General features: G+C 48.8%; 5 protein-coding genes, 1 long non-coding RNA gene and 1 pseudogene across 9 annotated transcripts in view; 2 read left to right on the top strand and 5 right to left on the bottom strand.

Moving 5' to 3' along the window:
• Positions 1 to 597: 597 nt before the first annotated feature.
• Positions 598 to 34,935, bottom strand: Nova2 (NOVA alternative splicing regulator 2). Its single transcript, XM_028856142.2, is given in 6 exon segments — positions 598 to 1,364; positions 1,367 to 1,459; positions 1,462 to 2,017; positions 10,701 to 10,867; positions 19,637 to 19,780; positions 34,778 to 34,935. Coding segments are annotated over 6 exon segments (1,473 nt in total). The 5' UTR covers positions 34,863 to 34,935; the 3' UTR covers positions 598 to 936.
• Positions 34,936 to 49,933: 14,998 nt separating this feature from the next.
• Ccdc61 (coiled-coil domain containing 61) lies at positions 49,934 to 71,834 on the top strand. Of its 4 annotated transcripts, none has more exons than XM_028856140.2 (14): positions 49,934 to 50,012; positions 57,068 to 57,226; positions 57,461 to 57,543; positions 60,540 to 60,697; positions 63,122 to 63,286; positions 68,550 to 68,760; positions 68,843 to 68,925; positions 69,374 to 69,540; positions 69,635 to 69,710; positions 70,152 to 70,297; positions 70,384 to 70,462; positions 70,626 to 70,686; positions 71,312 to 71,384; positions 71,536 to 71,834. In XM_028856140.2, the coding sequence occupies exons 2-14, from the start codon at positions 57,079 to 57,081 to the stop codon at positions 71,631 to 71,633; spliced, it is 1,548 nt and encodes a 515-aa protein (XP_028711973.1). In that variant the 5' UTR covers positions 49,934 to 50,012; positions 57,068 to 57,078; the 3' UTR covers positions 71,634 to 71,834. The 4 variants fall into 4 exon arrangements, with proteins under 4 accessions (XP_028711973.1, XP_037057736.1, XP_037057732.1 ...); XM_037201837.1 differs by lacking the exon at positions 49,934 to 50,012 and adding an exon at positions 50,025 to 50,091; XM_028856141.2 differs by lacking the exon at positions 49,934 to 50,012 and adding an exon at positions 50,104 to 50,216.
• Positions 71,835 to 72,279: 445 nt separating this feature from the next.
• Pglyrp1 (peptidoglycan recognition protein 1) lies at positions 72,280 to 77,531 on the bottom strand. The gene is made up of 3 exons (XM_028856166.2): positions 76,933 to 77,531; positions 73,824 to 73,945; positions 72,280 to 72,566 (listed from the first exon to the last, which is right to left on the bottom strand). The coding sequence occupies exons 1-3, from the start codon at positions 77,187 to 77,189 to the stop codon at positions 72,388 to 72,390; spliced, it is 558 nt and encodes a 185-aa protein (XP_028711999.1). The 5' UTR covers positions 77,190 to 77,531; the 3' UTR covers positions 72,280 to 72,387.
• A 5,669-nt stretch (positions 77,532 to 83,200) lies between these two features.
• LOC114682326 (zinc-alpha-2-glycoprotein-like) lies at positions 83,201 to 109,630 on the bottom strand. The gene is made up of 7 exons (XM_037201844.1): positions 109,596 to 109,630; positions 102,130 to 102,393; positions 101,245 to 101,520; positions 99,830 to 100,108; positions 95,945 to 96,040; positions 84,809 to 84,930; positions 83,201 to 83,860 (listed from the first exon to the last, which is right to left on the bottom strand). The coding sequence occupies exons 2-7, from the start codon at positions 102,338 to 102,340 to the stop codon at positions 83,852 to 83,854; spliced, it is 993 nt and encodes a 330-aa protein (XP_037057739.1). The 5' UTR covers positions 102,341 to 102,393; positions 109,596 to 109,630; the 3' UTR covers positions 83,201 to 83,851.
• Positions 109,631 to 121,328: 11,698 nt separating this feature from the next.
• LOC119087167 lies at positions 121,329 to 123,858 on the bottom strand. Its single transcript, XR_005090608.1, has 2 exons — positions 123,699 to 123,858; positions 121,329 to 121,984 (listed from the first exon to the last, which is right to left on the bottom strand). It is a non-coding gene; the product is annotated as an uncharacterized LOC119087167 (long non-coding RNA).
• A 1,752-nt stretch (positions 123,859 to 125,610) lies between these two features.
• Positions 125,611 to 126,113, bottom strand: LOC114682315 (annotated as a pseudogene).
• A 12,258-nt stretch (positions 126,114 to 138,371) lies between these two features.
• LOC114682316 (pregnancy-specific glycoprotein 22-like) overlaps positions 138,372 to 141,745 on the top strand; it is a 9,627-nt gene continuing 6,253 nt past the window's right edge. Inside the window, exons 1-2 of the mRNA XM_037201852.1 lie at positions 138,372 to 138,626; positions 139,829 to 140,188. Of these exons, the coding sequence (XP_037057747.1) occupies positions 138,563 to 138,626; positions 139,829 to 140,188 (424 nt within the window). The 5' untranslated portion in view covers positions 138,372 to 138,562. The remainder of the gene's footprint in view (positions 138,627 to 139,828; positions 140,189 to 141,745) is intronic.

The following is a 141,745-nucleotide window of genomic DNA, read 5'->3' on the forward strand; positions in this document are numbered from 1 at the left end:
TGGTTTTTTTTTCCTCTCTCACCAGTACAGGAAGTGGCCTCTGAGGAAATACTTCCTATGACATCATAGGGAGTTACTGGAAGCACCCTATAAATACTTGATTCAGTGACATCACAACGGGGACCCTCGTTTCTCTACCAAAAGCCACGAGAAGCCACAGCAACTGTTCCTGCGCTTCTCCCAACACCGCGGCTCACAGGACCCGAGGCATCCCAGAGCTGGCATCATTTCCAGCAGGAACATATCTGCTCAACGAAGAGAGTTACACTTCCAACCGAGAGAATACTGCAGGGGGACAGTGGAGCTTAGGAAATGTGGGAATCCTGGGGCGGGGGGTGGGGCGGCTATGTTCCAACCCCTCATTTCAGCTCTGACTCCTGGGTGGCTACCTCTACTCCTCTGCACTCCGCACTTCCCCAGGATCTGGAACTGCAATCAGAGAGGCAGGATGTTGTGTCTGGGGGAGGCACCTCATTCCAGGTGACCTGGAGGCTCCCTCCCCTCCTCCCATATGTCAACAAAAATCTTATAAAGGAAGGGGGGGGGTCCTTATCAAAAAAAGAAGAAAAAGTTAAAAAGGAAAAAAAAGGAGGGAAAGAAAGAGAAAATAACGCTTTGTTTTCTATTAAAATCAACAAAATGCAATATATACAGATATCACATAGACCTGGACCCTGGGAGGCGGGTCAGGCCCAGTTAAGCACAGGGAGGGAGAGAAGAGGGGTCAATTCGAGGCTGGGGAGGGGCTCTTGAGAGCCCCCTCCCCAGCCGTCACTCAATCCTGCCTATGACTACCAGAAGGGAGGGTGCAGCCAGGCCTACCCCAGCCCCATCCCAAGCCAAGCAGGAGTCACACCAAGCTGAAGTCTGGCGGGAGCTGGGAGAGGAGGAAGAGGGAGGAGGAGCGGGAGGGGGTGGGGACGCACACCACAGGCCTCATCCCACTTTCTGTGGGTTTGAGGCCCTCACCCCCTGCTCGTAGGTGACCCGCTGGCTGATGAGGTATTGAGCGGCTTGCGTGGCCGCGGGGCTGCCCGTGATGGTGACCCGCCGGTTCCGCGTGCCGGGCAGGAACTCGCCCTTCTTGGAGATCTGGATGCGCGCACCCGTCAGCTCCTGGTACTCCACCAGCGTCTTGCCCCCTTTGCCCAGGATGGCCCCCACCAGGTTCTCGGGCACCGCGATCTCCACCAGCTCCTTGGCGCTCTCGGCCGCCAGCTTTTCGGCCGTCAGGAAGCCGCCGGCAGCCCCGGCCGCAGCCGCGGCGGCCACCAGGGGCGCGCCCCCCGCTCCAGCCGCGCCCCCCGCGCCCGCACCGAGGTAGCCGTTGGCGGCCGCGGCCAGCGCGAAGGAGCCCAGCGCTCCGGGGGCGGTGGCGGTGGCGGTGCTGCCCCCGCCCCCGGCCCCGCCCCGGCGTCGCCCGCGTAGGACGCCAGGAGGTTAGCTGCGGCGGCGGCGGCGGGTTGGCGCCCGCGGCCACCGCGGCCAGGACGCCCGAGGCGGCGGCCGAGTTGAGGCCCAGGCTGAGCGAGTTGGTGTTGTAGCCGTAGCTGGCCAGCGTGTTGAGCGCCGTGCTGATGGCCAGCAGGTCGGTGCCCGAGAAGGCGGGCAGCGCGGCGGGGAAGGCGCCCACGCCCGCCAACCCCGCCGGGCCTAGCAGACCCGAGGCGGCGGCGGCAGAGGCGGCGGCCGCGGCGGGCAGCACGTCGGCCGGGCTGGCGTAGGGCGAGCCGGTGGGGTTGGAGTTGGCCACGGGCCCCGCCACGTTGGCGTAGCTGATGTTGAGGCAGCTGCTGCTCTGCGGGTCTTCCTGTACCTTCTGCACGATGGCGCTCACGGCCTTGTGCACCTGCTCGGGCTCGCCGCTCACGGTCACCACGCGCTCCTGCAGGTTGATGCCCTCGGGCTTCTGCGACAGCTGCACCCAGGCGCCGGACTGTTCCATCACCGCCTTCACGGTCGCTCCCCCCTTACCGATGATCAGTCCCGCCGTGCTGTTGGGGACGATGAGCTTGGCCTGCGTAGAGGAGAAAGAGACAGAGTCTGCGCCGGGGAGAACGGGGCGCGCAGCCGTCTCAAATCAATTCTGGGTTGTTTTGTCTTTCTTTCCTCCAGTGTCCATCATCAGGCTCACCGCGGTCCCCTGATAAGCCGGGACAGCCCTACTGGTTCCTAAAGGAAAATTTGGAACTATCTGGCGGGGTATAGTGCTGTATGCCTGTAATCCCAGCACTCCAGGCAGGAGGATGTCAAGTTTGAGGTCAGCCTGAGCTATAAGTACATAAGCAAGACCCCATCTCAGGGGAAAACAGGAAGAAAAAAAAAATGCAGATCTTAGCAATCCCCCAGCCACCCTGGTCCACGTTCCTGGGACCTCGAACGCTGCTTCTTCCGTGGCAGGTAAAAGTTTATTAATGGCGTACCCACTAGGAGCCCATCTTGAGTCTGCTCCAAGCCTGCGCCATCCCTTCCGACTTCTGTCCTTGTGTGCTCTGGCTCCTAGTCTCCCCTCCAAGGGCTTCGGATCTTACTTTACAAATTTCTCTCTCTCCCTCCCTCCTTCCCCTTCTTCTCCGCTCTCCTCTCCCCTCTCTTAGCCCAGGCTGGCTTGAAACTCATGGTCCTCCTGACTCAGCCTCCTGATTTCCCCCTCAAACTCTTGTGTCAAAATCCACACCGCAGAATCCGACCAGCACCTCGGAATGTGTTTGTGGTTGGGGGCACGATGTTGGTGTGGTTTTGAATGCCGGTAGTTCTAGCACACACAGGATGCTCAAACAAGAGGGCCGTGAGTTCAAGAACAGCCTGGGCAACATGGTGAGTTCGGGCGAGCCTGGCCTACACCTCGAGACTTTAAAAACAAAACAAGACAGCAACAACAAAACCAAACAAACACCAAAACCAAAAGAAGGAGTCTGGGGAACCACCCTGTGATCTAGCTAATTGCTTTCTGGAATCTGGGTATGAACTGTGATATCATTTTTTCCACTGTGGTCCCACCTGAAGAGTTACATGTTAAAACCCACCTCATTTACAGCAAATTGCCTGCCTTTTATTTCTCTTGTATTTAGTTTCTTCCCCATTTTTATTTTGTTTTGAGACAGAGTCTTACTAATGTCTTTGGACTTGCTGCGTAGACCTGGCTGGCTTTGAACTCACAGAGATCTGTCAGCTTCTGCCACTCTGGTGCTGGGATGTCAATTACGAACTATATCCATCTCTTCGACAGTTGGTTTAACTTAGTGTGTGTGTGTGTGTGTGTGTGTGTGTGTGTGTGTGTGTGTGTGTAGGTCAGAGGGCACTCACATCACTGTATCCACCGTTCTTTGTGGGTTTCACAGTGAGGGCTCAGGCTGTCAGACTTTGTAGGACCAAGCACTTTTGACCCACCGAGCCTTCTCCCTGGCCTGGTCTTCTGTGTTTAAAAAAGATGCATAAGAACAATAAAGTGTGAGGTGCATCCATGTAACGGAGTAGTATTTGGGATAAATACGAAGAGCTGGCATAGCTCACGCTGTAACATGGGTGCCCTTAGAAAACAAGCTGAGTGGAAGAGGCCAGACATCAAAGGCCACGTGGTTTCATTTACGTGACTGTCCAGAATATGCAAATCCACATGGACAGAAACTGGTTAGGGGGCTGGAGAGATGGCCCAGCGGTTAAGAGCGCTTGCTGCTCCTTCAGAAGACTCGAGTTTGGTTCCCACATCGAGTGGCTCACAACTGCCTCTAACTCCAGGCCCAGGGGATCCAACACCTCTGGCTCCCACAGGCACCTGCATTCATGTGCACATACCCATATGCAGACACACAGACCTACATGTAATCAAAAAATAATAAAAAATAATTTTCTTTTTTTGAGACTGGGTCTCACTATAGCTCTGGCTGTCCTGGAACTCACTCTGTAGACCAGGCTGGACTTGAACTCCTCAGAGATCCACCTGCCTCTGCCTCCCGAGTGCTGGGATTAAAGGTGTGTGCCACTGTACCCGGTTATAAAAACGGATCTTTATATTTATTTATTTATTTTTGTGTGTGTGTGTTTTGTCTGCATGTATGCATGCATAGGATCCTGTCTCCAGAAGCCCGTGAAGGACAGCAGATCCCTGGGAACTGGTGTTATAGACGGTTTGTTAGATGGCAGGTGGGTGCTAGGAATTGAGCCCAGGTCCTCTAGCAGAGAGGCAAGAGCTCTTCCCAGCTGAGCCAGTGCTCCGGCTCCAAGGACTGAGTTTGAATCCCCAGCACCTGTGTAGAACGCCAGGCATGGCTCTGCGTGCTGTGACCCTAGCGCTGGGGACGGAGGGGTAGACCCCAAGAGCTTCCTGGCGAGTCATCCCATCCAGCGGGCCTCTAGTTTCGGCAGTAGACACTCAAGGGTCTCTGGAGGCAGACTCCCAGCAATCTGCCGTGGCCTTAGCGTGCTCCTCGGCCCACATGAAACATAAAATAGGTTAGTGGGTGCCCGAGGGAGGAGACAGGGCCCGGGGTGACAGCCACAGGAATAGTAGAAATCTTCTGGAATTCGATGGTGGCTCTGGTTAGCCACACGTTTTATACTTAAAAATATATTTTATGATTTTGTACGTATGGGTGTTTTGCCTTCGTGTATGTATGTGTACCACGTGTGTACCCTGGTGCCTGCAGAGGCCAGAAGAAGGTATCAGATCCCCTGGGACTGGAGTTACAGATGGCTGTGAGCTGCCATGTGGGTGCTGGGAATCCAACCTGGATCCTCTGGAAGAGCAACCAGTGCTCTGAACTGCTCAGCCATCTCCCCAGCTCCCTCGGTTTGTTTTTGTTTTTTTAAGACATGGTTTCACATAGCCCAGGCTGGCCTGGAACTCACTATGTAGCTGAGGACGATCTTGGGTTTCTGATCCTCCTGCCTCCACTTCCTGAGCTCTGGGAATGCAGGCTTACATCACCACACCCTGCTTGATTTTATATTCTATGACTGTATTTCTATGAGTGTCCAGAACAGGAAAATCTGTAGACACAGAAAGCAGATTAGTGGTGGCTTAGAGAGGAGGAAAGAATTAGCTGGGGAGGGGATTGAGGGGTGAACCAAGCGGGTCAAGGTTTCTTTGGAGGGTTGGTGAGATGGCTCCATGAATAAAGGCACTTGCCACCAAGCCTGAGGACCTGGGTTCGGTCCCTGGGACCCACATGGTGGAAGGAGAGAACCAATGATTGTAAAACGCACCTACTCTTTCACCCAATAAATAAATAAGTGTAGAAAAATGTTTTGAAGGATTTCTTTTGGAAGCTAGCCATGATGGCACATGACTGTAATCCTAACATTCAGGGACTTCAGCGGTAGGATCAAGGGTAGTCTGGGCTACATAGTGAAACCTCATCTCAAAACAAAACAAAGCAAAATTAAACAAGTACAAAGAAAAACCTATCGAGATGAAACAAATACAATTTTAACTGGCCATGATGACACATACCTTTATAATCCCAGTACTTGGGAGGCAGAGGAAAGTGGGTCAGCATGAGTTCAAGGCCACCCTGGGTCTACAGAGTGATAACCTGTCTTTAAAGAATTTTTTTTTGTTGTTTTAAAAGATTAACTTGGGAGGTGAGAAAGTGTTCTAAAACTAACTGGTGGCGGATGCACATCTCTACGTACACACTGAGTCTTTGAGCTGCACACTTCCCGGTTTTGCCTGATAGTGGGCATTCAACCGTGGGATTCACACGTGCCAGGCAGGCGCTCCACCACTGAACTGTACCCCCAGCTCTCCTTTTTACTTTTTTGAGATGGAGTCTCCCTCAGTTGCCCACCTACCCTTGAACACACTATGTAGACAGTCCTACCCTCCTGCCTCAGGCTCCTGGGTAACGGGCATTAGAGGCGTGGGCCACCAGCCCTGGCTGACTCCATACTTAAGCAAATGGCTGGTATGCAGACTGTGTTTGATGTTTCCGGGTTAGCCAGATGCTGGAGTCATCTGGGACGAGGGAACCTCAGTTGGAAAAATGCCTCTGGCAGACTGGCCTGTAGGCAAGCCTGTGGGACAGTCTTTTGATTTATGGTTGATGTGGGAAGGCCCAGCTCACTGTGGGCGGTGCCACCCCTGGGTTAAGGAAGCCAAGGCCAGCAAAGCCAGCAAGCAGCATTCCTCCGTGGTTTCTGCTGTAGTTCCCCCTGCCAAATTCGTGCCTTGGCTTCCTCTGATGGTGGACTGCCACCTTATGCCAAATAAACCTTTCCTTCCCCAAATTGTTTCTGGCCAGTGTTTTATCTCAGCAATGGAATCCCGAGTAAAACACAATGAAACTGCTAAGTCATTTAAAAATGCATTTCAACCTTTAATAAGGTTTTCCGTTTACCGTGTGCCACGGTGCGGGGGAGGGCAGTGACCAGAGGGGACAATTTGTGACAATTTTCGGGAGTCAGTTGTCTCCTTCCACGATCGTTCTGGGGATCCAACTCAGGTGGGCAGGTGTGGCAGCAAGAGCCTTTACCGACTGAGCCATCTCGCCAAGCTGAACTGGCTAAATCCAACTCATGTTATACAGCTACTATGTATCTACATTTCAAAAGACTAGAAGGAAAGACTTAGAACATTTTCTTCACAGTGACTGTGAAGAAAAGAAAGCCAGGCATAGTATCCCATACATGTAATCCTAGTACTCAGGGAGCTGAGGCAGGAGGATAACTGAGAGTTACGGGCCAGCCTGGGCTACGTAGTGAGTTGCAGGCTAGTCTACCATACAGAGTGAGTCGCTACCTCAAAACAAAAACAGAAACAAGAACAGCAGCAAAAGGAAACAAGGAAACAAACAAGGAAAATCCCAAGAAGAAGATGGCAGCTGCCTTCAGGACAAGCTCTGAATTACAGCACCAAAGAATTCAACATTCGTAGGTGCGGACTCACAGAGTCCTGAAACACATTCAAAACCCACGAGAGAGACAGAGAGAGAGAGAGAGAGAGAGAGAGAGAGAGAGAGAGAGAGAGAGAGAGAGAGACACACATGAGAACTGAAACCTTCAGATTGTCTCCTGAACTCCACAACGTGGCCATAACAACATGAACATGCATGTACACAATATTCTTTTTTTTTTTTTTTTTTTTTTTTTGGTATTTTGAGACAGGCTTTCTCTGTGTAGTTCTGGTACCTGTCCTGGAACTCACTCTGTAGCCCAGGCTGGCCTCGAACTCACAGAGATCCACCTGGCTCTGCCACCGGAGTGCTGGGGTTAAAGGTGTGCGCCACTGCCGCCCGGCCACTTTTTTTGTATTTTTTTGTCTCTCTCCCTTTTTTTTTTTTCATGCACACAATAAATGTGAAAAAAAATTTAAAAAGGAGAGATACCCCCCACCCCCCAAAGTACCAAATCTCGGAATAAGAGTATATACTGAGAAAAGGATTTTTTATTTAAATTGCAGAGTCAGAGGTCTAACTAGAGATCCTCTTGCCTCAGCCTCTCGGTGCTGAGATGACAGGTGTGTACGTGATGATGGGCCCAGAATCTTGGAATCACAGAGCATAGCCCTTGGAGGCAGGTTGAGAGGCCAGAGGAACACCTGTTATCTGCCTTTGGGATTTACAAGCTCATGGAAAATTCCAAACAGGACTACCAAGGACAGAAGCCCTGACAGTGGCAGCCAGCACTTGCCAGGGGTTTTTGTCAAAGTTCTGTATGGCAGCTGAGCATAGTGGCTTATGCCTGTAACCCAGCACTTTCAAAGCTAAGACGGGAAGATTCGCCCTGAGTTTGAGGCCACCTTGAGCTACATAGGGGATTCTAGGCCAGCCTGGGCTACAGAGTGAGACCTTGCGTCAAAATAAAAAAGTAATAAAAATAAATAAAAATACTGAACTCTAAGAATGGGATCAACCTTTGAAAGCCAGCAGCTGCTGGAGAATCATGGCTTCTTTTGAGACGTCTCCAAAATGTGGAAATGGTTTGTGCTCCCCAATGAGAAGAATTGGGGGTGGCTGGTCATGGGCTATGTTGTCCCTGTTAAGATGGCCTGCCCTTCAGAGAGACACAGCCCTTAATGCTTTTTAGTCCCTTCCTGAATCTTGAAAACATTTGAATGTACAGTCCTGGTTGGATGTAGCTGCTGTACCATAGCAGAAGAGAAGCCGAGGCCTGCAGAAAGGAAGCGTCTAACAGAAGCCCAGAGTGGAAGAGAGGCGGATGGCGGTCCTGATTGAGGCGAGTCCTGTAACCGGAGTCAGTGGGTTAAAGTGCTTGCTTCACTAGGCCTGACTACTTGAGTGGCAACTCTGGAACCCATGTGGTGGAAGGAGAAAGCCAACTCCCACAGATTGCCCTCTGACCTACACACACACACACACACACACACACACACACACACACACACTAAATGTGGGAGGAAATGCTGTAACAGTGCTGAGGCTGTAGATCAGTTGGTGGATTTTTGTGCTTAATATGCACAAAGCTCTGGGCTGAATTTCCAGCACCAGAGAGACAGGATTTGGGGGTGCACATGTGTAAACCCAGCACTCAGGAGGTGGGTGGTGGTAGCATGGGCTACCTAGTGAATCTGAGGCCAACCTTAATTTAAAAAAAAAAAAAGCCCTATGTCCAAAAAAATAGGTTTCTGAGATGACTCAGTGGATTGAAACTTCAAGGATGGAGTTCAAATCCCCAGCACCTTTGTGAAAACCAGGCAGGTGTGGGGGTTGTACATAGTCACAGAACTCAGGAGGTAGAGACCGGGCATCCTCGGAGCCTGCTGGCTAGTCAGGCTGGCCAGTTCAGCAACAGACCCTCGCCTCCATAAATAAGGTGGAGAAAGACTGAGGAAGACACCTGACACACACACACACACCCCGTACACATATGCACACGTGAGTGCACCTATGCACACGTAAACACTCTTCATATACACAAGCACATCACACACACATGCCAAATAGAAAAACGGGAAAGAAAGCCACATATGGTGGCTCAGGCCTCTAATGCTAGCACACGGAAGCCTGAGGCAGGAGGATCACTGTGAGTTCAAGACCAGTGTCAGCCACAGTATGAGCATGAGCCCTGTCTCAAAACAAAGTCCAGAACAGCTACCATTTTGTTTTTGAAGGGGAGAGAAGAGTCTTGCTGTGTAGCTCAAGATAGCCTGAAACTCTCTCCATCCTCTTGCCTCCACCACCCCAATGCCAGATTACAATGTACCACCCTGCCCAGGGCATTTTGTTTGAACTGTTTGTGTACTAGGCATCCACGCTAAATGCTTTTCAAACACCGATGTGCTAACCACCATTCACAAATCTATCTATACCATAATAAATCTCATTTTACAGAATGAGAAAAACCAGGCAAGGAGCAGTCACAATCTTGTCATCTGCTCAGGGCCACAAAAGTAGTAGGGAAGAACAGAGGATTCAACTCCAATGCGCCTCCACAGCCTGGGCCTCCAGCCATGCGCTCTCTCATTTTTTGAAGCCTCGGAATTGATAAGAAAGGATAGATCCTGGTTCTGAAACCTTTCGTGACCGTCCTGTGTGAGTGTAAGGCCTATGTGGTACTGATCCCATTTCCCACGCCACATCCAGAAACACTCGATGAGTCCCCACTCTTTTGTGGCCACCACCAAAGCGGAGGGAGGGGGCCATGTCCTTCTCTCTAAGCTGCGTGGAATCCACGCCCTGCCGGGTGTGAAGGCATTTCGGAGAGACCTGGCTGGGCGCTAGGAGCCCAGCCTCTTCAGCACCAAGGACAGCAGCCTCGCGCGCGAAGCCTCAAGCCCGCAACGTTTTGTTTTGTTTTGGTGGGTGGCGGTCACCAGGAACGCGTTCCTCCAGGGCTTTCCTCCCACCGTGTCCCCAGGATTTAGGAGAATTCAGATTTATGGTCTCCTCAATGCCAAGGCTGAAGAATCCCAGCACCTTAAAACCAAGCCTTTGCTTTCTAGATGGACTTGAAGGCGCTCTCGCAAGCGCCCTGTTAGCCGGCGCAAGGGCTTTTCTCCTTTGTGTCAAGAGTTCATGTATACGGGAGTGAAGAGAAAACCCGGAGCGCTTGTATCCATCCATCCCTGCGTTCCTCTTCTCAGCCCCATCCTCCCACTGGGTCAGGTCCTCAAAAACAAAAAACAAACCCAAAAAAAAAAAAAAAAAAAAAAAAAAAAAAACCAAGACTGCAAATCAGGGACTTTCCGAAGGGCCCACCTGGCCCAGGCGCAACATCGTCATGGCAACCAGAGAGGCTCAGGAACCCATTGGTCCGCTCTCTGCCACACCCCTTACACCACCGCTTCCTGGTAACTAAGGCAACTGAGAGGCTGCCTTTTCTTCTCCATCCTTTCTAGACAGGGTTGGGTAGGGTGGGGACCGGCCCCTCTCTTCCGCTAAGCAAAGCACGATATCCCCATAATGGGTATTAGGGAGGAGGCGGGAGATAAAGAGGCTGTTTCTAGAATTCTGGAGGGGTTGGGCTGTCACTGAAGTCACTTCCGGCGAACACAGGAAGTAGGAGGCAGGTTCCTTTGAGAGACAAGGGTGGGAAGGAAAGGAGCTGGAGTGTCTCCGGAAGGATGGATGGATGGGAGTGCCAGCCTTGATCCCCAATCCCTCTGAATCCAGCCCGCTCCCAGCAGTATGGAGCCCTATCTAGACTATTAGAGCCGACTTCCGACTATTAACCACCAGCAGGCAGGCATTTGACACACACATCGCATCTTTAACAGAACCCACTCTCCTTTCCCAGCTGACCTGCTTGGCTCTGTCGGGGTTCATCGTGGTTTGGGGTTGAAGAATGTTGACCACCTCGGGCTTGGTCATCGCTTGAGGGATTTCTCGGACCTTCTCTGCGATAAAGCTGTGAACGGCATTCAGGGCCTCTGCCGTGCCCTGTACTAGGCACACCCGTTCTGTAGTTCCTGTTAAGCAAGGGGCAGAGGCGGGCACACATATGAGACAGCAATGGGAGACATTCCTGACAGACTGGACCCATTTCGTGGGAAGGGTCTGGGGCGTGAGGTGGACCAGCTGATGTGGGTGATTGGTTCATGGTGGGTAGCTAGCTGAGAGAATGAATGGAATCCCTGTTTTATAATCTGTACTTTATCTCCCTCCCCTGAAACAACCCCGTGGGGATGGGAGAATTGATGCTTAAGTGCCCACAGCAGCCCTGGGCACGGGAGGTAGGGCTCAGCTGCCTCTTCCCAGTTCTTGTGGGCGCCCCTTGGTTGCTGTGGCAACCATTCACTCGCCACTCACCCCCCTCTTCTTGCAGAAGGGGAGAGCTTAGGCCCGAAACGGTTGCCACAGTAACTGGAACCCCCTTATCGGTCTGGCTGGCCGGGTCCTCAGCCCACCCCCAGGGGGATGAAGGATGAGGCTCGGTTGCCATGGCAACTGCTGAAAGCCTACAGCGCCTGGCCTCTGGGCTTTTGGAGAGGATGGGGAGAAGATGGGGGATGGGGGAGGCAGAAGAGAGGCCAGAGTGCAGCCTAGACCCACCAGATGGAGGTCTGGGGGGTGGGGGGAGGGCAAGGGGTGTGCTTAGGGGAAGAGCAGGCGAGGTCAAAGGCAACTCTTAGAGAATGGGAATCCAGAGACTGGGAATAGAGGGCGGGGTAGCCAGCTTGCCTTTCTGGAGATCCTCCAGGTATTGGCTGCAAGTCTGACCTGGCATTCTCTGTATGTGCTATGTGTGTATTGGGGAAGGGGAGGAGAGAGAGAAGCTGGGTGATGCTGAAATGTATGCACGGAGGAGAAAGACTAGGTGACACTGCGATCTGTGTGTGCACCTGAGGCTGCCCTTAGGGAGCTATGTGAGTATCTGTATACTTGGGCAGGGTTGGAAAGATGACCATATTGGGTGTGCGTCTAAGCAAAAGACCAGAAGAGATTGCAATAGAAACATACTGTGTGCTGAGGACATGGTTTAGCAATAGAACATCTGTCTAGAATCCCTCAGTGAGGGGCTGGGGACATGACTCAGTAGTAGAGCACCTGCCTAGAATCCCCCAGTAAGGGGCTGGAGGTGTGGCTCAGTGGTACAGCACTTGCCTAGAATCCCCTAGTGAGGGGCTGGGGTGTGGCTCAGTGGTAGAGCCCCTGCCTAGAATCCCCCAGTGAGGGGCTGGGGTGTGGCTCAGTGGTGGAGACCCTGCCTAGAATTCCCCAGTGAGGGGCTGGGGTGTGGCTCAGTGGTAGAGCCCCTGCCTAGAATCCCCCAATAGGGGTTATGATTGTAACTCAGCCAGGCACTTGCCTAGAATACACAAGGTCCTGGATTAAATCCCCAGACACACACACACACACACACACACACACACACACACCCCAAGACAGGCAATATAACAGAACGACTGGAGTAACAAGGTTTGGAGCTCGAAGACTTCGGCAGATAAGCAACAGAGGCTGTGCAGTGACCTGTCCGTGTCCTCAGCCTGCAACTGTAGGAGCCAGACAAAAGAATAGGGCACACCTCCAGGTGCTCCCAAGCTATCTGGGTGGTGAGCGAAAATATTTGTACACACACACACACACACACACACACACACACACACACACACACACGGGAGTCAGTCACCAGCCTTTTATTGGCTGTGTGAATGTGAGGACACCGGCAGACTTAAGCGACTGTATGAGGCTGTTTGGTTGGCAGGTGTACTGGTTGGTATATGTGCACATTTCCAAGTGTGTGCATCACAGAGAAACAAAGAACCCTCAACCGCGCCTGACCTGTGTGAGAATATGAGTGCGTTGGTGTGCCTGGGCCTCTCTGATGTGATGTGTGGACGTCTCTGTCCCCAGGAGGGACTCAGCTTGTACCGCCAGCTCCCTGGGTCTGTAAAAGGTTTTGAATGTGTGCCAGGTCCTGTGTCTGTGTGTCTGGGACACTTAGTGCTGAGTGTCATTGTCTGTGGAGCACTTCAGTGCGGCGTGCTTGGTGTCCAGCCCTGACCCGTCCGTCCCTTGCCGTCTCTCAGCCTGGCCCGTCAACCCCGCCATGCATCTGGGGTGTCCCTGTCCGTTGGCCAGTCGGGATGCTGAAAGCCCCTACCCTTGCCCTTGGCAATGTGATCCTCACTTTTATGTCCCCTTCACCCAAGAACAATAGCTTGGTGTGGGCCAAGGGTGAGTCAGCTGTAGGCTGACTCTGTCTGGGTGTAAATAGGAAAGGGTGTGGGTTGGGCTGGGAATGAGGGTGGGGATGGGGGGTGGAGGTGGGGTGGGGGAAACCCCAGGGATAGTGTGGGAGACGTGGCCAGGGTCGCCATCTCTGCAAGGCTTCCTTCCAACTCAGGAAGTCTGTGTGCATCCGCCCCTGTGCAGTTCTTACCCTGGGGTCCACAGAGTTTGGTAAGGGAGACCCTGTTAAGCCCTGAAAAAAAGTGTCCTATAATAACAGCTGGTGGTTACATAACACTCAGCGCCAGGCCCTGTTCTGAGGACTTGGTGTCTGTTCACTTGGCATATGAGGCAGGCCCATGTCTTGGTTGCCTTGATGTCCTGTTAAGGACACACAGAGGACTCTGGTCTTGTCCTAGATCACCCAGGTGGTACAGAATCATCAGAGCTTGTGTGTGTGTGTGTGTGTGTGTGTGTGTGTGTGTGTGTGTGTGTGTGTGTGTGTGCACGGTTCCGGGGACAGATAACCTCAGGCATTGGTCCTCACCTTTCACTTTATTTGAGATAGGGTGTCTTGCTCTCCGCTCTGTAGCAGGCCAGACTGGCTCTTCTACAAGCATTTGGAGATTCTCCTGTCTCTGCCTTGCATGTAGTCGTAGAGGCACTGGGGTTACAGACATGCCCCTCTGCACCCTACCTTCCATGGGTCCTAGGACTTGAACCCAGGTACCCATATTCGCACGGCCAGTGCAGCTCAGTTGATTCCCCGGGTCCGCCATCAGGCTTTCTCAACACAGGTGTCTGGCTTCAGAATTCAGTCTTTTTTTTTTTTTTTTTTTTTTTCCAGCTTTGAGGCAATGTCTTTCTTTGCACCCCAGATTGGCCTTGAACCTGCCATCCTCCTGCCTCAGCTTACCAATTACTGAGGTGTCACAGCTATACCACCATACCTCGTGTGCTAGTTTCTGTCTGTACTCTTAATCCTAATCCAGCCAGTGCTAAACTTGAGATTCTTTGAGTTGTCTTCCCGTTCCAACCTCCTACAGATGTACACTACCATGCCTGGTGTGTGTGTGTGTGTGTGTGTGTGTGTGTGTGTGTGTGTGTACTAGAAGAGAGTGCCATATCCCCTGGAACTGAAGTTATAGGTAGATGTTTGTGAGCTGCTTGATGTGAGTGCTGGCCCTCTGAAGGAGCAGCAAGTGCTCTTAACTGCTGATCCATCTCTCCACCCCGAAGCTTTGCTTTTTAGTGATTTATTTATTTTCACCCTGGCTAGCCTGCATGAATGTTTGTTCCTGCAGTGCTCCTGGAGGCCAGAAGAGGGCGGCAGATCCAAGGGAATTGGAGTTACAGATGGCTGTGAGCCACCATGTGGGGTGCCGGGAACTGAACCTGGTTCCTCTGGAAAAACAGCCAGTGCTCTTCACCACTCAACCATCTCTCCAGCTTTGAAGCTTTGCTTTTAATGTCAAGGAAGAACATGAATGACGTTATTTAGTAGATACTTCAGATCTTATACTTTGGGGCTGGAGATGTGGCTCAGTGATAAGGGACCTGCCTGGCAATCCTGAGGCCCTGGGTTCAATTCTTGGCACTGAAAAAAGAAAAAGAAAAGAGGAAAAAAAACTTTAACATCGTACATTTATAGCCTGGTGGTGGTGATGGACACCTTTGCCTATAATCCCAGCACTTGGCAGGCAGAGGCAGATGGATCTCTGTGAGTTCCAGGCCAGCTTGGTCTACAAAGCCAGTTCCAGGATAGTCAGGGCTACACAGGGAAATCCTGTTTCAAAAAACCAATAAATAATTAAACAAACAAACAAACAAATAAATAAAAATAAAAAAAGGAAAAGAAAAAGAGGATTTTATACTTTGGTGCAGCTACATTATAAATCAATAATAATTATGAGGATCGCCACATTTGTGCTTTGCTTGTGGGAGTCAGGTTCAGAGCTTTTTACTGACACCCCAACTCTGAAGGTGTTTAAGCTTGACGAGGGAAGTGATGTGGTCAGGAGTCTTTGGGTCAGTATTGCCTTCCCCGGTTCTCCACTTCATCATGAAAAACCCCAAAGGGTTGAACCTAACTTTCGGGCCCCATTACTAAGATGAGGCACCTTTTGTGTGTTCTGATCTCTTCTCTTTTGGGTTAAAGGCTGGGCAGGCTTAGCTGTGTGAAGCAGACAAGTGTGTGTGTGTGTGTGTGTGTGTGTGTGTGTGTGTGCAGTGTGTGAAAATCTTAGTCCCACACTGGCTTTTTGGTTTTTGTTATTGGAGATTGAGCCCCTGCAGGATCTTCATATGCTAGGCAGGGGCTCTACCACTGACACAGGTCCCCAGCCCCTCACTGGGGGATTCTAGGCAGGGGCTCTACCACTGAGCCACACCCCAGCCCCTCACTGGGGGATTCTAGGCAGGGGCTCTACCACTGAGCCACACCCCCAGCCCCTCACTGGGGGATTCTAGGCAGGGGCTCTACCACTGAGCCACACCCCCAGCCCCTCACTGGGGGATTCTAGGCAGGGGCTCTACCACTGACACAGGTCCCCAGCCCCTCACTGGGGGATTCTAGGCAGGGGCTCTACCACTGAGCCACACCCCAGCCCCTCACTGGGGGATTCTAGGCAGGGGCTCTACCACTGAGCCACACCCCCAGCCCCTCACTGGGGATTCTAGCAGGGGCTCTACCACTGAGCCACACCCCAGCCCCTCACTGGGGGATTCTAGCAGGGGCTCTACCACTGACACAGGTCCCCAGCCCCTCACTGGGGGATTCTAGGCAGGGGCTCTACCACTGAGCCACACCCCAGCCCCTCACTGGGGGATTCTAGGCAGGGGCTCTACCACTGAGCCACACCTCCAGCCCCTCACTGGGGGATTCTAGGCAGTGCACTACCACTGAGCCACACCCCAGCCCCTCACTGGGGGATTCTAGGCAGGGGTTCTACCTTGAGCCACACCCCAGCCCCTCACTGGGGGACTCTAGGCAGGGGCTCTACCACTGAGCCACACCTCCAGCCCCTCACTGGGGGGATTCTAGGCAGGGGCTCTACCACTGAGCCATGCCCCCAGCTCTTCACTGGTGGATTCAAGGCAGGCTCTCTGGCCCTACGCCATGTCCTAGCCCTCTCTTTTTAAACTTTGACACAGGGTCTTGCTAAGTTAGCAGGGCAGGTCTTGAACCTGTGATCCTCCTATTCCATCCTTCTGAGTGGTTGGGAGCACTGACCCATGCCATCATGCCTGGCCTAATCTTACTCTGTCATACTGTTTCTCTGCTGTCATTTCTCTCCTGCTTCCACATGTCAGCCTCACCTTACAGCAAACCATCTCCCAGCACTTATCTTGTGGCCTGGTGGGGTCCCTTCTGCACCCCTTCCCTAGCTCATCTGAAGTCACTGTTGTAGGCTACTCCTCCGGGCAGCCCTATCTGCCCTCCCTGGTCTGGTTCAAACACTCCGTCTCAGCGCCACGCTGTCTGTGACCTTCCTAGTCTATCCCTGGCCACTCTGGGTCATCATTGGCGAGGGCTCTGTCTCCCTGGCTCCAGATCCAAGAAAACTAGGTTAGACTTCTCTTACTGCTGTGTCCACATGTCTGTCCAGCCAGGGACACAGAGGAGAAGAATGTGTGTTAAGTGACTGAATGAAAGCATGTCAGTCAGAAGACCAAGGGAATGCACGCAGAAGTGATGATAGTTCTGTGTTCTGGGTCCCTAGGTATGGAGGTGGGGTGGGGTTAGGAGGAGCCAGCCTTGCTGTGAGTCCTGGATGGTTCAGGTCAAGAGTTGGTTGTCTGTCTATGAGACGGGGACAGACGTGACTCACATCGGTTTGCTCACGGACAAAGTACGTGGTATAGGAGCGTCACGGACTGTCCTATCTCTTGGGGTGTCTCAGCAGCCTGGCCCTGGGGTGAAGCGCCGAGTCGGGAGGAGGGAATGTCGCCATCTCATAGCACAGAATGTGATGCAGAGGCAAGGAGCCAAGTGTCCTCAGACAGATGTCCCAGGCAGAGAGGTCTCACCCACATGGTGTGGGCTAGAAGGGGAAGGAGACACTGGGCCAGGATGGTGGAGGAAAGGAGGCGGGGCGGCCAGGCCGCTAGATTTTTCTCTAAACTCTTGGTCAAAGCAGCTTAGTGAGATGAAAGTCAGGGAGGGAAGGGAGGAGGACAGGGAAAGGGGGAAGAGGGAAGAGACAGCGAGGGGAGGGAGGGGAGGGAAAAATGGAAGAGAGGGAGACGGGGACAGGGATGAGGGAGAGAGGGAGGATGGGAGGAAATGGAAGGAGAAGGGAGGAACGATGGGGGAAGAGGAGAGGATAGAGAGAAAGGATGAAACTGATAAGAGAGAGAAGGAGAAAGGGAGAAGGAGAGGAGGAGAACTAGGGAGAGGGAGGATTGGAGAGAGAGGGAAGAAGGGAGGGAGGGGAAGAGAAAAGAGAGAGAAGGAGAGAGAGAGAGGAGGGAGAGAGATTGAGAAGGAGAGAGAGAGAGAGAGAGAGAGAGAGAGAGAGAGAGAGAGAGAGAGAGACCCAGACCCTGTGCTCCATCTCTGGTGTCTGACCTAAAAAGATCCAAGAGGATTACAAATGAACTAGAACCGGCAGCATGCTAGTGCAGTGCAGTTCTGGGGCCTTCCTGGGATTCCTGCGGCCAAAGCTCAGGCTCTGCTCTTGGGAGGGGGCAAAGGAGAGCGACAGACCTTGAAGGGTCTTAGAGAGGGTAGAGGGTTGGGGGCTAGGGATGCAGCTCAGGGGCGGAGCGAGCACCTAGCATACAGGGAGCCCTGGGTTTGATCCCCAGCACTGCATAAATCTCACACAATGGCAGTGGAGCCTGTAATCCTAGCCTGTTGGGTGTGGAAGCAGGAGGACCAGGAGTTCAAGGTCATCCTTGGCTATGTGGTGCGTATGAAGTGAGACTGTGCTTCCTAGAACCTTATCAAAAACAAAACAAAAACCATGTGGTTAAGACAGACTGTGGGAGCCCGTTCTGGGGTTCCTCGTGGCTTTACCCAGCAGGTCCGAATAGAGGATGATCAGGACCACGGGCCTGAGTGCAGGTGTCTGAGATGGCCTGCACTTGGCTGTGCTGGGGGAGGAGGTCTTTTGCTCCACCCCTTGGCGTCTCTATAAAAACCCTGGACCAGAGACAGTCGGGCCCGTTGGAATAGGTTCCAGGCCCTCTCGAGGCTCTCCTTTATTTTCTATCTGTTTATCTCCGCAAGATTCTCTGCTATAAATCCTTCTATCTAATATTTCCTGCTGCTCGCACTCAAGAAAACTCTGGGAAGCTGTGGGGGTGGCGGGTAAACGCCCCACAACAGACCAAGATGGAGCCTAAGAAGAGGCAGGGAATGAGCTGGGCTGAAATCAGTGAAGAAAAGAACAGCCACAGGAAGCCGAGACTTTGTAGGGTAGACACCTAGAGGGAGGCAGAGACAAGTGAACCGAGGCAGGAGCCAAGGAGGATTGACCGCACTGAGGGTCGCTGTTAAGTTGGTCAAACGAAGTTCTGAGGTGGGTGGGAAGGGAAACAGAGAGAGATGGGAGGACAGAAAGGTATGGCAGACAGAAGGACAGACAGATGGACCAGATAAGAGCCTCAGAGGACAGGAGACGGGATACGCAGACAGATCCCTAGAGACAAGAGCAGAGAGGGGCAGAAGGGCACAGAAGATGGGATGCGCAGAAACAGCTCTGTGAGAAGCATCAGGCAGGGCACAGCGGCGCGGCGCGCGTCTGTGATCCCCGCGCTGGGAGGCAGGGAAAGGACTGGAAGCTACAGGCCAGAACGCGCTACAGGGTGAGACAGTCTCGCTTTCAAAATGCCCCAAGCGCCGGGCGGTGGTGGCGCACGCCTTTAATCCCAGCACTCGGGAGGCAGAGCCAGGCGGATCTCTGTGAGTTCGAGGCCAGCCTGGGCTACCAAGTGAGTTCCAGGAAAGGCGCAGAGCTACACAGAGAAACCCTGTCTTGAAAAACAAAAAGCAAAAACAAAATCAAAATGCCCCAAGAAAACAAACCGCGTATGGGCCCCACATGATTTCAAGGTCACTCTTGACTACCTAAGGAAGTTCCAGGCCAGCCTGGGCTAAGTGAAGCACTATCTCAATGAAAAAAAAGAAAAAGAAAAGAAAAGATAAAAATAAAAAAGTGCCCCCTCTCCAAAACAACTCAGAGGAGAGTAAATTGGATGCAAGTGAGGGTAACAAGTCCAAATGGACAGAGGGGTATAAGTAATTGGGATGGCTGCCCCTACCCAGCCATGACACCTGCCACCCTCCCACCCTGGCTGCTCCAACTGACCGGAGGCGGCAGGTGTGTGGGAAGGGACACAACTGCCTGGCATAATGCAAATGAGGTCATGAATATGCAGCAGCTCATTGTCTGGCCCTGCCCCCACCCCCATCTGCTCAGGCCAGGCCCCTTGGGTTGCAGGCAGCTCAGACTCTTTTATGGGGAGGGAAGGCAGGCCCCCTCCATGATTCCCACAGTCCCAGGAAAGTGGAGAGGAGAGAGCGAGGTCGAGCTCAGGCACCTGGCGGGTCTGGGGCTTACCTGGGTAGAAGTCTTTGGACTTAGATAGCTTGATGGTGGCTCCGGTCTCCTTTTGCAGCTGCACGATAGTCTGGCCACCTTTGCCGATGATGGAGCCGGCTGCGTAACTGGGGATGAGCACCTTCAGGAAGTACTCGCCTTCCTCTGCAGGGCATACAGGGGGAGGAGGCAGTGAGCGAGGGAGGGGTCCCACTTTAGAAAGGCACCTCCAGGAAGATCCCAGCATGGGACCCCCCAGATCACAGCTTCACACTGTAGTAATGACCATGGCAACAGCAGTTAGAAAGAGAGCAAGCACAAAACCAGCTTCCCTCACTCACTCATTCACTCTTTTTTTTTTTTTTTTTTGTTTTTGCAACAAAGTCTCACTATGTAACCCCTGGCTGGTCTGGAACACACTATGCAGACCAGGCTGGTCTCGAGTTCACAGAGATCTTCCTGCCTCTGTCTCCCCAGCGCTGGGATTAGAGGTTGTGCACCACCATGCCTGACCTACATTCAATTTTTTTTTTTTTTTTTTTTTTTTTTTTTTGAGACAGGCTCTCACACAGTCCAGGACGGACTCAAATTATGTAGTTGTGGATGGCCTTGAATTCCTAATCCTCCTCTCTCCACACCACATCCCAAGTACTGGGATCACAGGAGTGCACCACGATACTGAATTTATGTGGTGCTGGGGATGGAACTCAGGGCTCCATGCCTGCTGGACCAGCACTCTGTGGACTAAACCACATCCTCAGGACTCATTCATTCATTCAACAAACAGTGACTGAGCACCTGCTGTATACATACTTGGCACGAATGCGGGGAAACAGCAAAAGCTTCCTGCACTCTGTGTGCAAATAAGGCCATGAGGATTGGAGTAATCTAAGCTAGAGCTCGGACAATTACATTCTTCTAGAGAGGAAAGACCTGGAGTTCATGCAAGACGGGAGGAAGTGGTATGAGAGCAAAAAGCAGCAGGAAAAAGAATGGGGAGGGCAGAGGAGTACAAGATCAGACGTGAAGGCCTACCGAAATGCACATCCTTAACATCACACACTTTCTTTTACTGTTTTAGGGTACTGGGTATTGAACTGAGGGTCTCTTGCAAATACTTTATCACTGAACCACGCCCCCAGTCCCTCACTGGAGGATTCTAGGTAGGGGCTCTACCACTGAGCCACACCCCAGCCCCTCACTGGGGGATTCTAGGCAGGTGCTCTACCACTGAGCCACACCCCAGCCCCTCACTGGGGGATTCTAGGCAGGGTCTCTACCACTGAGCCACACCCCAGCCCCTCACTGGGGGATTCTAGACAGGGGCTCTGCCACTGAGCCACGCCCCCAGCACCTCACTGGGGGATTCTAAGCAGGGGCTCTACCACTGAGCCATGTCCCAGTCCCCTTTAAAATTTTTGGGGCAGGGTCTCACCAGGTTGCCTAGAGCTGGCTTTCAAATCACTCTGTATCCTAAGCAAGCATCGAACTTGGGGGTTGATTCTCCTGCCTCAGCTTTCAGAGGGTCTGAGATGACAGGCCTCTGGCCACCCGGCCCAGCTCTGAGTAGGCATGTGTATTCATCACTCATGTGCAGCACCCGATAAACGCTCAATTCCACCCAAAGTACTTTACAAACATCAGTTATTTTAATTTTCACGCTGTCCCTGAAAAGAAACCCATTCTACGGATGGGAGAAATAAGGTTAACAAGGAATCCTCCCAGAGTCCCTGAGCTGGTAGGATGCAGAGCTGGAATGTGGACTCAGCCTGGTTCTGGAGTCCATGTCCTGGTCTGTTATCACTGAGGTACAGTGGAGGAGAGGAGCCGCACGGCAAAAGTGAGCCTCTGAGTGGACGGTACGTGAGTCCTTAGGAAAACCAACGGTGGATGGTTGGTGGGTGGGAAAAGGGAGACGGTGCTGGTGCGGTGGTGAGGCTTTCGGGCCACGGTGACGTCTGTGGCTCTTACTCAAGCAGGATGGGAGGATCAAGGGTGTGTGAACTAATTCAAGATTTGAGAACATTCCTCCGGGGCCAGCAAGATGGCTCAGTGATGAGAGGTGCTTGCTGCCAAGCCTGAGGACTTCAGTTCAATACCCAGGACCCACATTGTGGAAGGAGAGGACTGACTCCTGCAAGCTGTCCTCTGGTCTGCAAAAGCATGCTATGGTGTGTGTGCATACATGTGCACACACACACACAAATAAAAAGCAAAATATATTTTTTTGGGAGACAAGTTCTCTCTATTATGTAGCCCTGACTGTCCTGGAACTCACTATGTAGACCAGGCTCATAGATATCCAACTGTATCCATCTCCTAAGTGCTGGGATTAAAGCACATGCCACCATGCCTGGCTTTAGGCTATGAATACAACAGAGTGCTTGCCTAGCATGCATGAAGCCCTGGGTTCGATCCCCAGCACCATATAAATTGAGTGTGATGGTGCACACCTGTGATCCTGGCACTTGGGAGGGCAAAGGCAGGAGTTCAGGGTTATCCTTGGCTACACAATGAGTTCGAGGCCAGCCTGCGCTATATGAGACCCTATCTTGAAAACAAGACAAAACAAAATATTCCTCTGATGCCTATGACAGGAACAGATCGTAAGGGCAAAGGGGAAGGAGGCAGGTGTTACAAGAGGTCCCGAGGGGCAGTGGACTGACTTAGGGAGCCACGACGGGGAAATGGACCGATGAGGGCTGGATTGGAGATTTTCACTTTGTGCACCGTTGGGGGGAATGCATACATGTTTGCACGTGTGTGGAGACAAGAGATAGGATTCCTTATGGGTTTGGAACTCGTGGTGTGGGCAAGGTTTACCTTACATAGGCCAGAGGACAACCTGTGGGAGTCAGTTCTCTCCTCCCTCGGTGAGGAACCCGAGGACTGAACTCAGGTCCTCAGGCTTGACAGCAAGCCTCTTTACCCATGGAGCCATCTTGCTTTGTTTTGTTTTTGTTGAGACAGGGTTTCTCTGTGTAACCCTGGCTGTCCTGGAACTCGCTTAGTAGACCAGGCTGGCCTCGAACTCAGAGATCCATCTGCCTCTACCTCCCTAGTGTTGAGATTTAAAGGCGTGCGCCACCACCGACGGGCTCCTGCTAAGCCAGCTTGCTGACCTCTGGACAGTCATTCTTATAGACCAATGTTCTCAGTAACGCAGCCACACGTGAAACACCTAGTTAGTGCATCCTTAAGGCAAATCTCTAACCTAACTTTTAACTTCTCAACAGTTAGCCCTCGGTGCTCCCAGGATGAAAATTCTACAGCCTTTTCAGTGGGAGGCCTTTTGTGATATGGCCCTGTGTCTCAGCTTCGCTTCCTCATCACCCTTGGGGACCAGATTCACTGTCCTTCTATTTCTTCAGATATTACCTGTTCCCTCCCACCTCAAGGCCTTTGCAGATGCTCTCTGCCTGGCACTTCCTCTCATTTTGGGGGGCTTCACTGCAATGTTACTTATTCTCACAACCTTTCCTGCAACACTGAGACGTGAAGGCCCCCCCCCCCACCTTGCTTCATACATCCAGAGCAGAGCAGTTTGTCACATGGGGCCAACACGGACCCCACCCACAGAGCGCACCTCTGTGTCCCTTGCACCATCAACAGCACACAGGAGGCTTGGGATAAAAAGTGGGAAAGGAAAGGGAGTCGGGCCATTCTGCTTCCAAGGCTTAAGGGCTTTACCATCCCCCAGGGATTTCAACTTTTTCTTTTAAGTATAGGATGCCTATTTTTAACCATCAAACACAAAACCCCAAATGGTAGTAGGGTGAGCAAAGCTGCCTCCCAGAGCACATAAAAGAAAATAGTTATTTGCAATTGGGAGGTGTGGCTCAGTGGTAGAGCCCCTGCCTAGAATCCCCCAGTGAGGGGCTGGGGTGTGGCTCAGTGGTGGAGCCCCTGCCTAGAATCCCCCAGTGAGGGGCTGGGGTGTGGCTCAGTGGTAGAGCCCCTGCCTAGAATCCCCCAGTGAGGGGCTGGGGTGTGGCTCAGTGGTAGAGCCCCTGCCTAGAATCCCCCAGTGAGGGGCTGGGGACGTGGCTCAGTGGTAGAGCCCCTGCCTAGAATCCCCCAGTGAGGCTTTGGGGGCGTGGCTCAGTGGTAGAGAACTTGCCCAGAGTGCACCAGTGTGGAGCGTCCACCTACTGTCCCAGGTCCTGAGCTCCACTTCTAGCCCTGCACAAACTATAGAAAGCTGACCTGGATGGGGTAGGTGCTAAGTTCTTCCACCTCAGCAGGGGTCCTTCAGAGTGAGGGGTCTGGGATCCTAATATGTTTTGTATGGTGGTGTGGGGCACAGTGGCTGAACCTGGCCTTCCAAGCATGAGGAGGAAGTCAAGAATAAAAGGGTTTTATTGAGCCCAAGGCAATCCTCTTAAAATGGCCTAATCAGACCATTAAGCCTATTAGGTAATTAACCTCCCCCCACCCCAGGGAGCCCTCTCATCCATCATCAGGACCCCTGCTCAATTCACTTTCTTCTCCCCCCTCCTCTTTTTTTTTTTTTTTTTTGATGCAGCTTAGCCATGTACCCTAGACTGGCCTCAAATTCATAATCCTCCTGCCTCAGTCACTCAAGTGCTGGAATGACAGGCTGCATCATGATGACTATCCCTCCCGGGTTCCCTTTGGGTGCTCAGAAGTGTCTATCATCTCTGAAAGCTGGGATGTCCACACCTCATTCCCTCTGTCCTGTGACCCCTCAAGCTCCAGCTGGTGATTTCCATATGGAGCAGGCAGACGATCACAAATGAAGTGTGAATTTTGTTACTGAAAGTCTAAATGGCTTTGGATACTTTGTCTCACCTCTTTTCCAGCCTCAATTTCCTAACAGTAAAATTGAAGACACAGTAGCACTGACTTCCAGGGGATATAATCATTCACTCAACAATGACCCGAAAAGCAGCTAGTATGTTCTGGGCACACAGCACTTATCCACGCCATATGCTGCTATCATCATGACCATCCATTGTTTGTTTTTGAGGCTGGCTGTCCTGGAACTCATTCTGTAAACCAGGCTGGTCTCCAACTCACAGAGATCCTCCTGCCTCTGCCTCTGGAGTGCTGGGATCAAAGGCCTGCACCACCAACCTCCTGCCTCAGCCTTCCCAGAGCTTGTAGTAAAGTACCTTTCAGTGCTCAGCACATGATGGGTGGGTGCTCTGTGCTCTGGGAGTAGAAAGCCAGTGTTTAAGTTTGGGGATTTGGTTGGGAGGCAGGAGAAAGAGGGGGAACTTTATGTCCCTCATCATCTAGTCTGCCCAAGCAGTGACCCACATTTTGGAAATGTCCTCTTTGATTTTTTCTTCTTTAGCCCACCTTCTCTCTGTATGTATGCAGCACACACGGAGGTCAGAGGACAATCTGGGGCAGCTGCCGGTTCTTTACCTCTCCTTAGGTCACCACACACGGCAGTGCCCGTCTTACCCGCTGAGCCATCTCACCTGTTCTTTTATTTTCTTTTTGTGGTACTAACAATTGGATTGAACTCAGGGCCTCCTATATACTAGACAAGTGCTCTACCACTGAGCCACACCCTCACTGGGGGATTCTAGGCAGGGGCTCTATCACTGACCCACGCCCCAGCCCCTCACTGGGGGATTCTAGGCAGGGGCTCTACCACTGAGCCACACCCCCATCCCCTCAATGGGGGATTCTAGGCAGGGGCTCTACCACTGAGCCACACCCCAGCCCCTCACTGGGGGATTCTAGGCAGGGGCTCTACCACTGAGCCACACCCCAGCCCCTCACTGGGGGATTCTAGGCAGGGGCTCTACCACTGAGCCACACCCCAGCCCCTCACTGGGGGATTCTAGGCAGGGGCTCTACCACTGAGCCACACCCCCATCCCCTCAATGGGGGATTCTAGGCAGGGGCTCTACCACTGAGCCATGCCCCAACTCCTACATGGGCAGATTTGAAGCAAGTGCTCTACCACTGAGTTACATTTCCAGCCTTTTAAAAAATTTTTTATTTTGAGATAGGATCTAACTGAGTTATCCAGAATGACCTTCAACTCACAGTCCTCCTTGCCTCAGTCTCCAGAATAGCTGGAGTTACAGGCCAGCACTTTCCCACCCTGCCTGGGGAAGGCCTTCTGATACAAGGGCAACCCCATGCCTAGTCTCTTGTCTGGAAATCTCTCTGGTACCTTCCTTTGTAGAGTGTTGTCATTACATTTTGTTTACTCTCTCCGTGTGTGTGTGTGTGTGTGTGTGTGTGTGTGTGTGTGTGTGTGTGTGTGTGTGTTTGTAGGGGTGCCGTGGTGTGAGTATGGAGGTTAGAGAATAACTACCATGTGGGTCCTGGGGAGTGAACTCAGGTCATCAAGCTGGGTGGGAAGTATTTTTATTTAACCTGCTCAGCCATCACCAGCTCTCTCCAGCTTTCTTCTGTCGTAAACTTGATTTCTGCCCTCCTATGCACCCCTGAATCACGACATCTTCCCTTCTCCTCTCCTTCTTCCTTCCCTTTCTGCAACGAGCCTTCCTTGAACACCTGCTCGGGGCCCGTGCTGGCATTAGATGCTGGGGATACAGCAGGGAGCCCCTTTTCCTTAAACTTTTAAGACGTATGAACACTTGTATGGACAGGGGGGAAATTCTGGACCAGCGAGATGGCTCAAAAGATTTCAAGCCAGGCATGGCTGTGCACATCCTGGATCCTAGAACTCAGGATGGTGAAGTATTTGAAATGTCCAGCCCAGCCTGGGTTGCAGAGGGAGTTTCTGGTTTTAAAAAACCAACCAAAGAAACTCGGGCCGGCCAGATGGCTCAGTGGGTGAGGGTGCTTGCCTCCAACTTGACCACTGGAGTTCGAGTCCTCAGTCCCACTGCGGGGAAGGAGAGAATCAGCTCCTCAAGCAGTCCTGTGACCCCGACTTGTGCCCCACCGCACAGGCACGCGCGCGCGCGCGCACACACACACACACACACCCAACACCCTAAGTGAATAAGTAATTAACCAAATAAATGTAATTAAAACAAACAACTGTGGCGGAAGGGAGACAGCTACCACAACAGGACCTGATGGGGCACACCTCTAATCCCAGCCCCACTGAAGCGTGAACAGGAGGATCAGGATAACGCGAGCCCGGACTGCGGAGAGAGCTGCGGGTCTACCTACCCCACATGAGACTCTGTCTCTGACGAGAAAAACAAGGAACAAAAACCCAACACGAAGCAAAAATATAGCTAGTTTCTCTCAGATGCAGGATCCATCTAATTCCTGGGAGGGCGGATGTATTCAAAGGCAGGATGCTCGGCTAGCCCGTGGGATGCCCACGTCCAACCTGGTCCCCAGTAAACCGGGCACAGTGGCACACACCTGTAACGTCAGCATTTGGGAGGTGGAAATAGGAGGATCAGGAGTTCAAGGTCATGCTGGGCTACTTAGAGAGCTTAAGGTGAGCCTGGACTACATAAGGCCCTATCTCAAATTATACATATATGTATCGTGTATATGTATGTATCATCCATCCATCCATCCACCTACCCCCTCATCTATCATCTACGTGATAGACTCATGGAAACGTCATAACGAGGGGCCAGCGAGATGCCTCAGCAGGTGAAGGCATTTACCCCCAAGCCTAACAACCACTGTTCTCAGATCTCCACATGTGTGCTGCGGCATACATACCCAGCCACCCACACACACACACACACCGTGAATGAATACATGTAATTTAAAATGTTAAACATTCATAATAAAACTCATTGTTTCATACACACACACACACACACACACACACACACACACACTCACACAGTATTAACTCAAAGAAAATAGCCCACCAAAAGAGTTGGGATGAGATTTAAAAACCACTGCCAATAATTACAAATGGCTTTACCTCTTTCAGTGTATCAACATAAACTCACGATAGTCAAGAAGAACATAAAAACACTTGTGGGTGATGAGGCCTCCTGACCATAGAAACTCAAAAATAGGAACTCCAGAAGTCCCCACTGTGGACCTCTGTCTGTCACCTGTCCTTTCTAGAAACTTCCACCTAGCCTCCCTGTTTGGGGCACAGCACACTATGGAGTCCACCTCTTTTGGGAAGGAGCCAAGCCTCTGTTTCCTACAGCAAAGGCAGAGACGTTGACCTTGGCTGAACCTGGAACCCGGAGACCTCACAGGCCTTTCCCTGTCTGAACAGCCAATGCTGAGCTTTCTGTGCCCGTGAGGAAGACAGGCCAGAGGCCAGGACTCACACTCGTCCACACAGCTCCCAGAGCCCAGTGACAGTGACAGAGTGACAGAGAAGTTGATGAGGAAAGCTCCCACGCCCCTCTTGCTGGTCTCCTCCGGGGCTGCAGTGTCAAGCATGGCCACCTCAAGACAAAGCTGGCCCCTCCTGCTTACCAGGCCCCCGGCCAACACTTCCTTTCACGCCCATCTCCCTTGACGATGCTTCCGGTACACTCACCCAGTACACTGCCTTACAGAGAAATCTGGCCTACCCAAGAGATCTGGACTCTCCAGGCAAGAGTGGGACATTGCCACCGAGTGGATCCTGTAAGGTGGCTTAGTTCCCCAGGGGTCACCAGTGACAAAATTAGAGCCCAGGCTGACGTAGTGGCACACGTCTCAAATCTCAGTACTCCAGAGGACTGCCGCAAGTTCAAAGCCAAGCTGGGCCACACCACCCAGGCTAGTTAGGGCTACACAGCAAAACTCTGTCTTGATACAAAACAAAACACCGCTCACACACATGCATATAAGCCAGAAAACATTTGGGACTGGAGAGACAGCTCAGTGGTTGAAAGTATTTTCTGTGCAACCATGGGATTCTAGCACCTATACAAAAAGTCTCACACTCAAGTATGCCTCAAACCCAGTGCTGTGGTGGGTGGAGACGGGAAGCTGGCTGGCACTTGCCTGCTGTCACCCTAGCCGAAAATAATCGAGATCTATGTTCAAGCAGAGACCTCCAACTCAATAAGACAGAAGGTAATAGAGAGGATACTGGAGATCTTCCTCTGGCCTCCATGCATACACATAGGTGCACACACACACACACACACACACACACACACACACACACACGAGCATGCACATGGGGTCAAAGAAGCACACACGTTAGCGAGGTTGTTTTGGGTGATACCATGTCTAGAGGGAGCCAAAGTTGGGGTGTTGTCCTCATGGTACCTGTTCGTGGTGGGGGCTAGGGCTGGGGGAGTTGATGTGTTATACAAAGGCAAGAGGAGCCCAGGGTGTGAGTTTGAGCATGTCACAGGAAGCATTGGTGGTGGTGGGGGGTTACTGGGGGAAGCCAAGAAACATCGAGGGCATGGTGTGGAAGCATGTGCTGGGGAGGGGTGGGGCAGCAAGGCATTTGGGTCTCTTCATGAATGATCATGTGCTAGCTTGTGCAGAAGAGCAGCCTGTCTGGATTGTGCCTGCTCAGAGTAACATCCTGAAGGTGTGATGCTCTTAGAGAGACTGAGAGATCGGTGCAGTGGGCCTGGAGATGTAGCACAGGGGTAGAGCACCTGCCTAGCCTATGTGAAGTCCTGGGTTCAATTCCACAGCATACCAAAATAGAAGAAAAGAGGAGGGGAGGAAGGGGTGGGGCTGGCAGGGTGGCTTATCAAACGGAGGTGCCCGCCCCCGGATCCGAAGACCTGAGTTTGATGACTGGGACCCATACTGTGGAAGGAAAGAACCAGCTTCCATAAGCTGACCTGATGTGCCCCATCCACTTGAATGAATAAATGTAATACGACTGTAAACAAAACAAACCAGACAAAAAGCAAGGGTAAAGCCCCCTTGGGCAAGTCTCACTTAAGAAAAAAAAAAAAAAAAAAAAAAAAGGTTATTCTGGGACTAAAGAGATGGCAAGCCAGTTACTGTTTTTGCAAATATTTGGAGTTTGGTTGCCAGTACCCACATCTGGCGGCTTACAACTGCTAGGAGCCCCAGCTCCAGGCAGGGATCCCATACCTCTGGCCTCTGAGGGCACCCACACACATGAGCATATGCACACACACACACACACACACACACACACACACACACACACACACACACATTTAAAATAAAAATAATTTAAAAAAGGATTATTCTTCCATATTCTTGGTGGCAGAGTTAGAAGCCATGATGGGGTAGTGATAATACGCTCCAGCAAGAGGACTGGACTTTGGATTCTCAGAACCTATATGGATGCTGGGGGAAGTCGGGGGGCTACCAACACGGCTCACCATGTCTGGCTCGCACAGGGAATTTCAGTAACTAGACGGAACCACCCAGACCAGTCAGTTTATCTAGAGCAGTGAATCCTGCTGACCCCATTTTCCAGAAGGGAGACTGAGGTTTGGAGCATTGAAATCCCTTGTTAAGAGTCCCATGCCAAATACACGGTGGTGATATGCTTTGAACCTGGCAAGGAAGTTTTCCTTCCATGACTTTTTTTTTCTTAGTTTTAGATTTATATATTTTATATGTATTAAGTGATTTGCTTAAGTGAGCACATGTGAGCAAAACACTCAAAGACATAAAATATCTTTTAAAAAATGTCTCATGTGCACCACATGCATTACCTAGTGCCCTCAGAAGTCAGAAGAAGGCATTGAATCCCCAGGAACTATAGTTACAACCGGTCGTGAGCCACTGTGCAGGCGCTGAGGATTGAACCTGGGTCCTCTGCGAGAACACACGCTCTTAACTGCTGAGCCATCTCTCCAGCCTCTGTCCATCCAGGGCTTTTGTCCTGGTGGCCTCTCTCTCTCTCTCTCTCTCTCTCTCTCTCTCTCTCTGTGTGTGTGTGTGTGTGTGTGTGTGTGTGTGTGTTTGGGGTCAGGGACTCTGGGGTTGAGATCTGGGTGGGGAGCTCCTGGGGTGTGAGATATGTCTGTGCCTGCCGATGGTGGGCCAGGTAAGATGATCTGGTCACTGAAGTTAAAACTTAAGAATTACAGCCTGCACTGGGTGGTGGTGGCACACGCCTTTAATCCCAGCACTTGGGAGGCAGAGGCAGGTAGATCTTTGTGAGTTCGAGGCCAGCCTGGTCTACAGAGCGAGACCCAGGAAAGGCGCAAAACTACACAGAGAAACCCTGTCTCAAACCCCCCCCCCCAAAAAAAAAAGAATTACAGCCTGCACAATAGGTGACACTCTTACACTTACTTTTTATTATTGTGTGTGTACATGATGTATGTGTGCGCTCATGTGCCACGATGTGTGCAAGAAGGGGAGAGGGCAGCTTTTTGCAGGTGTGTCTCTCCTTTTGCCTTTGCCTGGGATCCAGGAATCACATCCACATGGCCAGGCTTGTGCAGAAAGCCCCTGTACCAGCTAGGCCACTTGAGGCTCTTTCTGGGGACACTCTTAAGTCTACCAGACAGGTGTCACCCCCCCCCCCAAAAAAAAAAACAAAACCTTGGTACTGGGTATAAAGCTCAGTGCCTTGCACATGCTGGGCAGGCATTTGATTGTTGAGCCACACCCACAGCCCCTCACTGGGTGGGGATTCTAGGCAGGGGCTCTACCACTGAGCCACACCCCAGCCCCTCATGGGGATTCTAGGCAGGGGCTCTACCACTGAGCCACACCCCCAGCCCCTCACTGGGGGATTCTAGGCAGGGGCTCTTCCACTGAGCCACACCCCAGCCCCTCACTGGGGGATTCTAGGCAGGGGCTCTACCACTGAGCCACACCCCAGCCCCTCACTGGGGGATTCTAGGCAGGGGCTCTACCACTGAGCCACACCCCCAGCCCCTCACTGGGGGATTCTAGGCAGGGGCTCTACCACTGAGCCACACCCCCAGCCCCTCACTGGGGGGTTCTAGGCAGGGGATCTACCACTGTGACATGCATCCAGGCCCCCACTAGAGGATTCTAGGCAAAGGTTCCATAATTGAGCTACATCCCTAGCTCCATTTTTTATTTGTTTATTCATTTTACTTTTTTATTTTGAGACAGGGTCTGGCTATGTAGCCCAGGTTGACCTTCAATCTCCAGTCATCCCACGCTAGCCTCTCCATAGCTGGGATTACAGGCAGTTTCTTTGATTTTTTTTTTTTCAAATAACTCCCAAGGCTGGATTTTCTTCCAATCTCTTCACTGGAGTCCTCTTGCTCTGAGTAACCTCCTTTCCCTCCAGTGACATTTGTCAGACAGCCAGGTTTCCAGACACCAGCCAGAAAGGCCACTAGTTCCTGCCCCCCCCCCAATGCCCCTAACAACAAGGTTTGTTTGGTCTGTTATCACCTGTGATGCCCTGGTAGAGTCCTCCACCACTCTGAACCTCAGTGTCCTCTCTGAACAAGGCATCCTCCATAGAATCTGTCCACACCGTGGAGCCGGCCTCCCTAGTTCAAATCATAGTCCTGCTTCTTCTTAGCTGAGTGATCCTGCCCAAGTTCCCAAACCTCTCTGTGCTTCAGCGTTCATTTGAAAGATGGGTAACAGAATCGGAAGTATTCAATGACCCATATCCAATAGTTTCCATAATACTTCTTGGTACCATAAATGTTAGCCGTGATTATAATTTATTGGTATTTTTACATCACAGCATGTTGGGAGAATGAGATGGAATTGCATGTCTGACATTAAGCAATGATATGCGAGCCATTATGACATTATCAATATCGTTATTGTCATGCGTGCATTTAGAAACTGGGGACACAGAGGCGCAGAAAGAGGGAGAGGTTGGCCAAGCATCCCACAGCCACCACGGTCCTCCACTGAAAGGAACTAACAAATCTGAGATCAAAGTCACCGACATTTGCCTTGCTCCAGACTATTTCTCTCAGTAGAGGACCGCTTTTTTGTATCTCCTGGCCTCGGTTTCCCCAAATACGGTCTGGAGGTAGGGGAGGGTCTGCAGGTTATAGTTCCTAAAGACTCCACTTAGTTTTGCCACTGTAGAAGGAAACATGAAATCCCAGTGATTAAGTCTCCATGACCTGCAACCAATCAGTCCAGGGTTCAATAAATTCTGGATCTGCCACTTAGGAGCCCTGTGACCTTGGATAAGCTGTTTCATCTCACTGAGTCTCAGTTTCCCTCACTGGCTAACACACACACACACACACACACACACACACACACACACACACACACACACCACACACCTTCAATACTCCCTTCAGAGGGTTGAATTGAGAAATTCACCTGGATCTCAGAGCCTGCCACAGCAGCACTGGAAGGGACGGTCACCAGCGGCCACGCACGGCAATTGCCGCCTAGCCAGATCTGGGTCCCTGATCCTTACTGGGACTGGCATCAGCACCAGGGCAGGAAGGAAGAAAGGAAGCCGGCTTTGGACATTTTCATGTTTGTGCTAGGGGTGGGGGCAGGAAGACAGGCAGGAAATTCTCTCTCACCCCTCCCCCAACTTCCCTTTCCTTCAATTTCTGCTGAGCACCCTCCCAGGCATCCCAGGGAACTTGGAATCCTGTCCCACCTGGCTTGAGGTGAGGGGGCCTGGGGAGAGAGAAAGAAGGAAGGGACTCCCGTTTATTCCAGGGGAGGCATGGGGAGTCGGCACCTGACTGCTGCTGAGCCTAGCTGGAGGGAGGTTATATGCGCTCCTTGTTCAAACAAGATGAAGAGGGGGTTTTGGGATCACGAGGGAGAATCTGTCTATTCTGGGGGTCTCCTTCCTATCAGAGAGCCGGAGAGCTCTGAAGATCCTCGCTTCTCCCATGTCCCACTTGTTTCCTGTCCCCACTGGCATCGAGGACAGCGCCTCGGGTCCCCTGCTTAGCCTTTTCTGCTGTGCACACACACACACACCTCTCACAGACGGCACACACAGAGGGTCCGTTTTGTGCAGCCTACGTGTCTCCGAGGTATCTAACATGGAGCTGCCTCATACACACATGCACACCCATGCTGTCACCCCCTGCATCTCCCCCACCCATCTCTGGTGTGTAACACACCCAGCTCTTCTACACACACCTCCCCGCGTTACACATCTACACACATTTGGGTGTCGCATATCTCCCGGATCCAGGGTGTCCTGAGCATACATCCCTAAGTCACTTGGAACTCCATTTTTCGCTCTCCTGGTGAACACACCCTCAATGGGTTTCACCCAGCCACGAGCCCCAGCTTTCTCTTTTCGTACCCCCACCACCCCCAGTTACACACCCCCTCTGATGTCACCGTTGCACACCTCCATGTGTCACGCCCAACCATAGCCTCTCTGGAGTCACACCCACACCCTTTTTCCTTGTCACATCCCTGCACCAGCTTCTCCTGGTCCCACTCCACCCCATCCATACGCACTGGTACCCCACATGTAGAACGAACCCCTGTCCCCCCAGTCCACACATATTCTCATGGTTCACACCCAGCGTCCATCCTTTCTGCCTCCCTACACACACCCCCTTGCACGTCACACACACCCCTCTCACTCGTGTGTCAAGAGCCCCCTCCGGAGTGACAAGCACATCCCTTCTCTTGTCACACACCCACCCCGGAGGGTCTTGTGTTCAGCCCCGTCTTTCACATACATACTCACACCCCCTACCCTGCCATATCCATGGTCTCTTAATGTCACACACCCAGGCCCTACAGGACCCTCACAGATCCACACACCTGTCCTGCCCTTCCATCTTCCCCTCCAGCTTTACACACCCACCCGTTCCTCCCTGTCACCCAACACACCCACCCAGCTTGTCCCCACGCACGGCCCCGCATACTGTCCACACCCGCCCCTTTCCGGAACAGCCCTTGCTCAGGACATCCCCAGGGAGGGAGGTTCAGAAGCTCCCGGTCGGTCGGTCGGTCGGCAGGCCTGTCTCTACTCCTTCCCCTCCCCCAACCGGGACACGCAAACCCGGGGGAACACCCCTGCCCCGAAAGGGTCACATCACACACCCCTCAAGGACACACTGGCCCAGAAGGGACCCACGCCCCTCATCCGTAACTCCCCCCCACACCACAAGGACACTTACCACCCCCTCCCCCCCCAGCCCCTCTCATCGCAGACAAAGCTCTCAGCCCCAGGGGCCTCGGCGACAAGAGAAAGGGGTCCGTCCGGGTCCCCAGCTCCTCGCGGAGGACCGCCCCTCCCCTCCCCGGAGCACTTGCACCTGCCAGCCAGGGATGGGGGGGGGGATGATGGAGGACGGCGATGCCCCCTTCGGCGCGCGATTCCTCCCCCCCCTCTACGCCCCACGCCACGGTCCCGCAGCCCTGCCTCACCTCCCGTGTTGCTGCGCTTGGTGCAGACCACCTCGGGGGGCGTCTCGAGGGGCCTCTTGCGGGAATCCGGGGCCTCGGGCTCCATGGGGGGGGCCTGGGGCGGCGGCTGCTGCTGCTGCTGCGGCGGCTGCGGCGGCGGCGGCGGCTGCTGTGGCGGCGGCGACGGCTGCTGGGGAGGCTGGGGCTGCGGCGGCGGCGGCGGCGGCGGGGGCGGCGGCGGCTGCGGGGCCGCGGAGGCCGTGAAGAGGCCGTGCACCGCGCCGGCGGCCATCATCCTCATGGTGGGGGGGCGGGGAGGGGGAGGGGAGGGAGGGGGAGGGGAGGGGGCGGTGAGGAGGGGGAGGGGAGCGGCGGGGAGGGAAGCGGGAGGGGGCTGGGGGGGGAGAGCGCTGACAGAGCTGGGAGGACCGGGGGGGGGGGGAGAGCAGGGTGGAGAGGGTGGGTGGGTGGGTGGGTGGGGGGTCTGGGATGGAGAACTGAGGGGTGGGGTCCTGGTCTCTCAAAGATCACCCGAAGCCGGCACTTGGCTGAGCCCGTGGGGTGCAGAGGGGACCGGACACCCTCCCTGTGCCCTTCCTTGGGGGCTCCCCACAGATGCGGAGGGCCGAGCCCCCCTCCCAAGGCCCTGTTCAGGGCGGGGGGCCGGTGATAAGAAGCGGAGGCAGCCGCTAGTGGGGGCCTGGGGGGCTGCGGGCGCGGGCGGCAGCGGCGACGGGGCTGGTGGTGGTGGCTGCTGGCCCGAGCATCTTCTCAGCCTAGGCTCCCACAGCGTCCTGGCCCCTCCCACCCGCGCAAGGTCACGCCCATGCCAGGCAGGGCCACGCCCTTCGGCGCCCCCATTGGTCCACCCTTGAAGCCAGGGCCACGGTCCTCCGGGTTGGCCACGCCCATCACTCTTGGAAGCGAGAGACCTGACTCCCCCCCTGCAGGGTATAATAAGGACCATGAGGCTCCTCCACGCCTTCCTTCCTTACCCTTCACCCTTTTATTTGCCAAGGGACAGGGCGGGACATAGCCAAATGTAACCCAAAGCTGGCTTTGAACTCACTATGTAGCTCAGGCTAACCTTGAACTCCGGTTTCTCCTGCCTCCGTCCCCCAAGTGCCGGGATTAGGGGGACGTGCACGCCACTCCTACCTACCTTTCACTTCTAAAGAGCATTTCTTGTGCACTTGCTCTGTGCCAGGGGTGGTTCTAAGTAAGAGATTCTCATTTAATCCCACAGGGAAGCAAAGATGGAATGTACTTTCATTATTCTGTTTTACAGATGAGGACACTGAGCCTCAGAGACCCGAAACAGCCAAGCGTGGGCGCTCACTAATGTAATCCCAGCACTTGACGGGAGGAGGCAGGAGAATTGCTTTGAGTCTGAGACCAGACTGGGTTACAGTGTAAGACCCTTTGTTAACAAGCAAACAACCAAAAAGCAACAAGAAACAGAACAAACAACAAACACCCAAAAAACGAAAAAGAAGTAAAGGAAACAAGGGCAAGCAGTTTGCTATCTCTTGGTCAAAGCAGAAATGCCCCTTCAAGTGTTATCTGACTCTCAGCAAAGAAATCCCCCGATGGATCGTCCATCTCTCCGTGAAGAGTGGACGTAAGGCTACTGTCGGGCTCACAGGACTGAAATCTAGTTAAAGCAAGTAGCTGTCAGAGAAGCCGACTGGCACTCGGTTCTATCAACAGTACTGATGGCCCACCTACTGAGTGACAGATACTGCCCTAGACCCTGGGACACAGCACGGAACAAAACAGCCTTAGTGCTTTGTAGAGTAAGTATTATCATTCTGGTCACTTGTTAGAAAATTTTGATTTCCAGATGACGGAGTGGAGGCTGCAGAAAGGCTTTTCCAAGGGCACATGGCTAGACAGAGAGAAAACTGGGATTTGGACGGAGGACAAGCCTAATTCCAAAGCCTGAAGCCATAGGAGATAGGAGGCTCTTCCTTGGAGTGGGTTGTTGCCAATATTCTGTGTTCTCAGATATATGCGTTTTCTGCTCCCTAGATGCCTGGTCTCCAGGGCTTCCTTCTTTTCTAGCTTGGTCAGAGGCAAGTCTAACCCCAGAAGGGTCCGGGAAGGGGTAACTGTGGCAGCTGGGGAGGGGGTCTGTGGCTCCACCCCACCTGCCCCTCCCTTGCTGCTCTCTCAGGTCCCCAGGACAGTGGAGGCAGCAGCAGATGGCCTAGGGTGGACGAGGTGGACGCCCGTCTGTCCCCTCCCCCCATTGTCCCTTCAGCCAAGGGGGATGGGAGGGGGTTGTGGTCCACTGCAGTCTGGATCCTCCCCCTCTATCTTCCTGGAGGGAGCTGAGGAGCTGGTTGCCATGGAGACAGAGAAGAGGCAAGAGGGGATGCAGGGAAATACTGAGGTTGGGCTGAAATCCACACCTTAGGACCTTAGCATCTCACAGACCCACCGTACACAGGTGACATCTCCCAGCATCCACGAGTTACATGTGGAGTTCTCCCCTAACATACATACACAGTCACAGGGGGCACACATTTCACACTGATTTAGAAAGACTGACAGGAGAGGACCACCGAGACACTTGTGCACACACACACACACACACACACACACACATCCCTAAAATGCACACTCAGTCATTCAGACCAAAACCATAGCACAGGCTCCTACACACAAATAGATAGATGTGTATTTAATATCAAAGCAGTGACATCTAATATCCAAATCTGTCCCATGTAGGCGTATTCAGACTCACAGTTCCAAATTTGTACCCCCCCTGAAGTTACACATATGTGATCAAAGCCACAAGAGACATACAGCTTTGCTTACATAAGACATGCATGTTGGTGACATGGGGAATCTAAACTGAGTGGCCTTCGTTATAGCTCAACACAAACTGGGTACTGTGCACATTTAGATACAGGACAAGTGAAGTCTGGCACACACGATGACTGGACTTTAACGGCCGCTCAGAGACGAGTGCACGTCACACTTGGATTGCTGTGTGTTGTGAAGCCCCCACCCTTCCCCCAACTCAGACCCACAGTCCCAGTTCCACCCAGCCCTCCCAAACACTCCCGTTTGGACCCACGCAAAACAGCATGGTCGGCCGGGCACTCACACTCACACAAACACAAACCTCCTCCTAGATATTTTTAAACCAAGGCTAGTTCTGCTGTCATGGCAACCGCCCCAAACCCATCACCATAGCAACCCAACGTCAGCTTTCCAAGCACCAAATCCTGGGGGATTGCAAGGCCCCAATCAGAGGTGGTGGAGGGGGCTGCACCCTCTCCCTTTATCCGTGACACTCCAGTGCTTTTGGGGGGATGGTTACTCAGCCTGGACAGGGTCCAGGACCAGGGCCACCAGAGACCCAACCCATGCTAGAGGAGGTCAGCTTCACCCTCTCCTCCTCTCTTTACAATGCCGTATGCAGGAGTCATTGGCACACAGGTAGGCTTCAACCTGGACACACAGGACCCTGGGTTTGAATCCTCGCTCTGTCATTTACCTGCTGGGTGACTTGGGTACATCCTTAACCCTCTGGGTCTTATATTATTCATTCAGAAAATATCCCATTCACGCTGAAACCCTGTAAAGGATCAAACCGTGATTCAGTGGTAAGAAGTTCACGTCTGGGCGGGTGAGAGGGCTCAGAAGGTAAAGGTACTTGCCAACCAGCTGTGACCCACATTGTGCAAGGAGAGAAATAACTCCTGCATGTTGTCCTCTGACCAACACACACACACACACACACACACACACACACACACATTTTTTTTTAAAGGTGGTCCAGCTAGATAGAATCTAACCTTCCCAGTTTCTGACTTACTGTGATTCTTTCCCTGAAACAACCTTGGGGTAAAGAGTCTAATCGCACAGGGCTGCTGAGAACATGTCCCAACATTGAGAGGTAGGGACCACTGTTGTAAGAATTTCGTAGGTACTAACTAATTTAAGACTTAACCATGGCCGTATGGTTAGGTTATTATTATGATTTCCTTTTTGCAGAAAAGGGAACAGGCCTGGGGAGTGTGCTGTCACCTAGATACTAAAGCTTTTTTAGGGAGTCAGTCTATGACCTTGTGCATTCTAGTCAAGAGCACTAGTGTTGAACCACACCCCAGCCCCTCACTGGGGTACTCTAGGCAGGGGCTCTACCACTGAGCCACACCCCAGCCCCTCACTGGGGGATTCTAGGCAGGGGCTCTACCACTGAGCCACACCCCCAGCCCCTCACTGGGGGATTCTAGGCAGGGGCTCCACCACTGAGCCACACCCCCAGCCCCTCACTGGGGGATTCTAGGCAGGGGCTCTACCACTGAGTCACACCCCAGCCCCTCACTGGGGGATTCTAGGCAGGGGCTCTACCACTGAGCCACACTCCCAGCCCCTCACTGGGGGATTCTAGGCAGGGGCTCTACCACTGAGCCACACTTCCAGCCCCTCACTGGGGGATTCTAGGCAGGGTCTACCACTGGGCTACACCTGCAGCCTCTCACTGGACACTTCTAGGCAAGTACTCTGTGGCTGAACAACACTTCCAGTTTTTATTTTACTTTTTATTTCATTTTTGAGACAGTGTCTCTCTCTCTCTCTGTGTGTATTCCTGGTTGGCCTTGAACTCACAGAGATCCTCCTGCTTCTGCTTCTCTAGTGCGGGGACTAGACAGGATCCACCATGCTCGACTTCCTATTCAATTTGATTTAGGATCTCACTAAGTTACCCAGGCTGGCTTTAAACTCACAACCTTCCTGTGCTTCTGCTTCCCACGTACCTGGCTGGAATCACCAGCCTGCACCACCAAGCCCCTCCCTGTCAGGTATCATTTTGAAAGATGGCATTTGAACCTAGGAAGCCAAGGACGCATTCTTTCCCCTCTGCTTCTCAATTGAGGGAGTTTGGAGGGGGGGGTAGCATGGTGGATTCTTGGAGAGACTTAGCAGCTTTTGTGCTTTTGGATGAGAGGCTTCGGCTTTCTAGATTGCAAAAAGGGGGCTGACCCGGTGCGTAAGGAGGATGTGCCTCCAGTTCTAAGGGGCCTCTGAGGACTGGCTGGCTCTGGGCGCTCTCTCCGTGTAGGTGGGAGCTGACAGAGAGCGGCGGGACCAGTGGGCAAGTGGGCAGGTATCAAGTGCGCAGGCTCAGGAGGGACTGGCCCCGCCCCCTTCCCCTCCCTCCCAGCTGGGTGACCTCTATCCAGCCCGGGCTGTCTCCTAGTCTGTCACCATCTGTCAAATAGCAATCAGAGCTGAGGGTGTGGTGGGGATTCCAGGAGTCCAAGCCAGGAAAACAAAGAGCCCCATCTAAGCTGTTGTGAATATCACACATCCTCTCGTCATTTGGGAGAGGCAGGACTGTGTGGTGCAGGGTTTTGCAAACTTTCTGAACTCGATGTAAGAAATTAGTTTCTGAGGCTTGCGAGGTGGCTCAGCGGATGAAGGCGCTGGTGGTCAAACGGGTGCGATCTGTGGTACTCACTCTCCTGACAGAAGGCGCAAACCGTGTCCCGAGACTGTCATATGATCTCCATGAACCCCAACCCTCCACACAAAATACGTTTATTTATCTTTAATTTAAAAATATTTATTTTATGCTTATCGTGTTCTGCCTATGAGTATGTATGTACACCACGTATATGCCTGGTGTCGGCGGATCTGGATGGTGTTAGGGATGGTTGTGAGCCACTCGGTGGGTGCTGGGAGAAGAACTCAGGTCCTCTCCAAGAGCACTAAGTGTTCCTAACTTCTGAGCCATTCCTCCAGACCCTAACTTTTAAAATTTTTAAAGGATTTTTTTGTTGTAATGCAAGACATAAAACTGAACACAAAAATATAGGTTCCCTCTACTTTAGCCCAGGAGAGAGAGAGAGAGACAGAGAGAGAGGGGGGGGGGGGGAGAGACACAGAGAGAGAGAGAGAGAGAGAGAGAGAGAGAGAGAGAGAGAGAGAGAGACGAGAGAGAGAGAGAGAGAGAGAGAGAGAGAGAGAGAGAGAGAGAGAGAGAGAGAGGATTTTTGAGACAGAGTCTAATGCAACCCAGGCCAGCCTGAGTTCCCTATGTAGCCGAGGATGGCAAGGAACCCAGATCCTTCTGGCTGGGGTTATAGGTGTGTGTACCACTACATCTGGTTCAGTTTAGAGCTTTCTCTCCTCCTCCTCTCCTTCCTCCTCCTCTCCTTCCTCCTCCTTCATCTTTCTCCTCCTTTTTTACCTCCTCCTCCTCCTCCCCCACCTTCTTCAGACAGAATCTCATCATGTAGACCAGGCTGGCCTCGGACTCACAGAGGTCAGCCTGCCTCTGCTTCCCAGTCTGAGACTCTCAAACTTTTCCCATTAGTGACACCTTAAGATTTGAGGAATTTCTATGTGAACTTGGGAATATAGGAGTATAAAATATGTACACAAACATTTACTGATACTAAACTATAAACCCGTTTATTTCAAGCTAATGCATGTCATCTTACCATTTATTAAAGATAAAAGCAAATTCACATATTGATGACATGGTCATGAGTGTTTATTTTTACATAAAGTATCTTGGCTGACTATTAGAGTGTCTTCACCATTTTTCAGAGCTCACTGATTTTAATTTTATTATCATCAATGCCCAGAACACCGTTCAGCCTAAGTATGTATTGTGAAGTGTCAGGAGTGGCTGGATATGGTGGTACAGACCTGTAGTCCCAGTACTTGGGAGCCTGAGGCAGAAGGATCAAGAGTTCCAGACTAGCCTTGGCTATACAGTGCATTGGAGGCCAGCCTGGACTATATGAGATCTTGTCTAAAACCAAAGCAAAAGAAAATGAAGTGATGGAAGTGTGCTTGGGGATGTTTCAGAAATGGCTGGAATTTATCTTACCTTTTTTGTTTGTTTGTTTGTAACAGGGTTTCTCTATGTAGTTTTGGTGCCTGTCCTGGATCTCCCTCTATAGACAAGGCTGGCCTCAAACTCACAGAGATCCGCCAGGCTCTGTCTCCCGAGTGCTGGGATTAAAGACGTGCACCACCACCGCCCGGCATCTCTCACTTTTTTTCCTTAGTTTTTTTTTTTTTTTTTTTACGTGTGTATGTGTGTGTGTGTGTGTATGTGTGTGTACCATGTGAGTACAGGAACCCAGAGGTCAGAAGAGGGCATCAGGACCCCTGGAACTGGAGTTACAGATGGTTGTGAGCCCCCATGTGGGTGCTGAGAATTGAACCCAGGTCCTCTACAAGATCAGCAAGTGCTCCTAAACCCTGAGCCAACTCTCCAGCCCCTTTCTTAGTTTTTCTAGACAGGGTTTCTCTGTGTAGTCCTGGCTGACCTGGAATGCACTCTGTAGACCAGGCTGGCCTCGAACTCAGAAATCTGCCTGCCTCTGCCTCCTGAGTGCTGAGATTAAAGGTGTGCGCCACCACGCCTTTCTATCTTACCTTTAAGACAAAATTCATTTCCTGATTTCCGTGTGTATGTGTGTGTGTGTGTGTGTGTGTGTGTGTGTGTGTGTGTGTGTAGCCCAAAGGTCAACTACATCTTCTTCAGGGACTATCTACCTTGTACTTTTGAGACAGGATCTCACTGGCCTGAATATTGCTTGCTGAATAGTCTAGGCAGGTTGTTCCACAAGCCCCAAGGATCCTCTTGGCGTCATCTCCCTGGGACTAGGATTCCAAGTGTGCATGACCACACCCGGCTACTTGACGTGGGTTCTGGGGATCCAGCTCTGATCCTCATGCATGCTCAGCAGGCACTTTACCAGCTGAGCTCTCTCCTGGCTCCTCTCTCTCTCTCTCTCTTTAACACTTTTAAAATTGTATGTGGATGGGTGTTTGCTGGCATGTGTGTCTGGGCACCAAGTGCAAGGAGTGCTCTAGGAGGCCAGAAGAGGGGAGCGGATGCCCAGATTTGGAGTTACAGATGGTTGTGAGCCACCTTGTGGGGTGGGTACAAGGACCTGAGTCTGGGTCCTCTGGAAGAGCCGCCGGTGTTCTTAAAGCCTGAGCCATCTCTCCCACATGCCTCCCTCCTTAAATCGTCCTGGGGATGGAACCCAGGGCGTTGTACATACCAGGCAAACACCCTTACTATCGAGGTGGATTCTAGACAAACGCTGGGTGCCCCGTGGGTCCTTTATTCCTTACGACTTCTTTGTGAGATGGAAAAATTGGGATCCAGAGGAGACTTACATGTTTTGAGACAAGGTCTTACATAGCCTGGGCTGGCCTGGACTTTGAAATATAGGTAAGGCTGGCCTTGAATGCCTGGTCCTCCTGCCTCCACCTCCCAAGTGCTGGGATTACAGGCGTGAGCGGAGAGGGTTTATTTTGCCCTGGAGCCCACAGGAATTTTGAGCCAGAACCAGAGCTCCAATCCTTCTCTTGTCTCTCTGGCACTGGCTGCCACCTTGGTGTTTTTTTGGCATCTGACGGTGTCCCCCACCCCCATCCTAGCCTTAACATCTCCCTGGGACTCTGTAACTGCCACTGGGATCAATTCCAAACTCTGCCAGTGGCTCAGGCCAGAAACCCGGCCGTTGCCCTAGACACCCCAGCTTTCCCCATACCCAGAGCCAAGCCGTCAGCACAAACCCTCGCTGCTGGGCCTTAAGGCTACAAGTCTCCCTTCTCCTCGCTTCCCTCACAGCTTCAGGTCCTCAGTCCCTCCCCCACAGACACCCCCAGGAGTCTTCTCCTTCAGCCGACTGCCTCCACACTGGCCCACCCATCCCAGGCTGCAGCCATACTCATCTTTTTTTCTTCTTTTTTGCTTGTTTTTGGAGATCAGGTCTCTGGAAGCCCAGGCTGACCTTGAACTTGCTGCCTAGCATCGTATGATCTCCTGACTGCCTGGCCTCACCTGACAGATGCTGGTACCACAGGCTTGTGCCACTGTGTGTAGGCTTTTATTTTTCTTTCTTTCTCTCTTTTTTTAAATGGGTTACTTACTTTTCATGCAGAGGTGTATGCACCCGCGTGAGTTGGTGTGTGCCGCATGCATTCAGATGCCCTGGAACTGAAGTGACAGGCATCTGTGAGCTGCCACGTGGGTGCTGGGAACCAAACACAGGTCCCCTGAAAGAGCAGTCAGTGCTCTTCATTGTTGAGCCGTCTCTCCAGCCCTGGGTTTTGCTTTGCACGTTACTGACTAGTATTATTCCATTCTGTATTTGCTGTGTCGCTTCATGTGCGGATGGACACCACCTCTGATCTTGCCTGCCGTGAATCACGACCCGTGGAGGTGGGGGTGTGGGCATCTCTTTAGTGTGCTGTCTGTGGCCGTACTTTTGGCCTTGGGTTCGTGGAGGAAGAGGCTTTCTGTGTATCCTTCCACAGATGTGGAGAAACTGAGGCACAAGGAACAAGGAGGACACACCACAAAGCAGAACAGTAGCAGAGCTAGGCTTTTGCTTGTTTGTTTCGAGACAGGGTCTCATGTAGCCCAGGCTGGTCTGGAATCCCCTATGTAGCTGAGGATGACCTTGAATTTCTGGTCCTCCTGCCTCTACCTCCAAAATGTTGGGATTACAGGCAAAAGTCACCGTGTGTGCTGCTGAGGTTTTATTTGGTTTGCTTTTTGTATTTTTCATCTTGATACAAGCTAGCATCATCCGGGAGGAGGAAACCGCACTGGAGGAATTGTCTCCATCCCATTGGCCCATGGGCAAGTCTGTGGGGACATTTTCCTTAATTAATGATTGATGTGCGAGGGCCTGGCTCACTCTTAGGCAGTACCACCCCAGGGGTGGGCCAGGGGGCTTAGCTCGTATAAGAAAGCAGGCTGAGCAAGCTAGCAAGCATTGTTCCTCCGTGGCCTCTGCGTCTGATCTTGTCTCCAGGTTCCTGCCCTGACTTCTCTCTGTGATGGACTGTGTAACCCGTGATGTCATAAGCCAAATAAACCCTTTCCTCCCCAGGTTGCTTTTGGTCATAGTGTTCAGTGCAGCAACAGAAAGCCAAGGGGGCCACCAGTTTTCTGCCGTGGTTGGGATCGAACCCACGGCTCTGTGCGTGCAAGGCAAGCACACTACCAACTGAACCTCCCCTCCCCATACGCTGTCTCCTTTTCTTTTTCCTTCTGCAATGCTAGAGGTTGAACCTAGGGTCTCTGGTGTATTAGGCATGCGCGCTTTGACTCTTCCTGGCTGTAGGGGTGACAGCATTACTGCTTCTGACCCTGTCCCCTCAGTCTCCTCTCTTCTTGGTGGACCTCCCTGTCGCCCTGGCAAGGACCCATGGGTGTTTAGTTTATGCTCTCATCTTTGGTGACTGCTTTCGGGAGTTGGTTCTCTCCTTCCACCATGTGGGTCTGGGGATTGAATTCAGGTCCTCAGGCTTGGCTGCAAGCGCTTTTACCACTTCAGCCAATCGCTGGCCCTGGTGAGTACAGTTTTAGCAACTGTCTTTCTCTTCACCTGCGCTCCCACAGGCATCCCTGCAGAGTGCTTAATCTTTATCTTTTCAGTCTTTGACTCTTTATTAAGATCCATGTGTTACCTCAGCTGTGTCCCGTGGCAGCAGAAGAATGTTGCCAGGCTGCACACCCCCGGGGGAAGCTCTCCGTGTGGCCCTCCTCCTTGCTGTACCATTCTCTTGGATTCCTGGCCACCCACCCTCAAGACCCCTTCCTTCCTCCTTTGCAGGCTTCTCTGCTGTTGCCACCTTGTCCTTGGGGGTCTTTCAGCACTGGGGCAGCGTCTGGCTACTTCCTGTCCTCATTCCTTCCTGTCACTGGTGATGGACTCTCTGTCATCACCATCTATCCATATTTACCCTTCTATAGTTCTAATCTATCCATCTATCATCTGTCTGTCCTATTATCTGTCTGTCCATTGATTATATCTTTTTCTTTCTTTTTCTTCTTCTTCTTCAAGACAGGGTTTTTCTGTGTAGTCCTGGCTTTCCCAGAACTCACTATGTAGACCAGGCTGGACTTGAACTCACAGAGATCACCCATCTCTGCCTCCCAAGTGCTGGGATTAAAGGCGTGTGCCGCCACTGTCTGGCTGATTCTATCTTTTGTGTATTCGTTCATGTATGTGTTTTTTCACATTCGTGTATTCTGGGTCTATGTTGGGTGTATTCCTCTATCATACCTCACCTTATATTTTCTTTAAGATTTATTTTTATTCTACATATATAAGGTGTTCTGCCTTCATGTACGTATGTGCAACACATGTGTTCAATGCCCGTGCAAGCCAGAAGAGGACAGCAGACCCCATGGAACTGGAGTTACAGGTGGTTGTGGACTGCCATGTAGGTACTGAGAACTGAACCCAGGTCCTCTGCAAGAGTACCTTGTGCTCTTAAATGTTGAGCAATCTCCACCTTATTTTTTGAAACAAGGTCTCTCACTGACCCCGAGGCTTGCCAATTTGGCTAGACTGGCTACCAACCTTTGAGGATCCTGTCTCAGCCACCGCATCGCTGGAACTTCGTGTGTGTACTGCCATGCCTAGCTTTTATGTGCACGTTGGGGATCCAACTCTGGTCCCTATACTTGTATAGCCATCATTTTATCTACTGGGCTGTCTTGTCTTTCCAGTCCCAGTATTAGTTATCTTTGTGTCATATATTGATCATCTAATCCGTCCACCCATCCACCCATCCTTCCAATCCTTTTAACCTTCCACCTACCCACCCACGTATCAGTCTATCCATTCTAGTCTCTCTATCCATCTTGCCAATCTCTCTCTTGCACACACTCACTTTTTATTCATCCATCTCTATCTATTATATATTCTACCACCTATCAATTATATATCTCTTACCTAGCTTATATATCTATTTATTTTACCATCTATCAATCATCTATAACCTATCCCATCAGTCATCTATCTATTCTCTTAGCTATCATCTATCATCAGTCTATCTCATCTTTCATATGTTAATATCTTTAAAGTATATTATCTATCTATCTATCTATCTATCTATCTATCTATCTATCTACTATCCATCCATCCATCTATCTGTCTATCATCTATGTAATCTATCCACTATAGTCATCTCATCTCTCTCTCTCTAGGCTGGATCTCACCCCAGAACTCAGATCCTCATTTTACTCTGTGACTGACTACCTAGAAGTCTACTATATACCCAGACCCGCCCCCCTCCCCTTGTCTCCATAGCCAGATGTCAGGTCTCTGCCCTGCCCTCCAGGTTCCTCTTATCTCACTAAGTGGAAGTTCCATCTTGACAGCTCCTTTCCAGACTTAAAAAAACAACAACCAAAAACCCAAAAACAAAACAAAAAGCCAACTCGAGACGCATTTTTGACTCTTCTCATTCTCCCTTCCAACATGCAGTCCATCATCAAGTCCTGTCACTGCTTCCTTCAGAATACACGCGCATCCTAACCACCCTTTCCATCTCCACTGCAGCCACCTCCGCAAAAGCCACCATCACTTCTCATTGGAGTTCCCTCTCTCTCTCTCTCCTTCTGAGACAGGGTTTCTCTGTGTAGCCCTGGCTGGCCTAGAACTCTCTCTGTAGACCAGGCTGGCCTAGAACTCACAGAGATACACTTGCTTCTGCCTCCAGACAGAAGCTGAGATTACAGGCATGTGGCCCACCACCGCCCGGCTTGGGATTATTTCTTAGTCCTTTGCTTAACATTGTTTTATTGAGGTGAAGTTTACCAACATAAAATTCACCATCTTGAAGTGTATGAGCCAGAGGCATTGGAACACATTTACAGCGCTGTTCAGTCACCACTTTCATCGAGTTCTAAGGCATTTTTTATCGCTGCCTTCCTGCAGTATTCGGCACCAAGAATCCACTTACTCTGTCCATGGACTTGCCTGCTCTGGACATTTCACATGGCTCACAGCCCATGTGACCTTTTGTGTGTCATATCACTCGCATAGCATCATGTTTTCAAGGTTCATCCATTTTAAGGCATGGATCAGTACTCCATTTTTATGAACAACACATTTTGTTCACCTGTTCCTCCTTTGATGGACATTCAGGCTCTTTACATATTGTGGCTGCAATAAACAATGCTGCTGTGAACATTCACGTATCAATATCTGTCCGTGTGTTTTCAGTTTTCTTGGGTACAGTCCTGGGAGTAGAACTGCCGGGTTATATGATTATTCTGTTTGTAACACTTTTGTGTTTTTGTGTGTAGGTGTGTGGTGTAAGCACACATATGTGTTCATGTGCAGAGATGTTGTGTGATAAAACTACACAACAGATATGTATACTTACCCTAGATAGGAGACCCATGACAGACCAAAGTCCAACTTGGTGAACCACTGAGTTTTATTGGGGTTACTTTTTTTTTTGTTTTTTTTGAGACAGGGTTTCTCTGTGTAGCTTTGCGCCTTTCCTGGGACTCACTTGGTAGTCCAGGCTGGCCTCGAACTCACAGAGATCTGCCTGCCTCTGCCTCCCGAGTGCTGGGATTAAAGGCGTGTGCCACCACCGCCCGGCTTATTGGGGTTACTTACAGGAGCAGAAATGACTCAAAGACAGCTGCATCACCAAAGCCCACCCCAGCATGGGGGACAGTTCACAGAGCTGGGAACCTGGAGCACAGTGCACAGCCTGCAGGAAGCTGGACAGGCTGGAGAGGGTCCTTTCCAAGTGACTTTGATCTATACCTCTTCCAAGCAGCTTGGCTGTTTTCTGCTTCTTTCAGGCATCTGGTCTGGTATCAGTCTTCTTTGCAGCTTTCTCTACCACTGAGATACACCCCAGCCCCTCACTGGGGGATTCTAGGTAGGGGCTTCACCACTGAGCCACACCCCCAGCCCCTCACTGGGGGATTCTAGGCAGGGGCTCTACCACTGATCCACACCCCGGCCCCTCACTGGGGGATTCTAGGCAGGGGCTCTACCACTGAGCCTTTGGATTTACTTTGGATTTGTGTACTTATTCATTTATTGTGTACTTACAGTATATGTGTATGTGTGTGTGCAGATCAGAGATGGATGTTGGGTGCCTTCCTCAGTGTCTTCACACCCTAATTTTTGAGAATAGGATCTCTCCTTGAACCAGCTCACTGACTGGCTTGGCAGCCTGGCCAGTGAACTCCTGGCATCCTTCTGTCTTTGCTTGGTCAGGACTAGGGTTACAGATGCTGTGGTTGTGGCGCGCGTACACACACACACACACACACACACACACACACACACACACACTTAAAAACTAGTAAAAAAAAAAAAGAACAACAACAAACTACTCAAGCCTGAGAGCATGGCATGTGCCTTTAATCCCAGCACTCAGGAGGCAGAGGCAGGAGGATCTCTGTGAGTTCGAAGATAGCCTGATCTATATAGTGAAATTCAGGCTAGCCAAGGATATAGAGTGAGACCCTGTCTCAAACAACACCAGAAAAGGAAAAAACTCTCCAGCACTGGCCGCTCTTCCAGAGGATCTGGGGTTTCCAGAACCAATATGGTACCTCATAACTATGATATGGTGTATCATAACTACAGTTCGAGGGGATCTGATGCCCCTTCTGATCTCCGCAGGCACCAGGCACACGGTACAAGCAGGCATAAAACTCAAACACACACACACACAAAATACATCTAAAAATATTAAAAACTAAAAATAATGCTTACTTTGCTGTATTGAGCTCTAATGAAGCCAGTGCCATGCCGGGCACGATGGTACACTCCTGTAATCCCAGTACTGGGGGAGTGGAGGCAGGAGGATGAATCAGTTCAAGGATGTTGGAGACCAGCTTGGGCTACTTTCTGTCTCAAAACCACCAAACACACGCACTAACAAGGCCAAGTCTAGCAAAGTGATCAGGGTAGGTAGGCTCAGGCATACACTGAGTGCTGAAACATCTCGATTTGTCCTTAGAGTTGAGGATACCCTCGGAGCTTCGGGACTTGGAGGCCAGGGCGCTCCTCTGCGCATGTACCACACTCTGTTCCGCCTCTCCCTTCCTTGTGGGCGCGGCCTGCCCAGCTATGGGGAGGGGAAAACAGGGGCCTGGTGGGCGGAGTCATGGTGCCACTTCCGGGATCCTCCCTCCGGCTGCTCCGGGAACCACCTTTTTTGTATGATTGGCAGCGTGTCTTGCCAATAATCATCGGACATGGGGCCGACGCCATAGGAACGCCTCTCCCAGATAGACTAATAGCAAGCTCTGGAAGGCGGGCTCTCCCGTGGGGGCGGGACAGAGTGACGGGCGTCACTTTCGACTTATGGAAACACGGCTGCCGGCAAGGTCAGGCCAATCAGAAGTGAGAAGGCCGGATCTGGGGCGGGGCTGAAACTTCGGCGGTTGAACCGCTCGTGAAGAGGGGCGTCCGTGGAGAAGGTGAGCGGCGGGTTCCCGGGCGCCCGTGCGGGCGCCAGGTGCGGGCCGTGGGGACCCGCGGAGCGCCACCTTCACACAGGTGCGCGCCAGGCCCTGTGCAAGCTGGAGAGTTCACAGGGTCTTCTCTGCGCCACGTTGTCACTCGCGAGACACGCGGTTAGAACATAGAGGTCCCTTGTCGAATACTGCACCGGAGTGTGTGAGGTAGAGCATTATTATGCACGCATTACCCCACGCGGTGCCGTGGGTTCTGAACTTGATTCAGGTTGGAGGATGTGTGTGTGGGGGGCGGCGGGTGCAGGTGAAGACCGGGCAGGAGCTCTCCAGGGTTGAGGGGTGTGTCCTGCGGACAAGCGGCATTCACTGTGTGCACGCTCTGAGCAAGTCATTTTGCATGAAGTCACTTAACTCTCTCCGCTTTTTTGGGGGGTGCTAGATATTAAACCCAGCCTTGTGCGTGTTAGTCAAGAGTTATCCCAATACGGCTGAGCTACATCCGTAGCTCATCCAAGCATAAACTTCTGTTTTGTTTTTGAGACAGGATCTCACTATGTAGTCCGCTATAGAGCAGGCAGGCCTCCAAGGCATAGAAATTATTGTGTGTGTGTACTGACGTGTGTGTTGGGGGTGGGAGATTCGTATCACAGGATGGGTGTGGAGGTCAGAGGACAACTTTGTGGAGTTGGTTCTGCCCTTCCACCCTAGACCCTGGGTTCTAGGGGGCAGACTCAGGTCTCAGGGTTTGCACAGCAGGGGGACTTTACCCATTGAGTCATCTTGACAGCCCCTCTGAGTGAACTCAAGCATCTTGAACAGTGGTGCACACTTGTAATCCCAGCCCTAGAGAGGTGAGGCCAGCCTGGGCTACAGAGTGAGTTTGAGGCCCGCTTTGGCTACATAGGAAGACCTTGTCTCAAGACCAAAACAAAGCAAAGCAAAACAAAATGAGAAGAGAGTGTGGGGTCTTGTATCTGTTTGCCCAAGTTGGAGTTCTGGTTCTGTCTCTTGTTCTTACTACTGAAATCACCATGGCTTTGGGCGAGTTGTTTAATCCTTTTGTGCTCAAACTTCATGTTGTGTGGAATAACTTTATAATTTATTATTTTTATTTTACGTGCACTGGTGTTTTGCTTGCATGTATGTCTGTGTGAGGCTGTCAGTTCTTGGAGTTACAGACAGTTGTAAATTGCCATGTGGGTGCTGGAGTTGAACCCAGGTCCTCTGGAACAGCAGTCAGTGTTCTTAACCACTGAGCCATCTCTCCAGTCCGGAATCACTTTCTATACCACTTCCCTCACCCTGTTTACCCAGTAGTGACTTCCAGATGTTTCTTTCCAGTATCCATCTCTGCCCTGAACAACACACTATATCCAGCTCTTCTTTGCTTGAAAGTCCAGCTGGCATGCAGTTACCCCCAAACAATCCTTCGGTGTCCCCATTCAGCGTGGCTGATCCTTCCTTTTAGGAGTTAGTTGTCCATCATGCCTTCCTTTTCCCTCTCATTAAAAAAAAAATATATATATATATAATATTTTTTATTAATATAATATATATAAAATTACACACACACACACACACACACACACACACACACACACACACGGTCTGGAAAGTAAATCTCATCCGGGACTGATGTTGGTGGTACACACCTATTATAATCCTAGCATAGCAGAGTCTAAGATAGGAAGATTGTGAGTTCAAAGCCAGCCTGGGCTACATGGTGAGACCCTATCTCATAAAAATGAGGGCAAGGATGGATGCTTGCCTAGTTCGTGTGAGGCTCTTGGTTTGATCCCAGCTCTGGGTCGGCCAGGTGTGGTGATGAGCCCCTGTAATCCCAGAACTTGGGAGTTGGAGGCAGGAGTATCAGGAGTTCATGGAGAACCTGTGTTGTATGAGACCTCTTTGCAAACAAGCAAAAAGTTGAATCATATTGTTCCTCTGTTAACCCCCGCCTGTCTTGTACTCACTCTTCCACAGTCCTCACCTGCTCACAGGATCTCCAGTAGTCCAGAGCTTCGTCCCCCACCTCCAATCACAGCCACCCCCCATCACAGGTCCCATCCCATGCCTTTGGGAGAGCCTTGCTTGTGCATTGGGGGCCATGAAGTCTTGGTGTCCTTTGGACATAGCAAACACATGCTGTCTCCCCTTCCATCTGGACTGGTGTAGACAAATTGTTAAACGGTCTTATTAAATAAAAATCTCGGAGCCAGATGTAGAGGTGAAAACGTGAGAGATCAGAGGAATAGGAAAAGCCACAAGCTAACCTCACCTCACTGACACCTCAGTCTCCAAAGAGACCTACATCCTGTATACCCACGCCTATATGCCTTTCTGTTCTGCTATCTCATTTGCTCTCTGTCCAGCTACATCACTTCCTCTTCCTGCCCAGCTCTGTCACTTCCTGTCTGTCTGTCCAGACCTCCATGGTTAACTAGTGTTGGAATTTAAGGTGTGTGCCACCATGCCTGGCTCTGTTCCCAGTGTGGCTTTGAACTCACAGAGATCCAGACAAATCCCTATCATTTAATCCTGAATGATAGGAATAAAGGCGTGTGCTACCATTGCCTGATTTCTGTGTTTAATATAGTGACTGGCTTTTTCCTCTGACCCTCAGATAAACTTTATTGGGTTGCACAGATAAAATATCACCACAGATTGGCTTCCCTCAGATGTCTGAGTGATGTCCCCTCTCTTTCCATCAGGTCTCAGTTCAGATAGGAACTTCAGGAGCCCTTGCTGACTGCCAGTCACCTTGTTTTACTTTGTCATAGCAACTAGATCCTCCGTTTATACCTTTGGGCTTCTCAGCTCTGCCCACGAGTGTTGGGCTTCGAGTGGCTCTATTGTGCTCCTGAAGAGCACATAGGTGTGTAAATAGTTACCATGCTAGAATTAACTACCCTTTCTCTAGTCTCTTCATGGTGCATGGTGGGGTGGTGGGCTGGGAGGGGCTCCTTCCTGGCAATGGAGTCAGGTGCATTAATAAACTGGACACATTGGATTGCCCCCAGGGGCCTTGAAACTGAGACTGGAGGGTGACAGGAATGACCTTGGATGCCTCTCCAGTACCAAGACATTGTTCCTTGATGTCCCCCGTTAGATTGGCAAGCAGATCTATGCCAGGTACCGAAGGGACAGTAAGAACAAGAATTAGAGAAGTTGTTTTTATTTATTTGTACTTAGGGAATTGAACATGGAGTCTTGTACAGGATGGGCAAGTGCTGTGAGGCTGAGCCGTGGACCCAGCCTCTTGTGGCGTCTCGGCCAGCTAGCTGTCCTCCGCTGAGCCATGCTTGCAGACTTTGGCATGAAGATTAAGTGGCCTTGGGGCTGTCACCTAAGAGTGGTAGGGGAGTGACAGGCCCTGTCGGGAGCTCCTTAGCTGCACTGACTAACTCAGTCCTCGGACAGTCCTACGAAGTCAGCATGCTTGTCTACACACACACACACACACACACACACACACACACACACACACACACACTTGCAGTGTCTGGGATTGAACCCAGGGCCTTACACCTGCTAGGTTAGCCCCTTATCACTAAGCTACGTCTCTAACCCTCTTTTTTGAGACTGGGTCTCACTAAATTACCCAGAGTGACCTTGACCTAACTGTTGTCCAGGCTGGTCTTAGACTTTTGATTCTCCACCCAGCCTGTTGCTAACAGGCTTTTGACTCCGGCCTGGCTTTATCTGCACTTGCTAAGGCAGAAGAATCCCAAGAGATGGCAAGTGCCTTACCCAGGGCACACTGGGGAGTGGGGAGCTTTGATCTGAAGCTGGGAGTTCCCAGCCTGCAGCACCAGACTGTAAGGTGTGAGCCACAAGGGTGAGTCAGTGCCTGCAGAACCTTGGGAGGGAAGGGGTGTGTTGGGATGCACAGCTGAATAGTGAGTGGGAGATAGCTGCTGTGCCGAGCTGTAGGCGCCTCAGTTTCATGGCCTGTAAAATGGGGTGGGGGATGATTGTAATATCTACCAGAGAGCAGAATTAGGTTGAGACATTGGTAAGTGTGTTTTGGGGACACCCTAGGTTTGCTGGGGGAACTACATGGTAGTGGTCTAGATTGTGGGGTGTCATACTTGATTCTAGCAGAAGGCAGAGAAATCATCTTCAGTGGCCTAAAGGGCTTTTGTTATTATATACTCCTGGGGACAGTGGAAGGCTTCAGTATGTGTTGGGGAAGAACAGGGGTGAATGAGGAGGGAGCTCTGGCCAGCTCATAGTCATCCAGGGTTGGGGAGGTCAGCTCAGAGTGGAGTGGAAGTCAGGCTGTGTTCACAGTGTGTGACATTCCTCTGAGAGCTCAGTAAGGCTAGAGATGGGTCAAGTGTGAGGTAGTTGTTGGGCCAGCAGCCTAGAGTCAGCTGGGGACAGTGGTGTGTCCATGGTGATGGGGGTGTGGTGGTCTGGACAGTTCTTTGGTAGTGATGTGTCCATGGTGATGGGGGTGTGGTGGTCTGGACGGTTCTTTGGTAGTGATGTGTCCATGGTGATGGGGGTGTGCTGTGGATATTACTCTATATAAATAAAACACTGATGGCCAGTGACCAGGCAGGAAGTATAGGTGGGACAAAGAGAAAGGAGAATTGGGGAAACAGGAAGAAGGAGAGACACTGCAGCCACCACCAGGATAAGCAACATGTAAAGACGCCGGTAAGCCACCGGCCACGTGGCAAGGTATAGATTTATAGAAATGGGTTAATTTAAGATATAAGAACAGTTAGCAAGAAGCCTGACACGGCCATACAGTTTGTAAGCAATATAAGTCTCTGTGTTTACTTGGTGGGGTCTGAGCGGCTGTGGGACTGGCGGGTGACAAAGATTTGTCCTGACTGTGGGCAAGGCAGGAAAACTCTAGTTACAGGGGTGTGGTGGTCTGGACGGTTCTTTGGTAGTGATGTGTCCATGGTGATGGGGGTATGGTGGTCTGGACGGTTCTTCGGTAGTGATGTGTCTATGGTGATGGGGGTGTGGTGGTCTGGACGGTTCTTTGGGGAGCCCAATGTGGAGGGTTCTCTTTCCTACATTGGAGTGAAGACTGAAATTTTGGAGCACCGCTTGGGAGGAGGAGCCAGGGGCAGTGGCGTAGCCCTGGGAAGGAAATTGGATTCCCTTATGAAAGATGGTGAGGAGAGGCCTGGGAGATTGTGAGGGCGACCTCAGTGTCCTGCAGCTGCGGAGGGAGTGGTCACTGGGGTGGTCCAGGTGTGTGTAGGGTTGGGATGTGGAGTCCAGGGCTGGTGAAGGTGGAGCCTGGATGCTGGGATGCTGGTCAGGAGGTGAGTAGAAGAGGAGCCAGGAAAGACTTGGGACAGACTTGAAGTCAGCGACCAGGATGAACTGTGGGTCCTTTAGCAAGGGTGGAGTGAGCAGGTAGAGGGAGGGGGTTGGAGGGAGCAAGAGAGATTGGAGCAAGAGAGACTCGGAGCGAGGGCTGTCCAAGGGAAGAGTAGTGGGAAATGTGCGTGTGGGTGGGGCAGGGGTGTTAGGTGGAATTCAGGTGAAATGTGGGGAGATGGAGCACCGGCAGAAAGTGGGGTGTGTGGGGGCTACCTTGAACATGTGAGCAGACTTGACACAGAATAAAGGGGGCATGACAATTCAGATAGTAAAGGCAGGGGGCGGGGTCCTAGGAGAACGTGCAGGTGGGGGCCGATGTAGGGAGGAGCAGTATGCTGGTGCCCCCACGCCTCAAGCTGGGAGAGTAGGATGGAACAGGGGCCTTGGCAGAGAGAGAGGCCGGTTTCCACCCTGCTGCGGCGGGTGGCACAGGGGCAAGGCGGTGCAGCTAAGGGACAGTTTCTAAACCTCCAAGAGGCGTTGGGAGGGCCGTGTGCATTGGGGAAGGGTAGATGTTAGGCCCGTTATTCAGAGGCTGAATGTCTGGGACCTAGGTGGTGGGTGGGCGTGGGCACAGGATGCTGGGCGGGGATGTGGGGCCCAGGTGGTGCAGGGTGGAGGACTAGGCCAGATTGGCAGTGGGGATGAGGGAGGCGGTACATTGGGCACAGTTTCCCAGGTGTTCCTCCACCTCCAGTGCCCTAGTAACTGTGGTGGTCCTGACTGGTCTGCGGAGCTGAGGGGCGGGTCTGTGGGAGGGGCCCAGAACACGGCTCCTGGATTGCCATTTAAGCTAGAAAGGGTGCACCACAGAGATTGATTAATGCTCCAGGCTTCAGAACTCCTAGAAAGCAGAAGCATAATTAGTAGGGTCTTCCAGATTTTATGGAGCCCTCCAAAACGTCCCGGAAACCTGAATTCCAAGGCAGCATGGGTTCTGTGTGTGCTCCCAAAACCTCTGTCCCCAATCCAAACCAAACCAAACCAAACCAAACCAAACCAAACCAAACCAAACCAAACCAAACCACAACCAAAGCGCAAACCACCACCACCACCACAACCACCACCACCACCACCACCACCACCACCACCACCACCACCACCACCACCAGAAACCCTAAGTGCGAGCTCTGTGGTGTTGCTGTGTTTTGTTTTGGGGATGGGCTTTTTGTTTTGGGGTCTGTTTATGCAGCCTAGGCTGGTCTCAAGCTGTTGGCTACATTTCTCACCTCCCCTGAGTGCCAGGATAACTGGTGTGCACCACCGTGCTGAGCGATCGGAGGGTTAGTTCCTGGATCTGTCGTTCATCTCAGGAGAATGACTTCATTGTTCTGTGCCTCATTCCTTGTCTGAAAGATGAGTTTAAAAATTGACACCTTCCTCACAGAGCTGTTATGAGGATTAAACTGGATAATAGCACAAAATTCACTAAGAACTGGTTGGGCATGGCAATCCCAGCACTTGGGAGGCTGAGTGGGGAGAATCATGAGTTCTGGGCTACAGAGTAAGACACAGTCTCAAAAAGACCAAGGTTGAGGGGCTGGAGAGATGGCTCAATGGTTAAGAGCCCTGGCTGATTTTCCAGAGGACCTGGGTTCAGTTCTCTGCACCCACATGGCAGCGCACAGCTGCCTGTAACTCCAGTCCTTTGGCTCTGAAGACACCAGACATGCATCTCTAGGTCTCTGTTTTGTCCCCCTCGGCAGGGACCCTGGCCATGGACCAGCCAGCTGGCTTGCAGGTGGACTACATCTTCCGGGGTGTGGAGCATGCTGTGCGGGTGGTGGTTTCGGGGCAGGTGCTGGAGCTGGAGGTGGAGGACCGGATGACGGCTGACCAGTGGCGTGGAGAGTTTGATGCCAGCTGTGAGTGTGCCTGCTGGGGTGGGCTCCCCTCCCTTCCCCTGAGGTCAACTTTTTTTTTCCAAAGTTGAGGCTGAGCTCAGTTTTGTGCTCCTGCCTCTTCTGAAGCTCTCCAAGGTGGGGCAGGGGTGTGGGCCTCATTGATCTGCTAGAGGCAATGGGGCGGGTGGGCAGAGCTGGAGAACTCTGGGCTGGGTAAGTGGTCAGATCTCAGGAGGAACTTTTCTTCCCACCCAGTCATTGAAGATTTGACTCACAAGACGGGAAACTTCAAACAGTTCAGCATTTTCTGTAACATGCTGGAGTCGGCCCTTACCCAGGTAGGCACCAACTTCAGAGACTGGGAGGTTTCTGCTGCCCAGCGTTTGGGGTGTGGGGCTGTGGATGGGCTACCTCATGTATGCAGGGTGCTCGGTCTTCAGAACTTCTTCTGCACATGCCAGTGGTCAGTTATGGTTCTCGTGACAGTTATCTGACAGAGGAAATGCAGATTGTAGGGCTGGGGTGTGGTTCCATGGTGGAGTGCTTGCCTAGCATGGCCAAAGCCCCCAGCTGGATCACCAGCACCTCATGATCTAGGCAAGGTGGGGTACGCTTGAAATCTCGGAACTTCAATGGTGGAGGCTGGAGGGGGAGAGGTTCAAGGTCATCCTTGGCTACTGTCTTAGTTAAGGTTTCTATTGCTTGACTCTGTCAACTCTTATAAAGGAAACATTTAATTGAGGTGGCTTCTTGCGTACAGTACAGAGATTCAGTCCATTATCATCATAAAGGGGAGCATGGCAGCATGCAGGCAGATGTGGTGCTGAAGTAGTAGCTGAGAGTCCTACATCTCGAAGGCAACAGGAAATGGTCTGGCACACTGGGCAGTATCCTGAGCATAGGAAACCTCAAGGCCCACCCCACAGTGACACACTTCCTCCAACAGTGATACACCTCCTAATAGTGCCACTCCCTGTGAGATTACAGGGGCCAGTTACATTCAGACTACCGCAGCTACAAAGTGAGATTGAGGCCAGCTCGGAATGCAGGAGACCCTGTCTCAGACAAAACAAACAGGTGGTGTTGAGGGTGCTGGGGAGACAGCTGGTTGTCAAGAACACTTGCTCCAGGAGGACCTGGGCTTGGTTCCCAGCACCACTTCAGGCGGCTCACAACTGCCTGTCACTTCATTTTCAGTGGTTCCCACGGCCTCTTCTGGCCTCTGAGGGCACCTGCACTCACCAGACGCACCCCCACACAGACACAGAATTAAAAGTAAAATACATCTTAAAACCAAGAAAGAAAAGTAGGTTTGGGTCACAGGGGAATGTAAAGGAGAGAGGAGGACACACTCCACTCTGTGCTCTTGTTGAGATATTGGTGAAGGCTGGGGGCTGGTGAACAGGTAAGGAGGTGCTTGAGTGGCCAGCCTGGGGACCTGGGTTCCATCCCTAGGTCCCACGGTGGAAGGACAGAACAGAATACTGAAAGTTTACCTCTGACCTCCACACGTGTTACGAGAATGCAAGTGCACACACGTGTGCACGGACGAAACACACACACACACACACACACACACACACACACACACACACACTGAAATAAAATCCATGATAAATTTTACATTAAAAGTACTGGTGAAATTGGTCCAGCTTTTCTTCATCTCTCTCTTTTCACGTGAATACAGGTGTTTGTTTTGCAGATGTATGATTACATGTAGTTCATACATTTTCCTTTTTTTTTTTTTTTTGGTTTTTCGAGACAGGGTTTCTCTGTGTAGCTTTGCGCCTTTCCTGGAACTCGCTTTGGAGACCAGGCTGGCCTCGAACTCACAGAGATCCACTTGCCTCTGCCTCCCGAGTGCTGGGATTAAAGGCATGCGCCACCACCGCCCGGCTTATACATTTTCCTAAAGAGTTCTGAACCTGTTTTTTTTTTTTTTTTTTTTTTTTTTTTTTTTTTTTTTTTTTTTTTTTGAGACATTGTTTCATGTAGCCCAGGCTGCCCTGGAACCCCTTGAGCTCACTGTGTAGCCAGAGATGACCCTGAACTCCTCATCCTCTTGCTTCTATCTTCTAGTACTGGGATTACAGGCTGAGCAGCATTTGGTGGCCTGGTTTGTGTGGTGCTGGGGTGGAACCCAGGGCTCCGTGCTGGGCAAGCATGCTACCAACTGAGCCCCAGCCCCAAGATTTAAGAATTTAGCCACATGGGCTAGAGAGGTACTGCAGTGCTTAAGGGAACTTGCTGCTCCTGTAAAGGACAGAGGTTGGGTCCCAGCGCCCCCACTGGGTGGCTTACAATAGTCTGTGACAAGCAGTGGGCCGCCTGATGAGGGTGCTGGGATCGAACTCGGGTCCTCCGGAAGAATAGCACACACTTAGCTGCTGAGCCGTTGTCCTCCAGCCCTCTGCATAGCGAGTTTCAGACAGTGGAGTGCCCTTCTGTGCTGGCACAGCCTGGGCGGTGCCATTGCCAGGTGGAGTCTGCCGCCTCATCAGGCCTCTTGCACTGGGGAGGCAGAGGCAGGAGGATCAGAAGGTCATGTTTGGCCATATAGTGAGTTTGAAGCCAGCCTGGGTTCCATATGACCCTATCCCCCCAAAAACTAGAAAAAATATCCCTCTCCAAGCACACAAGAACCCACTGGACCGGGTCATCCACATGACAGCATGCTGTGTCTTGTGCTCTCCGTGGACGGGTCATCCACATGACAGCGTGCTGTGTCTTGTGCTCTCCGTGGACGGGTCATCCACATGACAGCATGCTGTGTCTTGTGCTCTCCGTGGACGGGTCATCCACATGACAGCGTGCTGTGTCTTGTGCTCTCCGTGGACGGGTCATCTGCACGGCTCCCTAATGCTGTGCTTTGCTCTCGTGGGAAGTGCCTGTTGATGAGTTTCTCAGAAAACTCAAATGTCGGCCCATTTCATCTTGGCTGCCACTGCTCGACTCCTTCCTTCCTCACCCTTCCCTCCACTTCCCCAGTGCTGGGATGACGTGTGCCACCTTGCTAAGCCACCGGCCGGGTTTCTCCTAAGGTGGCACCTGTTTCACTCCCCAGGCCTTTGGCCGCATGAGCGTGACTCTCTGCACAGTGGCAAAGGCGTGGTGCTGTTGCCCTTGTGAAGGTCGCTGTGGCCTCCTGGCCCTGCAGGTCTCTGCCCACCCGGGAGGCCGTCCTTAGGTTCTGTCCAGGGTATCCCTCCAATCATGGGTCGGTGTCGTGACCACTGGCCCCCTTGTTGGGAAGCTCAGGGTCCTGAGACTTGGCGTGGTGACTGAGAGGGTGGCTGTGAGCGTCCTGGGCACCTCCCATCCTTTCCTCCCACAGAGCAGTGAGTCCGTCACCCTGGACTTGCTCACCTACACAGACCTGGAGACCCTGCGGAGCCGCAAGCTGGGGGGCCGCCCGGGTGCCTTGGCCCCCAGGTCAGCACAGCTCAACTCCAAGCGTTACCTCATCCTCATCTATTCCGTGGAGTTTGACAGGTGGGCACAGGGCTGGCTGAGGGACCAGGCTGGTGGGCCAGGGTGGGAGGAGCCCAGTGCCAGGTGGCTGGGATGTATGTACTTCTCCTGTAGTCGGTGGGCTCTGTATCATTTTACTATTGTGACTGGCTACAGATGGCAGAATGACCACTGCTAGTACCCATTCATTTGCTTTATGCAGGTGAACCCAGGGCTTTGCACATGGTAGGCAAGCACTGAGCTGCATCTCCAAGTGCTTTAAATACCACATAGCTAGACGTCCAAACTACAGTTCAGCTTACTATTAGGGACGGAGATCTGTTTTGTTCTTTGTGTGTTTGCTTGCCTTTTTTTTTTTTTTTTTTTTTTTGAGACAGGATCTATGTAGTCCTGGCTGTCCTGGAACTCAGAGAAATCCACCTGTCTCTGCCTCCCGAGTGCTGAGATTAAAGGTGTGACTTTGTAGCCCAGGCTGGTCTCTGTGGGAGTCCTCCTGCCTCAGCCTCCCAGGTTCTGGAATTACCAGCCTGTACCACCACACCTGGCTAACGGATGCTCTTTCTTTTTGTGTACATGTGTGGTTTTTTATTTTAAAATCTTTGTATGTTTACTATGTTGTCTCCCCTCTCCCCCCTTTTAAAAATCCTATCCTTATCTCTTCATGGTCACAGAATAGCTGCTGGACCTCTCTCTAGGCATTGCATCTTTATCAAAGCAGGAAGAAAAGGAACAGGGCTCAACAGATTTCCCATATTGGTTTATAAGTGCTCAGATGCTGGGAACTGAACTCCAGCCCTCTGTAAGAGCAGCCAGTGTTCTTAACTATGGAACCATCTCTCAAGCGCCTTCCCTTAAAATTTTTTTTTTTTTTTAATTTGTTTTATGGGGCTGGAGAGATGGCTTAGTGGTTAAGAGCACCTACTGCTCTTCCGGAGGACTTGGGTTCAATTCCCAGCACCCACATGGCAGCTCACAACTGTCTGTAACTCCAAAATCTGACACCCTCACATAGATGTACATGCAGGCAAAATGCCAATGCACATAAAAAAAAATTGTTTTATGTGTATGGATGGGTGTTTTGCTTGCACGTATCCACCATCTGCTTATAGTGCCTGCAGAGGCCAGAAGAGGGCCTCTGGGATCCCCTGGTTCTCGAACTATAGTTGTGGGTGCTGGGAATTGAACCTGGGTCCTCTGCAAGAACAGCAGGTGTTTTAAATATTAAACCATCTCCAGTCATTCTCTGTCCTCCTCTATTTTATTCATTCATTTGGTTTTTCAAGACAGGGTTTCTCTGTGTAGCCCTGACTGTCCTGGAACTCACTCTATAAACCAGGCTGGCCTCGAATTCAGAGATCCGCCTGGCTCTGCCTCCTGGGTGCTGGGATTAAAGGTGCGCCACCACTGCCCGACTCCTTTATTATTCTTAAGAGAGAGTCTTGCTATGTAGCCCAGCCTGGCCTTGAACTCATAGCAGGCAGTCTTCCTGCCTCAGCCTCCGGAGAGCTGGGATTACAGGCTGGAGCCACCACACCTGGCCAGGAATGGCTCTTGAGTAGCTGGACAGCAGGGTCTGTCTGTCTGTCCTGGTGTCTGGGATAGCGAGTGGGAAGTTAGCAGTCCTGAAGGCACTGTGTGTGGTGAGGTAGCACCTGAAGGCACCCTGTAATGTCCCCGGCTCAGGGCTGACTCAGCTCAGGCCACCCCGTGAGGATGGCGCCCCCTGCAGAGCTCCCAGGACAGTGCCCCCCTGCAGAGCTCACAGGACAGTGCCTCCCTGCAGAGCTCACAGGACAGTGCCTCCCTGCAGAGCTCACAGGACAGTGCCTCCCTGCAGAGCTCACAGGACAGTGCCCCCCTGCAGAGCTCACAGGACAGTGCCTCCCTGCAGAGCTCCCAGGACAGTGCCTCCCTGCAGAGCTCCCAGGACAGTGCCTCCCTGCAGAGCTCACACCACAGTGCCTCCCTGCAGAGCTCCCAGGACAGTGCCTCCCTGCAGAGCTCACACCACAGTGCCTCCCTGCAGAGCTCACACCACAGTGCCTCCCTGCAGAGCTCACACCACAGTGCCTCCCTGCTGACACTGCACAGGCACCGCCAGGCCTGGAGCCCTGGGAATCCTGGAGGCAGGCGCTCAGCGGCACCTGGGCACAAATGACCAGCACGCTAGAACCTAGAGCCAACTGCTTTCCCAGCACTTGGGAGGCAGAGGCAGGTGGGTCTCTGAGTTCTAGATCCGCCTGGCCTATGTAAAGAGTTTCAGGACCGCCAGGGCCACACAGTGAGATCCTGTCTCAAAAACTCAAACAAGCAAACCCCTCCAAGCCAAAAGCTGTGAATGCAAGCTTTTGGGGACTGCCCGTGCTTGTGTTCTGTGGCCCGCAGACCTGGGCCCTCAGGTGGATCTTGGCCTCTGAGATGCCGCGGTTCTGATCCCCTTCTCAGGATTCACTACCCGCTGCCCCTCCCGTACCAGGGCAAGCCGGACCCCGTGGTTCTGCAGGGCATCATCCGCTCACTGAAGGAGGAGCTGGGCCGCCTTCGAGGGCTGGATGGCGGCCAGGATGGTCGTGATACCCGGGAGACTGAGATCTGGCACCTGAGGGAGCAGTGAGTCTGGGGACGTGTGGTGGGTGTGGGTGCGGTGGATGGGATCGGCACTGCCCATCATGCATTTCCTTGGGAACACTCGCCTGTGTCCTTCTGAGCCCTGCCTCGGCCTTTTGTTGGGTGCTGAGGATTCAGCAGTGATTGACAGCCCTGGCTCTGCCTTCCTGGGCCCCTAGGACAGTGAGGGGTCCTGGAAAGAGGTGTGGAAGCAGGAGCACTATCAGCTCGAAGGGCGACCTCAATAGCCTTCCCCCGACCTCTTGGTGCTGCCCGGCTCTGCCTGGGGTGCCCAGCCCAGTGGGAATGGAGGTTAATCAGCAGCCACAAGAGCATGTTATTGGATATGGATGAGTGAGGAGGAGGCAGGAAAGGGAGCTGTGACCAGGATAACCTGATAGGTAGGTTAGGTGAAGGAGTTAGGGAAGAGTGTTCTAGGGAGCGGGAACAGCATATGCAAAGTCCTCAGGCATGGTTGAGAGCAGGAGTGAAGACTTCCGGCCTACTCCTGACTCCTGCTGTGTTCTGTCATCTGTTGGCAAGGATTTGGTCTCCACCTGTAGGTGGCCAATTCCTTGAGGAAGACTAGTGACATTAAAACAATTGAATGTTACTGTATCATATGCATGGTGTGTGTGTGCGTGTGCGTGTGTGCGTGTGTGTGTGTGTGTGTGTGTGTGTGTGTGTGTGTGTGCGCGCACGTGCACATGTGTGTACACCGAGGTATGTGTGGAGGTCAGGACAGCTCCGTGGAGTGGGTTCTCTCCTTCCATGTTGGCTCCCAGGGGTCAAACTCAGGTCCAGGCGTGTGTCATTGAGTGGCAAGCATCCTTACCTACTAGGTCATCTCGCTGGCCCATTTCTTTTTTTTCACCCCCTTTGAGACAAGGCTTCATCTATGCGAGACTGGCCTCAAGCTTGCTGTGCAGTCCAGGATGACCTTGAACTTTCTGGTCCTCCTTCCTCCAGACCCTGGGTGTCCTTGGGCTTATAGGCTCAGGTCACCAGACCTGGTTTGTGTTGTGCTGGAATTGAATCCAGAGCATCATGTATACTAGCCAACCAAGCCACGTTCCAGTCCCATATCATTCTTTTTAAGATTCATTTCATTATGTATTTGTGTCTGTGAGGGTATGTGCCCTGTGTGCTCATGGGAGGCAGAAGTTGTTATCCTCACAGCAGCCCTATGAGACAGACATTGCAATCACCACCATGTTCCAGAAGCCCAGAGGCGCTAGGGGCCTTTCCCAGGGCACACAGTCAGTCCTATGGCTAGGCTAGGCCTTGGATGCCGTCAGCACTTCTGCACTGTTGGAGGTGCCAACCCAGACTGAGTGCCAAATGCTGCCCCAGAGGAATGGCCTCCTCCCACTCAGGGAGTACACGGTAGCAGGACCCATGGGTACTGCTGGGCAGAGGTGCAGGAAGGACAGAGTGCGGGGCTGAGGAACTGAGCCTCCATCCAAGCCATACCTGTGTGCTTCTCCAAGCTTGGCCACAAGGTGGCGACCTCCACCCATCCACAGAACTGGTAAGGGTGCTTTGAGCTAGTGGTTTGTCCTCCCATTCTAACTGCTCCCCCCTCCTCTTGGAGACAGGGGCTTGTTACATAGACCAGGCCTACTCCCTCCACTCTGGGTGCATGTTTCACCACCTCCCCACAAGGAACCCCACAGGAGGAAGCTGCCCCCTAGGGTGGTGATCCGCGCAGAAGGCGGAGGGTCACTCCTACAGCTCTACAGAGGCTGGTGCTGGGCAGGGTGTGTGTGTGTGAGTGTGAGTGTGTGTGTGTGTGTGTGTGTGTGTGTGTGTGTGTGTGTGTGAGAGAGAGAGAGAGAGAGAGAGAGAGAGAGAGAGAGAGAGAGAGAGAGAACCTATTTAAAAAAACTGTTTTTATATGTTTACCAGGTAGACCAGGCTATCCCTGAACTTTCAGCAATCCTCCTGCCTCTGCCTCCCAAGTGCTGAGATTACAGGTGTGCACCACCATGTTTTGCTCTTGTTTTGTTCCGCTCCTTCTCTTCTCCCTCTATCCTGTCTGAGACAGGGTTTCTCTGTGTAGCCCTGGGTGTCCTGGAACTCACTCTGTAGACCAGGCTGGCCTCACACTCACAGAGATCCACTTGCCTCTGCCTCCCGAGTGCTGTGATCAAAGGCGTGCGCCACCATGTTTTGCCAGTTCATGAGACTGTTGGGTAGAGCGGCGTCTTCTGAGGGGATGATCTAACTCCGTAATTCTGCTTTGTCGGCTGGGGTAAGGCAGCACAGTTTCCCAGGCGAGGCGTCATCAGTGCCAAGTCTTTCCTTTACGCACCTCGCCCTGACGCTGAGCTGGCTCTCATCCCACAGACACCAGTGGCGTTTGTCATCATGGTTGTTATGAACTCCTGAATTTTAAGTTGGTTGAACTTGTGTTGGTTTCCTTCGACTGCTGTGACAAGACGACACAGATTCGGTGGTCGATAGGCGGTGGTGGCGCACGCCTTTAGTCCCATCCCAGCACTCGGGAGGCAGAGGCAGGCAGATCTCCGAGTTTGAGGCCAGCCCAGTCTACAAATCGGGTTCCAGGACAGCTCGAAAATCCAAAAAACCATCGGAGTTGGTCAGTGAGATGGCTTCCATGGTAAAGGCGCTTGCCACCACGCCTGCTGACTGAAGTTCAACCCCTGGGGCCCACGTGGTGGAAGGGAGAACCAGTTCCCATTAGTTGCCCTTTGACCTCCACATGATGTTATGGCATAAACACAAATAAATAAATGCAATAAGAATGAAAACAAAAGCAAAAGGAAAACCACTGGAAATGTGCTCTGTCTCCCTCTGGAGGACGGTGCCTGAGATGGCGTCCCTGGGCTGTAGTGCGGGCATCGCTGGGGCCACCCTCCCATAGGCCCCTGGGGGAATCCCTTTCTGCCTGTCCAGACCTGGAGTGGCAGCTGTTCTTTGGCTGTGTCCTTGTCCTCTGGGCTCCGTGGACACAGTCCCTCCCTGTCGGGGACTAGGGGGGGTCCAGCCCCTCACAGTCCCTCCCAGGGTCTGGGAAGAATCTACACCCAGCTGATTAATCTTTGAAGAAAGGAAATAAATTTATGTACACGAAACTCCTTAGTCCACACACCTTATTATTCTGTCAGTTTTCTCTCTACAAGCCTATACTCTGCTCTCATTTTTAGCTCCTTTCTTGCCCAATTTCTCTTTACATTTATCTGCTGTCCCCTCCAGGTTCGTTTTTTAAAATTTTTTTATTTTATTTTTCTTTATTAAGAAATTTTCTACTCACTCCTCATGCTATCCACAGACCCCCCTCCTCCTTCCTCCCACTGCCTTCCAGGTTCTATCTTAATTCCTTCATCTAGTTCTGTCCTTTCTAGGTTCTCATCCATCTAGTTCTTTCCCCTATCAGCTCCTCTCCCGTCTCCTTCTCTCTCATCTCCTCTCTCATCTTTTACTTCCCCGTCTGGCTCTTCCTCATCTTCCATCTCGTTCCTCTAGTCCTCTCTTCTAGCCCTGCAATCTAGTTCTTCCCCATCTCAGTTTGTTTTTCTTAAGTTCTTATCCATCTAGTTCTTCCATTCTCTTCTCTCTTGCCATGCTGTTCTGTCTTTGTCTACAGAAAATGCCTGTCCTTCCTTTCCCTGGGCATGTGGTTTCCTGCCTCCTCAGGAATGTTGTTTAATCTCACACCTTGATGTATAAAAACCTCTTTTGTTTTCAGTCAAAATGCTCTGGAGAACCACTAGGCCTCCTCAAGGCCAGGGAATGGTCTGAACATCATTGGCACAGGAAACAAAGCTAGGCATCTCCCACCAGCAGGTCTCCTAAACTCAGCAGGGCAGTTAGTAACTTAGTAGGTTCAGCAGGTCTGGGGAACTGAACTGTTTACCAATTGGTCTAGACACACAAGGATTTCATAGCAGAAGACAGCTGAAATATTAAAGGCTGGGTAACACTAAATATTCATAATAAATGGCTTTGCCTTTTCACAGACCCTTGGCCAGTCAAAGTTCAGCTTTAATACACAGCTGAATCTCTATGATATATTCTTGTGACCCACAAGACCTCCCCTCTTCTGTGTCTGTCATTTCAGGTTGTGATTATGTTCAGAACCTGCCCAGATGATTCAGGAGAATCATTTTATCTCACTGTCCATATCAGATCTATAAAAGTCCACTTTTGCTAAATAGTGCAGTGTTCAGAGGTGCCAGGAGAAGGCCTCAGATATCTTTGGGTGCACGCACACACACACACACACACACACACACACACGTGTGTGTGTGTGTGTGTGTGTGTGTGTGTGTGTGTGTGTGTAGTATTCAGCTCACAACAGATGTGATCTAATCCATTCATTTCAATAGATTTTTGTTTGCATGTTATATATATCTTTGGCCAGGTGGAATTGTTCCTGTTGGGTTCTATATCCTTTTGGAAGGGCCTCAATAATCTTTTCTGTTTTGTTTTTTAAGTGCCAGACATAGAACCCAGAGCTTGTGCATGCAAGGCAAGTGTTCTATCACTGAGCTATACCCTCACTGGGGGATTCTATCTAGGCAGGGGCTCTACCACTGAGCCACACCCCAGCCTCTCACTGGGGGATTCTAGGCAGGGGCTTCACCACTGAGCCACACCCCAGCCCCTCACTGGGGGATTCTAGGCAGGGGCTCTACCACTATTTTTAAAAATAGGAGCATACATAGATAATTTACAACCCCTCCCATTTCTTCTTACAAAAAAGGACTTGGTAAATACATTCTTCACCGTTTAAATTAGCAAAAACCAGCCCTCATTCCTTCTCACGGCAGCACTGCACTGTGTATGAGCCAGGGAGACTACTAGTTCTGTCGGTGGACACTTGGTTACCTTTGCTTCTTGCTATTTATAAACAGCGAGAAGGAAAAGCCTTGGTATGTGGTGTTTTCTTAAGGGTCGCTGAGCAGGGTAGCAACCTCGTCAGTTGTTTTTGGCTGGTGAACAGTGTGTTTCGGCCGGGAAAGCCTCGGGGATGGGAGCTGGGACTGTGGAGCTAGGCTTGCAGCAGGCATCTTTGAGCCTCCTCTCCACACTGACCTCTTCACTAGGGCGGATGTGCCTGTGTGTGGGGTGGGTGAAGGTGAAGCGGCCTCAGCATCCTCCCTGCCTCGGAGGGGAGTTGACAGGACCAGAGCCCTCCCCGGGGACCGCATTCCTCCTTCCTGGGGGGCCTGGGGGACTGCCTCCAGTGGAGCAGTGGGGAGGGGCTCACGGTGCTCGGGTCCTCTCCCCGCTCTCTCAGGGTGACCCGCCTGGCATCGGAGAAGCGCGAGCTGGAGGTGCAGCTGGGTCGCTCCCGAGAGGAGGCGCTGGCCGGGCGGGCGGCGCGCCAGGAGGCCGAGGCGCTGCGCGGGCTGGTGCGGGGACTGGAGCTGGAGCTGCGGCAGGAGCGCGGCCTCGGGGGCAGGGCTGCTGGCCGTCGCAGCCAGGACTGCCGCCGCCTGGCCAAGGAGGTGAGGGGCGGGGCGGGGGAGGGGGCGCGCCCCGGGACCTTGGACTGGTCTGGACTGCCGCGCTCTTCGTTTCCCTCCGCAGCTCGAGGAGGTGAAGGCGTCGGAGCGCAGCCTGCGAGCGCGGCTGAAGACGCTCAACAACGAGCTGGCCATGTACCGAAGGGGGTGAGAGGCGGGGATGGGGTGGGGCTTATGGGGAGGAGCTCAGAAATGGGGTGGGGTCAGGCAGGTGACTTTGGGAGGTGGGCGGGGCCTGTGGAGAATTAGGCCGGGCCTGGAGGTAGGTGTGGGGTGGAGCCCGAGGGCCTGTTGCTCCCAGCGGGAGGCATCAGGGAGGTTATCTGCCTTTGATTGGCGTGAAAAGGGCTTCCAGGGCACTGTAGAGGGAAGACCTCGGAAAGAAGGATCTGGGAAGGCATGAGAATGTAGGGAAGTGGCAGGTCCTGGAAAAAGACTTGGAGAGGGTGGGGTATAGGAACGTATCGTGAGCCCGGGTGGGGATGTTTGGGGAGATCGGAGAGAAAGTGGGCCTCAGGGTGCAGAGGAAGTGCGTGTGGCCCCTGAGTGGCGGTGGGCTAGCGGGTGGGAAGCTGACCGGACCCGGTGCTCCCAGGAGACGCACGCTGCCGGCGCCGGCTCCAGCCCGGGAGGATCGAGCTTCGTCGTCCCGGGAGCGCTCCACGTCTCGCGGCCGCGCGGCCACTCGCTCCTCGTCGCGGGAGAGTGGCCGTGGGGCCAGGGGTCGCGGCCGGCCGGCACGCCCCTCGCCCTCGCCCACAGGTCTGTGGCTGCCCCGCCCTGCCGCGGGGAGGCGGAGTGGGCTAGCGCCCATAGGCACCGGTATGCTAGCCAGCCTCCTCCCCACACTGCCTAGGTGGTCGTGCGCCCCGTTTTGACCCCACAGCCTTTGTGAAAGCCAAGGAGAAGAAGCAGAGAGAGATCAGGATGAAGTAAGTCGGTGCCCGTTTCCTATGAATCGGTATGTGTGTCTGTGCTTGGTCCTTACCGCATCTCCTCCTCCCACCTCTCACCAACCGCAGCTAAGCCTGGTCTCCCCTTCACTCCTCTGTGCTCCCACTTCTGTCCCCGCTCCACCCCGTCCTCCAGTCCCTCCAGTTCTAGGGTCTCTTAACTCCGGTTTCCTTGGCTCCCCTCTCCTCCCTTGGTCCCACCTCCCCTCCTTGTCCCCGCTCCTCCCTGCACACTCAGCCCCTCTCGTGGCCCGCTCGCTCCCTCTTGACCTGTTCCGCTCTCCAGACCTCAGGTGCACTGCTTGCTTCTCCCACCCTCCTGTCGGCGTCCCCACGTGACCTTGGCGGGCCCGGGCTCTGGCTGTGGCCGGTTCCCTCCCGGCTTTGGTTGGTGCACATCTCTAGTCTCCGGTTTTCTAGGCAGCAGCAGCAGCAGCGGAACCGAATGGGCAGTGGAGGAAGCGGGGACGGGCCGTCCGTCTCCTGGTCTCACCAGACTCGGCCCGCTGCTGCGGTGACGGGCCGAGGGGACGCTGCCAGCCGCTCCCGGAACCGCAGCTCCTCGGGTAACGGGCCGGGAGAGGCGGTGTGGCTGCGGCCGGTAGGCGGGCCCGATGGCCCTCGGGGCCTGACGCTCTCCGTCTCCCCCTAGTGGACAGTTTCCGCAGCCGCTGCTCGTCAGTCAGCTCCTGCAGCGAGTTGGAGGATTTCTCTGCCTCGGTTTCCAGGAGGTAAAGCTTGTGCTCTGGGGAAGGACCCTCTGGAAAGGGCGCCTAGGGAGAGTCTTTTACACGGGAATTAGGTGACGGAGGCTGGAGGTCTTAAAACCACGAAGGTGGGTCAGGAGGAGGTGCCGAAGATGCTCTATGGTCCCTGATTGCCTTCTTTTCTCAGTCGTCGCTGCCGTGGCCGTGGGAAACCCCCCAGCCCCACACCCTGGAGCGGGTCCAAGACGGTGAGGATCATTCCCAGGCTGGGAGAAGGGAAGGGTAGTAGTAAGCCATAGGTGGCCACCCATCATCTATATGGCTCTGTTCTGGTGGCACCAGGTAGTAGAGGGAACTCTGGAATGACTCTGGAAGCAGGGTGTTTGGGGCCCTGGGACTGGTGGGCAAAATCTTAGTGGCCACAATATGCTTTAAGATTTGGACCCAGGAAGTGGCTGACTTGGTAGAACGCCCATGTAGCACGAGGCCCCGGGTTCCAGACAAACCGTGTGGTGGCACTGGCAGGCCTGTGAACCCAGCACTCAGCGGGAGTGCCGGAGGATCCAAAGTTTAAAGCCAGCCTCCGCTACTGAGTGAGTTCGAGGCCAGCCTGGGCTACATGAGAGCATGTGTCCAAATGAAAAAAGGAAAAAGATCCTTTCCTCAAAATGGTGACAGCTTCTCAAACCTAACCTCCCCTCCTGGTGTGTGACTGAGGGTGCCTGGGTAGCCTCTTTCTGCCCCAGGCTCTGCCAGTTCATCCCTTGGAGGCTCTTGATACCTGTAGGTCCTCAGATTCCGAATCCTCATGGGACTTGGGGGGTAGGGATAGAAGGGGTTGTCTGACCCCCTTCCTGCCTCTCTTGTCACCAGAAGTCTACCACTCGAGAACGCAACAATCACCAGAGACACCTGGCTAGTTCCGGGGGCTGGGTCCCCATCAAAGGTGAGCCTGGGGTCCCACATTTGAACCTCCTTCCCCTCCCTCCATCACCCCAGAACCCTCTGGGGTGACAACGAGGGCAGTCCATAGACTCCTGGCTGCTTTAGGCCCCTCCTGGTCTGCCGCCCCCAACACACGACCTCTGCTTTCACAGAGTACAGCTCTGACTTCCAGGGAGCTGACATGGCTGAAATAGATGCCCGCCTGAAGGCTTTGCAAGAATACATGAACAGGCTGGACACTCGGTCATGACCCTGGAGAGGTGGTACCCTGACTTCCCATTCCACCATCAGTGGGTCTGGTGTGGAGGCAGCGCCCTCCTGTGCTCCACACCTCTAGGTGCTCCTGGAGTCTCAGGTGTGTGAGGCCCTGACCCCCCCCCTCTCTCCCAGTAATGCATTCTAGGAGAAGAGGGTATGTGTATTTTGTAAATAAATATGGTTGTTCTTGGCTCCTTAACTTATGATTCAAGGGTAGGGAGGGAGTGGAAATGAGGATGGGCTGATGATGGGGACCTGAAAGTGTGTCTGGCCTGTCTGTGACCAGGGAGGCAGGTGGGTACTAGTGAGCTGTGTGTCTCCGGAGGAGTTCAAGCAAAGTTGATGCCTCTGGCTCCGTGGCAGGGGAGTGGTGTCTTGCAGCATGGCCCACCTTGCAGGCTCTTTCGCTGCTGTGGGTGATATGCGGCCGGCTTGGTATTGATTCCTGGGCTCTCACCTGCGACCTCTAGGTTCTAAGCTGTGGTGTCACTTCTGAGCCAGGGTCTCTGGGGTCTTGGCTCAGCTTTGGGACCTGGGGTTCTGCTTACCAGTGAGGGTGGAGAGGCGGAGCAGGAGGAAGGGCCCGAGTCACGTGGGAGAGACACCGAAGGGGCAATGTGGCCGGAGCCACACAGGAGCATGCTGGGTGCCACATCTTTATTGGGGGTCACGGGGAGGATGGATGGGGCGGGAGGGAGCAGGTGGCAGGAGGGATTTTAGGGGGGTGGCCACACAGGGTCATGCTGTCACTCGCGGTAGTGTTTCCACTGTTGGATGATTTCATAGAGCTGGTCGCCTGGAGACAGAGTGTTCTGCACATCTCGGTGTCCTTTGACTTCATAGTTGGATCTCAGGAAGCCCTGAGCCACCCCACAGTCCAGAAGATTCAAGGCGGCACGGATGGCCCGCTTTGGGGGTACCCGATCTGCAAGGGGAGGGGCAAGACACAGAAAGTTAGACTGGGCCTCCTTTGAAGAGCAGGGAGGTGAGGGGTTGGTTAACTGTGCCTCAGTTTCCTCCCTCGTGGAAAGAAAATCAGGCACCTACCCATAGGGCTGTGGGGAAGAACATAGTTAACTTTCAATACACTAGGGTTAACTTTCAATACACTAGGAAGGGGAGCCTAGCGTGGAGGGGACCTTAGCAAGCATTGCCTGTTAGCATTATTGCTTGGCCCTGACCTCCTCTGCTCCCAGGCCCCAGGGTCTGACCCACACAAATAGCTGTCATCTATGAAACACGTTTTAGGTGCCTTAGGAATTAACGGGTTGCTTGGAGACAGTCCCTATCCCAGGCTGGCCTGGAACTCCCTGTGTAGCTGAGAAGGATCAGCTTGAACTGATTTTGCCACTGTCAAATATTCCAGTGCTGGGAATAAGGTGTGCACCACCCCATGCGGTCTGTGTTGTGTTTGAGGTTTGAGCCAGGGCCTTGTGCGTGGTAGGCAGGTGCAGCAGGAATCTTAGAAGGTCTTATTAATAAAGTCAAACTGGAGGCCAGTTATTGGGGTGAATGCTGGAAGATCAGAGAAGCAGAACAAGCCACAGCTTCCTCACCTTGCCAGTTCCTCAGCTGATCCTGTTTCCTCAGACTGGATGCCTCTGAGTCCTCATCCAGAATGAATCTCAGCTGAACTGTTGTTCAAAAGACTAAAAGCTTAACCAGCCAAATGCTTCTAGTTTCTGGTCCTCACATCTTATATACCTTTCTGCTATCTGCCATCACTCCCTGGAATTAAAGGCGTGTGTCACCATGCCTGGCTGTTTCCAATGTGGCCTTGAACCCACAGAGATCCAGAGGGATTTCTGCCTCTGGAGTGCTAGGATTAAAGGTGTGAGTGCCACTGTTTTCTAGCCTCTGTAACTAGTGGCTGTTCTGTCTCTGACCCCAGATAAATTTATTAATTTTATTTTTATTTTGAGACAGGATCTCACTATATGGTCCAGGCTGACGTCAAACTCACAATCCTTTTGTTTCCACCTGAGGAATGCTGGGATTACAGCTGTGTAGGACCACGCTCGCCCCTCCCTGCTCTTAATTTAGTATTGATCAGCTACTCCCAGCACAGGGTCAGAATGGCCCCATTATCCAAAGAGAAAAAGAGGCCATGAGCACATAGGTGGCAGAGCCTGTGATCCCCTGCTCCCAGCCCCAGCCCCAGCCCAGGACGCTGGGTGCTTACCCATGTAGTTGCCCATGAAGGTGATGCCAATAGATATGGGGTTCCAGGTGGGCCCTGTGTGGTCACCTTTGATGTTCCAGCCTCGGCCTTCATACACATGACCATCCTCTCCAATGAGGAAGCTGTGAAGGAGGGGCGGAGCTTAATAAGGGTAGGAGGAGCTTCCTTCAACATCCTTTATTATTTTCTACAATAGTAAAGGCAACTGCACCCATTTATTGCACCCCTCTTCCTTGCCAAGCACAGCTATGAAAATACTTTTCCCCTCATCTTTGTAGCAATTGGTGAGTTTCCACCCCCATTTTACATAGAATCAGAGAGGTAGAGTCAGCATCCACAGAAACACAGAAATCCCCTTGGTACCCGCACGGTAAACCCAATTGTGTGGATAAGGTTGGAATTCACTGTTTCCCCCAAGCCTGTGAACTCGCCTCCTCCCCTCTCAAGCTTCTGAGGTTGGTACTGCTGCCTTTCCACAGCTTAAGCTGACAACCAGGGACCCAGAGAGCCACTTACTTGCACAAAGTCACAGGCTCAGAGGCCCTGCCTCTCAGAAGTCTGCCCCAGGGCCAGAGAGATGGCTCGTCCAGGACACGCCCTTTGCCAAGCTTGGGCACTGAGTTCTGTCCCTGGGACCCACGTGGTGACAGGAGAGAACTGACTGGCTCCTCAGCTTCCCCTCTGACCTCGACACTGAGTCGTGCCATGTGCCCACCCCAGCCAAATAAAAGGTATAAAAGAGTTTTCAAAGAGGTTTGTTCTTGGTCCAGCCTGCCTTGGCTGTCGGGGTCCTCAGGCATCGGGATCGTGGACTCAACGGTGCAGGCTACATCTGCCTCTTTGGAGGTTTCCAATCTGTGAATTTCACTCACTGACCAAGTCTCAGTGGAGACCCCACCCCCTCCAGGGCACCTTGGAGTTAGGTCAGCAGCCTGGAGTTGGATGGTGGAGGATTCAGCCTCCGGGGAGCTGATGAAGCACAGGATGCTGGAACTTGGAGTCCCAGCCACTGTCTGCCATCCCAGCTCACAGCCTGCCTTAGAGGAGATGGGACGAAGATGGGGACATGGGGACCCAGGGCCAGGCTCAGTCAGCCTAGTGTCCCGGCCAGGTGCCGACCTTTATGAAAGACTCTCTAATGGAAGAGTAGGAGACACTTCAGTGTGTGTGAGGCAGAGCCTGTCTCCCGCACAGGGACAAAAGCCCTGTCACTTTTGGAGACACCAGATCCACCAGCAGCAAGGGCAGAAGTGAGGCCATTGGCTGACTCCTGCATCCCCCCTGCCTTGTGATGCTCTAACCACATCCGAAGCACCGGCCTGGGGTGGAGGCACTGATTGTACAGGGATGCCTGTAAACCTCGGCCACCATCATGACATGGGCTGTGTGGTTATGGTGTGTAAGGAACACATGTAAAGTCTAGGGTGAACAACCCTGGTCAGGAGTGATAAGCAATAGAATGATGTAAGTAAACCACAAATGGAGTAGTGATAGGCTATAAGCTATGTGTGGTTTACTTACATCATCCCATTGCTTATCACTCCTGACCAGGGTTGTTCACCCTAGGCCTTACATGTGTTCCTTACATGGTGCTTGCAGAAGACCCGGGTTTGGGTCCGGGACCCACATGGTGGCTCACAACCTGTAACCTAACTTCCAGGGGATCCAATGCCCTTTTCTGACCTATGAGGGTTCTTGCACACACATGGTACACAGACTTTCACTCATGCACACACACGTACACACACCCCAGAACAAAACCCAACCCTCCATTTACAGGCAAGGGAAGTGAGGCTCATATAATGCAATTTTGCTTCTCTCTAAGGCAGTGACCCTGGTTCAGTCTTCCCTAGCTCCCACTTTAAACCTGGGATGCGGCTTTGATGTTGGAGCCTTAGAATGGTTCAAATCTCGGGTGGAGAGGCCTGGGGACACCCGCCAGGCATCTGACCCTCTGCTGTTTGGCAGAGAAGTTGGCTGGGCTGGGAGCCAGTATTTCCAGTAAATTCTGCAGGTCACTTGACTCTTAGTTTACTTAGCCTTAGGAGTCACAGGGTTCAAATGCTCCTTTTGGAAAGAGGCCCAGGTATGGCAGCCTATAACACTGCAAAGAAGCAGGTGCAACATATGGGTGTGTCCCCCAGGGGCCCATCCAAGCACCCCCCACCTCTCTGGTGGTCAGCCAGAGGGAACCGGTCTTTGCCGGAATCTCCCAGCACTTCCCTCTGTGCCGCACCCCCCCCCCAGCTTCCCTCTGTCTCTCCTAGAGCCACATCAAAGGAAGCCATCCCTGCCTACCCTGCCCTCCCCCTCTTCTGGAGAGAGGTTCTTACTGTGAAGCCCAGGCTGGCCTTGAACTCACAGAAATCCTCTTAGCCGCCAACTGCTGGGACTCCAGGCATCTCCAGCTTGCCTAGCACAGCTAGTCTGTTTTTCTCTCTGTTAAAACGTGTGTGTGTGTGTGTGTGTGGGTGTGTGTGTGTGTTTGTGCACGCGCGCGTGCAAACATCAGTCCATCAGTGGCCGAGTCAGTTCTCTCCTACCCAGGTTAGAACTCTGGTTGTTGGGCTTTGTCGGCAAGCTCCTTTACTTGCCGAGCCATCGAGAAGTCCTATTTCGGTGGATTCTATTTCCACCCTGAACCCATCTTTTTTTCTGTCTTTATGCACACAGTGATATGTTGCTAGCAAAGTCCCCATCTGGAACTCTGGCACACGGAAGACATTTGCCCATAGATCTGGGGCCGTAGGCTAGCCGGTTTCCTGGGTGTTTGGTATTAGGAGCTACAATCCCATTGGCCTTTGCACAGGCGGAAGCTGAGCCCAGGGCAACTGTTTCCGTGTGGAGCCCCCTGGGTCTCAGGCATCAACTATGCCCACTGATGCCATGGCTTGGTGCAAGGCTCAGTCAGCCTGGCACTGTCCTGCAAGGTCTGGGCCGTTAGGAAAGGATTTCCTTATGAAAGAATGGGGGGAAACCTTGGTGTGTGTGAAGCAAAGTCTGTCCCCTCCCACAGGCAGGACAGTCCTGGTACTCAGGGGAGACACCAGCCCCAGCAGGAAGGGTTGGAACAGTGAAGCTGACCTCCTCCCGCCCACTCTGTACTCACTTGTAGGCCACGTCGCACCAGCCCAGCGTGCTCATGTGGTAATGCTGCACATTGCGGGCCTGCTGTTCACAGGAGGCCGGGCTGGCGCAGGGGCTGCCTGCCGTGTGGGAGATCACCACGTAGCGAACGGGGTGCTGCAGGCGCTGGGAGCACTCCGACGGCCGGGCCTTCCACTCGCTGCGGGGCACGTTGGAGCTGCAGGAGGCTCCGAGGCCCACGAGAGCAAGCAGAGTCCAGGCAAACAGCATGGAGGGCATGGTGGACAGGGCTTCCGGGGCTGTGTGCGAGTCAGGCCCTGGACCGGAGTTTTATCTTCTGGGGCAGGGTGGTGAGGTGAAGCGCTTGCCTCATAGCTGGGCGGAACTTACTGGAGTTGTCATAGAGGACCCCAGATTGAGCGATGTGGCCTTTGCCCAGAGTGTGGACTAGGTGTTATTGGTGGTGGTGGGCGTGGGGGACAGAAGCTTCCTTATCGGGAAGGGCACAAGGGACCGGGGCATCTGTCTTTGTGGTTTTCCGGAATTTCCAAGGTTTGGCTCTCAGCCCAGCTTTGTGTCCTCTCAGGAGGGCTTTGTGTAACTTTCCAGGAAGTTGCACAGGGAAGAGGCCCAGGGCTTTGGCACGGACTTCCTTCCTGCAGGTGGGGCATAACAAAGGTACCTTTTAAAATGTATGTATGCACGCATGTATACATTTATCTTTGACGGAGTCTCATTTGGCTTGAAGTCACGATTTAGCCAAAGATGACCTTGAACTGAAATTACAGGTGTTCACGGCCTCGGTGCAGGGCTGCAGATCCCCTTGGGTCCAAGTCTGAAGATGCCCAACCCTACAGGGTAAGAAGCTAAGTACGTGGAAGCCCCTTCATAGCTGAGGAAAAAGGGCTCGGAGACGGGAAGTTGCTTCCCGAGAATCGGCAGGCAGTAGTGCCTTAGTCCAGAATCAATCAGAGCCACGCCGCCTGGACTCCAACCCTTTTCTGCGGTGTGAGCCCACACCAATGACTTAACCTCTCTGTGCCTGTTTGTCCAACTCCAATGTGGAGATCGTAGCGAGGTTTCTGACCCCCAGAGTTGATCAGGAATTGTATGAATGGACCAGGTTTTAGGCCTTGGATGTCAGGCACATAGTGTCATGAGTGTCCCCACTGCTCACTCAGGTTAGCTCTTGTCTGAGGTGAGGTCTGAGGTTTGCATGGGTGACCATAGCATTCCATTCAGGTCACATGGAGAGCTTTCCTGGGGCTTCTGTCCGGCCTGGGCTCTGTTCCCATGCCTCTCCACAGCACACGGGGGAATCAGGGCAGACCGATGGCCTTCCTGTCCTCTGTGCTTCCACTTTAAATGATTTTGGGTAGTCCTCCCATGGAGCCTCTCATTCTCCAGGGGTCTTTCTTTTCTTCAATAAATCTATGTTTGCCTTGCAAAATAGTAAATAAATAATGAATACTTCTTGTCATGCTGCAGATGGAACTCAGGGCCTGAACATGGAAAGTAAAGCACTTTACCACTGAGCCACACCCCCAGGCCCTCACTGGGGGATTCTAGGCAGGGGCTCTACCACTGAGCCACACCCCAGCCCCTCACTGGGGGATTCTAGGCAGGGACTCTACCACTGAGCCACACCCCAGCCCCTCACTGGAGGATTCTAGGCAGGGACTCTACCACTGAGCCACACCCCTAAGTTCTGCTTTGTAATCTTTTTTTTTTTTTTTTTTTTTTTTTTGGTTTTTCGAGACAGGGTTTCTCTGTGTAGCTTTGCGCCTGTCCTGGAACTCACTCGGTAGCCCAGGCTGGCCTCGAACTCATAGAGATCCGCCTGCCTCTGCCTCCCGAGTGCTGGGATTAAAGGCGTGCGCCACCACCGCCCGGCTCCTGCTTTGTAATCTTAAAGCTAAGGTTCCAAGCTCTTGATTTCTCGAGGTTCTTTTTTTTGGGCACTTGTACATGGTCCCCATGGGAACAGAGTAGGTCCTGTATGTTCAGAATGTTCATGTGTAGCAAGAAGGTAAGGGTCTTGCGGATGATCAGACACAGCTGGAAAAAGGGAAGCACATGCTGTCATGAATGGTGAGGCATTTGGGTCTGCTTAAGCGACTAAAGAACATTATTAATGTTGGGGATGACCGTCAGAAAAGGCCTGATCAGATCTGAGATGTTTGTCTGACAGGGCTGGAGTTCGTGCCGGGAGACTACTGAAGAGAGAACGCAGTCCGGGTGGAAGGAAGTAGTACAGGGTGGAGGGAAGAGCAATAACAATAATAACAGAAGTGGTTCAGTGAGTAAGATAATGTTAAGAGGGGCTGGAGAGACGGCTCAGTGGTTAAGAACATATACTGTTCTTGCAGAGGGCCTGAGTCTGCTCTCCGCACCCATGTCAGGGGCTCACACTGCCAGTAACTAGCTCCAGGGGATCTGGTCTCTTAATCATTTGCACACACACACACACACACACACACACACACACACACACACACACACAGCTAATAGGGAAGAGCCACATGACTTGGTGGTGGACTTTACATCATTTCAACCATCCAGTAACTGCTGAGTACTTGCTATGTGCTGAGCATCATCTGGGGTGCTGGGTATAAGCGGAGAGGCAACAAGAGTGATAGGCAGGTGGTACTTCCATCCCCTGGAATGAGGCAGAATCTCAGGCAGCCAAACCTGACCGTACATTTGCTGACTGGTCGAGGCTAACCCTGAACTCCTGATCTTTATTATGTCTTTGGGAGTGGTCGGGGGGTGGGGGTGGAGTGGGGGGGGGAGAGACAAAAGCAGAAGGAAATCCAGGACAGTGTCCTGTGACCGAAGCTAAGGGAAGTAAACATTTCAAGAAGGAAGTAGTCATCTCTGCCAAAAACTGTCCAGTCCCAAGGTCACCCTGATAACGAGTGAATGGCAGAAAGTTAAAACCAGCTCAAACTATATTATAAATGACGCCTAGGCCAAGGGCCGGCTGTTCAGACACAGAGTTGAACCCCCCCATCTCACACATGTGCAACTGATAATGTGTGATGAGGTCTAAAAGTCAGACACAAAATAGTGAGCCGCCACACACAGTTAACAGTAGACATTTGAAAAAATTGAATTAACTGTTGTGGTGGTTTTTTTTTTTTTTTTTTTTTTTTTTTGAGACAGGGTCTCATTGTGTAGCCCTGACAAGCCTGGATCATGTCATATAGATCAGGCTTGTTTCAAAATAACTGATTAATCAATGAATTAAAGCTTTTTTTTTTTGAAACAGGATCTCTCTCTATAGCCATGGCTGTCCTGGAACTCCCTATCTCACAGAGATCCGCCTGCCTCTGCCTCCCAAGTGTTGGGATTAAAGGCGTGTGTCACCACTGCACCTGGCAGTTAAGTTTTTCTTTTGGTGATGTGTATGTGCCTGTATGTGTGTATTTCTGTTTGTGGGTATGTGCGTGTGAGTGTGGATGCCTGCCAAGGCTAGAGCATTGATCACCTGGAGCTGGAGTTACAGAAGGTTGTGAGCCACCAACTGTAGATGCTGGGACTCAAACCCAGGTCCTTGCCAAGAGAAGTCCAGACTCTTGAAATCTCTTCAGGGCACAAGAATAGAAAATTTTTAATTTTTGTTTTGTTTTTATGGTTCTAGGTATTGAACCCAGAGCCTCAACTGTAGTGGTCTTAACTCCAGCACTCGGGAGGAAGAGGCAGGTGGACCTCTGTGTTTAGGGCCAGCCTGGCCCTCCAGAGAGAGTTCCAGGACAGCCAGGGTTACATAGAGAAACCCTGTCTCAGAAAAAAACAAAAACAAAAACAAACAAACAAACAAAAACCAACCAGAACCCAAACAACAACAACAAAACAAAACAAACAACTCACCCAAACAAACAGAGAAAAGCCAACTTAGCCCAAAGTAGTGGTATATGTCTATAATCCTAGTACGTGGGAGGTGGAGAGAGAGGATCATGGACTTAAGGGCATCCACATGGACATAGTAAGTTTTGAGGCCAGCCTGGACTACATGAGACCTCTTCTCTTCCTCTTAAAAAAAAAGTACAAAAAGATACTGTTGACCTCTTTATATCCATACATTTAAGAACTGGTTCTCTCTCTCTCTCCTCCTAATAAAGCTCTAAAAGGTAAAACAAAAAACAAAACAAAAACAACAACAACAACAACAAAAGAATTGGTGACACCCTTATGGGGTGGGGGTGAGGAGGCTCCAACACATTCCTAGTGGAGAGAGACTGTCAGCAGCCTCCTGGGGAAAGCAGTGCGATGATACATATTCAGTACTCTCTTACCCAACAAGCCTCTCTTCCTCAGTGTCTCTGTAAATGTTCCAGGGGCCGGGCATGGCAGTGCACACCTGTAATCCCAGGTCGGTGAGGTTGAGTGTGGAGGATCCTGAGTTCAAAGATAACCTGGGAAAAATAGGAAGCTCTGCCTCAAATAGGAGAGGAGAGAGGATTGGAGCTTGGTCCTCATGCTTACCCAGCAGCGCTCTTGCTAGCTCTCCTGTTTCTCCAGCCACTCATCTGTCCCTTTTTCTCTTCTTTCCTTCCCATATCCCTCTACATTTCTTCCTTCTGGATCCCCCATTAAGGTGCTGGGGGTGTGGCTCAGTGGTAGAGCCTCTGCCTAGAATCCCCCAGTGAGGGGCTGGAGGTGTGGCTCAGTGGTAGAGCCCCTGCCTAGAATCCCCCAGTGAGGGGCTGGGGTGTGGCTCAGTGGTAGAGCCCCTGCCTAGAATCCCCCAGTGAGGGGTGGGGGTGTGGCTCAGTGGTAGAACCCCTGCCTAGAATCCCCCAGTGAGGGGGTGGGGAAGTGTCTCAGTGGTAGAGGCCCTGCCTAGAATCCTGTAGCGGTAACGCCCGCATTACCGATACCCGTTCACCACGTCCGAGCGAAGGGCTGCGGATTAAAAATAGAGACAAAAGACAGCGTGTCATTCGCCACGGCTGAATGCTGAATGCCAAATGCCCTTTATTGAAAGAGGGAAGAAACCTTAAATACAGGCTTACAACACAAATGGACGATCCCCGGAGGGCAGAAGTTCGATACCAATGGTCTACATTCTAGACCCAGTGTTCTACATTCTTGCACCTAAGTTGTTTACACCAAAATACAGGATACAGGAACAAAGAACCTCCGGTGAGCTCTCCGATGATCCTTAGGTGAGAAGGAGACTGGCAGGGAATCTGAATAGGGAGGACATCTGGTCAAGGTCAGCAAGTAAGGCTGCAGCCACTCACAGTCGGGGGCCAGGGCCCACGGGGCCCACAGAATCCCCCAGTGAGGGGCTGGGGTGTGGCTCAGTGGTAGAGCCCCTGCCTAGAATCCCCCAGTGAGGGGCTGGGGTGTGACTCCGTGGTAGAGCCTCTGCCTAGAATCCCCAGTGAGGGGCTGGGGTGTGTCTCAGTGGTACAGCCCCTGCCTAGAATCCCCCATTGAGGGGCTGGGGGTGTGGCTCAGTGGTAGAGCTCCTGCCTAGAATCCTCCAGTGAGGGGTTGGGGGTGTGGCTCAGTGGTAGAGCCCCTGTCTAGAATCCCCCAGTGAGGGGCTGGGGGTGTGACTGCGTGGTAGAGCCCCTGCCTAGAATCCCCCAGTGAGGGGCTGGGGGTGTGACTGCGTGGTAGAGCCCCTGCCTATCATGTCCAAGGCTCTGGGTTTCATGCCCGCAGTGCTAGCTTTTTGTAAAAAGCACTAGAACATTTCCACATCAGATCTAGAACCACAGAAACCAGGCAATGTAGCACATGCTTGCAATCACAAACCCACAGAAGCCTCACAAGTTCAAAGTCATCTCTGGCAGTGTAGGGAGTCTGAGGCTAGTCTGGGCTGTAAGAGACCCTGTCTCCAACAAAAACACACAATGGAGTTCTTCTACCCTAAACCACCGCTCTCTCTCAGGAGTTGGCTCAGGAGGAGGGGAGGGGAAAGCTCATTTGGCATCAGGCACCTTTCCCAACACCTGGGAAACTTCTATGGTAAGCAGTAGGTTTTCCTTCCTCTTTATTGAGAAAAGGAACTCTCTCCCTGCCCCCCCCCCCACCATGCAGGTAGTTCCCAGGGTGTTTCTACCCAGCACCCTGTCACCCTCAGTAACTCAGACAACTTCTGTTTAAAAGCTCTTCTTCTTCTTTAATGATGCCCTATGCTGTGAGCATCAAAGTCCTGGTGGGGGTGAAGAATTCTTGGACACGCTAAAAATCCTGCCCATTGGGAGATGGCTCAGTAGTTAAGAGCACTTGTTGCTCTTGCAGAGGACCCAGGTTTGGTTCCCAGCACCCACATGGCAGCTCAGAGCCATCTGCAACCCCAGTTCCAGGGGATCCAATGTCCTCAACTTCGTGGGCACCAGGCATACACCTGTGGTGCACCTACACTCACCCTTGCAGGCAAAACACTCATACACATTCAAACAAACAAACAAAAAGCCATAAGCATTTTCAGTCCAGGAATGTGGAGTCTTTGGATGAATCTGCCCGCGGTTCCTAATTCACAGCTCACACGCTTCCTACTGTTCAAATCCCCATTCCTGCCGTCCCACCCCGGGGGCTCCTGGGTACTCCGCCCGTCGTCTCCCTGCTCTCTTCAGACCCAGAGACCAGGGAGCTTTCGGGTTTCACCTGACCCCCTTGCTCACTACTTCAGGAACGGGGCTTGTGCAGGTTCTGGAAGGAGGTTAACTGCTGCTTGAACAGGAACTTCTCCACGTTGGGTCTTCGGGTCCTGAATCTGATCCAGAAGTTGGGGCAGACGTATTTCCTGGTTCTCAAGAGAATCCTTACTTTGTGGGGGAGAATTTTGTGGGGGAGATTCAGGTTTGAGCTGGAGGCAATGCTGATTTAAACAACATCCTGTATTATTTACTGAACACCTACCGTGTGTTCCACCCTCCTGTTGGAGGAACAAGGGCTCTGAACACGAGATGTTCAGATGTTCACAGATCCTAGTGGGTGAGACAAGAAGTAAATAAAAAAAAAACCAGTAACTATTTCAAGAAGAAATATATTTCACACAATTACTCTGGTTGTCTGGAAGTTTCAGGGTTCCGGGAAACATATTAGCTTTGACTTCTATTTGGGATTTCATGGGAGGTAGGGGTGTGGTGGGCGGGCGTTTGATGGGCGGGGTTCCCATATTTCCCTCTTTTCTCCACCAGATGGCGGCTTTCCCTCATTCTCCGGGCTTTCTAGCCAGCATTTGCAAAAGCCGCCGCTGAACCCGGAAGGGTTTCTGTCGTGATCCATCCGCAATCCCGTCCTACACACAGAGCACTTGGCTCCTGCTAACCACAGCGACAATCATAATAGGAACTACCAGCTGTATCAATTTCCTGGGTTTTATGCTGGTGTCCCAAAGTCACACGTTTCAGTCTCTCCTGCTTAACTTAATCAACTCAAGAAGCCAGGAAGAAAGGTCCAGAGGAGGGCCCGCCGTGAGCGAAGGGCGAAGGGCGGGGATGAGAGGAGAGACACCCCCCCCCCCCAGGCGTGGAACTTTTAAAAGGTTGGAGGAGTTGCTGGGGTGGAAAGAACTGGGGTGTGTGTGGAGCGGGGCTTGCATTTCATTCCTAGGGCACAGAGTCATGTGAGTGATTTTGCAACTTTGAGCGATCAGTCTGGCTGTTGTTGGGAGACAGAGTGGAAAGTATTGTGAAGCTACTGATGTTCTCGGAGGGAGCCTATAACCGTGGGAAGTTCTGGAAGCCAGCTTGCATTCTCGAGGGAAACCAGCTTGCATTCTCGAGGGAAGCCAGCTTGCATTCTTGGGGGAAGCCAAAATTAGTGTGGCCAGCGCGTGAGAAGGCAGAGAAGATGCAGAAAGTGACCAAGTTTGTGATGGTCCTTCTGGACCACTGGCGCTAGCCTCACCCCGGTGCCCCTCGCCTCCTTACCACAGTTTCGTGCTCTGTAGCTGGTGATGCAGGCCAGAGGAAGGCGCCTTGGCAGAGCTCTGCACGTCTGGGTGAAGGCTGGCTGGGGGAAACTTCGCTGCTCCTCCGGGGCATTAAGGGCCCTGGAAACATACAAGCAGAGGCAGGTAAGTGTGATATGAAAACCAGATTATCAGTGTAAGGTTTCTGAGGCGGCTGAAAAAGAGACGGAAGACGGAAAGAGGCATCTGACCCTGCCTAGACCGGACCGTTTGTTCATGGTAACCGGACACAGTTCCATCCAAGTGGGTGGATGAGAGAATGACTGCAGGAAAAAGATGTCTGTGACCCCGTATAGGAGCGGAAATGACGGCAAGGAGTGTGTGTGTGTGTGTGTGTGTGTGTGTGTGTGTGTGTGTGTGTATGCATGTGCGCATGCGCTCTTATTGTCCCTCCCTTCTGGAGTTGCCTGGCTGCACCGAAGCTTGGAAGTGTAGTCTTTTTTTTTTTTCTCTTCTTCTTCCAGGCTAATCTATCAATTAGGGGAAACCCCACGACTTGGACCTCAGCGTCAGAACTTCAAGTGGGAAAAAAAAAAAAAAAAAAAAAAAAAAACAACCACAATTGCTCAATCCTGACCCGCCATCCGGCTAAAACTGAGGTCAGCCTGACCCTCAGGCGTGCGTAGTATTTACAGGAACCCTAACTCACCGGCCATGGTTCTGCATGGCGACACAGCTGTGCCCTAGCCTTACTGAAGTTCATATCCTGTCACGCTAGCTAACAGCCATCCCAGCCACGTCACCGGTGCACCAAACTTGTGGTTTTACCTCTATAACCCCCCTGCTCACTGAGCTCCGGGCCTCTTTAGACACCTGATCACAGGAGGGCGTGCTCCTGGCCGGGCCTGGGTGGCTCAACAAAACCTTCAAATCCTCGAGGAGTTCGTCCTGCTCTCCTTCTCTTGGTGAGAAAACGACTACAACGGATGATGTAACTAGAAAACATGACTTTTATGTCAGAGTGTGTTGCATGCCTTGCACACGGGGAGTGGAGGTAGAAGCTAGCCTCTGCTACGTAGCGTGTTTGAGACTAGCCTGTGCTGTGCTGTGTGAGTTTGTCTTAAAAAATAAACAAAAACAAAAGAAATAAAACGTTAAACACTTCTCAAAAATAAAAACATACTCTGTGTGTGTGTGTGTGTGTGTGCCAAAACAGCTTGACCACACAGCTGCCATGACAGGCTTAGGGGCCCAGACACAGCCTCTGTGACAGGCTTACTGGCAGGCAACAGCCAGACCCAGGAAAAGCCATGAGTGGACCCCACCCAGGCAGGGCCTGCATCTAAGGGGAAATACCTGACATTCTAAACATTTCCAGTGCCCCTAGACAAATGTCAACCAATCATGGTCCTGAACCCTGGAAATCCCCTCTGCTATGATAAAAACTGTACCCCGCCTGAGCTCAGGGCTCTCTGCTCTCACCGCAGCATTGGACAGACAGAGAGACCAAGCCCTGGAGCTTGAAAATAAAGATGCTTTGCTTTTACATATGGGATTTGGTCTACGTGGCCGTCTTTACAGGCCAGTTAAAATATCAAGATGCATTGTAAAAAATTTCCCAGTTCCTTAAGTGAGCTAGTTGTCAGGGAGAGCTCCTCCAGATCAGTTCTGACTTGAGTTCTCTACGTCCTGCAACCAGGGCCAGGTGTTGTCCTCAGCAATGGGGTCTTACCTTCTGGCTCTTTCCTCTTTCTCTCCAAGCAGAAGACATCTTTTTTTTTTTATCAAAGGAAACGATTGTTATAGAAAGGTAGACAGGAGACTTCAAAATATAGTACAGTATTTTTTTTTTTTGAGGGGGTGGGGAGGGAGTGGAATCTCACTGTGTAGCTCTGGCTGGCCTGGAATTCACAGAGATCCTGTCTCTGCCTCCTGAGTGCTGGGATTAAAGGCTTGGACCAGCGTGGCAGGCTTGAGTTTTCATTTGGAGTATAGTTACTTTTATTAAGCAATGCTTTCTACATTTTATGATAATAAGAAAGAAACCATCAAGCAAGGACAAGACATAAATTTGAAAATACAAAATGTGTTTTTGGTAAAATACAAATTTAGAAAGGGAAAGGAAATAACTTTCAGAGGTCATGTCACATGGGTTTGTCCTAAGGTAAAGGATTGTTCTAGAATGGAAACAGATTGATGGGGCAATAATGGCAGTTTAAGCTGGAACTAATTGGCTTTAATTAAATGTTACTAAACATTCCCAGGATCAAATTTCAGTGCCCCAAGGTTAAACAGGTGATGGAAAGACATTTCCAAAAACCTGCCACACAGAACAGGATTTTGTCTTTTGTCTTTGTATTGAGTTGAAGTTCAGGGGGGTGGCAAGATGGCTCAGTGATTAGGGGCATGTATTGCTCTTGCCTAGGACCTGAGTTTGAGAGACTTCACTCACATCAGGCGGCTCATAATCACTCATAACTCAAGCTTCTGGGAGATATAGCACCCTCTGCTGGCTGCCATGGGGACTGCACTCATGTTCTCGTTCCTCTCCCCCCACATAGACTATTAAAATAAAAATATATCTTTTAAAAAATTTTTTAAAAAGTTGAACTTTGCCGGGCAGTGGTGGCACACGCCTTTAATCCCAGCACTCGGGAGGCAGAGCCAGGCAGATCTCTGTGAGTTCGAGGCCAGCCTGGGCTACCAAGTGAGTCCCAGGAAAGGCGCAAAGCTATACAGAGAAACCCTGTCTTGAAAAACAAAAACAACAACAACAACAACAACAACAGAAAAAAAAAGTTGAACTTTGTGCTTTATCCAGATGTTAAGTTTCTATGTTTTCTACAAAGTACTGCTCTGACTTGCCAGATAGCCACAATGGGAAAAATTCTGTTAATGGGTATTACTCCTGTTGGGGGCATTTCTGTTAAAAATTACATAATAATAACAAAGCATTACTTTTTGTGTATGTGTGTGTGCGCGCGCGTGCGCGCGCACGCGTGCGCGTGCGCATGTGAGCTGGTGCTCATGAAAGTATGTGGTAAATGAGTATAGAGAACAGAGGTCAACCTTGGGCCTCCAAGGCCTCAGTCCAAAGTCTATGGTGTCTTCAGCCATAATTCTTACAAAATTCTCCAACAGCTAATTTAAAAAAATGAGGGGGAGACAAATAAAATTTCTATGAAGGAAAAAAGAAAAAAAAAAAGAACTAAGCAGGTATTAATGCCACTGAATGAAATTAAGACCATCACCAAATTCTTTGGCCAAATTAAGCGAGCTGTATTTTCTGTTAGGGCTACCCCCCTAAAGTGGGCGTTTGAAAAAACACAGAAGAAGGTAGAGTTTAGTCCAAAAATACCTGCAAGACCAGGGGGAGGTTTCAAAGGTTGGAGGATTTCCAGAGGAATTTTGGTTACTTGGGAACTTGGCTGAACATTTTAAAATGATTTGGCATAACATCTTTTCAGGTGCATTCAAGGTGTGAGTCAAACTCCATGCGGGGAGCATGTTAAATTCCAGAAACAGGTTAAAACACGTTCAACTTGAACTTCGCAGCAAACAGAAATGGACTTGTTCTGGCCTTATAACAAAATGATTTCCTCCTTAAGAAGGAGTCAGGCTGGTCCACCATCCCCCTTGTCTATGTGTCCTGTTCAAATCCTCGATAGTGACTGGTCATTTGTATCTGAGATGCCGGTGGACCACAAGCACCTTAGCATTTTCTGTTTGGTGAGAGACAGAATTTCTATCATGGCTAGGATCTCTCTAATTATGTCTGATTGGTTAGCATAGAAAGAATAAATTTTTCTTAAAGCCATCCTCTTCGTTCTGTATAGAGCAGGTCAAGTGCCTTTATCATATTGGAGAACTATTTTAGCTAATGAGTCTAGTCTACCAGTTGATAGATCTTGGTCTACTTGTGTTCTTTGTTTTGTTTTGTTTGTTTGTGTTTGTTTGGTTTTTCAAGACTAGGATTCTCTGTGTAGCCCTGGCTGACCTGGAACTTACTCACTCTGTAAACCAGACTGGCCTTGAACTCACAGAGATCCGTCTGACTCTGCCTCCCAAGTGCTGGGATTAAAGGCATGTGTCATCACTGCCAGGCAGTCTGTTTGGTTTTAATAGTTTTTTTTGACAGTGAAGGAGTTTGGTATGCCAATAGGCATAATCTATATGGTTTTATATATATATATATATATATATATATATATATATATATATATATATATATATATATATAGCTATATAGATGTGTGGCTATATAGATGTGTGTGTACATATATGCAGTTATATATTTATGGATACACACACACACACACACACACACACACACACACACACACACAGGGAGTTCCCTTTGGATTTAACGTTCCACTCTTTGTTGAGGACAACAGATGATATATTCTCCTCACTACTTCCTGCTAAAATTAGGATGCTGTTGTCAGGGCGCAGGAAGGCTGGAATGTCAGTCAAAAGCTGAGAGGGTATTAGGGCGGTGGAGCGTTCATCAGCTGCATCTGCTTTGCTGACCCAGCTGAAGAGACAGTTTTCAAGTCCAGGGCTTCCGGTTTGGGGACTGGGTGGTGTAGCTCACCTTGGGAGCAGTTTGTAGTCCACAGCTGATGCCGCCCACCAGCCGAGTGGGACTTTGCCGAGACAAATACAGACTGGGGACAGAAGTTAAAGAGCGCAAAGGAAACTTTTATATTCGGAGCTTACTGGCCCATAGTCCTGGTGGTTGTGGGAGGGGAGGAGTCTCAAGGAACCCCGCCCCCAGGACAGGCTGTTGATTGACAGGAGTACTTATCTGGGGATCTTTTGATCTTTGAGAGGCAGAGCCAAAGACTCTGCCTTCCACTTCCCGAGCTTACAGAAATTATTTTTAGATAAGATAAAAGTTTTAGACATATTAGCATCACCACTATTTGGAATCTGTACTGAAATCCTCACTATAGATAAAGCAGTTGATGGTGTCCGTCAAACTGCTGGAGTAGACTCATGTTTTTGAGTCATAGCCAAAGCCACAGCTTTGGGTTGAAAAGCATGAACACTCTTTTTTGTCCAGAGGGCAAATAGATGGCTATAGATGGGGTAGAGATATTTTTAGCCTGATGAGAAGCTCCTCAAGGCTATATTTAGAAGACAACCAAAGGAAAATTAAAATCTTGAGCTTCTGACTCATAATAGTAGTCAATGCTTTACCAGCTTCTTAGAAATCCATTGATCAGCGTGAAAACTCCGAGCCTTTGAAATCTTTGTATAATAACAGTGTAGAGTAATTTGTATGCATTTCTGTTTTTCTTTCTTAGTGTTCTGGTGGAAGCTCCACTTCAACTTCCCTCCCCATCTGTCTCTCCCCAAACCCCACCAAACAGCAGCCCCTCCCTTAGAGCTGCCCACCCCTTCTAGACCCCTACCCACTCCCTCAAAGCCCACCAAAAGCGAGCCCCTCCCTGGGGCTGCTCAAGACCATGCCTACAGGTTACTTAAGGCCTGGTGGCCATATTGGCCATGTGACTCTTCCCCAGCCTTTCCAAGGGTCACCCAGGATTGCTTTGCTCTGTTCATTAAACATGGATTTATTAATTCAGTTTGATTTGGCTTATTATGTCAGTGGTGGTGGCAGATACCCAGCAACAGAGGATTCAAAACTTATCACTTAGCTTTTTATAATTTATTTAAGTTTTCATAGTCTCAGACCTTTATAATTTGTATTTATTTTAAAATGTTTTCTTAGTCTCTCAGAATGTACGTAAGTTTAAATCCTTTTTTGATTCAATCATTTACCATGAGACACAGGTGGTTGATTACTGAGAGCTGCCGTTACAAAGCAAGTTCCTACATTAGTAAAAGTTGCATCTGAAGGCTGTTTACCCCTCAGTATGAGGCCTGCTAGCAAGGATAAGCTGTCTGTGAGTTTGACTTTCTCATCAGGCGAATTAATAGCTCTAGACAGGCAAAGCCAGATTATCAAATATGAAATGCATTAACCAGGCAGCTGTTGCTAAACTGATAGAGCTACAGTAAGCCATCAACACCATCAGACATCTGAGGATAAATTATAGCAGGAAGAATAATCCAAATGGTTTCCATATTGACAACAAACACAGTTACCTGGATGGTTGCCCTAGGCTCCGGTGGTAGTTTTTTGGGGACAGAGGTCAGTCTTTGGCTGCCACAAGGGACAATATTGAACATAGACCTTCAGCTGCCAGGTCCGGAAAATCTGAATTTCCTGTGGGGGAGGCACCTGGGAAAACTGACCTTGCTTTGACGAGGCAGAACGTGACCGTCAACTCTACAGTTTGGTTAGAGCCTTGGCAGCAGGCCAGTCATGGGCAGCTCTTCCCAGTGGTTGGGCATTACCACAGTCAGGTCTGTGCCCCATTGTCTTCTTGGGAGTCCGTGGGGCCATTTCTAGGAGCTAGGGCATCTCTGTCTATCATAGGAAGTTTTTTCATTAAACATTTTAAATGCCATATCCAGCAGATCTTTGAAAAGTGTTGAGGGCTGTCTATTAAGTATACCCGATTTTAAATAAACTTTGTGTTTTTAGTTATTTGTTTAAGGCTTAATCCTGAATACATACATAGGAGGCTAAACGTAATTTGTTCCCGTAAACAAATTACGTTTGTAGCCAGCATGAATACAAGCAAAGTTCTGAACATATTAGTCGTTTATAAGGTGACTATCAACCTTCATGACATAGTTACACAAGTTCATTTATTCTACTCTCATACAATATATCCTGACTGCAGCTTCCTCTTCCCCACCCCTCCCAGTTCCCCCTTAATTACTTTTTTTAAAACAGTCTAGAACAAGTTAGTAGCTTCTATAAGATTGAGATTCAAACTCAGTTTTCAATTGATTGGCATTATCGTTTTAACATTAGCCCTTAGAATCACTGACCTTGCCATGGGGGTTTTAGACTGGGTGTGCTGTTGGCCTCGTAGAATTGAACAAGAAACGCAGTGGCCATTGATGCCCCGTCTACACCCAGCGGTAAAAAGCTAGTCCTCAGCTATGGCAAAGTTTGCTACGAGTAACCAGCACCTGCATATCCAAGTATCTGGCCTTCCATCCTGTCATGTAGTCCTTGTCTTACTTAGTTCTTTCTTGTGAAGAGACACCATGACCAGGGAAACTCTTTTTTTTTTTCTTTCTTTCTTTCTTTTTTTTTTTTTTTTTAATGCCAAATGCCGTTTATTGAAGGAGGGAGGAGGTCTTACATACAGGCTTACAGCACAATGGGAGAACCCCGGAGGGCAGAAGTTTGATACTGATGTTTTACAATCTTGCATCTAAGCTGTTAATGCCCATTATGCAGGATACACAGACAAGGAACTTCCCTTAAGCATTCAGGAGGGTGGAACCCGAGAGGGAGTGAGCACAGGGAGGATATCAAGGTCAAGGTAAGCAAGCAAGGCAACAGTTATCCAAAACGGGGGCCAGGACCTTACAGGTCCCCTTTACTAATAAATGAGCTTCTGACTTAGGTTGCATGGGATGTCAGCAGGTCACCTTACCCGTCATGGAGAAACCTGCCCAGGCCACACAGGTGCTCTGTCTTAGGTTGGTGAGTGCCCCCCAGGCATTACCCGTCTCTGAATACTCATTATCAAACAGGCTCAATTGTGTGTAACCTGCAGAATTAACTGCTGCCAAAGATCTCAAAGTGGCACTGGGCTTGCAATCTGTGTGTTCAACACAGAAAAGACCAACAGAAGTCCTAACCCACCCATAGCCAGTAGGCTAAAGGCAACTGAGACATTCCCTTCCTTAGCGAGCAGGACAACTCTTAGAAAGGAGAACATTTGACTGAGGTGGCTGCTTACAGGTGGAGAGATGGTAGCGTGCAGGAAGACATGGTGTTGACTTCATCTTGATGAGGAGAGCACAACAGGAAATGGACTGTGACTCTGGGTGGTATCTTGAGCATATATTAGATCTCCACAGTGACACACTTCCTCCAACAAGACCACACCTCCTAATGGTTTCACTCCCTTTGGGGACTATTTTCTTTCAAAACACCACTTTCTACTTCCTGGCCCCCAAGGCTTATAGACATTTCATAATGCAAAAATGCATTCAGTCCAACTTCAAAAGTCCTCGTAGCTTATAACAGTTCCAAATTTGTTTCTAAGTCCAAAGTCTCTTCTGAGAGTCATGCAATTTCTTAATGGTAATCCCTGTAAAATTTCTAACATATAATGGCATAAGATATACTGTTCCTAGACATAGGGAAGGGAGCATAGTGAGGAAATACTGGATCAAAGCAAGACCAAAAACCAGCTGGGCAAACTCTAAACTCTGTGTCTCCAACATCTTGGGGTCTCCAAGGTAATCCAGGCTTCAACTTCACAGTATCACACAATGGCCTCTCTGGGTCTCCACTCAGGGACACCCCTGACACATGCCTAGCCTCAGCAGCTTTCCTCAGTCTTGAGGGCAAATTCCATAGCCCATTTCTTCTATCCTTAACTCCAGAACCACATGGCCAAAACTGCCAAGTCAATTATATCTTCACCAACTTTCTGTTTTCAATGGCTAGACCAGGCTGGCCTCAAGAGATCCGCTCACCTCTACCTTCCCAGTACTGGGATTAAAAGTGTGCACCATCACACCTGGCTCTAAGCTTTTCTTTAATTCCTTTTCACAAGTTGGAAATTTAGCTGGGTGGGATCTTGCCCTGAGGTCACCACTCCCTTTATTCCATTTCTTAGTCTGTTTATCTCCTTGAACACAGGACTTGGCTCCATTCCACTTTTTGGTGTTTCTTTCCTCCTTAAATTTTACATTTTGTAATTTACCCTGCTCGGCTTGATTCTTTTCATTATAAATCTTCATTAGAGTTAACACTAATAACCACACAACAGAGTCAATACTAGGCTGCTTTGAGATTTCCTCTGCCCATGGAATGAATTTAAAACTCTTCACTTTAGCCTCAGGCAGAATCTTTGGACAAGAGCAAAAAGCAGCCACATTCTTCACCAAAACATCACAAGAACGATCTCTAGGTCACATACTAAAACTCTTCTCTGAAGCTTTTTGAGTCAGGCCCCCAACAGTTCATCAAGTCACACTCAGCACCACTGCTTCCATGCCTTGTGCATATCACCAAAGTCATTTTTGTTTTAAGGCAAGACAAACTTTAAGATACTGTCTTTTCTCCAGAGTTCCCTGTGGGATAGCATTTTTGAAATCCTCATTTTCCTCTGAGTTTCTTTTGATTTTGTTCTTTTTTTTAAATCCCCCTAGACAGGATTCCTCTGTGTAGCCCTGATTGTCCTTGAACTCTCTCTGTAGATCAGGCTGGCCTTGAACTCAGAGATCCACTTGCCTCTGCCTCCTGAGTGCTGGGATTGAAGGTGTGAGCCGCTACTGCCTGGCTTTTTTCTTCTTCTTCTTTTTTTTTTTTTTTTGCTGTTTTCTTCTTTTTTTTTTTTTGGTCACAAAATCAGGTGTCTCATGTCATAGGACAGACAGGAAACTTTAAAATAAGCATGCTTGGGTTTAAAGAAGCAGGAGCAATAACCCAACTCCATAGCCAGCTTTTCAATAAAGCAGAACTGCTGTGGATATTGCTCTGCATAAATAAAATACTGATGATTGGCCAGTAGCCAGGCAGGAAGTATAGGAAGGACAATTAAAAAGGAGAATCCTGGGAAGAGGAAGGCTGAGTCAGGAGACGCCAGCCTGCCATCCAGGGAGCAGCATGTAAAGGCAACAAGTAAAGCCACGGAACATGTGGTGACATATAGATTAACAGAAATGGGCTGAGTTTGAGTGTAAGAACTAGTTAATGATAGGCCTAGGCTAATGGCCAAGCAGTTTAATTAATATAAGCTTCTGAGTGATTATTTTATAAGCAGTTGTGGGGTCCATGGGGCTGGGCAGGACTGGAGAAATCTCCAGCTACACAGAACAGCATAAAATAATATTTCAACATTGTCTAGATATAACAAAACACCCGAATCCCTGAAAAACTGAATTCAGGGACCAGAGCAAGCTGAGAACAGAGAAAGCAGCTATGGCAAGCAACCAAAGTGGCCACTGCTCCTTTTTCCCCTGCTGGGTCCCTCCAGACTCTGTAGGCCATGGTTTTCCTAGGACAAGGAGTCAGGAAGGAGGGTAGCAGTCAATCCACTAGGATCCACCCTTGGGGAGTCTCTGGGGAACCACAAGTGCTGGAGCAGATCCCAGATCCTGGCCTCCACTGCCTGCTCATCCGGCTTCCCACCTTGCCCTTCTGGTCCTTGCTGTTTTCCAGCCCTGGCCAGGCATGTGGGCCCAAAGCAAGCACCCAGCAGCAGACTCAGGAAGGGAAAACAAAGTTTTCTCTGACTGGGCTTCAGTGGGTGCTGCTGTGGCAGGCGGAGGAGAGCATGGCAGGAACAGAAGAGTTAGAGAGAGCAAACAATGAAACCACAGAACACACAATGTTCAAGGGACAGAGTCAGCAAAAATCAAGACCATTAGACATAGTGCAGAGAGTACTACTCTCATGTAGCTGAAAGAGATTGGTCAAAAGCAAAACATGTGGTGCCCATCTTCATTCATACATTTCACTGGGTTTGACCATTTTCCTTCTTGGTCCCCAGCATCCAAGAACGAGGTGGGCAGAGTGGCTTTTATTCCACGGGCAGGAGACAAACAACATATGTAACAAAGCACAGGGTACCAAGAATAAGGCACCAAAAGCCAGATGGTCAGTGTGACGCCGTGCTGTTGCCCTGGACAGGAGTTTGTGTACCTCATCAGGTACCTCTCTGTCCCCTAGACAAGATCCCATCAGAAACAGCACCAGATGCCATAGAACAGAGGTTTTCAACCCATGGGTCATGACCATCGGGAAGCATATATTTCTGATGGTCTTAGGAACCCCCAACCATAAATTTATTTTTGTAGCTACTTCATAACTGTAACTTTGCTACTGAGTGAGGCATCAGCTCCTAAGATCATTGGGAATATGTGTTTTCTGATGGTGGAGACCAACAGGTTGGCAAATGCTGCCATAGAAGGAGATATGCCTTCTATGACTCACCAATGGAGCATTCCTCAGACAGGTGCTTCCTGGTTTCTTTTTCCTACACTACAACAATTTGCCAAAATGAAAGCATTCTTTGGAGTCTTGGAGCATCTTCAAGGTGTGTACCTTCCAAGGCAGCATTGGAGTCCTGGAGTGAAGGTCTGGCTTCAGAATATGGGTTGGGAGTCTTGATCTTACTGGGGCCTCCAATTGTTAGTCCCTCTGAACAAGAGTAAAGACAATTAGCAAAATTCTTTGGCCAAATTAAGCAAGCTTTGTTTTCTGTCAGACATCTATAAAGCGGGGGTTTGAAAAAATAGCATCAGACACAGGAGGAAGTGGGGTGTATGTGGCCCTCAAACTGTAAGACTAAGGGTTTTTTAAGGGTTGGGGGATTTCCAGAGAAATTTTTGTTGCTTAGGAACTTGGCTGAACATTTAAAAATTATTTGGCAGAGTACCTTATTCATTCAAGGTGTGAGTCAAACTCCATAGGGTGAAGGGCATGTCTAATTCAAGGAACAGTTTAAACCACCATCAACTTTAATTTTGCAGCACACAGGAATGAACTTGTTCTGACCTTATAACAAAATGGCTTCCATCCTTAAGATGGAGTCAGACTGATCCATCATAGGTCCAACCAATTGGATGAATATGTTACTACTGATATCAAAATGATAAGATGCAGCAAATTCAAACCCTATGGCTTGCTCAGGCATGTGCTTTTCTTAGAGTAAAAGTAACACTGTTGACTCTCAGAGATGCCCAGAGACTAGGTTAATCTCCTCATCCAAATCATACACCAAGCCAACACCCTCCAACACCCCTATAAATTTTAAAATTATCTTGATTTCAAAATTTAAGTCAAAAGATGTCGCTTTGGGGAAGAGGTTAGGCTTTTGTTTCCATAGAAAATGAGAGGCTGTGGATTCATTCTGGGTTATGAAAAATCAGGTTTGATTGAGGAAGACCCCCTGAAAAAAATCTCTGATGGGAACAGATGGCTCAGATGATCCAACATTTCAGAGCACCTCTGTTGGAGTATTGTATGAGGCTGGATTATCTCAGCTAGCAGTGTTGAAGCTGTTCTGGATACAGAACAAGAGAGATGCATCATTTAGGGGGGTTCTTTACAAATTGTTATTGGTAATGGTCAGGAAAAAAGCTGAACAAAGGAGATTAGATTCAGGGATCTTGTTCTGAAAAGAAAAAGGAGAGATATAGAAATGATAGGTTAAAAGGGTAGATTATTGAATCTAATTTAATAAAAAAACTATTAATCTTAACATATTTTACATTGGTATGAATTTTGGCTTATTGATACAAATTTAAAGTTAATTTTATTATGCTATATTTCTATTTCTACTCTTATTCAAGATATTGTACTTATATAGCTCATTTAAAAGGTAATGTGTAATTAAGAAATACATATTAATAGTCATTTTTTTTAAGGTCACACAGAGATATATTTCAGATAGATAGGCAATCTATCTATCTGAATGCTTTAAAGTCCTACAGAATATGACATTTAAAATATTTTAAGAGGGCCTGGAGAGATGCCTCAGAGGTTAAGAGCACTGGCTGCTCTTCCAGAGGTCCTGAGTTCAATTTCCAGCAACCACATGATGATTCACAATCATCTATAGTAAGACCTGGGACACATGCAGGCAGAACACTGTATACATAATAAATAAATAAATCTTTAATAAATGTTTTAAGAACTTAAACTTTTCATGACAGTGACACATGTCTCCTCCTGGCAGCACCAATCTACTTCAGAAAAGATATTGGGCATTGAAAAAACTCTATATGGAGTTTGCTTTCTTTATGACGAATCTAACCATGTGGGCAAAGAAACTGCCCTTGCCTCAACTGCTGACAGTTACTGTCCAAACTGGACCAGCAGGATGCAAGAAAGGTGACTGCTGAACTTTGCCAAGACAAGGTGGGACAGTCCTTCAGAATTTCTTGCTTCACAGGAAAGTCTGTCAGATATGCTAGGCCTGTAGGTCAAAGGTGGATGACCCAATGTTACAGAGGAACTTTGGGTGACTGTCCAGGAAGCCTGATGTCCCCGTCATTAGGTAGCATTTCACCCTTCTGGGGTCTTTGATGGAGTTGAAGAATAGGTAGTAATAGTTATAGTTTTCTTTAGTTATGATAAAAGATAAATTAGGTACAAAACTTTGGACTCACAAAGATAAGATAGATAGTAGAGCATTTTCTCTAATTTTGCCAAATACAAATAGACTGGATATTGTAACTATAATTCTTACTTGATAATTGTTTTCATTGTATATAATCTTACTATGTTAGTTAAAAAAATCTTCTCTTTTAATTAGACAAAAAGGGGGAATGCTGTGGAATAATCCTCTTGTACACTGTAAAGATTTGTCACCTGAATTGGTTTAATAAAATGCTGATTGGCCAGTAGCCAGGCAGGAAGTATAGGCAGGGTGACCAAACTAAGGATGATGGGAAGGAGAAGGGCAGAGTCAGGAGTCGCCAGCAGAGGAGCAGGAGATGGACATGCCATACTGAGAAAAGGTACCAAGCCACTTGGTAAAGCATAGATAAAAATATGGGTTAATTTAAAATGTAAGAGCTAGTTAGTAATAAGCATGAGCTACTGGCTGAGCATTTAAAATTAATATAAGCCTCAGAGTGGTTATTTGGGGACAGGGGTCAGGACAGAAAAACTCTACCTCTGTTTACACACCACATACACAGACACACCACACACAGACATACATACACACATACTGTGTACACATACACCACATACACACCACACACATACATACACACATATACCACACACATCACACATACATTGCATATACACACACACAGCAGACGCACACACACACACCCCACATGCACATACACCATACACATACACCACACACAGACACACATATGCACACACAGCATACACATACACACCACACACACATACACATACCACACACAGACACACACACAAAAACCCCACATACACCACACACAATACTACACACACACACACACACACACACACACACACACACACACACACACACACACAAAGATGCATCAATATTAAAGCCCAATGGACTGATGAGAACTCCCTGACAGTGGAGATTTAGAACATTGCTGATTATCCTGAGGCTAGCTTTAGACTCCCTGGCCATTCTTGTGGACCTCTGAGTCTGACCTGCTATCCTTTTGATAAGCAGGTGAAACCTTTGAAATGTATCAAGGGATCAGTAGCTTCCACCAACCAGAGTGTCAGGAGATCCATGACCCTCTTTGCTGGAACCCATCCACCTGATGTTTCCATTAATGTATTTGAAAAATATCTCGATTGAAGGTTTTTTTGTTCTACTACAATAGACATTTCATCAGACAGTAACTGCATTGGAACATGGCATTTAGGGAAACTTGGATCTGTGTTCCTGGGCCCTGGTCAGGCATATTTGGCTGCAGAATAACCACGTTCTGTTTCCTTTGTTGTGAGAGCTGGGTTCTTTGGTTTTGATTGGCACTGCCTTTCTTCTGCTTGACCTGGCTCCTCAGCAGCCTCCAGGATGTACCTGATGCAGGAAAAGGCTTTTCCTGCTAACTCAGCAGCAAAGGAGAGAGAGAGAGAGAGAGAGAGAGAGAGAGAGAGAGAGAGAGAGAGAGAGAGAGAGAGAGAGAGAAGACAAAAACAAAAACAACAAACAAACAAACCAGTTCTGTCTCTAGTCACAAGTAAGAGGAAAAAGCAGACCCCACCCCCCAACATGGGCTCCTTACCTGGTAGTTTTCTGTTCTTTGTGTTCTGGCTTCAGTTGGCTCTGGCCAGCACCACCACCAACACAATGGGGAGGGCAGAAACAGCTGAGGCAGCTTGGGAGATGGCAGCATCATGAATGTACTCAGCAGCATGCCCTGGACCCACCATGAAGTGAGTGGTGATTGTGTCCTATGGGTCCTTCTCGCCCCTGCCTCCTACCCCCTGAGGTGAATGGTTGCCCCATTTCCTCACCAGGGGCAGCAGGGACCTTGATGTCATGGGTTTGGTGTCTCAGGCGGCAGGTGAACTCTGGTTCCTGTCCAGGAAGAACCCAAATGGACACCCAGGTCTGGTAGGTGCCGTCCCCACTGGGCAGGATGGTCCCGGGCCCAAAGGTACGCTGCTGTGCCTGCTTCCCATCCTGAAGCCAGGCCAGGGTGGCCTCACGAGAATACAGATTAAAAGCCCAGCATGTCAGGGTGATCCTGCCCACTGGGTATGTCCTGTTGGTCACCTTCACCTCCGGGAGGCCTGGGAGAAGATGAGGAAGAGCTGGTGAAAGGTGAGATGAACAGGGCAGAAAGTAGACAGCCACACTGTGCACTTTTGCCTCCGGCCTCTACCCCGGGCCCAGTGGTAAGAGGACTGGGGAGGCCGGCAGGCAGCTCCAGTGATGCCTGGCAGCTCACAGGCGTCAGGCCCTGATCTGCCAGAAGACTTGTCAGAGGCCAGAGCATCAACCTTCCAGCACATGTGTATATGATTTTGTAGGGATAGTGGGCTTCTCTAGTCAGCCAATGGCTGGCGATCTGACTGACTTTCTACCACAAAGCAGGTATCACACACTCTGGAAGACAGGGACGGACCACCAGACTGTGGCTCTAATTCTTTGGCTCATGAGGGCTTTGACTGGTCACCAGTGTCTTATCTCCCCACCCCACCCCCATTTCTAGGGCACTTTTCATATATGTGTGTATATATATATATATATATATATATATATATATATATATATATATTTTTTTTTTTTTGTCATGAGACTTAGCCAGGGAGAAAGCTTTAAGTATCACCTTTCAGGGGCCTTGCAGAGCTGTGCATACCTGTGATACCGGCATTCAAGAGGCAGATGCAGGGTCTTGAGTTCAAAGTCAGCCTTGGCTAGGTAGTGAAGCCTTATCTCAAGAAACAGAAAACTTAACTCTTTCAGACAAAAGCAGAACATCAGGCAAAGGATCCCAGTCACGGGACATGGGTTGGGTAGCTCGCATTTGAATCTGTAGTCCAGCTCTGTGGCTGGATCCTTCTGTCCTGTCTTAACGCTGATCAGACAAGCATGACTCCATCTTATCACCTAAGCCCAGTTGTTCATACCTAGCTTTCTCTCCTTCTGGACCCAGAACATCCTAGAGAAAGAGGCTGATGGGGAGATGGAGCCCTTGTTCCTGTCTGCCAGGGACTGGTGTGGGAAACCCTCCTTTCCCGTCTGAGGGACCCAGCAGTGGCTCTGGAGGAAACCCTACACCCCAACTTCCAGGCATCACCTTAGACTCTGCCACCCTTATACACACCAGTGAGAACCAGACACCCACAAATACCATGGGAGGAGCCTCTTGGCCACAGGGATGTTCCCCTGGGTGCTGGGAACCAACCCTGGTGGCAGTCAGTACCTGTATCCGGTGGAAAGTTCTTCAAGAAAGCCAGATATCCCTGGAGCTGAGCAGGACATATGTCCTCCAAGAAAGTCTTAAATTCATCAGCTCTGGGTGCATGTGTCTCCCAGAACACCTTGGTCTGCTGGGTGGAGGGCACAGTCATTGTCCATCTGAGAGTCTTCTGGTCAAAGGTGAGGGAGTCTTGCCCATCGTAGCCCAGGCGCCAGAAGCCTCCAGTGCTCTGGTTTCCCTGAAGCTCACAGCTCAAGGTTTCCTGGAGGGTGTGAAGGCCTGGCTTGCCCCAGGCAGGGACCTGTCACCCTGCTGTTCCTTGACCTTAGTGCCCCTGAGACTTAGGTCTAAAAGAGACTATCCAGTGCTCTGCCCCATGGAAGCATTATTGCATCATTCCATTAAGTCTGGCTATGCCTTGCCCAGAATCAGGGCTTAGGAATCATATTTGGGACCTCTGTAACTCTTGTGAGGGGCACCAAAACAGCTTGACCACACAGCCGCCATGACAGGCTTAGAGGCCCAGACACAGCTTCTGGAAGGCAAACACCTGGACCCAGGAAAAACCATAAGCCGACCCCACCCAGTGGGTCCTGCATCTAAGAGGAAACACCTGACATTCTAAACATTCCCTATATCCCCAGAAAAATGCCAGCCAATCAGGGTCCTGAGCCCTGGAAATCCCCTCACCCCAACCTCTGCTATGACAAAAAACCCTACCGTGCCTGGGCTCTGGGCTCTCTGCTCTCACTGCTGCGTCAGACAGAGTCCAAGCTCTGAGCTTGAAAATAAAGGCTCTTTGCTCTTACGTGTGGGATCTGGTCTCCGTGGTGGTCTTTTGGAGGTCTCCACAATCTGGGCATAACACCTCTAGCGCTGCACACTCACCCGTCTCCTGGCCCAGCTGCTTTGTGGCCGCAGCCAGCATCCTCCTGAGTTGCTCCTTCTTTCTCTGCAGATCCTCAGTCTTTCTTGCCCAGTTCTCAGCTCCTGTGTGTCCCTTGATCTTGGGCCCCACGGCCTCTGCTCTTCTGCTGTCCCCCTTGTAGCGCAGGAAGAGCTCATCGTCAGCGTATACTAGGATCGGGGACAGGGGCATCCAAGAGTCCTCCGGAAACCGGGCTGTGAAGTCATAGCGCAGTGTGTGGGTCTCTGAGGGAGGGAGAGAAAGAAGACACAGTTGGCAGGTTGGTTTTCACAGTCAGCTCTGCCTTGACGGACTGAGCTCAGACTGTATTGTGCTGCTGTGTGAGTGTGAGAAGCCAGTGGAGTGTTTTGTTCCAGCATGAAAGAGAAAAGGTGCTAGGAGCCCGGGATTAGGAAATTCTGGCCCCTCAGCGCAGGGTTTGAGACAGTAAGTGGAGAGTGGAACGAAACATGAGCTCTAATCAGGTCCTTTGAGACAAAGGGTTTCATACAATTTTTGAGCTGTGTTTTAGGTCCATAGATTCAAAATATTCCGAGAAACAGTTCTGCAACTTATTCCTAAACAACGAACCATAGATGTCGGTAATTTTAAACTCATAGGAAGTAATGGAAACAGAGTCGGTGTAAAAGGGGGATAATAATATCCTGTCAATTATTTTGCAAGCTGGAAAACAATAATGTATTGCTTGGGTTGGGGGTGGGGAGGATGATGGTACATGCTTTTAATCCCAACACTCATGAGACAGAGGCAGGCAGATCTCTGTGAGTTCGAGGCCAGCCTAGTTTACAGAGGTAGTCCTGGAACAGCCAGAGCTGTTACACAGAGAGACCCTGTCTCAAAACCCCCTCCACAAAAAAAGGAAAAAAGGAGTCAGAGAGAGTGAGAGTGAGAGAGAGGGGGGGCATTTTCTGTTGAACACAATTTGGCAGGTTTTGGCAGGGTGGGCAGAATAGACTCCAAAGCTGTTGGGCTGGAACTCAGAGCCCTCTGGCTGCAAATGGCCCCATGGCCATTTCAGCTGCCTGGGGTCAGTTGAATACAGAGAGCAGTGTCTGATGCTACACCTGAGTTCCAAGGACTGGTGGCTGGGCCTAAGCTGCTGGAGCACAAGCCAGGGCTCGGCTGCCCTAGAGCTTAGTTTTTTTCCTGTTCATTTGTTTTCCCTCAAAGCAAGAGTAAATCAATATAGATTGATCAGTGGTCCCTTCACATGGGGAAAAATTAAAACGGGCCAAACCTTCTAGTGCAGAAACAACCACAACGAGGACATAAAGCACCCTAGTCGGTGCTGATTCAGTTTCCCGAGGCGCTTCAGTATGTAGATGGCATTCTCTCTTGCTCATTTAATCAATACTTAAATACATGCTTAACTAAGCTAAGTAAACTAAAAGAGCAAAATTTGAAATTTTGGGCCATATTAATAGGGTACCAACCCCCCACCCCCAAGACAGAGTTTCTCTGTGTAGCCCTGGCTGTCCTGGAACTCACACTGTAGACCAGGCTGGCCTCAGACTCAGAGCTCCACCTGCCTCTGCCTCCTGAGTGCTGGGATTAAAGGTGTGCGGCACCACAGCTGGCTGGGTATAGTCTTATCTACCTATCACTATTGAGGATGTGACCCTGCTCTTTCAGTTGCTTTCTGGAGACTCTCCCTTAAATTCTACTTAAAACAAACAAACAAACACCCGAAGCAGAGCAGGTTATTAAATAATGCAGCTGCTGAAGCTGTAGCTCATAGAATTAACCCCTTACTCCCTTGTCGATCACTTATACTTCCATCCTTTCTCCTTATCACCTGCTGGAGCTATATATCAACAAGGTAATGGTATTATAGAACTTTATGCATGCCATAATTCTCCATAACACTATGCAACTCCTTATATATGAGAAATTATAGACTTAGTAATAATGGGAAGGACATGTCTTAACTTATTGACAAATAGTCTATAGAAATTATTGTGCCATTGAATAAAATGCAGGTTGATTATTTGTTCTATGAATTAAAAAAAAGAAATAAAAAGGGAGGACATGACTGCTCCTAGGTATGATGGAGGAGAAGGTTTATTGTAGATACGAGGGAGAGCATAACCAGAGGAAGGGACATCTGGAGAGTCCAGAGTGAACATGACCCTGAAACAGGTCATGTGAGGACAGGGTGGAGGGGAGAACCAGGAGACCAAGAGGGTAAAAAGGTTAAAAAAAAAAAAGGACCACAAAGCCCAAATGCCTGGATTATATAGGGAAGGGCAGCTGGGGGAAGGGCAGCCCAGCCCTTGGGCTGGAGAAGTTTAGGGTAGAGGGCGGGTATGCCAGCCATACTCTGTAATAGGTAGGGACTGAGAGCTGCTGGGAGGACCAGGTCTGCTTTGATATGTTAAATATCAAAAGCCATTTGTCCTGAGTTTGAGATCTACCCGAGGAACCTGCATGGCTCCATTTTGAAGTCCTTGGCCATTAATTCTGCCACCCTGCTGCCAGATGTTGACCCTGAGGAGCCCATCCACGACTGCCTGGAGATGCTGAATGTCATCCAAGGCATGTCACCTGATCTGACAGATGTTCCTGTCACTACCGGAGGTGCAGATCTCTATACAGATGGCAGCAGCTTCATTCAAGAAAGATCCAGGTACATGGGGCAGTGGTACTGACTGTCCCAGAAGGAGCTAGCTCATTTGGGCACATCTGCCTAGGGGCACATCTGCCTAGGGGCACATCTGCCCAGGGAGCAGAAGCAATTGCTCTGACACAGCCTATGAGCTGGACTGAAGAATAAAAGGTGAACATCTACACAGACAGCCGATATGCTTTTGCCATGGCTCATGTTCACGGACAGATATATAAACGGAGGAGTTTACCCACCTCAGAGGGAAAGACTATTAAAAATAAATACGAAACTGTCCAGTTGCTAGAGGGCATCTGGCTACCAACTGAACTGGCCATTATTCATTGGCCAGGACACCCAAAAGACAAAAGCCCCCAAACTCAAGGTAACAACCATGCAGATCAAGTTTCCAAAGAGGTTGCTCTTGGGGAATCCAAACCCCAGACTGTTCTGGAACTGTCTGCTGTTCCTGAACCCCTACTCTGTCTTGATGATGTTCCTGAGTATGATCCAGCAGAGATCAAGTCATTCTGACTTGGGGGCTCAGGAGAGCCGCAGCGGATGGTGGATCTTGCCTGCTGGAGAATCTGCATGCCAAGGTTTGAGCCAAAACTGCCTAACCGCCTTACATCATGCCATGCACTTGTCAGAACTCATCTCCCCTCATGTCTGGCCACCTGGCCACAGAGAAAAACTTCAAAACATTCACACTGCTGCCTGACCTGTGCCCAGGTAAATGCAAAGAACATACTTCCCCCAGGCCAATGGAGTCAGGTACAGCACCTGGTGAATTTTGGGAAATGAACTTCACGGAAGTCAAGTCAGGATTGTATGGCTACAAATACCTGCTGGTTTTTGTCAATACCATCACAGGCTGGGTAAAGTCTTTTCCATCCTGAATGGAAACAGCCCAAGTGGTAGCTAAGAAATTAATAATGGAAATTATTACCAGATTTGGCCTTCCCATATATCTGGGGTCTGACAATGACTCAGCTTTCATGGCCAAGTTATCTTAATTGCTCTCTAAGTCTTTTAACATAAATTGGAAACTTTGTTGTCTATATCATCCTCAGAGCTCAGGAAAAGTAGAGAGGATGGATAGAACTTTAAAGGAGATTCTAACTAAATACATTCTTGAAACTGGGGGTAACTGGGTTGACCTCTTGCCTTATGCCCTTCTCAGAGTCCAATGTACCCCCTGAAAGGATTTACGGCGCTGGTTTGGTCAGCGGCGGAAGAGTCACGATCCATGATTACCAGAGTTAGAATGAGCTTTATTAGAGAGAAGAGGAGATAGAACAGGAGAAGCCAGGCCTGGTGGAGGGAGGGAAGCGGGGCAGAGCAGACAGCAGAGAGCAAACGGAAAAAGGGAGGGTGGGGGGGGTCTGTGTTCGGCTTTTTAAGGTGGAGATGGCATGATCATGTGGTGGTTCGCAGCCACCTGCAACACCCTGATGACTTAGGACATTACAACCAGAAGAGTGAGAAGAGAATATTAACACCCCCTACCAAGAAGAGTTCACCCCATGTGAAATAGCCTATGGGCGACCACCTCCCATGATCCCTTGGTACATGCTGGATTGTTACCAGATTGCCCCACTCCAATCTGTGAGTCCTTAAAAGGACTACTATTAACTTTGGATAAGAGTCTCCCTCAGGTTCAGGTGCTCAACCTGTTGGGTACTGGCAACCTGATCACCTATTCCTGCCTGGAGATGCTGTATTAGTCAGCCACTTCAAAACTGACCGGCTGGAACCTAGATGGAAAGGACCTTATATTGTGATTCTTCTGGACTCCTACTGCTGTTAAAGCCATTGGTATTTCTGCCTGGATTCATCCCTCACACCTCAAGAAGGCAACGGGGAACCCATGAAAGAGGAGCCCAGCCCCCAAAGGTGGAAAGTAACTGAAAAAGCACTGTTAAAAAAATCAAACTTTCTAAGGCTTAACTGTCTAACATAACTTTATGTTCTTGCTGTTGAAATTTGTATCATGATTGTCCTATGGATAACAGTTTTGTTGTTTTATTTTCAGCCTATACAAAATTCATCTTGACATGGGAGGTAAGAGGCATCTCTATCACAGAAAACACCCCGATATTGTCTTGCCATGCAAAAGATTGCCTTTATCCACCAGAGTCCATGGTTTGGACAAAAGAAGGGGAACAAATAGTCTTTAGTTAGATGGATGGGGATACTTGGGATGGACTAATCTAACCGACCAATCCCAACATAATAACACAGACTTCAGCATAATCACATATTTTTTAAAGGGTTCTGATAATTGAAATGACAGGTGTGCTAAAATAAGAAGGGGAAGGGAAGATTCATTAATCACTTCAGTTGAATTCAACATACCCAGAGTAATCCTTTATGTAACTAATAATGTGGAATATAATCTCTGGGTCCATTTAGCACTGAAAAGTCAGTGAGAAAGCTCCTTCTGTGTCAGAGGAGATCCTTCTATTCCTGAGCTCTTAAAAAGAAATTTATACGGAATAGGGGTTTCTTATAACAATTATACAAGGATGATGGGGGACAAGATGCCCTTACTAATGTTTTAAAGGCTGTGGCCGATGTTCCCATTGATCATCCTTTATCCTCACTGTCTATGTTTTGATTGCACAAATGTCCCTTCTTATTCACTTTTTGTCATGCCCTCCCCTTTGGTAAACAATTGCCCTTAGTTTGGGCTTTTTTTCCTGTGAAAATAATACTTATGCTGTACTCCCAGCAGGGCATTAGGGTTTGTGTGGGATAGGATGTGTCACACCTATTCTACTCAGCAAATCTTTCCAATCTGTTAATCGAATTACAAGAGCTTTGCCTGAAGATTGTGGTGATTCCTCATATCTATCAGAGTCCACTGGCTTTCACTGGCTCTGGTTTCAGGGTCAGGGTGGGTTTCTTTGCCTGGCCCTTTTACCCTACAGGTAGTCAGGACACTTCTCTCTACAGTTGCAAAACTCACATTTTGGTGCCAAAAGCTGGGACCAAACCCACAGAGTGGCAACACATTTACTTAGAGTTTATGGCATAGTCTTAAGAGAATTTTGAGAGTAGAGTGCAGAGAAATCATAGAGATGAAAGATTTTTCAGAGTGGGAAGTAGAGAAGCCTTAGAGAGAAGAGACATTTGGAAGTGGAGGGCAGAGCAGGTTTAGATAGAAGGGATTTTGGGATAATTTGTTTGTTCTGTGGCAGAAGTTGTTACCATATGAGAGTATTTGAAAATAAAGCATGTCAATCTTTGGCCCTTGAGCTGTACTAAGGTCTTGTATAATATTTTAGGGAACAGCCTTAATATTATACATCCCAGGGGCTCAAGAGAGAGAACTACGAACGGCAAGGACTATTTTTGGGGAAATAGAATCTCAGCACACTGATCTCTTTAGTCCATTCACTTTAATTCCTCTGGGATAAAATCCTATCTACACAGCTTCAGTTCTGTTCTCATGTCTAGCTCCTTTCTTGCCAGATTTCTCTTTATATTTATCTACTGCTCCCTCTAAGTTCTATCTTAATTCTCTTATCTTAATTCTGCCTCATCTAGGTCCTTTTCATCTTGTTCTTACCCAGCTAGTACTTCCTTATCTGACTCTTCCTCATCTTCCATCTCGTCCACATGTTCTCTCTGGTCAAAATCCTCCTTATCCCTCTCCATTCTCTGTCTCTCTGTTCCCCCCAAGTGTCTCAGGAGTCCAGTTATAAACCCAAGCAATAACAATCCCCTGGTTGAGCAAGGTCACCAGGCTTGAATTCTATGGGGTCATAAAGGCAGGTAAGAATTTTCCTCAGGCAGTGACCACCAGGCTTTCTTTTATAATCCAAAATGGGAGTGGTAAAAGAGGAGGTCAACTGAGTGCTAATGACTGGTTAGTATATCAAAAAGGGGATCTGTGTGCTCAGTCTACATTCCTAGGAGTGGTTAGGTAAGAAGTTACGGGTCTATAAAGTTAGTAAGGCTGTAAGAAAGGAGGGTCCGAGCTAAATTGTGTAAAGCTATTACTTAAGGTCCACCTGACCTAGGCGTTGTCTTCTTGTGAAATTTACATTAAATCAGGAGACTAGCATGTGGTGGTCTGGGCTGTTATTTCTGTTAGTCCTTGAATGTGGCTAATGGAGATATCTGATTCCAGTGCTGAAAGGGGAGAAACGGATGGGCTGGGGGGAAGAAGCCTTTCCTAGGCTGTTCTCCAAATACCACTTTTTGGACTCCAAATGTCCAGAGAGTGATCAGTCCGCACTGTTAGCACTTCTTAGGGAAAAACAATTGGGAAAGCTATGAAGACACACACGATTTTCATAACAGAGGACAGCTGACATATAACAAGCCAAGTAACACCAAAAGCTCCTTGGAATTTGGCTTCCTCTGGAGGAATTCCTTCAGGTAGTGGCTTTGATCCCTTCAGGCAGTGGCTTTGCCATAACCAGCTGAGTTCTTATAATATTTTCCTGCAGCCCGTAGCACTAAGGCCAAACTATTTGTAGTCTAAGGAAGAGAGATGGTCAAAAATGAACCTCTGCTGGAGGGAATTTCTATAAGTGGGGAGTAGTGACCCAGACCACTCAGGCTTAGAGAAACTAACCCTGAGGGAGGAGGGGCTTAGGAAGGTTTAAGGGAGAGGCAGGGCTGTAGCTGGAGGGCTTCTCTCCAGCTTCCACCAAGCCCCACAGTCCCACAATCCACATATAAAATAATCACTCAGACACTTATAATACTTATAAACTGTATGGCCGTGGCAGGCTTCTTGCTAACTGTTCTTTTATCTTAAATTAACCCATTTTTATAAATCTATACCTTGCCACGTGGCTGGTGGCTTACCGGCGTCTTTACATGCTGCTTGTCCTGGCGGTGGCTGCAGTGTCTCTCCTCCTTCTTCCTGTTTCCCCAATTCTCCTCTCTCTTTGTCCCGCCTATACTTCCTGCCTGGTCACTGGCCATCAGTGTTTTATTTATATAGAGTGATATCCACAGCACTTCCCCTTTTCTTTTTGTAAAAAGGAAGGTTTTAATTTTAACATAGTAAAATTACATATAACAAAACAATTATCAAGCAAGAATTACAGTTACAATATTAAAGAAGATGTCCTATCTATCTTATATTTGTGAGTTTAAGGTTTTATATCTAACTTATCTTTTATCATAACTGAGGAAATTACAACTATCTAGTTTTCAACCACATCAAAGACCTGAGAAGGAACATAATGGTACCTGAGAAATGGTAGATGGATGCAAGCAACTTTCAGGAATCTTGCAAGAGTAGACCAAGACAGCTGGCAGCCTGGACAGTCACCTAATGTTTCTCAGCATTGTTGGTGCATTCAAATTGGCTACAGGCCTAGAGTATTTGACAGACCATTTTCAGAAGCAGGAATTCTGAGAGACCATCTTAACCTGTCTTGGCTGAGTACAGTGGTCGCTTTCCTTGTGTCCCGCTTGTCCAGAAAGGACAGCATTGCATTTATACTGTCAGCCATCAAGGCAAGGGCAGTTCTTTGCCCAGTAGGCCATTTTGTGCCAAAAAGACAAACTTCTAAATGGAAATGTCTTAGAAGCCCAACATTCTCTCGGGATCAATTGGTGCAGCCAGGAGCAATTGTGTCTCATGTCAACAGAATTTTAAGTTATTTAAATGCCATATTCTCTAGGTCTATGAAGTGTTTGAAGATTACCTATCTATCTGAAATATATCTATGTATACCTAGAAGACTTAACTAACATGGCTACAAATATGATTATCATAGATGACTAATTATTAATCTATTTTTAATTATCCATTACAATATTAAATGAGTTAAACATAATACCTCAAACAAGAATAGAAATATATATATATATAGTATAACAAAAAACTTCAAGTTTGTATCAATAAACTAAAATTTATACCAATGTAAAACATTTTAAACATAAACTAAAATCTATACCAATGTAAAACATTTTAAACAAGTTCTTCTTTAAAAGTAGGTTCATTAATCTACCCTTTTATCTTATCATCTCCATATCCTCCTATATATCTATATCATATCCCCTTTTCTTTTTTAGAAGGAGATCACATTTATAATCAACCTGTTTTAAATAAAAATATTGTTTTTTTCTGTCCCACACCAGAGGGTTCTTCTGATTTTGGACACAAGAATCTCTTAACCATTTTTTTTTTAAAGCAATATGTCTGGGTTTAGAGGGGGAGTGAGCCAATTCTACCTCTAAAGCCAGCTTGGTATATTGGGGAATTTGGGCGTAGCATCTCTTACTACTTCCTGCTGGAGGGGGGCGCTGTATCTTATGGGGACGCAAAGAAAATTTTAGGCCTATGGGGTAGTTCGTGAGGCTGTATTGTGTGAACCAGTTGCCTTGAAACTGCTCTGGATGTTGGATCATCTGGGCCATGGTGTCATCGGAGACCTTTCAGGGGGTCTTGGCTGGTGAAACCTGATGTATCTTAATCTGGAACAAATGCACAGCCTCTGACTTTCTGTGGAAACAAAAGCAGAACCTCTTTTCCAAAGCAACATATCCTTAAATCCAAATTTTGAAGTCAAGGTACCTTTAAAATATACATTCTGGCATAACTCAACAGCTTTTGCAATCAAATGTTTTTCTTCAGTTACGAATATCAAAGAGAACATAATCCAGATTCTCTGTGTGGTAGCTATCTTTACGTGGCTTATTTTTTATATTACCTTGAGCCTATTGCTTTAAACTGCACCATTCTAAGACTGAAACGGCGCTGTGGCTGCTGGCTCCGCCCACTTCAGCTTCCCAACATGGCAGTGGTACGTTTTCCGCCAGCTCTGGGAGCCATCAACTCTCAGAAATAGTGGGTCTGTGCTTCTAGCAAAGCAGCGTGTAGCCCAGACACCTCTTTTTTTGTTTTGTACTAGCAAAGGCTAAATCCACAATGCAGACGCAGCTTAATGTGCCATTTGCAGAGGCCTCACTCCTGCCACACTGCAGGTCGAGCACACACACCAGGAACCCGCCATAGTAGCTCAAACATGCAGGCTGCCACTAACTTGAGAGAAACAATTAGGAACTGTTTTTAGCTCCGTTTTAGAATTTTTCTTCCCCCGGGTTTTAGGTGGAAACTCTTGCCAACACGTTGGGCACCATTTGTTGCTGGAGGGCTTCTCTCCAGCTTCCACCAAGCCCCACAGTCCCACAATCCACATATAAAATAATCACTCAGACGCTTATAAACTGTATGGCCATGGCAGGCTTCTTGATAACTGTTCTTTTATCTTAAATTAACCCATTTCTATAAATCTATACCTTGCCACATGGCTGGTGGCTTACCGGCGTCTTTACATGTTGCTTGTCCTGGCGGTGGCTGCAGTGTCTCTCCTCCTTCTTCCTGTTTCCCCAATTCTCCTCTCTCTTTGTCCCGCCTATACTTCCTGCCTGGTCACTGGCCATCAGTGTTTTATTTATATAGAGTGATATCCACAGCACAGGGCCGGCAGTTCCTTAGGGTGTGGGGCGGGAGGGGGGGTATTTTATAAGGGAGCTGAGAGACAGAGAACGCAATTGGAGAAGCCCGGGATGGGTTTAAGGAAGCTGTGGGATGACAGCTCCTGGAGGGAGGAGACGAACCTAGATGTCCATGGGGGTGTAGCAGGCCAGAGGCACGGCAAGCTGCAGGAGCCAGGAAAACACAGAGTAAGTGCACTTAGTAGACAGATGCACCCACATGGAGGGTGGAGCAGACCAGAGCCTAGAGGGACACGTACACGAAGTAGACAAATGGTTAGAAAGCGGCCAAGGGGAAATGGCAGCCGAAGAATCGGACTCTAGAATTTGGGATCAAATTTGTGGTGGCAGAAGCCAGCAGAAGCAAATGATCTGTACGTACCTTAGGAGAGGCAGATCAGCAGCTTGGTTCAGAGAGGTTGAGTTCCTTTGAGGGGAACTCATTTATGCCAGTTCCTGGATTTTGGCATGAAATGAATGATGTAAGAACAAACAAACAAACAAACAAACAAACAAACAAACAAAAGAAATAGAAAAGAGAGGTTGTGACTGATACTAGGTAGGGTGGAGGAGAAAGTTTATTGTAGATAGATGTGGGAGAGCCAGAGGCAGGGGCATCTGGGAGAGTCCAGAGTGAACATGACCCTGAGACAGGCCATGTGAGGAGAGGGTGGAGGGGAGAAGGAAGAGCCAGGAGACCAAGAGCCCAAGAGGTCAAAAGGGTAAAAAGGTAAAAAAAGGACCACATAGCCAAAATGGCTGGACCATAGGCTGGCCTATCAGGGAAGAGCGGCTGAGAGAAGGGCAGCCCAGCACCAGGGCTAGAGAGTTCAGGGGAGAGGGAGTGGGAGAGGTATGCCAGCAAGAAGGACCCTGTAACAGGCAGGGACTGAGGGATGCTGGGAGAACCTTGTGGCTAAGGTCCACTTTGATATGTTAAATTGGCACCTCAGCCATTTGTCTCTGGTTTGAGACCTAACATTTCACACTGATAATAATTGGCAGGTTGCATTACCGTGTGTCTTAGGATCTATCGATAATTGCTTGCTATCCAAAATATCCCTTTTTAATAATTTTTGAAGATACCCCATGAGTATTGCCTAAAATTACATACGAAAATCCTATAGAATCACTTTGAATACTTTTACAGAGGGCTCTTCAAGAGGATAAGGAACATGTTTTATATACAAATTCCACGTGCTCCTCAAAAAAGGTTGTGCCTATCTCTGGTTGTACGGCTCAGCGATTGGAACTTGCTGTAACCAGTCAGCTTTTATAGACATTTCTCAGCCATTGAATATCTTAACTGACTCTGCTGTTTATTTAAGTTGGATGACAGTTTATTGGGTTAACTAAGGAAGAATTAGAACTGTCCAGTCATGACTGGTAGCTGTGTAACCCCAGTTTGCACATCCTTACCTGAAACAGGCATCCTTAAGGAAGACTGAGGCTCAGCCTTAACTGGCCTCATGTATAAATTAGCACATGAAGGATAGAGATGCGCTGAGAATGGAAAACAACCTAACTTGAGAGCAAGGGAATGTTGCGGAAGGACTGTGAAGGCAGAGAGGATGTCATGAAAGATGGAAACGTTTGTAACGAGGTCCTCGAAGATGGAGCCTAGTGAATAGAATGTTGCCGAAGGATTGTGAAGGCAGAAAGGATGTAATGAAAGATGGAAACATTTGTAACGAGGTCCTCGAAGATGGAGCCTAGTGAATAGAATGTTGCGGGGGGGCTGTGAAGGCAGAGAGGATGCCATGAAAGATGGAAACGTTTGTAACGAGGTCCTGGAAGATGGAGCCTAGCAAACAGAATGTTGGAACGGAGAGCACATACCAGTAGCTTGGAGACAGATTGGAAGACAGACAGACATGGAAAAGGGGTTTAGTGCACTCCTTTAGCTGAGTTTCTTTGCTTTGAAAATAAAAGGAGAATAAAGAACCAAATCCAATCCTACTGAAACATGACAGCCATACTGGCACTTCTGTCTCTAGCAGGAGGAACGTGCCTAGGAGGAAAGCCAGAAGCAGCCCTGGCTATTGCTGGCAGGAAGCTGGTACAGTGAGCTGTTACTGTACTGTAGAAGATGCTTTCCCTAAAGATGCCTGGTCAAATTATGCATCCATCCAATGGTTGCAGCACAACACAACAAGGAATTTTATCTTGTCTTTTACATAAAAATGGAGACTTTCTCACTTCAGGTCCTTTAGGCACTAAGAACCCAAATCACATGGATTCCTTTCTATGTATGAATACTAAAACTTTAAAAAAAATTTCTATTTTTGTACAACACAAAAAAGTAATAATGATAATTAAACATGCTTGGGATGGATTGAAGAAGGAAAATAGGAGTAACTGGAATCAAGAAAGTTTTTTAGATAATATAATGGTCAAGGAATGAAAACATAAGCACATGTTTCTCAAATTCCCTCAAAGGCCCAAAGGGATTAAACCAAAGGTACAATTATTACAAGTTAGATTATTTTGAAGTTTTCACCTAAAATTATTTTTTTTGCAGCCTGAGAATCTGTGACATCAGACTGTCTTCAAAATGTAGTAAAAACTAAAGCCTTCTAGCATGTTCTTTCATGAAACTGTTAAGCTTTAACACTTTTCACACGTTTGTTTTGTTTATGGCATCAGCTGAATTTGTATTTTCTGTTGTTCAAATGTTAAATGTTCTTATAATAAAAAACCTGGTATCAGATACTGGGGTAAAAGCTGAAAGATCAGAGAAGCAGAGCAAGCCACAGCCACCACCTATTACCTCAGAAACTCCACAAATCCTCTGACTGAAATTCCCTGAGTCCTCACCCAAAAGGGTCTCAACTGAACTGCTTTAGTTCCTGTTTCCTCAGCCTTATATACGTTTCTCCGCCCTGCCGTCACTTCCTGGGATTAAGTGTGTGTGTGTGTGTGTGTGTGTGTGTGTGTGTGTGTGTGCTTCCCAGTACTGGGATTAAAGGCGTGTGCCACCACTGCCTGTCTCTGTATCCAGTGTGGCCTTGAACTCACAGAGATCCAGATGGATCTCTGCCTCCCGAGTGATAGGATTAAGGGTGTGTGCCCCCACTGTCTGGCCTCTATGTCCTATCTAGTGGCTGGCTCTGTCCTCTGATCCTCAAGCAAGTTTTATTAGGGTACACAATATATCACCACAACTTTCTCCTACTTGAATGGAAAAACCCAATTCTGTTCTCCTTTAGGATTTTCTGTAATTATTTCTTGGGTACTTCTAAATATCCCGTTACCTGGTAGGAGAAGAGTCTTCTCAAGTTCAGAATTAAAATTGTTCTATGTTTAAAAAAAACCCCAAAGCTTAAATTAATAAGCTTTTAGGTTTAAATCTTTAAAAACTAATGACCATTGTTAACTAAGTAGGTTTTTTTTTTTTTTTTTTTTTTTTTTAGTTTTGTACATGTCCTTGGTCTGATAAATGATCAGATCTGGCAAGGGCAGAAGTTAGAGGAAGTTAGAGCCCATGCTGTACTGAAGACATTATTTTACACAATATTCTAAGATTGCAGTGCATAATTACTAGTGGAAGGTTCTCAAATTAGCTTGACATCTAGCACTACAGCTGCCGGTGTCTGCGGCCTTTTCCGCTGTCAGCTATGCAGAGACCTGGGCTCAAAAATACCCTCAAAACAGGAACAGGAAACAGGAACTAAAGCAGTTCAGTTGAGACCCTTTTGGGTGAGGACTCAGGGAATTTCAGCTCAAAAAATAAAGCACTCAGGAGGCAGAGCCAGGCAGATCTCTGTGAGTTCCAGGCCAGCCTGGACTACCAAGTGAGTCCCAGGAAAGGCACAAAGCTACACAAAGAAACACTGTCTCGAAAAACAAAAACAAAAACAAAAAAAAAAAAAACAAAACAAAAAAGCAAAGAAAAAAAAAAAAGCAAAAAATACCCTCCAGGCCTGCACAATGACTGGACATAACTAGTTAGCTACAGAGGACAGCACCTGACTTGAGTGGGATCTTGGGAGCCCCAGAAAAATACCATTGTGTCCTATCTGTAACTTGACTTTGTGAAATAGCTCTCTATGCATGTTCTTTCTAGGACTCCCATTACAGCTAAAAAAACTGGTAAGGATCCTGCTTTTCCCAGGAAATTGAAAAAATGGAGGGGGAGAAACCCTGTCTTGGAAAAAGGGGTGGGTGGGTGTCTTAGTTAAGGTTTCTATAAGAGTTGCTGTGGTCATGGTTTCTCTTCATAGCAATAAAACCCCAAGATACTCACTTTGAATTTTTAACACTTTTACACTTTAAAAGATAATGCTTTTTTTGTTCGCTCTTAAAATTTTCCCTAAAGAAGACAGCTTAAAGCATATGTTAAATGAAAAGGTCTAGAAAGTAATCAGTGGAAGGGGCTCCATCCTGAGTCACAGAGGTGGTCAGCCTTCGTATCAAGTGCTAAAGAGAAGATGTGAGAAAACCCACAGTAGACGTCACTACAGAATCTAAAAGTGGTTTATGCAGCGTCTAGGATTCAGTAGAAACACGTAGTCACACGAAAGGGCACTACTCCATGGTTGGTAATCAAGAGGGTTATGGAGGGTCTGAAGAGATGTCCCAGTGGTTAGAGGTGCCTGCTGCTCTTGCACAAGACCAGAGTTTGGTTCTTAGCATCCACATCAGGTGACTCACAACCTCCTGGAACTCCAGCTCCATGGGACCTGACCCCCCCTTCTGGCCTCCACAGGCATCTACACACATATGTCATATACTCACACATACACTCACACACACACATAAACAAAGTGTCAAAATGGAAGGCTGTGGCTTTCCATCTTTGCATGGATTCTGGAGGTTGCAGTAGGGTGGCCAGGCTTGCTTGACCTGATGGGCCATCTCACAGGCCCAAGAAGTTTGTTAGTCTGTTACTCAAAATACTTGACATAATCAGTGTAATAACAATAGAGATTTTTGAGTCAGGTGTGGTGGCGTACACCTTTAATCCCAGCACTCAGGAAGCAGAGGCAGGCGGATCTCTGCGAGTTCCAGGTTAGCCATGGCTAGAGGAGACCTGTCTCCGAAAGGAAAAAGAAAGAAGGAAAGGATAGAGATTTATTTGGTTCTATCTGGAGGTTTTGGTTTAGTCTGCCCCATTGCTTTGGGGTCTGTTGCAAGGCAAAAGGCATGCTGGGAGCTCATGGCGGAGGAAGCTGCCCTCTTCACGACAGAAAGTGCAAATGAGAAGGAAGAGTACTCGGGGGTCTGTGGTGGTTAGAATGAAAATGCCCCCCCCCCCATGCTCACAGCGAGTGGCATAATGAGTAGGCGTGGCCTTGTTGAAGGAAGTGTGTCACTGGGGGTGGGCTTTGAGGTTTCAGATGCTCAAGCCAGGCCCAGTGTCACTCTCTCTTCCTGCTGCCTGCCTGTCTCTCAGTTACCTCTCCAGCACCACATCTGCCTGCATGCCACCATACTCCTTCCATGATGACAATAGACTAAATCTCTGAACCTGTAAACAAGCCCAGTCTTCTTTTCTAAGAGTGTTCTGGTCACAGTGTCTCTTCATAGCCATAGAAGCCCTGACTAAGACAGGTCCCACTCTCCTCTTTAAGGCTCTATCCCATGACTCAGCTTCCTTTCACTGAACTCATTGCCAAAGAAGGTCTCAATAGTGCCACAGACTGGACCAGGCTTGCAACATCTTTTGGTGACACTGGTCTGAACCACAGAAAAGACAGAGGGAAATTCCAGACAATGGTGGCACATTCTGATATTAGAAAAATAAACTACATGTTTCATATATGTTAAGGAAATATTAGAAAAACATACAAAATATATGAAAGAATAAAGGATTTCACCAGAGAATTGACAAAAAGTGTGGAATGACTCATCTCTAACGGGCTTGAGGGCCAGCCGGCCCAAACAAGTAAAAAAGATACTTTCTGAGAGCCAACCTGGGTCTGCCTAAGGGCCTTAGCAACAGCAGCTGAGACATGATCTGGAGATGACCTGGACCAATGAGAGGCAGCCATGTCACATCAGCAGATGCATAGTCATCACACCTCCCCTGGGGTTGAGTGGAGGGTAAATGAGGCTTGCCTCTTCCTAAATAAACTGAGCTTGTTATTTCAACATTCTCCCAGAGTCTGTGTCTTTGACTCTGCACCTACTTGACCCTATTCCCCCAAAGAGAACAACAGCACAGGACCCTGTTACAAAGAAGAATTAAGATTTGGGCAACTGAGGCTGGAGCTAAGTGGGAGAGCCCTTTCCTAGCATGTGTGAAGCTGTAGGTCCAGCTCCAATGACCACAGTGTAAGAGCTAAATAAATAGTATATGAGATGGAAATTCTACTGAAGAAATGTATAATGTCTGAGAATTAGGACTCATGATGGGATCTGGAGTAGATTAGACAGAAATATTTCTGTATCTAGTTCAAATATTCTTTCAGCGGCTTTACCATGTGCCTTATGGACTGAGCGACAATGTTAAGTTCACACAGTTCATCAGATGTAGTCCATGCACCACTCTGATGGGGAATGCCTCCAACATCTCCAGAGCAAAATAATCTTACGAAAACTGACATAGAAAGAAAGGTAAAATGTCAGCAGGTCCTTCAGGTGATTAAGAAATTAGCTTACTGTGGGGCATTAGTGGCACACACCTTTAATCCCAGCACTCAGGAGGCGGAGACAGGTAGATTTCTGTGAGTTCAAGGCCAGAGGGGTCTACAAAGTGAGTTTCAGAACAGCCAGGGCTACACAGAGAAACCCTGTCTTGAAAAACCAAAGACACACACTGAGTGTGGTAGTACATGTCCTAACCCTAGCTGGGCCAGGAGCCTGACAAATTTCAAGGCATCCTGGGCTACATGGTGGGGGCACTGTCAAAAACGAGGAACCAGAGATGGCCCAGGGGATAAGAGTGCTCGCTCTGCAAACGCTAGATAATGAGTTTCATTCTCCAGCACCCACATAAAAAGCAGAGCCTGGCTGTACACACCTGTAACCCCAGCTTTGAAGAGCTGAGACAGGCAGTCCTGTAAACTCATTGGCCAGCCCGCTCAAACCATGATTCTCAGGATCAGTGAGAGATCCTGTCTCAGGACAATAGAGGAAGATCCCTGCTCTTCTGTCCTGTGCAATACCCTGCACACTCACATGCTGAAACACACACACACACACACACACACACACACACACACACACACACACAGAAATTATTTCCCATTAAGAAAATACATTTTTTTAGCCAGGCATAGTGGCTCCTGCCTTTAATGCCAGCACTGGGAGGCAGAGGCAGGCAGATCTCTAGGAGTTCAAGGTCAGCCTGGTCTACACAGCAAGTTCCAGGACAGCCAGAGATGATATAGAGTGGGACTCTGTCTCAAACAACAAACAACAACAACAACAACAACAACAACAGCAATTCTTCCAAATATTAAAAGGGCAATCTTCTATAACAATCTAGGGATCCAGGGAATGGAGAGGAGATTCTCAGCTGAGTGACTTGAAGCTGCCCTTTGTCTCCAGCCCCTAGCTCCTCCCTTCAAACAGGCCAGATCCTGCACACCCTCCCCAACACCATCCTGAGTTCAGTGCCACAGCTGCCAAGGCACTTTTCACCCTTATTGGCAGGTCATTCATTCCCTTCCCACTCCAGCTGCTAGTTTCATCACAATCCCCTCCCACTCTTACCCATCCCCACCCCGGCCCTCCCAGGGATTAAGCCATTGTCTCTGCGCACAGTCACTCCAACACCAACCACTCTGAGAGTGTCTGCAGGGAAGCGGACACTAAAATCCCTCTCCCATCTCTGGTCACTGTGCCAGAGACTCCCTACACCCTTCCCCAGCTGCAGACACCCCACTTCCTCCCTAGAAGGCCACCCACGCAGCTGTAGGACGAAGAGCAGACAGTTCCTGCCTGCAGAGGCTTCCTGATTTCAGTGTAGTAAGTAGTCAGCGCACCCCTGTACTCACGTACCCTCCAGCTGACAATGAAGCCTCCCCAACCTGTGAACACACCACTTAGACCACCCACCCGCATCAGTTATTTTTCAGTTAGTAAAGCCTCCCTCCCCGTCCCGCCCCTTTCCTCTACTCTTTCCCAGTTCCAAGCGCTCAGACTCAATCCGTACCCCCACAGGGACGATCCCCACCCTGCCCAAAGCTCACCCCGGGAGCAGCATAGTCCTGAATTCATCAGTAACAGCAGGAAGACTGTGAGTCTGCACTCTCTGGGCTTTACAGAACTGGCTTTCATTTTTTCCCCTCTATGGCTTTGTGATAAACAAAGCCAGCAACGTCATCTCCAAGCTCAGCCCTTTTAAGCTCCACCTTCTTGGCTCTACTTACTAGACTTTAACAAAGCCCGCCCATAAAAAGTTCCCAAATATTCCCCCTATTTTATAAGGTGAGATGAGTTAATTCATGTTTGCATATCTAGTGTCTGCATATCTAAGAGACCCCAATATCTCTTCCACCAACAAATGCCTCCTAATATTGTCAAGTGAATCATCAACATAAGTAGCTTGAGCATAATGCTGAAAGCACATTGAAGGATGTTAAAAAGGTCAGATCCTTGTACCTCCTGTAATAAATCTTTAACCAGGGCTGAAGGGAAATTGAATGCGAGGTGACACAGCCCAGATCAGTAACTAATTGCCCGAGTGTTAATAAAGCTAAACTAACATTCTTGTGACACCATATTCTCCATAAGCGATTTAATTCTATCCCATTTCCATTCTGATTCATTATAGCTCCAAGGAGTAACACAGACATGTGTAGAGACAGCAGGGCACTGTAGAGTTAATGGATTGCTTGTACTATATCTCCTAGGTGCAAAACCACAGCTTCTAAAGTGTGTAACGAAGCTCTTATGTTTGTGTCTATACATTTTTTTTTTTTTTTTTTTTTTTTTTGGTTTTTTTCGAGACAGGGTTTCTCTGTGTAGCTTTGCACCTTTCCTGGAACTCACTCTGTAGTCCAGGATGGCCTTGAACTCACAGAGATCTGCCTGCCTCTCCCTCCCGAGTGTTGGGATTAAAGGCGTGTGCCACTGCCACCCGGCATTTGTGTCTATACATTCTTGTGTTGCCGAAGCCACATTAGTATTATAAACTGATTAACAAAATGGGCAGTGTGCATTTATTTGTTGGGTCAGGGACTCCCAGGCAGTGACATATATGGAGGGCAGTGTTATGAAATAACATATGAAAGGATGATCATGTCATCTTCTCCAAAAGTCCCATATATTCTCACACTGTCCAGGGCTGTGTCTAACAGCCAAAGGTTTGGCTGAACATTCTCCCCTGGAGACTCTACAACACAGCGGTTCTCAGTGTGTGGGTCACAAACCCTTTGGGGGTCAAATGACCCTTTCCCAGGGTCACCTAAGACCACCGGGAATATCAGATATTTACATTACAATTTATAACAGGAGCAAACTTCCAGTTATGAAGTAGCAATGAAAATGGTTTTGTGGTTGGGGTCGCCACAACTTGAGGAACTGCATAAAAGCGTCCGGAAGGTTGAGGACCACTGCTATAACAGGAGCAGGCCTATGAAGGTTTCCTAGGAGGTCATCTTCATCCAGACCGGGTGGGCACCTCCAGGAGAAGTTGATCAGCACCCCAGGTGTCCATTCGGAGGCACAGAGTTCTTTAGAGCTGTGGAGCACACTATTCAAGGGGGGAATTCCATTCTGAAACCCCAGCAGCAGATTCTCACTGTACACTGGGAAATGTCCAGCCAGTGGGGTAACCTGTGGGCAATTAGAGGCTGAAAAACTCAAGTGATGAATAAATTGATAATATTTGAAAATCTGTACAGTGAATCCCTCCCAGACTCCAAAGCCATAGTCCTCATGAGTCACTCAGATCAGAGGTACATATTGGTACTGAGTCACCAGTGACAGGCGTGGTGGATGATATCCCAGTATAGTTAAAGAGGGTAGGTAGTGCAGGTACTACAAAAGAAACATCTTGAACATCAGTTGCCTCAGTCTGACGCATAACTATTACGTAATGTTTAAAAAGCCAGATATATTTAAAATAAATTTGGCATATATAATTTTTTTTTGGTAATGGTTAATTTTAAACCTTAGAAACTTTAATATCATATATATTATGTCTTTTCATAGTTTTTATGTACTTTAAGTAACTTACTGAGACTTTTATAACTTATAAAAAAACTTATGAAGGTTTCTAAGTTATTCCTTTTGTAAACATGTCTACTTCAATCTTATATATAAATTCTTATTTATTTATTTATTTTTTTTTTGGTTTTTCGAGACAGGGTTTCTTTGTGTAGCTTTGCGCCTTTCCTGGAACTCACTTGGTAGTCCAGGCTGGCCTCGAACTCACAGAGATCCGCCTGCCTCTGCCTCCCGAGTGCTGGGATTAAAGGCGTGCGCCACCACCGCCCGGCCATAAATTCTTATTTATAATTTGTATCTTTTATGTATAATTTCTATTTATTATTATTTTTATCTCATATCCATATTTTATTATTTAATACCATATCTTTTTATAGCCGTATAGGTAGATCTCCCCTTTTTCATTTTAAGGTAGAGACAGCAGTTATTAACTTAGAAAACAGGACAGAAGCCCTGTATTAGACCTTTAAAAACACCCATTTGGTTACTAGCTTGTATTTAAAGAGATAGTAGAGGTAAAAATGTCTTTAAAAACCTTCAAATGTTTGTATTTTTATAAACATTTATATTTATGACATATTTAAAGGCACAGACATCAGTTATTCTTACCCAAAGCAACTGTATCGAAACTAAAACAAAATGTTAAAATGACAACATAAACATACTCTAGCTCAGGGAAGCTGAGCCCGTGGATAGTTAAGGGAGACTAGAGGATGGGAGGAAAAAGATCTAGCTTTCCAAGTCTCTCTAAGGAATGTTACCAGCCCGATTTTAACTTTAACCCTGTGTATATACTATCTTGGGCTCTTTTGGTCTCCTTTTTCCTATCACAGAGCCAGAGGGTCTGCCTGTCTGGCTCAGGAAAGCGGTTAAGAGCCGACCAAAAAAAAAAAAAAAAAAAAAAAAAAAAAAAAAAAAAAAAAAAAAAAAAAAAAAAAGCATGCTTGTATCTGAAACGGGAGAGTCAAAAACTCCACACTCCGGAGTTAGCATCTCAGCCCAAAACTCCACACTCCGGAGTTAGCATCTCAGCCCGGAACCCAAGACAGAACGATCCTAAAACAGTAGCCGCTCTGTTTTCACACAGACGGCTCATTAGCGCAATTAGTATCTAAGTTGAGCTGCTAAAACCTGATGTGCAGAAATTAATAAGTTATCCGAGTTAGTGCGAGAGTTAGGGGAGCGCGGGGCCGCCGCGCCCTGAGCCTGGAGTTGGCGCAGCTCCAGCCGCCATGTTTTTACTGCGCCCCTCTTTGTCCTCGCTGTCCAATCCCCTACTGTCCTAGAGGAAAATCTAGGAAAAAACAAGAGTTCCCCCTGCCCCCAACAAATACTTACGCTGGGGCTGAGTTCCCTCCGGCAAATGAAGTGCAGAAAGCTTTAACAGGGGGCTTCATAATCTTGAGTGTGATGAAAGAGGAGGGACGCGTGGCTTAGCTACAAGAGTAGGAGCCGTTTTCGGGCATCTTAAAACTGTGATCATCATCATCATCAAAAAAAAAAAAAAAAAAAAAAAAAAGCGCGGGGGGGGCTTCCTCCTCGAACATTCGGGTCGCGACCATCGGAAAACACTTATTTCCGATGGTCTTAGGAACCCCGAACCATAGATTTATTTTCGTTGCTACTTCATAACTGTAATTTTGCTACTGAAACGGGGTCTCAGAGTCTGAGGCAACTTGAAGCAAAGTAATTCAAGAATTAACACTGCTTCTTCTTTCTCAGGACTTTTATCTATTAAAAAAAAATTAAACAACAACAACAAAACCCATTTCATCCCGGTGTCTGTTTTGGAGTAGACCTACCAAATTTACAGGGGTGTTGATTTACAGGTAATCATTTTCATGCTGTGGGTCTGAGGGGTCTCCTCTTAGATTCCACAGTGCAAACCCATCAATATAAAACTTTTTTTTTAAAAAAAGATTTATTTATTTATTCTTTTTTAAATTTAAGATTATTGTATTTCCTTACAAGAGGAACATTTCGATAAACTTTTTATGTATCAATCAACCCTTTTTCAGTTTGGGCACACATCAAAACTAACATCATGGAAGTTTTATTTAGGTGCAGATTTTGAACTAGCAATACAGATGCCATGCTACTACACAAAACATCCACAGGAACTTTTTCCATTAAAACATTTTTTTTTTTCTGAGTCATTCACAAACATTTCCTACATAATTCAACACACAACAGAGAAATGGTACATCTTTTTTTCTTTCATTGTGCATACAATAGAAACACAACTATATACGTATTTTTAAATCTATTTCAACTATAACAAGACACTAACAGGCTGACAGTTTAGGTCTTTAGGTGAGAATTTATCTAACAAAAATAACCAGGATTTACTCAGCATCAGCCACGTCTATAACCCAGTGTTATTCTGATCAATAAAGCTCATTGTCCATCAGGCTTCTGGCAAATACTTAAATATATATATATTTGGCATAATGGTTAACTCTTTAGTATTGCTCCCCACCTTAGTTCTGCACAGCTAACATGGGAAACTGTTGAAAAGCAGAGGCAAACATTTGCAAAAACAAACAAAATCCCAGGCTTATAACAAGCATGGGTATGAGATGGGAATTTATCTCAAGCCATGTCTTCCCAACCATTAAGAAACCACCCAGACTGAATCGGCCAGTGTATTTTGCCTGGACCCAAGAAGGGCACTTACTTACATCCAACAGAGGAGTTGAAAAATCGAACTTAGTGTTTAGTTTAGGGGTGTGCTAGAAAATGCAACCATCGTTTGAAAGTTGTCTTAGAAAAAAAGACCACCCAAAACAGATTCACTGAATTTATTTTAAAAATGGTAAAACATTTCTTACAAAAGAACCATTACATTCTGCACAGCGCTCTGAACATGCTGGGGGCATGTGGACTATTACTTTCCTCCCTGTCCCCTGCTTCCCCATGTTACGGTGATCATAAAGAAAGGTGTTCACAATAATTATATGGGGGAATTATTTTTTAAACCACCAACAATGAACAAAAAATAAAATTCACTCATTCTGCTGCTGTTTCAAAATTTCAGTGTTAGTTTTTGCATGTCCTCCCTCTAACCCTGTTTGTAACATTACATCTGGTGAACAGCCAAGATTTCACTACACTTCAAATGCAGAATGTCTGTGTAGCAGGGGAAGGTTAGCTTTTTAAACAGACGCAGATTAGAAAACAAACAAACAAACAAACAAACAAGCAAACAACCAACCAACCAACGCAGGACTCCTTCAGGTTCTCACTAGTCTTAGAAAAGCTTTCCAGAATACTGCTTCCCACCGTTCTGCAGCAAACACTGTTCTGTATCTGGCCCTGTGTTCCTGTAATGGTAATGATCCGATCTTCAGATCTTTCTAAAGCCTCATCAATTTTGAGCGATGCTTCTGACTCATGACAATTTGTTCAGTCCACTGACCACCTTTGCCAATAACAGACCCAGCCAAATCTTTGGGACTAGTTACACGTGTAGTAATAATAGGTCCGCTGAGGTCACCATATGAGCCACGACCCCCTGCTTAGGAATAATTACATCCAGACCTGCCCTGTGGTTCATAAGCCATTTGCTGTTCTGATGGGTTTTATATGTCACTTGCAGAGCCCCAAGTTTCATCAGCGCTGAACCCAACTGTGCCATTAGAGTGGTCTCCAGTAAGCCATTAGCTCTCCCCCTCTGGGTGGCGGTGGTGGAGGAAGAGGAAGATTCCAACCTCTGCTGCCACCCAGGCCACCTGGACCAGAAGGAGGTGGAGGGGAGGAAGGTCATGCTAAAGATAAATCAGGCATCCAGGCTTAGAGACAGCTTTCAGATAAGGTCAGTCCTCCGGGCCCAGGGACATTCTCCAGACAAGGGCAGGTAGAGAGCAGGAAGTCTTGCTGCAGGGGAGGCAGCACCCATGTCTCTAAGCTTTGGAAAAAGCTTTCAGGCCAGTATAGACTGTGACCTCCGACCAGCAAGGCCTTCTAACACATTCCGCCAAATCAGATTCAAGCGGGAGCTGGATGGTTGCAGTGGGTGATGGTAAACACAGGCCTTCTTCCAAGGCAGAGATGGTTTTCTCCAGTCGTTTTACTATCAGCACGGATGACACTCAGTTTGTGCTCCGGGCCACTCCTGCTAGACTGAAACACCGGCATTGGAGTCTGTTCAGTGAGCCTCCATGTGCTCGCTTCCTTTTCCGGTCTCTGCCCCAGCATTCTTGCTTGGAAGGAACACGTGCAATTCGACCATCTCATCTGTATTTCTAGATCTCTCAAAGGCTTGTTCCTCTTCCGTATTTTCCACAGGGCGTTTACCAATTTCCCTATTGGCCTCAGTGTTGGGGCTGTTTCAGTCTCCATTTTCTTGAATTAAGTGAATACACCAATAGTAGGCAGTGGAGTAGGAGATGAGCCCAATGATGACGTCTCTGCAGCGGAGAAGCCAGATTTATTTGTTTTGTGTGCGTTGGTGTTTGGCCTGCTTGTCTGTCTCTGTAAGGGTGTCAGAGTTACTGGGACTGGAGGTACAGACAGCTGTGAGCAGCGATGTGGGTGCTGGGTCTCAAACTCAGGTCCTCTCTGGAAGAGCACCCAGTGCTCTTAACCTCTGAACCATCATCTCTCCAGGCCCTGTCCTTAAACTTTCATCTACATGTTCCCATGTCTTTAAATTTACAGGCCCTTCTCTAGGGAACCAAGGGCAGAATTTTTAGAACGAAAGTGAGAGCTTCTCTAAGCGCTCTAGCAAAACATTATAAGAGCTAGATGCAGAAACAAATGGAGCATCTAAAGCAGTGGTTCTCAACCTGAGTGTCGTGACCCCCTTGGGGTTGTTGAATGACCCTTTCATAAAGGTTGGATATCAGATATTTATATTATGATTAATAATTATTATTATAACAGTAGCAAAATTACAGTTATAAAGTAGCAACAAAAATAATTTTATGGTTGGAGGGGTCACCCCAACATGAGGAACTGTATCAAAAGGAAGGTTGAGAACCACTGCTCTAAAGGAAAAAAGAAAGAGTACTCTTTAGGATGCAGCTGTGCCGTGTTTTACTTCTGGCTCTTCTACCTCTTCCTTTCTTTTCTTTTTCGCCTTTTATTCTACCTATTTACTTGTTGTTTTCAGGCAGTCCTCTGGTCTGTCTCTTTTCACTCTGTATTTATCATGGCTGTATTCACTCTTGGTGATTTCTCCCATACTCGTGCCCCCCATATCTGTAATAAGCTTTCTCAAATGTAGTTGGACTTTCTTTTGTGGGACTGCCAGCTCCCCAGTAAGGACATGGAGACTTAATATTAATTATGAAAGCTTAGCCTTAGTTTAGACTTTTTTCCAACTAGCTCTTATAACTTAAATTAACCTGTCTCTATTAATCAACATTCTGCTACATGGCTTGTTTACCTCTGTTCTGTACTGTATGTCCGACTTTTTCAGAGTCTCTGGTTAAATCAGCCTCTCTTCTTCCCAGAGTTCTCTCTGTCCCCAGAAATCCTATCTAGTCTCTTCTGCCTAGCTATTGACCATTCAGCTCTTTACTAAACCAATCACAGTGACATATCTTCACACAGTGTAAACAAATATTCTGCATCATTCCCTCCCTTTTTGTCTTAATAAAAAAGAGAGGGTTTAACTCTAACACAGTAAAACTATATATAATAAGAACAATTATTAGGTAAGAATTACATTCACAATGTCCAGTCCATTTGCACTTGGCAATTTTGGAGAAAATACTCTATTATCTATCCTATCATGATGAGTCCAAAATTTTATACCTAAACCATTTTCTATCATAACTTGTATTACCATCCTAAAAATATTCTTTTAGACCTTAAAACATCCTAAATAAACAACTTAAACTTTTATGTCTCTCAACCTTATAAACTTTACCTCTCTTTTGTAAGTTTCTTTTTGAATTTTGTAACAAAGCAAATGGTATAACTATCCATCAGAGACCTGAGAAGGATATAATACTACCCGAGTAAACAGTAAGTGCTGAGCAAACAGCTTCCAAAACTATAGAAATTATAGAGACAGCTGACTGTCTGGATAGTCATCCCAAGATTCCTCTGCAATGCTGGTGCATCCATCTTTGGCCTACAGGCCTAGAATGTCTGACAGAATTTTCTGTGAAGCAAGATTTTTGAAGGACTGTCCTACCTTGTCTTGACAAAGCTCAGCAGTCACCTTCTTTTGTATTCTGCTTGTCCAATTTGGACAGCACACTGTCATCAGTCAAGGCAAAGGCAATTTTTTTCCCAGTGACTAACTTTGCCATAATGAAAGCAAACTCCATATGGAGGTCCTTCAAGGCACATTGTCTTTTTTGAAGTAAATTGGTGCTCCCAGGAGCAGACATGTCTCACTGTCATAATAAGCTTTATACTACCAAAACATCTTAAATGCCATATTCTGTAGGTCTCTGAAGTGTTTGAAGACCAATTGTCTATCTAAAATATATGTTTGACCTTAAAACATATCTAACATGGCCACAAATTTGATTATTAGATGATTACCTACTAACTCACATTTATTAATTATCCTAAATAGTTTGTAATAATAACTTTTGAGGACTAGAAATTTACATTACATTGTCAAGTGAGCTGCATAGGTATAATACCTTAAACAAGAGAAGAAACATATATACAGTATAACAAAAATAACCTTAAATTTGTATCAATATACAAAAATCCATACCAATGTAAAATATTTAAGACTAGTAGTCACTTCTTAGTTTAAAAGTGGATTCAATAATCCACCCTTTTTCCTATCATTTCTATACTATACCTTCCCTTTTTCCTTCAGAAAGAGATTCCTGAGTCTAATTTCCTTTGCTCAGCTTTTTTCCTGACCAGCAACAACTTGCAACCCACTCCTCTAAATGGTGATAAACATTCATAATCCACTGAATGACCAAAAAAACCATCCACCCCACCTCTTGGAAATGTGAGCTTCATGTTCTCTAGATTGCTTCCCGCTTTCTGGGGGCAACGGCATCTCTAGGGGACCCTGAGAAAACTGGGATAATGGTCAAATCCTGGGAGGGCTAGCTATATTATTTTTGTTTATCTCTGTGTGATGGGAAAGTGTAGAGCTTATCTTAAGTCCTGACTGAATAGTCTGTGAGGCTGGACTATCTCAGCTAGCAGCTTTGAAGTTGTTCTGGATGTAGAGTTTTGAGGAAAGAGGCATTCTGAGAGGCTGGGCAACCTGGGCTACTTGTCTTCATTGGTGTCTGGTCCTTTTTTACTCCCTGAAAACACACAAACTTTTAAAGGTAACACATATATCTGCATTAACACAAGTATGGAATGTGCAGTGTGCACAAATCAGCTAAGATGACTTTTTGTTCTATGTTTGAGCAGATAAAAGGCATCTGTTAATTTTATAAGTCTGTTTAGACTGTATAATCAAACTGTAATATAAATCTCTATCCATATGAAAGGATGGCATGTAATAATAAGTCATGAGAACCTTGTAGCCAACAAGATTTAATATGTCTCATTCAGTCTCAGAGATGTTCCCATGTGGAGGGATCAGTATATACTGTCTTGTAGTAGTATATACATCACCTGTCTTGTAGTTTTCTTTCTTTATATTTGTAGCCAAGATCTTCAGGAGGTCTACCCCAGTCAAATCTGATCTTTATTTAATTTTGAATGAATCCATAACTTTTTGTTTCCTGTGGAAAAAAAGGCATAATCTCTTCCCCAACACAACACATTTCTCGACTTCCATTCTGAAGCCAAGATATCTCTAGAGTATATAGACTAGTTTAACTGTATTACTATAGCTCTATAGTAGAGCTTGAAGTCAGAGATGGTGATGCCTCCAGAAGTTCCTTTATTGTACATGATTATTTTTGGCTATCCTAGGTTGTTTTTCCATATGAAGTTGAGTATTGTTTTTTCAAGGTGTGTGAAGAATTGTGTTGGGATTTTGATGGGGATTGCAGTGAATCTGTAGATTGCCTTTGGTAAGATTGTCATTTTTACTATGTTGATCCTACCTATCCGAGAGCATGGGAGATCTTTCCATTTTCTAATATCTTCTTCAATTTCTTTCTTCCCAGACTTAAAGTTCTTGTCATACAGGTCTTTCATTTGTTTGGTTAGAGTTACCCCAAGGTATTTTATATCATTTGTGGCTATTGTAAAGGGTAACATATCTCTGATTTCTTTCTCAGTCTGTTCATAATTTGTATATAGTAGGGCTACTACTTTTTTAAAGTTAATCTTGTATCCTGCCACATTACTGAAGGTGTTTATCAGTTGTAGGAGTTCCCTGGTAGAATTTTTGGGGTCACTAATGTATGCTATGTATCATATCATCTGCAAATAATGACAATTTGAATTCTTCCTTTCCAATTTGTATTCCCTTGATCTCTTCTTGTTGTCTTATTGCTCTAGCTAGAAATTTGAGTACTATATTGAATAGATATGTAGAGAGTGGACAGCCTTGTCTTGTTCATTTAGTGGAATCACTTTGCGTTTCTGTCCATTTAGTTTGATATTGGATGTCAGCTTGCTGTATATTCCTTTATTATGTTTAGGTATATTTCTTGTATCCCTGATCTCTCCAAGAACTTTATCATGAAGGGGTGTTGGATTTTTTTCCCAAAGGCCTTTTCAGCATCTAATGAGATGATCATGTGTTTTTTTCAGTTTGTTTTTATGGTGAATTACATTGATTTTCATATATTGAACCATTCTTGCATCTCTGGGATGAAGCCTAGTTGATCATAGTGTATGATTTTTTGATGTGTTCTTGGATTTGGTTTGCCAGTATTTTACTGAGTATTTTTACATGAGGGAGATTGCTCTGTAGTTCTCTTTCTTAGATGAATCTATGTATGGTGTGAGTATCAGGATAACTGCAGCCTCATAAAGAGTTTGACATTGTTCTTTCTGTTTCTATTGTGTGGAACAATTTGAGAAGTATCAGTATTAGCTCTTCTTTGAAATTCAGGTAGAATTCTGCACTGAAACCATCTGGCACTGGGCTTTTTATTTTTGGTTGGGAGACATTTAGTGACTGCTTCTATGTCCTTAGGGGTTATAGGTTTATTTAAAATTGTTTATCTGGTCTTGAATTATTTTTGGTGTGTGGTACCTATCCAGAAAATTGTCCATCTAAAATTCTTTTAGATTTTCCAATTTTGTGGAGTATAGGTTTTTGAAGTATGACCTGATGATTTTCTGGATTTCCTCAGTGTCTGTTGTTATGTCCTCTTTTTGTTTCTGATTTTGTTAATTTGGATATTCTCTCTCTGCCTTTTGGTTAGTTTGGATAAGGGTTTGTCTGTCTTATTGATTTTCTAGAAGAACCAAGTCATTGTTTCATTGATTCTTTGTATTTTTCTATGTTTCTAACTTAATGATTTCAGCCTGGAGTACGATTATTTCCTGGTGTCTACTCCTCCTCGGTGAGTTTGCTTCTTTTTGTTCTAGAGCTTTGAGGTGTGCTGTTAAGATTTCTCCAACTTCTTTATTTAGGCACCTAGTGCTATGAACTTTCCACTTAACATTGCTTTTGTATTGTCCCATAAGTTTGAGTATGTTGTGCATTTGTTTTCTTTGAATTCTAGGAAGTCTTTATTTCTTTACTTCTTCCTTGATCTAGTAGTGATTCAGTTGAGCATTGTTCAGTTTCCATGAGTTTGTAGGCTTTGTGCATTTTGTGTTGTTGTTGAATTCTAACTTTAAGCCATTGTGATCTTATAAGATACAAAGGCTTTTTCCAGTTTTCTGGTATCTGTTGAGGCTTGCTTTGTTACTGAGGATGTGGTCAATTTTCTAGAATATTTCCATGAGGCGCTGAGAAGGCATATTCTTTTGTGTTTGGGTGAAATGTTCTATAGATGTCTTTTAAGTCCATTGAGTCATAACATCTGTTAGTTCCTTTATTTCACTTTTAAGTTTGTGTCTGGCAGACCTGCCCAGTGATGAGAGTGGCATATTGAAATTTCCCACTATTATTATGTGGGGTTTGATGTGTGACTTAACCTTTAGTAATGTTTCTTTGACAAATGTGGATGTCCTTGTATTTTGGGCATAATGTTCAGATTTGAGACTTCATCTTGCAATTTTTCCTTCTCCATCTCTTTTGATTAATTTTAGTGTGAAGTTTATTTTGTTAGATATTAGGATGGCTACACTAGCTTGTTTCTTAGGTCCATTTGATTGGAAAATCTTTTTTCAACCTTTTACTCTTAGGTAATGTCTATCTTTAAAGTTGAGCTGTGTTTCTTGTATGCTGCAGAAGGATGGATCCTATTTTTGTACCCAATCTCTTAGCCTGTGTCTTTTTTTATAGGTGAATTGAGTCCACTGATATTAAAAGATTTTAATGACCAGTGTTTGTTAATTCCTGTTATTTTTGGTTTTGCTGTTGGTGGTGGTAGTATGTATGTGTTTCCTTTCTTTGAGATTTTCTAGTGTGATGTTATGTATTGCCTATGTGTTCATAGGTGCAGGTAACTTCCTTGGGTTGGAGTTTTTCTTCTAGTACTCTCTGTAAGACTAGATTTGTTGGACTGGTATTGTTTAAGTCTGGTTTTGTCATGGAATATCTTGTTTTCTCTGTCTATGGTGACTGAAAACTTTGCTGGGTATAGTAGTCTCAGCTGGCATCTGGGTCTCTTAGTATCTGCAAAATGTCTGTCCAGGACCTTCTGGCTTTCAGAGTCTCCATTGAGAAGTTGGGTGTAATTCTCATAGGTCTGCCTTTAAATGTTATTTGACCTTTTTCATTTGCAGCTCTAAATATTCTTTCTTTATTTTGTATGGTTAGTGGTTTGATTATTATTATTATTATTATTATTATTATTATTATTATTATTTTTGGTCCAGTCTGTTTGGTGTTCTGTAAGCTTCTCGTACTTTCAGAGATATGTCTTTCTTTAGGTTTGGAATGTTTTTTTTTCTATGATTTTTGTTGAACATATTTTCTGTGCCTTTGAGATGCAATTCTTCTCCTTTTTCTATCCTTATTGTTCTTAGGTTTGGTTTTTTTCATGGTGTCCCAGATTTCTTGGATGTCTTGTGTTAAGAATTTGTTGGATTAACATTTTCTTTGACTGATCAATCTATTTTCTCTATCATATCTTCTATGTTTGAGATTCTCTCTTCCATCTCTTGTATTCTGTTCATTATTCTTGCATCTGTAGTTCCTGTTTGTTTATCCAGTTCATTTATCCATTTCCAGAATTTCCCCAGTTTGTATTTTCTTTATTGCCTCTATTTCAGTTTTCAAGTCTTGAACTGTTTTCTTCACTTGTTTATTTTTTCTTGGCTTTCTTTAAGAGATTTATTAATCTCTTTCATTTTTTGTCATTTCCTCCATTTCTTTAAGGGAATTTTTCATTTCCTTTTTAAGAGCCTCTATCATTTTCACAAAGCTGTTTTTAAGGTTGTTTTCTCTGCTTCATCTGTGTTCGGATGTTCAGGTCTTGGTGTTGTAGACCCACTATGTTCTGGCGGTGCCATATTGCTCTTTATGTTGTTGAATGTATTCTTACACTGTGATCTACCCATCTCTTCCTCCAATCAGTGCAGGTGGAGCCTGTGCCTTTGGGGGCCGTTCATCACCAATTTCTTTAAAAAAAAAATTAGATGTATTTTAATGTGTATGGATGCCATGCTTACATGATTATGCACCATCAGCATGCAGTGCCCTCAGAGGCCAGAGGAGAGCATCAGATTCCCTGGAACTGGATTAGATTGTTCTGAGCCACCCTGTGGATGCTGGGAACAAAATACCATTTCTTTTCCGAAGCAGCAATGCTATTAACTGCTGAGCTATAATCTCTCTATCCCTCCCTCCCTTCCTTCCTTCCTCTTTTTGTTTTTTTCAAGACAGGGTTTCTCTGCATAACAACCCTGGCTGTCCTAAAAAAATCTAAAACAAACGTCCTCTGATATTTAAAACAAAAACTATTTTAAGGAAGGGCTTGGCCAAGAGCATGCCTATTCACACATTAACATGTGCCAGTAGTTTGGTTTGTCTATGTTCTTCTCATCTCTGTCTCATCACCCTTGGTAACAGCCTACCAGGAAAGATGTCTATTAATCACCTAACATTATTTAGCTGGCCACTCACTGGTTACCCCCAGCAACAACCAACTGCCATCCAAAAGGGAAACTTTAAAAAATATTTATTTATTAAAATCATCTTATTTTTTCTCATGTGTATGGGTATTTTGCTTGCATGTGTTCAAATATTAAGTCATGAGGACTGGTTGTGGAAGTACAATGGGAAGTGTCACCATGTCTCATCTCTAAGACAGCTTTGTACAACAAATCCTTGGAGGATGCAGACCCAGTATGAGCCCTAGAGGTCAGTGTAACTGGAGGGACATAGATAGCACTCTCAGGTGGCAGACAGGCATGGGTCAGTGAGGACCAGGAGTGAAAATGGGCATCTACTGACTTCAGGTCTTAGGTCTATACCATCAGGCTCTGCAGCTCTGCTCACACATGACGAAGACTCCTTCCCCCACACAGCAGAGGAGGTCCACCATCTCTGAGCACTCAGACCCTCCTGCATCTGCCTGGGAGAGTCATCTCCTAGGTGGTTCCCAAAGACATGGATTGGTGGTGGAGGTTACAGAGACCAACACTGGATGAAAGAGGCCTTTGCAAGGATCACAGATCCCACAGGGGGCATTGTCTTCCTGATGTCTGCACAGCACTGCTACCCAAGGCCAACATCACAAGGAACAATTCTAACCCCATGGAGGGTGAGGATGGTGGCCTTAAAGCATGAACCTGAGAGTCAGAATACAACCTACCTGTGGAGCACAAATGATCAAAGCCTCTCTGAAGGTGACAGGCTGAAGTTGTCCCAGGGCAACAGGACTCTAAGTGACACAGGACCCTATGAGTATGAAATCTGAAACTTAGTGAGTGCCATCTGAAGTGACCCATTCAACCTGAACATCACCAGTAAGTATTTTCTGTTTCATCATGGCTACAACTGCATAAATACAGAGGGATAGAGCCAGGACACTCAGTCCCTCTTGGGTTGGTGACACAGACCCACCACACAGATACCTAGGCTGGCCTAGGTCAAGCACATGCAGCCAGGTCCAGTGTTGAGCTAGAATGGGCTGGAAGGACTTCTGCCTAGAGAGGCTCATGGTAATGGAGACACAGGGGACATCTCAGACTCAGGCTCAAGTGCACACATGGGTCTACAGTGGTTTTTTTGTATGTTGGGTTGGAGATGGATCAGGGCTTTTACATGCTACACGAATTCTCTTCTACTAATCTTCACCCCAGCTCTGGGTGGGACCTGCTTAACTAAGGTTATAGCACAGCTCAAAGAGATATTATAGCCTTCTACAGACCAGGATTTCCCCTCCCTCGGCTGACATCACAGGTGGTTTTCTTCTCTTTGCTCCAGATGGTCCAGATTTCCTGATCTGATCATGTCCCTCTTAGATATTCATTTCTACCCAGGGCCAAACCTCACCCTCTCCTTCCATGTAGCCTCTCACCCACCTGCACAGCACTCTTGGCTCATCAATGGGAAGCCACAGTCATCCTCCAAAGAGCTCTTTATCCCCAACATCACTACTGATACCAGCAGATCTATATCTCCCTTGTCCAGAACTCTGACATTGGCCTCCATAGGACCACAGTGAAGTAGATTACAAGTCTTGGGAAATGGATCCCTGAAATATCAGCAGCAAGCTTTGGGGTGAAGCCTTGGTTTTATGGACAGATACAGAAATTAATTCCCAGCCTGTGTCACGGGCACAAACTACTCCCAGTCCTCTCATGAGATTCCAGCTATGATTCTTCCTCCTCTCGTTGCATCTCTGATTTATTCTGGGTGACCCTAGATTGGTCTTGGAATGTGAGGGAGGCTTCCTCCTAGGTGGGAGGGACTTCCCAAGGGGAGGGGTTGTGTTTAAGGTCAAACAGATTTTTTTTTTCTGTCACTTACTCCTGCCTTCCTGTTCCCTCCATTTGCTATCATGAACTCCATGACCCAGAAGGCACACCCAGAGCTTTGAACCATGCTCATGTTCTCACCCCAAATGCTCCCAGCCCCCATCTTTTCTCACCTGGTGATTGGTTTCTGCTCTGATGCCAGAAGAGGCAGATGTTGACTGTGCCTGGGAGGCCTGTCCTGAGTCAGGACGAAATTATGTTTTGATGATGCTGTTTCATTAACCCTTCACAATGTCTGTGGTGGACATCACAGTGTCCCTGAGCTCAGGATCTTGGAAGTGGGAAAAGTGAAACCCAGGGTAGATGTCCTCGAGCTGTGTCCTGGCTCCGAGTGGATACCAGCACTTGTGATGACCACATCAAACATGGAGGGACACTCCCTTGGAGAATGGGGAATTTCCTTTGAACTCTCCCTGTGGAAGAGGAGGACTTAGCAGTTTGAAACGGTGTCCTAGTTAGCAGTAAGTGTCACCTTGACACAGTCCAACATCACCTGGGGCAGGGAGGAAAGAGTCTCAACTACTAACTATCTTTATGATTTTGGCTGTGGGCACATCTGTGACAGGTTGTCTTAATTGATGCGGGAGGTCCCATGTCATTGTGGGCAGCAGCATCCCTGGGGAGATAGTCCTAGGTTGTATAAGAAAGCTAGCTAAGTGTAGAGAGCAAGAGAGTGATCCAGGGAATTCACCTTCCAGCAGCACATTTCCTGCCTTGACTTCCTTCATTCCTTCATTGTGACCCAAACCGGGAAGGGAAATGCAACCTTTGGTCTCCTAAACTGTTTTTGCTCAGGGTGTTTTTCATCACATCTGGAGAAAGAAATCTAGAACAATGTATAGGGAAGAGCAGACGAATTATCTATCTGAACCAATGTTCTCTGTACTCAAGAGCGGAGCCCCTCAGCACTCCGTGGGCAAAGAGAAGGAAGGATTTAGACACCAGAGATGGGTCAGTGAGTGCAGGTGAAGCCCCAACATTAGTGTCTCTTCCTTTGAGTCTGAAGGAAAATGTCCTAAGGCTTTCCTTTGAAATTTCGGGGGCGTAAGGCCCCTACCTAGGATTCCCATCCTCTGGATGTACATGACTTCTGACTTCAGTGCAGGGCTTCCCAGGACAAACATGGATCCCTGTCTAGACCCACCCTACACTCAATGAGGAGTTCTGGAGAGCACAGTGACTGGGATGACAGACCCTGCATCCCACTTGTGCTCAAGGTATCAGGGCAGGTCACAGTTGACTTGTTGACCCTGCCTGCTGTAGCCCTAGACGAGAGACTGCAGTTCTGGTGATTTCCAGGGCGTGATATCAGGACACACACTCAGGCCTCATAAAATGGCCTGAGCCATGACCTTGCCTAGCAGACTGGTTTCCATTCCTGTCCCTACTAATGGGGAGCTCCCTCCCTAGACCCTGCTCCGTTTCTTGCCTGGGGAGCAAGAGAGTCACCTCCTTCCTGGTATCTCCCAGAGGGAAAGAATGGATTATCACAGGGGAATCACCTAGGCAAAGGGCAAAGGTGACCCAGGAAGATCAGGCAGACTGAGGGCTCATCCAACATACAGCTCAGCCAATACATAATGATGAAGGCTGCCTTGAATCCCTCCATAGGAAGAGGGAGACTTCAGGCCTTTCCAGGACACATAGGTCACTCTTTCCCAGTACCGAGGACATGAGACTCCTCATACCTCTACTCCTGGGCCTCTCTCCTGGATCAGAACTGTGATTGGTGACACTAGTAATAAAGGATTGATTTTCATCCCTATTGATCACTCAGCTGGTTCTTTTCCAGCTTTCACCAGCTTCTCTGCTTGGGGTAAATCCTACCTTCCTAAAGCACTGAGAACAGGGCAGATCAGATGCTCAGTGGGGTCTCTGTGTCACAAGGACACATATGCATGATGGAGGCTCCCTCTTCGGTGCTGACAGACCCAAGGCCAGCACACAGCAGATGTCAGCCCTGGGATGAGCTGTTGTTCTCCGAGGGCAAGGGGATGCTTATCAGCCTTTTTGCTCTGTGTTGCTTGGAGGAGAAACATAAAAGGAAGTTGAGAGGGATGTGGGACAGCACTGGGAGTGGAAGGGATTGAGCAGTGCTTTGGACTCAAACCCCACCACCCAGAGCCCATTGGATTCTGAGAAGCGCTCCTGCCTGGGAAGACACTCAGCTCAGAGGACGGAAGGACAGTAGAGACTGAGCACCTTGCCAGAGCTGAATCCCTTCTCCTCAGAGGGAGGACAGCACAGTGGGAAGAGAGATGGAGGGGTCCTCTATGATTCCCTGCAAGGGCTGGACCTCCTGGCAGGGGCTCCTGATCACAGGTAAAAGTACCCATTTTCTTTCTGTTGTGGTGGACGGGGACTCAGAAGCAGGCTGGAGTCTCCTAAAGGGGACAGGAACCTGAGAGGAGACTCCAGGTTTCTGTTTGCAGTCACGGGGCAGAAGGTACAGGGATGGACAGAGGCTCGGCAGCCTGAAGCTCTCAGTGGACAGGAGGTGATGAGAGGAGGAGAGAAGCCCCAACCACTCTCTATTCAAAGTGAGTCCCATTGGCTGCCTTGTTCTGAAGCCTGATGTCCCCAGTCATGGCAGGGTGACTCCAAATATAAATCAACAGGGATGGGCCAGGGGGATGGCTCAGTGTGTGGAGACTTGACAACCTATATTCAGTCCTCAGCTCCCACAGGGTAGATGGAGAGAACAGACTCCTGTGGGCTCTTCTCTGCCCTCCACACAGGTCCTGTAGCATGCTCCTGCACATGAGCGAATGGAGACCCTTTTGTCCTCTCAGGTGCTGTGACATACACCCGTACTTGCACACACTGAGACATTTGCCTCCACACAGATTTGTGGCACATACCTTCACATGCACACACTGAGATACCTGTCTTCAGAAATACACACATACATGAGTAAATCTAAAATAACTTAAATCAAGTTGATTTATTGATTATTGTCATTAACTACAAACTTGGGAACGATGTAGATAATCCCATGGGGACACATTTCCCTCCCTTCCTCCCTTCCTTCCTTCCTTCCTTCCTTCCTTCCTTCCTTCCTTCCTTCCTTCCTTCCTTCCTTCCTTCCTTCCTTCCTTCCTTCTCCTTTTCCTTTATCCACTTGTGTCTGAATCTTTTCCAGGAACTTACCTTTCCAAAAAGGTCAAACTAATACCTGTCCTCACAATGCCCTTGTTCTAGTGAACCTGATGCCAGATCATCTGCAAGATGAAGTCATGGGTTGACTGGAATCACAAAGGGAAGAAAGAAAAACAACAGAAAGTGAGGACTCTCCAGGGGAGGAGTTCAGAGAGGCGTTGCTCCTCACACCGCTGAGGGGGGATCCAGGCAGACCCCCGAGCAGAGGGTTCCTAAGAGAGTTAATAACACAGTCAGAGGTTCTGAGGGAATGGAAGTCATGTTGCTCATGTCTACCAAGTGTAGTCACACCACTAACCACACACCTAAGCAGAGTGATGATCACATCTGCTCAATATTGATGCTTTCTCTCTGTTCCCTTCTAGCCTCCATTTTCACCTGCTGGCACCTTTCCACCACTGACCATATCACCATTAAATCTGTCCCATCTCAAGTGGCCAATGGAGACAACGTCCTTCTTCTTGTCAACGATTTGCCTGAAGATCTTCTAACCTTTACCTGGTTTAAAGGCGAGACAGGCATGGACCTTGGAATTGCAAGATATGCACCAGACAGAGATTTAATCATGCAAGGGCCTGGATATAGTGGTAGAGAGACAGTGTACCGCAATGGATCCCTGCTGATCCAAAATGTCAATGAGAAGGACACAGGACTCTACACTCTGCAAACCTTAAATGAACATGGAGATGTTCTGTCAATAACAACTATGCGCCTGCATGTGTACCGTAAGTGATTCTTTGTGAATTCTGGGTTCTGGGTGGGCTTCATTCCATTGGACACAAACAGCCGAGTGGCCTGGGTTTTCCTCCCCTCTGCGCTGCATCCCCATGTTTGGGTTTTAGTATTTAGTGCAGGACACACATGGTGTAGAATAATGGCAACAGATCACAGTCCTTCATTTGACTTCACCCTGAGACAGGTGGATGCATGGTGGGTAACTCAGCCCAGGATAACAGCCTCTGTCTAGACTCTTGGGGTTCTTACCAGGAATATATCCTTGAAAAAGACCCAGAGGGAATCAATGTTGGGCCTGATGGAGGAAAACTTGGGATCCTCACAGAGATGCCTTGGTTCCAGATCTCTGTTCCAGACTCAGTTCCAGGTAGCTCTGAGAAACATTTCACAAAGGTTGGATTTTGATCTCCTGATGGCAGGGAACAATGCTTTTTAGTAGTCCAAGTCCTGCACCTTTGGAACCAGCCAGTGCACTGTCATGAGAGATATGCTTAGTCTAGGTCCCCTGGACATCTTCTCCAGAGACTGAACATGGAGGGAGAGCTTAGCTAGACAGGAGCCCAGGCCATTACTTTATGTTCTGATGGGCTTATGAGACTTCACAGGAAGGTCAGGGCAACCAAGGACAGGAAGAGAGGACACAGGTCCTCCTGACAAGTGTCCTCTGGGGTCCAGCTCAGGGGATTTTCTCCGGTAAGGAAATGGCTACAGGCTGTGCTGATCTGACAGCTTCCCAGACATGAACTGCAGTTGCTTTAGTGATCACCAGGGGTGGCATCAGGACACACAATAAACCAGTGGAAAAGAATTTGCCTGAATCTAGGAGCCTGGTTCCACCTCTATGTTTTTCAGACCTGACAATTATGGACCCAGCATTCTCAGACCTCCTGGCTTCTTAATGTGTCTGCTGCACTGCCACGTGATCATGTTCCATTTTCCCCGTTATGTGTTTCCTCTGGGAAATATACAATATCCAAGGGGAATCAATTAGACCAAGGTCCAAGTTATCTCAGAAAGACCATGATACACATGGGCAGACCCATTACTCAGCTCAGCAAACAGGAAGTGGGAGCATGGTCTTGAAATCTTGCCTGGGACAAAGGAGCTCACAGCCTTTGTCCAGGAATCAGATCACCTCCTCCCACACACCCAGGTGTGAGATTCCTGACACATCCTGGGCCTTTGACCTGGGTCAGAACTTTGACTGGTGGCTCCATTGAGAACAGATTTGTTCTCTTCCCCACACATCACTCAGCTGGTCCCTTTGGGGCCTGTCAGATATCTCTGTCACTTTCCAGCTAAGAGCAAATCCCATGTTTGCTTAGCATTGAGAACACAGGGCAGACTGGGTGCCCAGCTGGGTTTCTGTGTCACACAGGTGTGCAGATTTTCCCCTTTGGTGAGACATTGTTCTTACACAGAATTAATAGGCATGGCCCCAATATTCTGAAGACTGATATTTTTAGCTTGACATCATAAAAATTCAAGCTGGTGTGGACCAGTGACATGGGCCAAAGGATATTGGCCTTTGCTTCTTTTTCTGACAA

Source organism: Peromyscus leucopus, chromosome 1 (assembly GCF_004664715.2).
Source record: "Peromyscus leucopus breed LL Stock chromosome 1, UCI_PerLeu_2.1, whole genome shotgun sequence".
NCBI lineage: Eukaryota > Metazoa > Chordata > Mammalia > Rodentia > Cricetidae > Peromyscus > Peromyscus leucopus.

Bases quoted from the DNA above. Each gene is read 5' to 3' on its own strand.
- Ccdc61 (XM_028856140.2), top strand. From the start codon at position 57,079: ATGGACCAGCCAGCTGGCTTGCAGGTGGACTACATCTTCCGGGGTGTG. The intron at 68,926-69,373 runs GTGAGAGGCGGG...CGGTGCTCCCAG, and splicing joins CTGGCCATGTACCGAAGGGG to GAGACGCACGCTGCCGGCGC. The intron at 71,385-71,535 runs GTGAGCCTGGGG...CTGCTTTCACAG, and splicing joins GGGCTGGGTCCCCATCAAAG to AGTACAGCTCTGACTTCCAG.
- Pglyrp1 (XM_028856166.2), bottom strand. From the start codon at position 77,189: ATGCCCTCCATGCTGTTTGCCTGGACTCTGCTTGCTCTCGTGGGCCTC. The intron at 73,946-76,932 runs GTGAGTACAGAG...CCTCCTTCACAG, and splicing joins TGGTGCGACGTGGCCTACAA to CTTCCTCATTGGAGAGGATG. The intron at 72,567-73,823 runs GTAAGCACCCAG...CTCCCCTTGCAG, and splicing joins CTTCATGGGCAACTACATGG to ATCGGGTACCCCCAAAGCGG.
- LOC114682326 (XM_037201844.1), bottom strand. From the start codon at position 102,340: ATGCCCCTGTCCCCGATCCTAGTATACGCTGACGATGAGCTCTTCCTG. The intron at 101,521-102,129 runs GTGAGTGTGCAG...GGGGCAAGCCAG, and splicing joins GCAGCTGGGCCAGGAGACGG to GCCTTCACACCCTCCAGGAA. The intron at 100,109-101,244 runs GTACTGACTGCC...ATCTTCTCCCAG, and splicing joins GAACTTTCCACCGGATACAG to GCCTCCCGGAGGTGAAGGTG.